General features: G+C 46.9%; 1 protein-coding gene across 3 annotated transcripts; it reads right to left on the bottom strand.

Moving 5' to 3' along the window:
- Window positions 1–28,468: 28,468 nt before the first annotated feature.
- FIBCD1 (fibrinogen C domain containing 1) lies at window positions 28,469–122,672 on the bottom strand. Of its 3 annotated transcripts, none has more exons than XM_083160868.1 (8): window positions 122,525–122,672; window positions 120,664–120,738; window positions 59,915–60,382; window positions 50,938–51,091; window positions 46,028–46,164; window positions 34,331–34,427; window positions 30,464–30,643; window positions 28,469–30,331 (listed from the first exon to the last, which is right to left on the bottom strand). In XM_083160868.1, exons 2-8 carry the CDS (start codon window positions 120,733–120,735, stop codon window positions 30,072–30,074), a joined length of 1,368 nt encoding a protein of 455 aa, XP_083016994.1. In that variant the 5' UTR covers window positions 120,736–120,738; window positions 122,525–122,672; the 3' UTR covers window positions 28,469–30,071. The 3 variants fall into 3 exon arrangements, with proteins under 3 accessions (XP_083016994.1, XP_083016993.1, XP_083016995.1); XM_083160867.1 differs by lacking the exon at window positions 122,525–122,672 and adding an exon at window positions 121,823–122,404; XM_083160869.1 differs by lacking the exon at window positions 122,525–122,672 and adding an exon at window positions 121,823–122,404 and having other exon boundaries at window positions 120,664–120,735.
- Between the last annotated feature and the right edge of the window lie 21,507 nt (window positions 122,673–144,179).

The raw sequence follows: 144,179 nt of genomic DNA, 5'->3' as shown, positions 1-144,179 counted from the left end.
GATGTAATGTGCAGAGAGAATTAGATTTGGGTTAGTTATTTTGTTTCTGTGCAGGGTAAATACTGACTGCTTTATTTTTACACTGCAATTTAGATTTCTGTTTCAACACACCCCACCCAAATCTAACTCTCTCTGTACATGTTACATCTGCCCCACCTGCAGTGCACATGGTTTTGTCCATTTGAGAAGGAATTTGCCTCTGAGAGTGAACCAGAACAAGGCCCTTGTTCTCAAAATGGGCAAAACCATGTGCACTGCAGGTGGGGCAGATGTAACGTGCAGTTAGAGTTAGATTTGGGTGGGGTGTGTTGAAACTGAAATCTAAATTGCAGTGTATAAATAATGCAGCCAGTATTTACCCTGCACAGAAACAAAATAACTCACATAAATCTAACTCTCTCTGCACATGTTACATCTGCCCCACCTGCAGTGCACATGGTTTTGTCCATTTGAGAAGGAATTTGCCTCTGAGAGTGAACCAGAACAAGGCCCTTGTTCTCAAAATGGGCAAAACCATGTGCACTGCAGGTGGGGCAGATGTAACGTGCAGTTAGAGTTAGATTTGGGTGGGGTGTGTTGAAACTGAAATCTAAATTGCAGTGTATAAATAATGCAGCCAGTATTTACCCTGCACAGAAACAAAATAACTCACATAAATCTAACTCTCTCTGCACATGTTATATCTGCCCCACCTGCAGTGCACATTGTTTTGCCCATTATGAGAACAAATTTGTACTGCGATCAGATCTGAATAAAATTCTATGTTTCTATGAGTCTGTCAGTCAGCATTAGTCTATGTGGATGTGAGTCTGTCAGTCAGCGATAGTCTATGTGAATGTGAGTCTTTGTATGAGTCATCTGTGTGACGGTGAGTTTGCAAGTCAGTGATAGTCTATGCCATAGACTATCACTGACTTGCAAACTCACCATCACATGGGAATGTGAGTCAGGCAGTGTTAGTCTATGTGAATGTGAGTCTGTCAGTCAGTGTAAATGTGACTCTGTATGGGTCAGTATTAATCTGTGTGAATGTGAGTCTGCCAGTCAGCGATAGTCTGTGTGAATGTGAGTCTGCCAGTCAGCGATAGTCTGTGTGAATGTGAGTCTGTGTGTAAGGCAGCGATAGTCTGTGTGAATGTGAGTCTGTGTATAAGGCAGCGATAGTCTGTGTGAATGTGAGTCTGTGTGTAAGGCAGCTATAGTCTGTGTGAATGTGAGTCTGTGTGTAAGGCAGCGTAACACACAACACTGTGTAAATGTAAGTCAGTCAGTTGACTACAATATTTGATGCAGTGAGTTTGTTCTTCTCTCCGCCATGCTCTCTTCAGATCATGATGTGCCTTTGGTGATTGAACATCTTGTCTGAGATGAACCCACTTAACCCAGAGGCTTCAGTGGTTTGGGAGAGGCAGGAACAGGATTAGTGCGGGAATGAGAAGTGTGTTGTAGGTCCCACAAGAGAAAGTCTTTACAGTAAGGAGGTGGAGAGTTTGCAAAGCCCAACATGAAACAGCTGCTCAAAGAGTGAAGAAGAAAAACTTCTCTTCTCAATTCACCTGCGTCTCATGTGCCTATATATGTAAACATGAAAACTCATTCTAGCCATCATTTACCCGGAACAGCATTCCGAACAGTTCTTAGTATACCCCAATCCTCCTCTAGAGCCAAGGAGCAACTGATCAGAAATTGGGGCAGATGTACTAAGCATTGGAGAGCGGAGAGAGATAAAGAACCAACCAATCAGCATGTAACATGGCATTGGATAAGGAAAAAGCAAAACTGTTAAATGAGTTCTTCTCATCAGTATTTACTAAGGGAGAGCAGACTGTGGAACGATCATCTACCACAAATGGGACAAATAAACCAGATCTCATTGTTGATTTCATGCCCAAGGAAATAATTCTGAGGCTCAGCAAAATCAAATAAATCACCGGGGCCAAATGTGATTTATCCCAGGGTACTAAAGGAGTTAAGGGATGAACTAGCAACCCCCCCTACATTATGGGTGGTATTCAATGTGAATACCTGCGAGGTGCAGCGAATCCTTTTTAGGATTCGCTGCACATTCGCCACGTTCCGGAGCCGGCGGGCTCCGGTATTCAACAAGTCAGGGGCTCGCTGCCCCTGACAGGTGAATATGAGCTCCTGCGGCGAATGCCGCGCAGGGAGCTTGAGGAGGGTGCCAGGCAGAGAGATGGAAGTCTCTCTGCCTGCCCCTGAACGTTTGTGGGGGGCAGGTGGGCTCCCCGGGTGCCAGGCAGCACAGGCTGCCCCCCGGGGGTGCCAGCAGGGGAGTGTATATTCACTATACCCGATGGTAACGATCGGGTGCAGTGAATATATAAATATGTAATGAGCGGCTTACAGCACATGAATAAAAGTAGCATGCCCCTCCTCAGAATAAAATTCCTGATTTTTTTTAGAGATGTGCACCGGCCACTTTTCGGGTTTTGGGTTTTGGGTTCTGATTACCTTGAGGTTTTGGGTTCTAATGGGTTTTGGCAAAACACCTCCTAAGTGTTTTGTGTTTGGATTTATTTGGGTTTTGGGTTCTGATTTTTTTGTTAAAAAAGCCTAAAAACAGCAAAAATTGCAGAATTTTGTGTTTTTTTTTGCTCCTACACTATATTGACCTCAATAACATTCATTTACACTCATTTCCAGTGTATTCTGAACACCTCACACCTCACAATATTGTTTTTATTGCCAAAGTTTGCACTGAGGTAGCTGGATAACTATGCTAAGCCACACAAGTGTGCGGCACAAACACGTGGCTCATGTAAGAGTGGCACTGCAGCGGCAGACATGATGGCAGTTTAAAAAAATAGGCCCATAAAAGATACCTATCTGGCTTGATCATGCACTGTTTACCATGTGCAGCCAAGGAGCGGTGGGCATTTTGTGCAGCACAGAGTTTGTCTGCAAGTGTGTAACTGTTTCGATCACTTTAACATCCAACAAGACCCCTATCTGGCTTGATTGTGTGATAATGTAATCTGATTGTTTAATTTTGTGATTATTATTCATTTATTATTACCAGTCGTCTCTTAAATCATTGCCTAATAGGCAAGGGGAGTGGGCTAATCAATTTTAAGGTGGCAGATGGAAGATGTAATGTAATGTAAACCATCACTAGCATTGGTTGCAGCAGTGGCAGTAACTAACGGACCCGGCTGTGCAGATAAGGAGGAAGCTGACAGCGATGATGTCAAAGGGAGAGCCAGCGAACTGTTGCTCCATGCTGCGCTGGAAAACTTCGCTGCCCGTGGTGATGCCATAGGGCATGCGTAACCATCACTAGCATTGGTTGCAGCAGTGGCAGTAACTGATGGACCCGGCTGTGCAGATAAGGAGGATGCAGACAGCGATGATGTCAAAGGGAGAGCCAGCGAACTGTTGCTCCATGCAGCGCTGGAAAACTTCGCTGCCCGTGGTGATGCCATAGGGCATGCGTAGGAAGACGTAGCACCCAATAGGGGTCATGAAGGCAGTAAGCATGGAAGAGGCTCTGTCCAGAGGGATCTGCCAAAACCCACACTTGGCATTCAGGGTACTAAAGACCGTTGCACCTGGCATGTCAGTGATCACCTGCTCGATGGTGCAGAGTGTGTATCTGTTTTGGTCAGTTTAATATTTCATAAGACCCCTATCTGTCTTGATTGTGATTATGATTATTTTTATAATTAATTTCATCTGATTTTTAATTTGGTGATTCATTTATTATTTATTATTACCATTCGTCTCGTCAATCATTGCCTAATGGGTGGAGTGGAGGGGGCTAATCAATGACTAGGTGGCAGCTGGAAGAGTTCTATCTGGCTGCGACTTCTGTAACTCTATTGATCGCTAGGGTGGATTCAGGTGATCTGGCTCGCTAGGCGGGTGTTCCCTTTGCTCACTGCTTCACATGCGTCCCTCGTGAAGCTGTGCGCTCTGTCGAGGAGGATGTCCTTTGCCGTTAGAGAAGTACTGATCTTCTCTCAAGGTGTTACGACTCGTAGCTGCACTCCCCTGCTACAACCTCAAAACAAGCACCAAGACCCCTATCTGGCTTGATTGTGCACTGTTTACACAGTGCAGCCGAGGAGCAGTGGGCGATTGGTGCAGCAATCAATTACTCTCATTAGTGGAATGCAATCAGTTGTATGCATTTAAAAGACAAGTCCCTCATACGAATGACTCTCAGCAGTGGGCACCAGACCAGACAGGTAGATGAAGCAGTACTAGACACCACACGGTAGATACTGCAGTACTAGGCACAAGACCGGTAGATAAGGCAGTACTAGGAAGTACTAGGCACCAGACGGTAGATACGGTAGTACTAGGCAGTGGGCACTAGACCAGACAGGTAGATGAGGCAGTATTAGTTGTGTGTGTATCTGTTTTGGTCAGTTTAATATTTAACAAGACCCCTATCTGGCTTGATTGTGATTATGATTGATTGATTATTAAGTAATTTAATGATGTGATTGATTCATGGTCGAAACCCCGTTTAACAACTTTCCTAATCCTGACCCTGATGTGCAGTTTGTCTCTGTGCTGAAAGATCCCAATCTCAAATGGCAGACTGAACAACCTGTGGATAGCCATATTTCAAAAAATGTGAATGGGCTTGTGTGGCAGCCCACTACAGGATACCCCCTGTGCCCCTGGAGTGCCCCCAAAGAAGTTTAATTGCAGCCAATGCTGCTCAGAGGAAAACTGCAGGGATGTGAGGGGTTAAACAGCCCCAGCTCAGTCCACGTGCAGGGAGCCTGACACCCCCCTGATTGGCTGCCCAGGGAGTGTGGCAGTCCACCCCTGGTGTACTCTTGTGCCCCCAAAGAGATTTTAACTGCGTATTTGAATCCTTTGTTTCACCCAAACTCCACTTAAATGTCATTGTTGATTCTGAAACTGGGTGTTCTTGAATGATACTAAAATGTACACGTTAAAATGTATCTACCCTTTAGGTAAGTCTTTGCAAAAAGAAACACTGTATGCATATGTTGTGTTATCTGTCAGAGCTATTTCTAGGTTGTCTAGTTCATGGGTGTCGGGGTTACCGTGGTTATTATGCCAAGGTATATTTCTGAGATAAAGATCTACCTGCAAGAATGAAAGTGCTTGTTTAGTATTTCTAGAAATTTGCATTTTTATGGGGAAAAAAATCAATGTACATTGAAGTTGTAAAGTGTAAATTTTTTGTAAGTAGAATAAATCTCTACAACGGTTAATTTTTATTATTCTCTTATTCATAAATTGTTCACTTTACATATTTTGAGCAAGTGCTTTATAGAAAGCTACATTTTCTAATAAAATCTTGGTTTTGTATGTTTTCTACACAATTTTTTTTTAAATTTAATTTAATTGCTCAGAGGAAAACCTCCTTTGCTTGTGGAAGCTGCAGGTCTGTGAGGGGTTAACAGACTCAGCTAGTGTCCTAGTGTCCCAGCTCCCCTGCACATGAGACAGGAAGCTGGGAGGTCAGAGGTGATCCCAGCTGCAGTGTGTGAGAGAGAGAGAAAGTGTGCAGAGGGGTGAAGAGCTTGTATCCTGAGCCAGGAAGCATGCAGACAGAGATGCTGTGCAGAGAGAAGCACACATCTGAGACCAGGCACTGGGAGCAAGGACCCAGCAGTTAATGACAGCCAGCACTGCTGACCAGAAGAAGGGGTGAGCAGCATGTGAAGGGAGATAGAGCCCAGTAGGAGTGACTGCAGAGACCTACAGCACGGAACTAGGCAGAGAGGGACATTGCCGCCCATCTGGGAGTCACCCAGAGGACCACACAGCACCCAAGACAGGCAGTGGCCAGCCAGGAGTCGTGACCAGCAGGAGCTGGCAACTGCAGCTGATTGTTCAGGTACTGGGGTGTTGGATACCCCCACTAACAGGACTGCCTGTTTGCCTCTGATACAGGAGATTGCCCTAAGGGATGGGAATCTGCCTGCCCCTCTTAGAGAGGATTTTTGATCACTTTTGTTATACATAAAAGTAGTGTGCACACTAAGTTATGGCCTAATCACCTTGTGAGGATTTCCTTCGCGGGACCGTTATTCAAATTCAGGAACTGTGTTGTTTTGCACCAGGGACTACCGCGCAGTGTATATAGGGTGCATAGCGCCACTTGGCGGACATGTTGTGACGTAATATTATTCTGTCATATTGTTATTGTTGTGATGTAATTTATTGCGTAATCTTTCTCTCTTTAATCTGGTCATTGATTAGTTATAGCTTTAATTACTGAATGATATAAAGTGACTGTTTTGCATAAGTACGTGAGTGTATTGCAGCAACCCATTTACATATCTCCTTTAAATAAATATTTGTTGCTGCTAGCCGTAGTAGCCTTGTCTTTTGTGGGTTCTCCTTGGGTTGTGCCATTCCCTGCCACAGGTTCTCCGGAAGAAGCCGTGAGGAATCCAGAAGCTGCCGCCGTAATCAGCTCCAGATTCAGGTACTATTTTGCACCACACCGTTACAGGGGCACTGGCACAGGAGCGCAAAGGAGAGGTCAGAGGTGAAATGAAACTGTGCCGGAGGAGGGTTTGCAGCAGCGTGAGAGAGGATGACACGTGCTTAGAGAGAGAAGACAGGCTGGGCACCCTAAAGATCCACAGAGAGGAGAGCAGCAGAGTGCGCAGCCTGGAAGCGTGCAGAAGTGAGACCCGCTAGAGAGGAGAGAGCCGGGCAGCGTTTACTCCTTTAAATAAATATTTGTTGCTGCTAGCCGTAGTAGCCTTGTCTTTTGTGGGTTCTCCTTGGGTTGTGCCATTCCCTGCCACAGGTTCTCCGGAAGAAGCCGTGAGGAATCCAGAAGCTGCCGCCGTAATCAGCTCCAGATTCAGGTACTATTTTGCACCACACCGTTACAGGGGCACTGGCACAGGAGCGCAAAGGAGAGGTCAGAGGTGAAATGAAACTGTGCCGGAGGAGGGTTTGCAGCAGCGTGAGAGAGGATGACATGTGCTTAGAGAGAGAAGACAGGCTGGGCACCCTAAAGATCCACAGAGAGGAGAGCAGCAGAGTGCGCAGCCTGGAAGCGTGCAGAAGTGAGACCCGCTAGAGAGGAGAGAGCCGGGCAGCGTTTACTCCTTTAAATAAATATTTGTTGCTGCTAGCCGTAGTAGCCTTGTCTTTTGTGGGTTCTCCTTGGGTTGTGCCATTCCCTGCCACAGGTTCTCCGGAAGAAGCCGTGAGGAATCCAGAAGCTGCCGCCGTAATCAGCTCCAGATTCAGGTACTATTTTGCACCACACCGTTACAGGGGCACTGGCACAGGAGCGCAAAGGAGAGGTCAGAGGTGAAATGAAACTGTGCCGGAGGAGGGTTTGCAGCAGCGTGAGAGAGGATGACACATGCTTAGAGAGAGAAGACAGGCTGGGCACCCTAAAGATCCACAGAGAGGAGAGCAGCAGAGTGCGCAGCCTGGAAGCGTGCAGAAGTGAGACCCGCTAGAGAGGAGAGAGCCGGGCAGCGTTTCCGTGCAGGAGACCCGGCGGTGATGGACAGCAGCGCACACAGAGAGAGCCAGCAGCCAGCATCATGAGGAAGGCAAGAGGGAGGCCCTGCAGAGTGCCAGCCGTGACACCAGGGAGACGCTACCAGCCGGAGCCGGCAAAAGCAGCAGAGTACAAGGGTGCCCTACCCCCACTCAGCCTGTACCCTTCCTGCCCCAGCCCTGACTCCCCCAAGTCAGGGAGATCACATTCTCACCCATGAAGATGGTGACACAATTTTAAAAGAGGACAGAGAACAATCTCATGCACATGAGACCACTGTGCTTGATACAAGACAGACCAGAGTCCACCTAAAGGTGTCGGCTAGTACAGCATCCCTAAAAGTCTCAAGGCTCCAAAAAAAATTAGGCAGTGAGCCCCTGACCAGACAGGTACAGCAGTATTAGGCAGTGAGCCCCAGATCAGACAGGTAGATACGGCAGTATTAGGCAGTGAGCCCCAGACCAGACGGTAGATATGGCAGTACTAGGCACCAGACAGGTAGATAAGACAGTAGTACTAGGCACAAGACAGGTAGATACGTCAGCAATACTAGTATTGTGCACCAGCAGAATTTATAATAATTAATTTTCTTATTAGGTACTGCTTGGCCGTGGCACTCAGTGGCAGACGTCAGTGCACAAGCAGCATGGAATTCTTTTTTACAGTCCCACACAGCACAAGTATTATTTTTATTTTTATCAAATTAGATATAGCAGCTGTGTGGTTGGAGGAATATGGCCGACGTGTCGCTGGATGAACTGATCAGGAAACGGGGAATGTCCGTGGGCACCGGGATGTACTGCAGGGTCAGTAACAGGGGAGGTATAGGAAACGTGAGATCCAGACTCCAACCATCTGTGAACAATCGGCCACTTGCCACCAGTTTTCAGAGAACATTTGATGCTCGTCAGAAAATTGGTGTGACTGATGCACGCCAAAAACTAGGGATAAAAGATGCCCGTGAAAAGTTGGTGGCCAAAGATGCTCGCTTCCGCATAAGGGGTAAAGTGCAGGACGCCCGTGAAATGCTGAATTCGAATAAGCAACAGATCATGGCAGGAGACAAGCCTATCAAAGTGATGGACGCTCGTGAAAAGATTACTTTAAGAGGAGTGCTCCAACAGTGGTCGAAACCCCGTTTAACAACCTGGCTGATCCTGACCCTGATGTGCAGTTTGTCTCTGTGCTGAAAGATCCATATTTAAAAAAATGTGTGGCAGCCCACTACAGGATACCCCCTGTGCCCCTGTGCCCCAAAGAAGTTTAATTGCAGCCGCCCCCAAAGAAGTTTAAATGCAGCCTCCCCCAAAAAAGTTTAGCCGCCCAAAAAGATGTGTAACTAATTGTACCCAACTGGTCATCAAAAATAAATCAATCTTTATTGTGAAAACAAGGTATCAAGTGGCAAAGAAAAGGAAGCCAGTGATGAGAATTTTGTGAGCTGTGAAAGTATTATCAAGGAAACATAACTTTACTTAAGTTTTGAGGAAAGGCTTTATCGGACCATTTCATGAATAAAGAACAGTTGATGAAGAAATTAAAGAAGTATTCATCGTTCTTGTCATTAAATAAAAAGGCGAGAGATGCGAAGGTCAAATCATTACAAAGGTTATCTGATGAGGAAAAAGCAGTTCTCTCTAAAAGGCTATGCACATATGACAAATACTACAAAATGTTTGCAAATCAATTAAAAATTGAAAAGGGGGGCCAGAAGGTTTGTACAGCTTTATCTCCTAAAAAATTTCCAACAACTTGTTCCGAAGCAACTGTGTCTGTTAGTAGGTCAGCCTGTAAACTAACGGCAAAGAAAGTGACTATCTTCAAAACAAAAGGATTTTTGCCGCTTCAGAAACTGATCATGCTCAAGGTGAAGGCAGTCAGTGTACACCTCAGAATGCTAACCAAATACACAAAGTCCATGCAAAGATAAAGGATATTGTAAAAGAAAATTGCACTGACAAGTCTTCAACTTACAAAAACCAAGCTATGTATAAAACTGCAGTAACTGGAAAACTAAAAAAAACTTTAGCCGCCCACAAAGAACTTTAATTGCAGCCGCCCAGGCTTGATTCTGATTGATTGATTATGATAGATTGATTGATTATGATTGATTGATTATGATTGATTGATTATTAATTATGATGTGCCTGATTCTGACCCTGATGTGCATTAAAAATGACTCTCAGCAGTGGGCACCAGACCAGACAGGTAAAAAAAGGTTAGCCGCCCAAAAAAAGAAGTGTAATTGAGCCTTCCTGCCCCAGCCCTGAGTCCCCCAGGTCAGGGAGATCACATTCTCACCCATGAAGGTGCAGCAATCAAGTGGAATGCAAACAGTTGTATGCATTGAAAAGACAAGTCCCACATATGAATGACTCTCAGCAGTAGGAATAATGAATGGTGATGCAAGATGGAATTGTCCTTGGGCCCTCCCACCCACCCTTATGTTGCGAAAATAGGACATGCACACTTTAACAAACCAAACATTTCAGCGACAGGGCCTACAAAACTGTGGCTGAAATGATTGGTTTGTTTGGGCCCCCACAAAAAATAAAACAATTCATAATATCTCCCTGTATAAACTGGCTCTACAGTAACAAGATGTCATCGTCACTCATCATCATCATCATCATCCTCCTCCTCCTCCTCCTCTGATTCCTCGCCCCCTTCAGTGTGTACTTCCTCATTCTCAGAGATTATCAATTCGTCCCCGCTGGACTCCACAATCACAGGTCCAGTTATAATCTCTGGAGGCAATTCCTGCTCTTCATTGAATAAGTGATAATTCATTTTTATAAACATCATTTTCTCAACATTTTTCGGGAGCAACCTCCTTCGCCGCTCACTGACCAGGTTCCCCGCTGCACTGAATACTCTTTCGGAGTACACACTGGAGGGGGGACAACTCAGGTAAAATAGAGCCAGTTTGTACAGGGGTTTCCAAACTGCCTTTTTTTCCTGCCAGTACAGGTAAGGACTGTCTGACATGTCTACTTGGATGCTGTCACCAAAGTAATCATCCACCATTTTTTCAATGTTGACAGCATCCAATGCACCGACAGTAGACATGTCAGCAATCGTTGGCAGGTCCTTGAGTCCGGACCAGATGTCCAAACTCCCTCCTGCCTGCCCTGCATCCCCGCCAGCGGGTTGTGTGGGAAATCGCAGCTGTTTCCTCACAGGCACAGGTGTGGGAGAAAATGAAGGAGGAGCTGGGGCCGTGTCACGGTCCCCTTCAGATGACAATCTCCTGACCAGCAGGTCTTTGCACCTTTGTAGACTTGTGTCCGCCGGAAACAGAGACACAACATACGCTTTAAACCGAGGATCGAGCACTGTGGCCAAAATGTATTCCTCTGACTTTAACAGACTGACCACCCTCGTATCCTGGCAAAGCGTATGGAGGGCTTCATCCACAATAGCGACATGCTTTGCGGAATCGCTCCGCTTTAGCTCCTCCTTCACTTTCTCCAGCTGCTTCTCCAACAGCCTGATCAGGGGAATCACCTGACTAATGCAGGCAGTGTCGGAACTGACTTCACGTGTGGCTACTTCAAACGGCTGGAGAACCTTGCACAACACGGAAATCAGCCTCCACTGCGCTTGAGTCAGGTGCAGCCCCGCTCCTCTGCCTATGTCGTAGGTGGCCGTGTAGGCTTGAATGGCCTTTTGCTGCTCCTCCATCCTCTGCAGCATATAGAGGGTGGAGTTCCAGCGCGTCACCACCTCTTGTTTCAGCTGATGGCAGGGCAGGTTGCGGAGTTTTTGCTCCCGCTCCAGCCTTCGGCAGGCTGTGGCAGAATGCCGAAAGTGTCCGCAAATTTTGCGTGCCACCGCAAGCATCTCCTGCACACTCCTGTCATTTTTTATGAAATGCTGCACCACCAAATTTATTGTGTGGGCAAAACATGGCACGTGCTGGAAATTGCCCATGTTTAATGCCCGCACAATGTTACTGGCGTTGTCCGACACCACAAATCCCCAGGAGAGTCTAAGGGGGGTAAGCCACAGGGAGATGATTTCCCTCCGTTTCTCTAAGAGGTTGTCGGCGTTGTGCCTCTTCTTGAAACCGGTGATACACAGCGTAGCCTGCCTAAGAAGGAGCTGGCATGCAGGAGATGCTGCTGCTGCTGCTGCTGCGGAAGGTGATGCATCTACCCAGTGGGCTGTCACAGTCATATAGTCCTTAGTTTGCCCTGATCCACTTGTCCACATGTCTGTAGTTAAGTGTACAGTGGGTACAGCCGCATTTTTCAGGGCACTGAGGACACTTTTTCTGACCTCACTGTACATCGCGGGTATCGCCTGCCTAGTGAAGTGGAATCTAGACGGGATTTGGTACCGGGGACACAATACCTGCATCAACCGTTTAAATCCCACTCCATTGATGGCGGACACCGGACGCACGTCTAACACCAACATAGCTGTCAAGGCCGCAGTTATCCGCTTTGCCATAGGATGACTGCTGTCGTATTTCATCCTCATGGAAAATGACTGTTGGACGGTCAATTGCTTAGTGAAAGACGTAGCGGTCTTACGACTTCCCCTCTGGGATGATGACTGACTTCCCCTCTGGGATGATGACTGACTTCCAGGAGCAGCAGCAGCAGCAGCAGCGGCAGTAGTAGTAGGCGTAGTGCTGCAGGATCCTCCGGAGGAATCTATGGAGTCATTCATGCAGGTGAGATGGACTGCAGGACTCCCCCCTATCCGGATCGAGGAGGAATTTGTCGAGGAGGGAGTTGGTGGTGTGCTTTTCAGGCATTTGGCTCCAAAAGGAGGACCAAGTGATTTAGGTGTCGCTGGACTGCTAGCCGCACTTTCTGGACTAAACACTGAACCATGACGCGTCTTTAGGTGACGTTGAAGGGAGGTTGTCCCTAGGTGGGCAAGATCCTTACCCCTGCTTATTGGAGTTTTACATAAGCTACAAATGGCAATACTTTTGTTGTCCGGATGTGGATAAAAAAAATTCCAGACCGCAGAGGTGGATTTATTGGTCCTTTGTCCAGGCATGACGATGGACTTTTTCATCCCATGGACAACAACTTTTTCCCCCAAAGGTGCCTCATTCCCCCCTGGTGGGTCATTTAAGCAAACCAAGTCTCCATCCTCCTCGACAACTTCCTCCTCAGTGCCAGCTACATCAATATCCTCCTCCTGGTGTACAACATCACCTTCACTGATAAAATCTGGAACTAGACTGTGGGTGATCCTTCCAGCATATGCAGAGGGCGTACTGCAAATGGTGGAAGGAGCCACCTCTTCACGTACAGTGATGGGAAGGTCCGGCATCACAACCACTGCCACCCTCGAACTCTCCGTGGGGATTTGGGATATGTCTTTAGAAGGATGAGTTTTTTCCAGATTTATTTTCTGAATTTTGTTCTGTTTTTTTTTCTTAAATTTTTTCAGACTTTTTTGAGTCGGTGTCAGCCTAACTCTCTTTGATTTCCTATTGGGCGGGGAGAGCGGAGGAGGAGGACTTTCCTTGTCATCTGAAGCTGCACCACTAGTCATGAAGTTAGGCCATGGCCTTAGCCGTTCCTTGCCACTCCGTGTCGTAAATGGCATATTGCCAAGTTTAAGTTTCTCTTCCAACGATTTACATTTCATATTTTTATTCCTTTTACGGAAGTTTGGTTTCAATTGTACATGCCCTCTGCTTTCACACTGGGCATCGGCCGTGGCAGACGACGTTGTTGGCATTTCATCGTCTATGTCATGACTAGTGGCAGCAGCTTCAGAACTATGAGGAAGTGCATCTTCATCTTTCCTTTGTTTGTTAACCTCCATATTTTGGATCTCCATTATTATTGTGGAGTTATGTCACAGAACAGAACCACTGGAGTGCAATTATATATATGTCAGTGAGTATGCACCAGCAGGCAGTTATACAGATACAGCAGTATTAGGCAGTGAGCCACACACCAGATAGGTATGGCAGTATTAGGCAGAGAGCCCCAGACCAGACAGGTAGATAATGGTATACGGCAGTATTTAGGCAGTGAGCCCCAGACCAGAGGGTAGATACGGCAGTATTGGGCAGTGAGCCACACACCAGACAGGTACGGCAGTATTAGGCAGAGAGCCCCAGACCAGACAGGTAGATAATGATATACGGCAGTATTTAGGCAGTGAGCCCCAGACCAGAGGGTAGATACGGCAGTATTGGGCAGTGAGCCACACACCACACAGGTACGGCAGTATTAGGCAGAGAGCCCCAGACCAGACGGTACATACGGCAGTATAGCCAGTGAGCCCCAGACCACAAAGGTAGAGATATACGGCAGTATTTAATTATTTATTAGGCAGGCAGTATTTAATTATTTATTAGCCAGTGAGCCCCAGACCAGACGGTACATACGGCAGTATAGCCAGTGAGCCCCAGACCACAAAGGTAGAGATATACGGCAGTATTTAATTATTTATTAGCCAGTGAGCCCCAGACCAGACGGTACATACGGCAGTATAGCCAGTGAGCCCCAGACCACAAAGGTAGAGATATACGGCAGTATTTAATTATTTATTAGCCAGTGAGCCCCAGACCAGACGGTACATACGGCAGTATAGCCAGTGAGCCCCAGACCACAAAGGTAGAGATATACGGCAGTATTTAATTATTTATTAGGCAGGCAGTATTTAATTATTTATTAGCCAGTGAGCCCCAGACCAGACGGTACATACGGCAGTATAGCCAGTGAGCCCCAGACCACAAAGGTAGAGATATACGGCAGTATTTAATTATTTATTAGCCAGTGAGCCCCAGACCAGACGGTACATACGGCAGTATAGCCAGTGAGCCCCAGACCACAAAGGTAGAGATATACGGCAGTATTTAATTATTTATTAGGCAGGCAGTATTTAATTATTTATTAGCCAGTGAGCCCCAGACCAGACGGTACATACGGCAGTATAGCCAGTGAGCCCCAGACCACAAAGGTAGAGATATACGGCAGTATTTATTTATTTATTAGCCAGTGAGCCCCAGACCAGACGGTACATACGGCAGTATAGCCAGTGAGCCCCAGACCACAAAGGTAGAGATATACGGCAGTATTTAATTATTTATTAGGCAGGCAGTATTTAATTATTTATTAGCCAGTGAGCCCCAGACCCGACGGTACATACGGCAGTATAGCCAGTGAGCCCCAGACCACAAAGGTAGAGATATACGGCAGTATTTAATTATTTATTAGCCAGTGAGCCCCAGACCAGACGGTACATACGGCAGTATAGCCAGTGAGCCCCAGACCACAAAGGTAGATATATACGGCAGTATTTAATTATTTATTAGGCAGGCAGTATTTAATTATTTATTAGCCAGTGAGCCCCAGACCAGACGGTACATACGGCAGTATAGCCAGTGAGCCCCAGACCACAGACCGCCAGACTGGCAGATTCAGTGCAGGCAGCAGTGCAGCACCAGTGGACTATATATATTTATATTTAATATAATTAATAATTATATATATAATAAATGGCACAGCACAGCACCAGATGTATGCCCCAGCACAGAGGTGACAGTAGTACTACAGGCAGGTACACAGTTAGACTGTTCTTCTAAGCAGAGGAGAACATAGTATAGTACACAGCAGCACTGAGGGAGACAGCCCTAGCAAATAAAATAATTAATTACAGCACAGCTCACCAGAGGTAGACCGCACAGAGGAGACAGTAGTACTACAAGTACACAGTTAGACTGTTGTCCTAAGCTGAGAACAGAGTACACAGCAGCACTGAGGGAGACAGCACCAGCAAATAAAATAATCAATTACAGGCAGCACAGCACACCAGAGGTAGACCGCACAGAGGAGACAGTAGTACTACAAGTACACAGTTAGACTACTACACAGCAGCACTGAGAGACAGCACCAGCGATTGCAAAAGCTCAAGGTCAAGCTCAAGTTTAAGCCCCAGCAGCAGCACCAACACACCCTCTCCCAACCCACTACTTGACTGGAGTGAAGATGGCGGGGCGCGGCAGCTGCTTATAAAGCCTCGCGAAATCCGACGCCGGGAGATGACGTTCTAATCACGCGGACGGACCGAGTCAGGCGGGAATCTCCGAGCGCTGCTCGGAATCGGGCTCGGAATGATGACGTCCGTGGGGGCTCGGATCTCTGAAATCCGAGCCCGCACATCTCTAATTTTTTTACACCAAATGTAAAAAACAAAACACTTTATTTTAAAAGTTCACATTCCACTTCACCATAAAAAGATAGCGATTGCTACTCGGTGAATCATGGCGAAAAAAACCTTCAAATGTATTCGCCATGTGGTCATTGAATAGGGTGATTCACCGTTTTTGTCAAAAATTCGCCAAACAGCACAAATTCGCCATAAAAACATGGCGAATCAGGCTCATTGAATACCGCCCTATATCTTTAGCAATTCACTATCGTCAGGTAAAGTACCAAAAGATTGGAGAATAGCTGAGGAAAAAAGGAGGATCCCGGCTCTTGATTGCTTCCAAACTGTATGTTTGAGTGAAGAAATAGTTAAAAATAGATTACAGAACCTAAATAGTAACAAATCTCCTGGCCCGGATGAAATACACCCTAGGATACTAAAAGAATTGAGATCTGTCCTAGCACTACCATTTTATCTGATATTAGAGGAATCAATAAACTCGGGGACGGTACCTAGGGACTGGCACATAGCTAACGCAGTACCAATATGGAAGAAATGTAGCAAAACTAACCCTGAAAATTATAGACCGGTAAGCCTTACATCCATTGTGGGGAAAATATTAGAAGGAATAATAAGAGATATCCGAAATGTCTTAGAACAGGCGAAAGTGATAAGTAAGGCTCAACATGGGTTCGTCAAAAATAGATTAATTTAATTAGCTTCTATGAGGAAGTCAGTTAGGGAAATCAGTTGATGTAATACTGCTTGATTTCGCTAAAGCTTTTGAGACGGTGCCTCATAAAAGGTTATTAATGATACTAGGTAATTTAGGGTTAGGAGATAGAATTTGCAATTGGATTAAAGACTGGTTACCCAGCTGGGGTAAGGTCCAAAGTGGAGTCCCGCCAGGTTCAATATTGGGACCCACCTTGTTTAATATATTTATTAATGATATTGAACGTGACATAGTGAGTAAAAATTTGCAATATTTGCGGATAACACGAAATTGAGTAAGGAAATGAATCCGGAGAGTATGTGGAAACACTACAGTGGGCCTTATTTTGGTTCATTCTTTCTGACAAAATCCTTCTTAGATGGACAAAACCATGTGCACTGCAGGGGGGGGGCAGATGTAACATGTGCAGAGAGAATTAGATTTGGGTGAGTAATTTTGTTTCTGTGCAGGGAAAATACTGACTGCTTTATTTTTACACTGCAATATAGATCTCACTTTGAAGTAAAACCCCACCCAAATCTAATTCTATCTGCACATGTTACATCTGCCCCCCCCCCTGCAGTGCACATGGTTTTGTCCATCTAAGAAGGATTTTGTCAGAAAGAATGAACCAAAATAAGGCCCAAAGTGACTTAAATAAACTGGAAAGGTGGAAAATGCAGTTTAACGATGAAAATGTAAAGTAATTCATTATGGGAACAAAAATGAACAAGCTACTTATAGGCTAAATGGCGTTATTATAGGGAATTCTGCTGTAGAGTAGGACTTGGGGGTCATTATAGATGAAATATTGGGTAATAGTGCACACTGCTCAAGTAAAGCAAACCGGACGCTGGCATGCATTAAAAGGGGTAGGAATTCAAGGGATGCCAATGTGATAGTGCCTCTTAACAAGGCATTGGTGAGACCACACTTGGAATATTGTGTTCAGTTCTGGGCACTGCACCTTATAAAGGACATAAATGAATTACAGGTACAGAGAAGGGCGACTAAGCTAGTAACAGGTCTGGAATCACTAGAATACAAAGATAGGATAACCAAGCTGAATTTGTTGGAGAAATTAAGGTTGAGAGGTGATATGATTAGTATGTTCATATACAGGATTGGGAATCATATGGAACGGGGAGATGATTGGTCACTAACAGGCCTATACTTAGGACACGCGGCATGTACTGAGGCTCGAGGAAAAGAGATTCTGTACTGAATTAAGAAGAGGATTCTTCACCATTAGAGCAGTAACATTCTGGAACTCATTGCCGGTGGGGTGATTACAGCAACTACTGTTACTGAATTTACATCAAAACTGGATGCGTTTCGGGCCTCAGGGGGGAGAATTACACCGCTCACCTCCATCCCATCCAGCGGGGTCTCTGCTCCAACTTCCGCCCTCCAGTGGCCAGCACCCTAGGCAAATGCCTAAAGCTGCCTAGTGGTGGCGCCAGGCCTGGGTGTGGATACATACAAATGACTGGTGGTCTTGATGCCAGCAGTCAGAATACTGTCTGTAGGATGAAATTTCAACCCTTCGACTGTAGGGTTCAGTTAAACATACTTACCCTAGCCCTGTCGCTCTCTAACCCTCTTTCACCACTTCCCCCCAGTCTAACCCTAAAGTAATGCGTGATCCCCTTGAACCGCTAAAGACCTTCCCAGACGGCAGGATCGCATGGAATATATTGCAAGTAATCTCAGCAAGTGCTGCCAGAGGCTGTCCGATCCCACAGATCCTACGTGCGGCACTTACGAGCGAGGGGCCTGATCCGATGCGTACGGGACATCGGAACTAAAACCCTTATGATTAACACGATTTCTCAGAATCAAAATCACAGTAGAGTGTAGCCATCGTAAGTCCCCTAACCCCCCGTGCTAGCACTGCTCACATACCTATGCTAGGGATACCCACAGCTGGGAGAATGGATGTTGGCATTACGGCACCAGTCTTCTGTTGTTAGTTGGCATCAGTATTGTTGCTGGCGGCATCCGATCCGTGGGATGCTAAATGCATCCTGTGTGTCTCAAGGTGCAGTGGGTTTGGGGGCCTGGATAGATCAGTGTACCGGGCCCCAAGATTTCTGTTGCCGGCCCTGCCTATCTGGCTCCACCCTCAGCCTCCTGCCCAACACTCTTCACTGTACATTTGTATACCACATAGAGTAGCTTCATTTTTTGTGTCAGATTTATAGGGAGATGCATCAAACATTGTTAGAAAAACAAAGCTGAGACCTTGCCAAGAGAAACCAATCAGCTTCTTTCTGTCATTTATTTGAATTGACAGTTAGGAGATGATTGGTTGCTTCGGCAACTTCTCTCTGTCCAAGGCTGGATACATCTCACCCTGAATCACTTTACTATACTATTTGTAATTCAGTGGCGTAACAATACGGCAACAGACCCCGCCGCAGCTTGGGGGAGCAAGCGTCTTTGGGTTCTGCGGTAGCGCCTTGTGTATTCTCGGCACTGCTGCAGTGCATCGCCCATCAGGCGGCAAAGGCAGGGAGAGTGGCTCTGGCAGAGCATGAGCTCCGGGAGCCAAAGGGCACACTGTGCGCTGCCCCGCAGACATTCTCCCGGCGCCCGCCATGAGCCGCCCGGCAACCTGTCTACCACCTCGGAATCGCTCCACCCCCACCCTGCATCTCACTATTATACCCCTACCTTCCTGCATCGCTCTCTTAGCTCCCTACTGCTGCGCATTCTCTCCACTCCCTACCACCCTGTGTCTCACTATCCATTCCCTACTGGATAGGGATGGAATGGATAGGTGTGTGTGTCATATAGTACAAGGGGCATTAAGTCTCTTAATGTGTAAGGGGCATTACGGGGGGGGGGGGTTGCGGCAGAAAATATTCTGACTGGGGGGACCTAAATTTATAGTTATGCCACTGTTCTAATTGTATTATTAGTATTCAGCTCATGGCCCTAATTCATCTTAGGGGAGGGGTTACTCAGCACGGGGCAAGGCAAAGTGCTTGCATAGTAAGGGTAGCCCCCTGCCTGCACAGCCTAACTGCCACAGCAGGTGACATGCCGCCGTGTTTAGAGTTGCAACAGCTGGGTGTGATGTTATGCAGCCACAGTCCAGACACCCCTGCATTGTAAGGACTGCACCCCCCGTAAAGTGGACACCCCAAAATTGCCCCTAGCTGGCCCGTAGACTGCAGTTGCATGCAAATGCAGTTTCAGGGCTCGCTAGCGTTTCAGTCAGTATCAGTCTGTGTTAACGTGAGTCTGTGTAAATCTGAGTCTGTTTGCAAGCCAGCGTCAGTCTGTGTGAATGTGAGTAAATGTGCCCATACACGGTGCAATGGCACTGTGCGATGCAATGCATGCTCCCGCGGGCATTGCATTGGACAGTACAAAAAGTATGTGCTGCCTTCTGATCGCATTGCACGCAAATCGCATGCAAAATGCATGCGATGCGATCCAGCCCATAACGGGTGCAATAATCGCACCGTGTATGTGCACCTATAGTTGCGGCCACCCCGCCGGCTCATAGACTGCGGCTGCATGCAAATGCGGTTTCAGGGCTTGCTACCATGTGTGCGCATGTGCCGATTGATCAGCGATTCCTGCTGAATCACCCCCTATGTGCACACTAAGGGCCAGATGTGCAAGCTTCAAAAAGTGATAAAATGGAGAGTGATAAACCATCAACCAATCATCTCCGAAATGTCATTTTTCAAACCCAGCCTGTAACATGACAGGTAGGAGCTGATTGGCTGGTTGTTTATCACTCTCCATTTTATCACTTTGTGAAGCTTGATACATCTGGGCCTCAGTACCAATACACAGAGTGTCTCTGGGACAATGGCTCCAATCTAAAGCTAGGAGGCATGGACCAAGTGTTCCATTATTTACTCAGGGCCATCTTAACATCTGGGCTCAATGGGCAGTTGCCCAAGGGCCATGCAATTCTAGGGGCCTTTGAGCTGGGGCAGATCGGGTTGTGGGCACCTCCTGCTTTCCAGCCTGCAGCCAGACAGTCAATGGCTGTTTGGAACAATTTCCCCCGCAAATGGGTGTGGAGGGTCTACAATGCTCCTACGATTGTCCTGTAATATATATATATATATATATATATATATATATATATATATATATATATATATACATATATATATATATATATATATATATATATATATATATATATATATATATATATATATAAAATGGAGAAGGCCTGGCACTCCCGCAGCTGGGTCCGAATACCCCGGTGCCTTCCAGGACAGGTAGGTAGAGGAATGGAAGAGGCGGCACTCAAATGGGATTTTTCAAAAGTGTATTGTGGCAAAAATAGGACCAACGTTTCGGGGTCTTAATCACCCCTTTGTCAAGGTGCAAGTGGAAAATGCACTTGCACCTTGACAAAGGGGTGATTAAGACCCCGAAACGTTGGTCCTATTTTTGCCACAATACACTTTTGAAAAATCCCATTTGAGTGCCGCCTCTTCCATTCCTCTATATATATATATATATATGGGTAGAACAGGAGAGAAATGGGAAGGAGCGCTTCCTAGTGTATTAAAAGAGTATTTTTTGCACAAAAAGGAGATAAAAACTCCAAGGTACATAACAGTAATGCCCGTACCTAAAAAGACAACACTGTGGACTGGTTACCACACGGCTTGATAATAATACATAAGGCAAAACAGCTCACTCGTATGGGCGACTTCCGTGTCCTGGGGAACTCCGAAACGACATACGCTGGCTTGCGTAGCAGAAGCGGGGGAGTCCAGTGGCAGGGGCGACCGTCGGGAGAGCACAGCTGGTGGAGCGAGGTAGGCCACGCCCTGACGCGTTTCGTCACTGGGACTTCGTCAGAGGGCGTGGCTACTACCCGCTCAGACCAGCATTAAATACACACCATCTGTCAATCAATCAGAGGGGCCGGGCACTATGGCTTAAAGTGATACACATCATACCACCATTAAAAATATATATTTATATGAAAGAAAAAAAGAGAGCTAGCAACGATAAGGAACAAAAGTATAATATAAAATTTAAGGTGCATCACCAGTAGGTACCTAACTGGCACCGTTCTGGAATGCCGGCACCAGATATAATGTGTCAAGAAAAAGTTGACACCTGTACCGAACATATGTCGATACTCCATGTCAACATATTTTTTGTCAACATATTTTTTTTTTTTAATTTCTTATAAAGGCCAAAACGGGGCGGTAAGGATCTTAAACCGCCGGAATGTTAGTATCAATACAAATTTGACCAGTACAAAATTTTTTATTTAGTTATTAATTTAAAAAACACTAAATACATTAAAAATATTCCGACTATTCTCCATATAAAAAGAAGGGGGGGGGGGGGGACCATCATTAATTGACAGATGTTTACAGATTACATCACAACCAAGACATTAAAATATTCAAATATATATATAGGCAGAAAGGTGGGGCAGGAGGAGAGGTGCATGGGCAGGATGTGCAGTGTGACCTCTTACCATGTCACCCTGCGCACAGCCGGTGACGAGAACAGCCGGGTGCTCAGACACTGTCCGGCATTAGATTGAGTTTAGGTAGCCCCAATCCCAGGATTCAAATCCCGACGATTTTAGGACCAAATCCCGTGATCCCGCTGAACCCGGATTGTTCACCCTACTCATTGCTCTGTTACACTGTTTATCTGCCTTTAATTCATCTGACTCAGTGACTCCTATCATTTGTTGCACCCCTCCTGGTGTGTCTGCCGTGTTGCACCCCTCCTGGTGTGTCTGCCGTGTTGCACCCCTCCTGGTGTCTCTGCCGTGTTGCACCCCTCCTGGTGTGTCTGCCGTGTTGCACCCCTCCTGGTGTGTCTGCCGTGTTGCACCCCTCCTGGTGTCTGCCGTGTTGCACCCCTCCTGGTGTTGTCTGCCGTGTTGCACCCCTCCTGGTGTGGCTGCCGTGTTGCACCCCTCCTGGTGTGGCTGCCAGGTTGCACCCCTCCTGGTGTGTCTGCCGTGTTGCACCCCTCCTGGTGTCCCTGCCGTGTTGCACCCCTCCTGGTGTCCCTGCCGTGTTGCACCCCTCCTGGTGTCCCTGCCATGTTGCACCCCTCCTGGTGTGTCTGCCATGTTGCATACCTTTGTGTCACCTGCGGACACTTTCCCGTCAGTACCATTTGCAATGTTACAAACAAAGCCATTATAAAGCACTGGGCCAAGTACAGATCGCTAGGATACATCACTGCGAACATTTCCCTCCATCTACTATAACTCTGTGTCCTTTCCTACACCCAAGACCTTATCCATTCAACCATAAGAATACAATCCCACATTTCATCCACAGGGGCCCGTCCAGCAGCTCAATTGACTGTAGCTTCTGTCTTCTGTCACATTTCCTCAGGACACCGTGGACTGGTGGTAGTGGATTGTGAAACAAATACATTTCTTATTAAAGAGCAGCAAACAATGTTGTTTTACCTTCATGGTTCATGAATCAAGTTTAGGTTGTAGTCATCCATTAAAGCCTGTCCCCAAATTCTGTTAGAAATCAATACGTTGCTCCCGTACCTCCATGACTCAGCTTGATGAAGGCACGGCGGTGCCTCTGCTCCGGAACTGCTCGGCTTACATGTTTCCAGGCCGGTTTCTCATATCGGCAACACGTCTTTGGGTTTGAGTTAATGAGGAACAGGCTGCCAGAGGCTTAGTTTATTTGTTATTTGTTACTATTAGCGAGCAATCAGCAATGTTTCATTACCCAAGATTATGTGCTGTGTTGTTGCATCACGTTCCTAGGAAACTCACGATTAATTAAATTAACACCATTGTCGCTCACAGCTGGTTATCCACCATGATACCAATGGGATTACCTCCATGATTAGGCCAGCTGGGGCTATTCTTATTACAGCCACCGTACAGCTAATCTCTATCACTTGTTAGTCAGGTCAGGCCTTCTCCTATATCGCTAATCTCACAAATGGGTTATACCCCTTAAGACCTGAGACTGCACCTTCGTATCCTCCCGTGACCCAGAGCTCACTGTTCTGCTCCCACAGGAATCACAGACCCCACTGACATACGGAGAGGTGCACAGCACCACACTCAGCCCATAGACTGCACCTTGGTATTGTCCTGTGCCCCAGAGCTCACTATTCTGCTCCCACAGGAATCACAGACCCCGCTGACATACGGAGAGGTGCACAGCACCACACTCAGACCATAGACTGCACCTTAGTATTGTCCTGTGCTCCAGAGCTCACTGTTCTGCTCCCACAGGAACCACAGACCCCGCTGACATACGGAGAGGTGCACAACACCACACTCAGCCCATAGACTGCACCTTAGTATTGTCCTGTGCCCCAGAGCTCACTATTCTGCTCCCACAGGAATCACAGACCCCACTGACATACGGAGAGGTGCACAGCACTACACTCAGACCATAGACTGCACCTTAGTATTGTCCTGTGCCCCAGAGCTCACTGTTCTGCTCCCACAGGAACCACAGACCCCGCTGACATACGGAGAGGTGCACAGCACCACACAGCCCTGAGACTTCACCTTGGTATCCTCCCGTGACCCAGAGCTCACTGTTCTGCTCCCACAGGAATCACAGACCCCGCTGACATACGGAGAGGTGCACAGCACCACACTCAGCCCATAGACTGCACCTTCATATTGTCCTGTGTGCCCCAGAGCTCACTGTTCTGCTCCCACAGGAACCACAGACCCCGCTGACATACGGAGAGGTGCACAGCACCACACAGCCCTGAGACTGCATCTTGGTATTGTCATGTGCCCCAGAGCTCACTGTTCTGCTCCCACAGGAATCACAGACCCCGCTGACATACGGAGAGGTGCACAGCACCACACAGCCCTGAGACTGCACCTTGGTATTGTCCTGTGCCCCAGAGCTCACTGTTCTGCTCCCACAGGAATCACAGATCCCACTGACATACCGAGAGATGCACAGCACCACTCTCAGCCCATAGACTGCACCTTGGTATTGTCCTGTGCCCCAGAGCTCACTATACGGCTCCCACAGGAATCACAGACCCCGCTGACATACAGGGCGGGATTCACTAATAACCCCCCGCTGCACATCGCCGGCATTCGCATTGTTAATAATAATATGCAGTAACATATGAGATTATTAACGCAAAGGCGATGGCCGGCGATGTGCAGCGGGTTCCCCCCTCCCTGCCTGCACCCTTACCCGGCTTTAAGGGCTCTGTTTCCTCCTCCCTGCACTCGGAAGAGGTGCAGGGAGGAGGAGATAACTGGTTCGGGCAGCACAGCAGGAGGCTGCCCGGACACATGTGAGGGGGTGCGTCGCGGGGGGCGGCGGGGGACGCAAAGGAAAGCCCATAGGCTTCCATGGGGTTACGCCATATAGAACTGGCATAATCCCTGCAGTGAAGCCCCAGCGGTGGGGCTTTGCTGCATATGAAAATGCGGTAAAAACCCAGAAAACAGGGTTTTTACGGCATTTTTAGTTTCGTGAATCTCACCTACAGAGAGGTGCACAGCACCACACTCAGCCCTGAGACTGCACCTTGGTATTGTCCTGTGCCCCAGAGCTCACTATTCTGCTCCCACAATGAGTATTATGTGGAAATACCTTTCTCGCTGTGCTTTGTAACATTTTACAGTTCTGACATTTCTTTTATGAGTCCTGGGTGCATATTTCTTGTGCGAGAGGTAGATATGGAGTCTGACACGTTTTAGGGCACTGTCTGGCTCTGTATGCGACTCCCACTTCATATGGAAACCAGAATATGAAGCTATTTGTTTTTTTATTATCATCATTATTATTATTATTATATATTTTCACTGGAGATGAGGTGTAAGTAGAATTCCCAAACAAGTATATTCGTGGCTAGAATTCTAAAGCCTGCGATACAAAAGGCTTCACAGTCCGCCAGGTGGTTGTGTTCCTACTGCCGTCAATATTTCTTAAAATCTTGTGTTGCTTCCAGCCAAAATAATCAGATAAGTGGCTTCTCTAGCACTTCTTATGCGCGTTAAGACTCTCAACTTCTAAATCCTTTTGTCTGCCGCGTAACTTTGTCTGGAGAGGATTGCTGAAGTTGGCAGCATAATCCCTTCCAGATGGGATCTGGGTGCTGCCCCATAGCTCCTAAATGGAGTTCTCCCACGCCAGCTGACGCCCTCATTAGCTGAACGTTCACCAGCGGGGCTGTAAATTGGGTAATGGAACAAACAGAACTCCCAGCATCAGCAATCCTCATTCACCTGCTTTACATTCTCCTAAAGAGACTTTCTAACATTAGGGGGGGTGTTCTAACATGCGCGCCCCCTTACCGCCACACATAGCCGGCTACCGCTAACATAATTATTGCATACAGTATGCTCTAAAATATGCGAAAATTATGGCAAAAGACAGCTCTTGCGTTAAGAGCTGTCTTTTGCGGTGAGCCGGCGATGCGCGGCGGGTCCCCCCTCCCTCCCTTACCCAGCACTGGTGCTGCTGCTGCAGGTGGGCCGGGCTCTCCTCCTCCTCCCTGCACCCGGGAGATGTTTTTCAGTGCAGGGAGGAGGAGGTCACAGGTCCGGGCAGCAAAGCGATGTGCTGCCCGGACAGAGGTGAGGGGGGGTCGGCGGTGGTCGGTGCGGGGCGGCGTGGGTTGCTTTAAGATGCCCATAGGCTTCTATGGGGTATCGCCGGCTTTTGCTGGCGATACCCCCCGCAGCGAAAACCCACCGTGCGGCGTTTTCTGCATATGGATGTTTAGCATTTGTCGACCATCGAAGTGATCGCAGATCTACTGTAAGTCAGTCTCAGCTGACCTTAGATTGGCACCGCCCCTGTACGGGAAGAGGGCGGGCAGCTGACATCCAGTCACGTCAGCTGCCCGACCCTGGCACCCACGTCATGGCCGCATTACCATGGGAACGCCAATGAAACGCTGGATGGTTCCATGGGCACTACCTGTCCCTGCAGCCCCCCCCCCCCCCCCACTGCTCTGTACGAACAGGACGGCAAATAATTATTTCTCCGTGCCTGCTCGCTAACGGAGCCTGAACATGCACATAACTGCGTATGCGCCGGGGAGCGCATGAACCAGAATGAGGTCCCACATCCTGAAGAAGGAAGCTCAGAAAAAAGAGCAATAAACTTAGTGAAACAGCCATGACCTGCAGTGCTCTGAATACAGCCGGGCAGCCCCCTGCTCTCTGCCCAACTGTCAATGACTGTCACCCCTGCAGCTTCCGCTCCAATTCTTCTCCCCGCTTTCACCTCAGCCCACCCCCCCTTTAATCATGTGGTGCCGGGGCCCGACGTGCTCCCCTGATGTCACGCGCACAATATTTCAAATGTCCACTCAGCTAGAGGGGACACCAGGAGGGGAGTGGGAGTGTGCTCTGCGCTGCGCTCTGCTCCTCTCCCCATAGAAGCAGCTGCACCGCTCTCCATCTCTCCCTGCAGCAGCAGCGAAGGCTCATATAAAAATTTATCATGTGTAATGGGTACTATGGGGTTGGTGGGTGGGTGCCCCGGTCTGGTTCTTCACTGGTGAAATAGAAATTGTAATTATCCTTGCCACGGTGATATCTGGAACAGCAGCAATGTTGGAAGGGGGTGGCTGGTGTGCCTGGGCCAATGCGTTTCACTGCTTAGGAGCAGCTTTTTCAAGGTTTCAAGGCAAGGATAACTACAATTTCTATTTCACCAGTGGAGAACCAGACCGGGGCACCCACCCACCAACCCCATACTGCGGTACCAACCTCTGAAGGAACGCCACCTATCTAAGGTACCCACACTTGGTTACAAGTGGAATCTCAACACTACAGAAAATCCAAATCAAAAGGATCAATACCCTTTCCATTCCGATTTGGAGGACACTCTGCAAAGGGATCACTGTCCCAGTGTCTGGAGGACAATTCCACCGTCCCCATCTCCCATCTCCAACCTGCCAGAGAATAAGGTGACAATATCCATACTGGACTCAGCTTTCTCAATCTCCCGACAATTTCATTTTTAATTCCCCCGATGCAATTGCACCATTTTTTTGAGTGTTTTATATAGAAATAAATTGTTATTGTTATATTCATACCAACCTTGGTTCTGTCATCAATTTTGCGTAATCTCCACCCATTTTTCCTATTCTTTATAGGGACTGACAATCCCTGTTTTCGATTGCTGCAGGCCTAACCACTCATACAGGCGCCCTAAACAGATACCCAGGTATCTGTGCCTCCTTTCCCCCTGCTGTTATGTCTACATCTGAGACCACCCATTACCATAGTTCTAGATTCACCTATGACAAAGGAGTACGGGTCATATTGTCGACTGTGTGAAGGTCGACATACATTAGGTTGACCAACCACTATAGGTCGACGGGGCTTAGCTCAACACATGAAATAAGGTTACTGGAAACATGGCTAAGGATGACAGGGTTGGACGATCGACACAAGCATTCGGTCGACAATGGGAAGGTTTGGACACGTAATAAAATGTGGTAGATGCCCAAAGCAACCAATCAGCTTCTAACTGTTATTTGAAAGACCAGTATGAGATGAATGGCAGAATATGATTGGTTGCTGTGGGCAACTACTAGACTTTTCTCTCTACAAAGCACGACAGCACAAGGCAGGGTTAAACATTTCCTCTCCTGCAAGAATATTTCCTTTTATCCTATTATGTTCTCTGTTCCTGAGTTTGCACTTTACTTTACACTCCCTCCATCTGTGTCTCTTCCTTTGTATCTTTCGCTCAGTATTTTTCACAGCAAGTCTTTTTTCCATCTGTCTCTTTCTCTCTCCTCCCATCTGCGTCTCATTCTTCCCCCACCCCCTCCTTCTTCCACTGTAAATGCCACCCACCCATCATTTTACATAAGCCCCCCCCCCCCCCCCCCCAATGTGTGTGTGTGTGCAGGTCCCTGCTGACTCCCCTTCCTGACGCTGCAGGTGACACCAGCTCAGGTGCTCATGCTGAGTTATGTCTTCATGCAGGATAGATGAGGAGCCGTCATGCTCATTTAACCAAGACATTAAAAGCAAATTATTTTACTTGTCAGGAAGGTGTGTGTGTGTGTGTGTGTGTGTGTGTGTGTGTGTGTGTGGGGGTTTGTTATCCAATGACAGGATATAATCTTTAATGAGAAGCCTCTTAATGTTACTCTATGGGTTTAGCCAACCAAACTTTCTCATGGTCCATTAACTTCCAGGTTATATTCGCCTGGATTCCTTTAATTTACAAAACACTTGTTTACAATAACGGCTGCCACAGCGCAGGTGAAGATAAGACAAACTGCTTGAAATAAGCGAACGATTTCACAAGTAGGCAGCACGAGTCATACTCATTACCAAGTGCCTGGCTGCGAGGGGCGAGAGGTGGGCAAACCCCCTGGGCCTTTATTGATGTCCTGTAAAATAACAGCTTTCTCTCAAAGAAGCACATAAATGTTTCTGTCAGGGAGTCCAGCATCTCCTCCCAGCAGTTCTGCCTTTGTTCCTCTTCTTTTTTAAATGACAAACTAATTATCTAGAAACGTGCATCACAACAGTGGTCAGGAACACAGAGGAGGTTTATCTGAGCAGAGTTACACATGGCCTCTTGTCTTTGGTAATTGGGACTGTGCTGATCATAAGCGACCGCGTTACACAGCTGTCCGTGTGACATAACATAACCGGAAACGCTCGCAAATGTGAGGTAGGGGCGGATGACAACAGAAAACTCTCTTATGGTGACATGGAAAAGATTTCGGTACTGTAGGGTCAGTTGATAGCCGTAGCGGTAGGGTTCCGGCAATTCTGAATCCATATAACTAATGACCAGATGGACTGTTAATGAAAGTCACAAAGATTCCACCTCAGTTTATGATTTGCACATTTTAAACTTAAATTCCACCAGATGCCCCTCTAGGGTGGAGTCATGGGCTCCAAGCTCTGTGGTCACCACCATTTATGTGAAACGGACGCTCTCCTCCCAAGTACAAAATGTGCCAGGCGTTGTTCAATAAAAAGGAAAAGCTTTCACACATATTCAATGTGTTTGGCCACTCACCCTCCGCATCTTGTTGCCTACTGGGAATAATGACATGGTGTCTTGGAGTCTGACCCAGTCTGGTAAATGGCTCAGCCTGCAGTGATGAGAGGACTGCAGGAGACGAATATATCACTTGTGTTATAGACCTTACACAGAAATTTTGACCCAAAAGAACAAAACACTGACAGTGGAGCAGGAAATAATGAGCGGTATAGCGGAAGAGTCCACCAATGTCAACAGCAGCATCAAAAGGAGACGTTCGTCAAAGGCTGTCAGAGGAGATGCCAACCACACTGCAGGGAGTCAGGTGTTGCTGGTAATTCAGGGTAGTAATCTGCACCACTAACAATATTTAACACTTTGCACCAAGGACACTGAGAAATCTAGTTTGTGCACATAGAAATTTGTTTGACCCCACCAGTCTCCTCTCACTCTTGGGCCAGCGGCGAAGATCCCACTCTTCCATCCATTAGCTAAAATCCAGATAAATCCAGGGCAGGCTGAGAACACTGTAGAGGATGGTGTAGAACCTTCCGTTGTCTTGTCCTATGTCTGTATTTACACCAGAAACAAAACCATATCCATATCACAAACACATGACTAGAACTCGCGGATATTATTGTGCAATGGCAATATCCAGTATTGAAGAGTCCCAGCTGCCTCAATGTTCTCCCCCAAAATTAGCAAGTGGAAACCCGCAATTCCCCTTAAAAAAGGAACAAAAACGAAAAAACAAATCCCACGTAAATAAAAAAAAGCAAGAAGATCACTTGTCTTCCCGCTGGGGGCGAATCTTCATTTCTGTAAACTTGAGGGAATACTGCCAGCCTGTCCATGAGGACCATTCTATGCCATCAGCATAGGAAGGATGATGCCCACGCAGGTATTGCCCATTCAGGTTGGATGTGTGACAGTTGCGGTACCACCATGCCCCATGATAGAAGCTCGCACAGTTGTTCTCCGAGTGGTCATTGTCCATGTCTTTGGTGGTGAACTTCATGCCACTGTGCTTGCCCAATGAATCTCCTGGCAGACAGAGAAGATGGCATTAATATACAGAAATACCTCCTGGCGTAAAAGCTTTACTATCCACTATAATCCTACAGTATCAGCAGATGAAACAAGGTAATCTCTAGACGTAAGGACTAAAGGGCTTACCTGCCGTTCCGGAGTAGTCTGAGACCGTGAGGGGATAGCCATCTTCTTCTGGGTTCACAGAGAACAGGCCCACACCAAATGTGTTGTACTGTGCGTAGGCGGTGGCGTTGTCAAAGTCTGCTAGGTCAATGCGAAGCTGATAATGTGTCTGCATAGTCAATAAGTATATGCGCTGGAGACCTAGAAGGGACGGAACGGGGATTTAGCCAATGAGAACACTTTAGACAAAAGTACATTGTTATCTGTAGAGCCCCTCTCCTGTCTGCGTCTGTCTTAATTGAATCGACCTCTAATATATATTTTTAAAATAAAGTGAGAATGTGAGGAATGACAGCTCAGTTTTCTCAAGAACTGCAGATTTCAGAACACGGGTTGCGTAAAAAAATGTGTGTTTGGAGTTATCACAAGTGCGGCAAACAGTGACAGGCCGATGCCGATCTTCATCGGTCATCGCAGGAACTATTCACACATGCACGGAACAGTCCTTGCACGTGGCCAAAGGACGATCATCGGTACTGTGCGATGTGCGCAACATCTCCAACAACGAGGGGCAGGGCCGGTGCAAGGCATCTAGGCGCCCTAGGCAAACCTACAGGATACCGCCCCCCCCCCCCTACCAACTTCTCACATACACAATTGACTTTTAACATTTTTATTAGCTATATTTTTAGATTAACAACTATATCATATAGGAGGGAAGGGGGCTATTGGATGAACAGTGGGCCTGATTCAGAGATGAGGGATCAGTGATAGTGATATGATATAGCCTATATCATATCACTATCACTGATCCCTCATCTCTGAATCAGGCCCACTGTTCATCCAAACTCTTGTGCACGTTTTCTTCTCTACATAGTGTCTGCTTCCTATGTCTATGGGGGGGGGAGGGGGGGTCACCTCCTATTCCTATAGGATGGTGCGTGGCAGTAATTATTTTTTTAACAAGGTGTGTGTCGCTTCCTCCCTCCATGGGGGGGGGGGCATCTCCTATAATAGGAGATGACACCCCACCCCCCCCCCCCCTTATAGAGGGAGGAAGCGACACACACCTTGTTAAAAAAAAATTACTGCCACGCACCATCCTATAGGAATAGGAGGTGACCCCCCCTCCCCCCCCATAGACATAGGAAGCGCTGCGCTGCGCACCTTGTAAAATATTGATTGACTGCCAGGCTCTGCCACCGCGCCACCATCCAGGTGACTGGCAGTGGGCGGCAGATCAGACTGTGTGAGGGAACAGAGTAGCTGGGTAGGAGGGGGCGGGCGGCGGAGATTTGCTGCAGGCCTGCTGAGCCTGTGTCGGTCACGGGCGGCGCAGCACGGGCACGGACAGCGGGTGGGGGGAGCAGTGGATTCTTCACTGTCTGCGGCCAAGTTGCCAGCGGGGGCAGGGGCAGGAGCTGCCGCCGCCCGCCGCCGAAGTTTCCTGCTGGCTGCTGGTGCGTGCCGCGGCCTGATGACCGTCAGGGCGACAGCGACTGACTGACTACTGTCTGTCAGCGCTGGCGCCTGGCGGCACGCGGCAGCCATGTACACGGGCGGGGGGGACGGGGGTAGTGTAGTGTACTAGTGTCCAAATCATACTTACAACAAGCTCAGCTGAGCTGTGCAGTGTTTTTTCCGTCTGAGCCTCGCCTCGCCGCTGCCTTCTTGTTCCTCCCGGCTCTCTCCTCTGCGGTAGCGACGCGTCGACGTGCGTAGCAGCTTGCTGGCCAGGCCAGCTCACTACCGCCCTCCAGTGGCCGGCGCCCTAGGCAAATGCCTAACCTTGCCTAGTGGTGGCGCCGGCCCTGACGAGGGGCAATAAGCAGTAAAACAATGGTTGCAAAATAAATCATATCAATGCACAATGTTGATCAAGGTTTCTAATACATAGCAGTGTTCACAGTACTAATATAATAAGCAGGATTTGTTTTTTTACCCCCATTGAAATATTTATGCAACAAGATAACACTTGCTTAAACAAAATGAAGTGTTTAAAAATTAAATATTTTTTTTGCATCTTTCCCTGATTGTAGCCTACAGTAGGTAACTAGTGAGGCTGTATAGTGGGGGGTCCGCGACTGCCCACTTTACTAGTAAGGCTGTATAGTGGGGGGCCGCGACTTGCACACTCTACTAGTAAGGCTGTATAGTGGGGGGTCTGCGACTGCACACTCTACTAGTAAGGCTGTATAGTGGGGGGTCCGGGACTTGCACACTCTACTAGTAAGGCTGTATAGTGGGGGGTCTGCGACTGCACACTCTACTAGTAAGGCTGTATAGTGGGGGGTCCGCGACTGCACACTCTACTAGTGAGGCTGTATAGTGGGGGGTCCGCGACTGCACACTCTACTAGTAAGGCTGTATAGTGGGGGGGTCCGCGGCTGCACACTCTACTAGTAAGGCTGTATAGTGGGGGGTCCGCGACTGCACACTCTACTAGTAAGGCTGTATAGTGGGGGGTCCGCGACTGCACACTCTACTAGTAAGGCTGTATAGTGGGGGGTCCGCGACTGCACACTCTACCAGTAAGGCTGTATAGTGGGGGGTCCGCGACTGCACACTCTACCAGCAAAACTGTGTAGTGGGGAGTCCGCGACTGCACACTCTACTAGTAAGGCGGTATAGTGGGGGGTCCGCAACTGCACATTCTACTAGTGAGGCTGTATAGTGGGGGGTCCGCGACTGCACACTCTTTTAGTAAGGCTGTATAGTGGGGGGTCCGCGACCGCACACTCTAGTAGTAAGGCTGTATAGTGGGGGGTCCGCGACTGCACACTCTACTAGTAAGGCTGTATAGTGGGGGGTCCGCGACTGCACACTCTACTAGTAAGGCTGTATAGTGGGGGGTCTGCGACTGCACACTCTACTAGTAAGGCTGTATAGTGGGGGGTCCGCGACTGCACACTCTACTAGTAAGGCTGTATAGTGGGGGGTCCGCGACTACACACTCTACTAGAACTACATTGACAGACTGGAACCCTACTGACACCATGATAATAAATGCCTCCCAACTGTCCTGATCCCGCTTTCTTAATGGGCAGCAGTGTCCCAAGGTGGAGTGGGGAGGTGGTTAGTTGGGAGACCACCTGTCACTCGCTAATTTCCCCCATACACTTAGCCATGGTATTGCATGCAGCCGCGCATGCGATACTTTGGCAACTCCCCGGTGGCTAACGCACATACAATACACCATTTGTCCAAAATATAGGACTATACTACCACACAGCTGCCCATGCGCAAGGGCCCTTCGGGATTTTATAGCTCTGCTTTAATAATGAGGGCATTAGTGGGTAACTACAAACCTCACCCAGCTCTATACCCCGGTTCTGACACCTGTCCCTGTGTAAAATCATCTCAGTGGTTCACCATCCCTGACCTAAGGGCTGTCATCATTTTCTAAAATTGTATATGAATTGGGAGAGTAGTCTTAAGATCATCTGGATAATGCTGACATGTTCCAAGCTTTAAGCATTAAATCTGTAACAACCGCAGTAATTCTGGAAACTCTTAGTATTTTTGGAGACGGAATTAATTTTCACCATTTTAATGAGCACGTTGGGTTAATGCTGAATGGAAATGAAGGTATTTCTGTGATCGGCGGCCTCCATCCTACTGTTTGCTGATTTCAATTAAGATCCAGCACGATTGGCACATGCATTCCTGAGCATGCAAATCAGCGGCTTCTCTCATCCATCCACCAACCCCATCGCTGTCACAGCACATGATAATGCTACGCAAAGGGGGGCCAGCAAGAGATTGGGGGTTCACAGAGTCCGCCCTTGGGACACCGACTACTAGAATTACACCTCGAATAACACTATATTTATTCTAGACTGACTCTTGCCTATGACACAACAACTATAAGTGTTCAGGATTGCTAACCCAGCCAATGTTCCTCTGTCAGCTTTCCAAACCCATCTCTGTACTGTTCCCAACCACGGAAGAAATTCACGGAGCCATCTTCTCTTCTCTGGAACACCTACAAAACATCAGAGGACATTATATTATTTTGCTGCAGTTGCCTACACAGAATGGAGTCAGTCAACGTGCCGCATCCCTCAATAAAGTTACCAATTGTATAGGAATTTACTGCATCTCCTATCTCGTAGAGATTCATTCAGACGCTTATTCAGTAAATTCACCAGACACCCATTAATACAGATAGCATGTTCCTGGAGGCGTGTACAGTAGACTGGTACAATGCCATAGGCTACCCGCACCTGCGCTAGACTCCACATGGGCACCTCCTCTCTTAAACAGGTGACATACGATTGGTCAACAGTTGTCATTGCCATGTCATTATTCACCGTCTACATGGATGCTATGTCAACATGATAAACTGTCGACAAACTGTTCCTGGTGGTCTAGTGGTCTCTTACCTCCTACTGGTGATTCCAGGGTGGAATTACAAAATACAACAGAAAAACTATTTTGAAACATGTCCTTACTATAAGTCCATTATTAAGATCAATTTTGGATTTATTAATTGAAGTAATAGTTTACGGTTTACAAGCACTTTAGTATCACTAAATGAAGTGGGCAATATGGGTGGTGTAATACAGATGTAACTGCGCTCATCCATCTCGTGCCAATCGCTACGTGTGGCATATAGTGTGATCCTGTCACCAGCAGCTCACTAAAACCCACTGAGCAGCGATATCGCAGCGTGGCGATCCCAAGCTACACGCGCCAATTAGCAAGAGAGCAAAACTGCGCTAGAACACCAAATTAATTAAAGAATAGTAAAATGGGAATTATTAGTACCTGCCAATTAGGCAAGGCTAGATTAACACAGTATTAGAAATATCCAGGGGTTAAATTGGGGGGGAATTGGGTGGAACTGAGTTCCTCTAATGGTGAGGTGGAATTAGACCACCCCGGCTCTGCACATTACAGTTTGCAGGGGGTGCCAAAAACCTGCAATAAATCTTCAAAGAAAGCGATGGGAGAATTACAATGAAAGCAGGTACCAGGCGAATGGAAGATACAATGAAGGGCAGGCCTAGTACAGGAGATTACAGAATTCTAAATCTGCTTTTCCTGCCGGAACCGTTCCCTCTTAGCTTACTCCTACTACCAGAACCATCTATAAAAGTTGCAAAGGGAATTATGTATCAAAGATATCCCGGAGCAAAGCCGGCCATACATTTATCAAAGGAAATAATCTCGCTGTGTGTCAGCTGCGGTCGTTTCTTTGATTTATCAAAAGCTGCTCTCTCCTCATTTAGCACCAGGGGACAATTGATATAGAATCTCAAGCGGCAGGTGGGTGAAGGGTTAAAAGGTTTATGGAGTTTAAAGATGTTTTACATTGGTGTTTATGTCCCAGAAGATTGTTGCGGCTGTACGGTGGGAGGGGTGCTGGCGTGGGCAATATTCAATCACACAGGTGTTGGCAAGAGGAAAGCCCTGATTAATCTGATCCGACCTTGTACGGCTAAAGCACAGGGCACATTTCTGTTGTGTAACAGGGAGAGGTAAGGTGGGGGGGGGGGGGGAGACACCAGCAGAGCTGCTCCTGACCGGGGCCCCTTAAACTGCACTAAACATTGTGTTCTTGGCTTTATGGGGGAACTTTACTTCTTATTTATTTAACACCATCTAGAAGATAATAGATAGTATCTGATTGGTTGCCCATAGCAACAGCCCATGTGAAATACACAAGCCTATCATTAGAAATGACAATGACACATTACTGTCCCCCAGTCTCCATGAATATGGCACAAATTAGGGCTGCCATCGACTATCGATGATTCAAAATCATCAGTTGGTTTATGGCTGATGGCGAATTCTTTTGCATTGATGTAGGGGGACCAGATGACACATCAATGACACAGCAAAACCGATGTTTTGCAGTTGTTCTTTTTTTTTTCAAAGTGCCTTTTGATTGGCCCACAGTCCAATCAGTCAAAAAAAAATGGATGCCCATCGCTAGGTAAAAACATCCATGGCATAGTTTAGTTTCGCACTATTGATGGGCAGTTGAACTATTGCCATCGACGGCAATCATCCCTAGCACAAATACTTGTCCTCACTGGTGGCTAATGTCACAGTACTTGAACTCCTATTGGATGGGAGAATATGTAAAGGAATTTAGGGACAGCTGAACGAGACATCTAAAACTGAACGCAGGAACTGTGCAGAGAACGACTCGTGATGTTTGATGTGATCAGCGGAGATGGGCAATTCTTTGGGAAGGGTACATGGGGTCACACTTGTTTGTGTTTTCATCATTAAATATGAATCCCCCCTAAGGCAGAATGAGCCCAGTCTGTGGGCCGACACAATGAAATATTCATACCCTTCCCTGCCACTTCTGAGCTGGCAAGAATCTCACATGGACCATAGCCCCATTGCTACAGGGAAATTAACCCCACCTGGGCAGCCTCTCATAGTGCCACGTGCCCCCCAAATCACCTTTCCCGTGGCTAAATATATTCTACATGGTCTTTTAATTGCGTTAAAGTTGTTGCTTTTCTATTTTGCCAAAAATCACTTTGTTACGGTTTGTGCGGTTTAAATCAAACTACAATGCACAACAAATACAATGCCACAATAGAATATCAAGACAGACAACACATACAAACATCAACCTATCATTACAGGAATAAAAGGCGAAATGTACCAGAAAATACAAAGCATAAGATCCGTTCTCTTCTCTCTATAATTATATGAACAAGGAAACACTCGTAATAGAAGAACAGACACTAAGGATACAACATATGCAAAAACAGACATATTATACCAGTGATGGCTAACCTGGACACTCCAGATGTTGTTGAACTACACATCCCAGCATGCCCTGCTACAGTTGTGCTATTTGGTCATGCTAAATCTGATGCAGGGCATGCTGGGATGTGTAGTTAAACAACAGCTGGGGAAACCCATCATTCCCCCCTCAACTCCCATTTTACCCACTGGAAAGAGAAGGGCTTAGACACTTCAAATAAGATTTTAGACCCAGGGGGCGACATGATTTCTTTTGCTGAACTCTCACAAAAATGTAACCTGCCTAAAACACATTTATTTATGTACTTTTAAGTGAGGCATTTCCTAAATACTATGAAACCCCTGTATCTATACTCCCGCCAAAGATCACACTGTCGCAGATTACCTCCGTTGATACCTTATTACAATATACCTCTATTAATGTCTATAAATTAAAGTGTCTATAGCGGATGATTATTGACAAATTTTACGACAATAATCAGCAATGGTCAGAAGCTGGTCATGCACAGAACATATAGTTCTTGCGACTAGAACCTGTATTGCTCGCCATTGGAGATCTTCGGAACTGCCGACTTTAGCTGAGATAATTAGTAAATATGGCATGTTCATTCAATGTAATATATAACCAGCATTTTAAAGGATTCTTCTGCAGAATGTATTCGAGTCTGGAACCCAATATCCCTCAAGCTTTTCTTTAAATTGCCACTTTAATTTATTTTTTCTTTTTCTAACAATCAACAGCCGGGTTGGTTCCCTTCCCTTTCCCTTCCCTTCCTTTCCTTTTCTTTCCTTCTTAATTTTATTTAAAAAACCTCAATGCGTTGTCTGTCTGAATTGAATGAAGACAATATGAATTTAAAGAATAAGCTTTTAATTTCCGAAAAGCTCCAGATAAATCTTGATGTTATATTTATCAGTGTTCTTAAAATTTTACTATTGAATATAAGCTTATAAGAAAATTGTAATGCTTACTTTATATGTATTCAATGACTTCTCATTAATAAAATTTATATTAACGAATAATCAGCAATGGCCACTTCTACTAGAGAAATGGAACTCGGATATATAATCCATTACACTAGAGGATATTATACACCTTAATATATCGCTTAATTCTTCGTATCTCCAAGAAGTATATTATTTATGCACGGTGCATCTGGCATATATCACGGATATCCCTCCTCCATTACCAAAGGGGAGACATGGTAATAGAGGAGGAGGGACATTGCAATAAATGCGGTGCTACGGTGGCTAACTATATTCACTGTATGTGGCACTGTCATAAAATAAGATTTTGGTGCAAGACTGTTATATTCATTAACGAAATATTCTCAACAAACTTTATTCCCGGACCCATGTTTGGGATTCAACTTTCATAACTGGGATGTAACCAACATCAACAGAAAAGCTCACCCGCTTTTGGTAACAATTGTCACGTTAGCAAGGAAATGCATCCTGATCTTTTGGACTAAGAAATCTGCTCCGCTACTACTGACTGTTAAACGGAAACTATTACAAATAGTATATTTTGAAAGGAAATATGCGCAACTAGAAATACTCAATGGAGCACAAAAATTTTATTCAAAGTGGTCTTTATTTATAAATATATTAGATGAAGCCACGAAAATACATGTTTCCTCAGCTTTAGAACACTCTTTAGACCAGGATTGTGTATTAATGATTCTTAAGCATGAATGTACGCACTAGTCATCTTCCCCCTCCCCCCCTACCCTACCCTTACTTTCTTAACCCTTCTGTCTTAAAGTTATGTAAATTTGTGCAATGTTATATACTGTACATACTGTATGACAGGGCTTTTTCTATTTTCTTAGCATAGTCGACCTGAAAGAGCGAATATGTTTTGATGTCGTTTGAAACCATAATGAATATTGGAAAATAACATAACGGTACTTGTGTATTATCACGGCGCCCACTATGCCAAATGTGTAAAATGGCATGTGATGCGATTTTTTAGTTATTTAACATAACTGGTCTTATGTCCCCAGGCCCATCTCATCGCATGGCATCGTACCTCCCGCAAAATCGCGATTTTATGGGGTGCCATGCCAGACACTTGGATGGCATGCAATTAGGTTTGATGACCCCCAGACTATCCATGCCAACCCAAAGCGTGGGAGCGGCGGCGGTATGCGTCCGTCCGACCTTTTCATCCCCCCACTATCCACGTCGTCGTGGAGTTGAATTTATATAGTGTGGCGAGTGCAGCGAGCCACCGAGCCCGAAGTGTGGCGAGGGGATGCGCAATCCATGTAACGTAATCCGCATCCCCTCGTGGGGCTAACAGCGCTCGCCACGTTTCGGGCTCGGTGGCTCGCTGCGCTCGCCACACTATAAAATCAACTTCACGCCAATGTGGATAGTGGGGGAATGAAAAGGTTAACTTTCCAACCCTGTCGACTAGCTATGTCGACCTATTTCAGGTGTCAACCATAAGCGGTCAACCCAATGCATGTCGACCTAAATTGGGTCACCCCAATGACCCCAATATAATAGCATAGCATGGCATTCTGCCTATGTCATATACACTGCTCAGCCCCCCAATAACCATGTCCCTGGTGAAAGCTATCACTGCCCCCCCCCCCCCCCCCCCTCTGGACAAGACACCCCCCGGATGGGACAGCCCCTGGACTGGACACTGCAAGGTTCGGGAAGGCAGAGTTTAATGTCCGGTCCGACATTCCAGGGTCTTGTCTGGGTCCGGTTTTTACTAAGTCCCCTACTTTACTGTCATGTGTCTTCTCTGAGTAACACTTCACTTCCGACCATGCGTCATTCCCACAGTCCTAACATTGCAGGCTGTCGTGTGATCTATGGCTGGTGCATGGGGAACACCAGAGAAACCCCATACTTTCCCATGGTTATTCCCATGATACCGTCACACAATTAGAACCTACATATATAATCTCCCATGTACAGGGATACAGCATACAGTACGTGGGTATATGATTTATATGGCAACACAATGGTTCAGCAGTGCTTACAGAGCACACCGCATAGATTTACAGTACAAACTACGTATGTGATCTACTCACAGAAGGGTAGTGCTTCCTGCTGAACCAAAAGGTGCGGTGCCAATGTGGGCAGGGAATGGACACAAGAGAGGTCCCTGCTAATGAATCCACACCTGGTATATCTAATCCTTATGTGGGAAGAGCTCTCTTTCAAATGACCAAAGTGATGTTCCATATATCGGCCGTTTGATTGAACGGTGACCAGTGGTTGGTCAGCGACCAGTTAATTTCAGCACCTGTGGTTGGTCAGCGACCAGTTAATTTCAGCACCTCTTGTTGGTCAGCGACCAGTTCATTTCAGCACCTGTGGTTGGTCAGCGACCAGTTCATTTCAGCACCTGTGGTTGGTCAGTGACCAGTTAATTTCAGCACCTGTGGTTGGTCAGTGACCAGTTAATTTCAGCACCTCTTGTTGGTCAGCGACCAGTTAATTTCAGCACCTGTGGTTGGTCAGCGACCAGTTAATTTCAGCACCTGTGGTTGGTCAGTGACCAGTTAATTTCAGCACCTGTGGTTGGTCAGTGAGTTAAGTGCAGTGCTTCATAGTCAAGGACCAACTACATCCTGGCCATGGCTTGTTTAACCTGCTGCCATCAGGCAGACACTACAGGGCTGTTCCCACCAGGTCCACCAGAAGCCTAAAAAGTTTCTTCCCTCAAGCGGTTCACCTGCTGACACGTGAACTCATGAACACCTCGCTGTCTAGTCGCGCCATAACCCTCTGCACATAATCTAACACGGTGTCCCCTCGGAATAACCTTCTGTATGATTGTACATGTTCCCCACCTGGTTATACTGTATGCTGTTTACTTGTTACCCACCTGGCTGCTGCACAGCAAACCGAAAACAGATTCCTAGTATACGCAAATATACCTGGCCAATAAAGCTGATTCTGATTCATTTTGTATCTATGTCAGCGGGTTCATGAGATATCTGTTTATTGTGTGGACAGACTAAGTAAGACACGCTGTCTTCTTGTCTTATTGATCCCTGTATTGCCGTCTTACCTTTCATTGCCACCGTATATTAATGGGTCTCTGTTTACAGCCACTGGATACATTTCCATAATATTAAAAAATGTTATAGAAAAATACAAAAGGTTGCAGTGCATTCTGGGATTGCACCATTCTCTCTAACCTGATGAAGTGGTGTTATCCCAAAATTTAGAACACCCTTTTGTATTTTAACTCTCACCACAATTGCTGAAATATGGAGCAGTTTCAAAAGAGCCGGAATCTTCTATTGTTTGTATGTATAAAGCTGTGTCGATTCAGCCATGTTTCCCAACAGACAACATGCAATGTTACCGAAATATACATATAGGTAAACCACCATACTGTACACTGTATATCTGTATTACACGGGACATTTGACTACCAGCATATACATATAGGTAAACCACCATACTGTACACTGTATATCTGTATTACACGGGACATGTGACTACCAGCGTATACATATAGCTAAACCACCATACTGTACACTGTATATCTGTATTACACGGGACATGTGACTACCAGCATATACATATAGGTAAACCACCATACTGTACGCTGTATATCTGTATTACACGGGACATGTGACTACCAGCATATACATATAGGTAAACCACCATACTGTACGCTGTATATCTGTATTACACGGGACATGTGACTACCAGCATATACATTTAGGTAAACCACCATACTGTACGCTGTATATCTGTATTACACGGGACATGTGACTACCAGCATATACATTTAGGTAAACCGCCATACTGTACACTGTATATCTGTATTACACGGGACATGTGACTACCAGCATATACATTTAGGTAAACCACCATACTGTACACTGTATATCTGTATTACACGGGACATGTGACTACCAGCATATACATATAGGTAAACCGCCATACTGTACACTGTATATCTGTATTACACGGGACATGTGACTACCAGCATATACATATAGCTAAACCACCATACTGTACACTGTATATCTGTATTACACGGGACATGTGACTACCAGCATATACATATAGGTAAACCGCCATACTGTACACTGTATATCTGTATTACACGGGACATGTGAGTACCAGCATATACATATAGGTAAACCACCATACTGTACGCTGTATATCTGTATTACACGGGACATGTGACTACCAGCATATACATATAGGTAAACCACCATACTGTACACTGTATATCTGTATTACACGGGACATGTGACTACCAGCATATACATATAGGTAAACCGCCATACTGTACACTGTATATCTGTATTACACGGGACATGTGAGTACCAGCATATACATATAGCTAAACCACCATACTGTACACTGTATATCTGTATTACACGGGACATGTGACTACCAGCATATACATATAGGTAAACCACGATACTGTACACTGTATATCTGTATTACACGGGACATGTGACTACCAGCATATACATATAGGTAAACCGCCATACTGTACACTGTATATCTGTATTACACGGGACATGTGAGTACCAGCATATACATATAGCTAAACCACCATACTGTACACTGTATATCTGTATTACACGGGACATGTGACTACCAGCATATACATATAGGTAAACCGCCATACTGTACACTGTATATCTGTATTACACGGGACATGTGAGTACCAGCATATACATATAGGTAAACCGCCATACTGTACACTGTATATCCGTATTACACGGGACATGTGACTACCAGCATATACATATAGGTAAACCGCCAAACTGTACACTGTATATCCGTATTACACGGGACATGTGAGTACCAGCATATACATATAGGTAAACCACCATACTGTACACTGTATATCTGTATTACACGGGACATGTGACTACCAGCATATACATAGAGGTAAACCACCATACTGTACACTGTATATCTGTATTACACGGGACATGTGACTACCAGCATATACATATAGGTAAACCACCATACTGTACACTGTATATCTGTATTACACGGGACATGTGACTACCAGCATATATATATAGGTAAACCGCCATACTGTACACTGTATATCTGTATTACACGGGACATGTGACTACCAGCATATACATATAGGTAAACCGCAATACTGTACACTGTATATCTGTATTACACGGGACATGTGACTACCAGCATATACATATAGGTAAACCACCATACTGTACACTGTATATCTGTATTACACGGGACATGTGACTACCAGCATATACATATAGGTAAACCGCCATACTGTACACTGTATATCTGTATTACACGGGACATGTGACTACCAGCATATACATATAGCTAAACCACCATACTGTACACTGTATATCTGTATTACACGGGACATGTGACTACCAGCATATACAGTTATGAGACTAAAAGTAATTTATAATACAAATAATGCAACGTGGTACTTTATTAAGAAGTAAACCTGTGCAAATGATCTTGTGGAAGAAGTTTTAATCCGCTCAGTTGGCCGTACCGCTGTGCGGAGCTTAACATGATTCACATTGTGTTCTTCATTTCAGTGATGATACCACAAGCGCAGCGCAACATGACATTTACAAACAGATCCCCCCCAACACAACAATATTAAATGTCAGTCAGAAGAGAAATGCAGACTGCGTTTTGTACACGGACTAATCCATACTAAAGCATACTGTATAGAGATTTCTGCAAAAATATGCAAATTCATTTTTCCTGTTCAGGGATGTAAGTTTTATATATATATATATATATATATATATATATATATATATATATATATACAATATGTAACAATATAGGATATTACAGAGATTTACTGTATAACTAGTTATAAGCTTGTCCAAATGACGGCTCCTGCAGTGTACTCTCAATTTGACATGTTTTTACTTTCACTTTGAGCTGTGAAAGTTTTTATCCCACAAACTCTCCACCCCACCCCCAGCCCCTATTTGCCCCTACCTCCAATATCTGTCTTCACAGCTCCCTCTCTCCATATCCAGCAAATGTGAAACAGACCAGTGTCGCTGCAAAAACTGCTTTCACTTTCTGTTATGACATCTTTTAGCACACAAAGGAGTAATTTAATCTGTCAAGTGGCCTCTAGTGGTCACTGGCGGTACTTCACCTCATAGAGATGAGGAGTAGTTAGCCATATATATATATATATATATATATATATATATATATATATATATGCACACACCAGGTCATGTTGTATCACTGGCAGCTTATTGGGGCCTGTCCGTGCTCTGGCTTACAGGCTGCAACCACCCCGAGGTTGAAAAGTGTAAAATCGTGTTTTCTCTCCGATCTGATCTAATGTGGTCCCGTGGGGGTTGGGTAGGAACCACTAGATCGGTCGTACCGCACCAGTGATTTATCTGAATCAGGAATCGGATGGAAAAAGGAGGCTTTTTGTCCATGAGATATATCGCAAAAAAATTGACTGACATTTCCAGTCCCTCTAGCCCCTAATCCAGCCCATCAGATATATCTTGTACAATTGTATACCATAAGATATATGGCGTGATATATAGCTTATGGAAAAATGACACCAAGTACAAAATCATATGGAATCACTCCAGGGAAGGTCCTGGCGCAGTTCATCGGAAATTCCATCCGACTTAAGGGTCGGACATTTTGTTGTAGTGTACGGGGCGTAACATAATATTACATTTATGTATCATATAGATAAACCAATTTCTCCCTAGTTACAAAGCCTCCCCTACTATCGTTGGTTACCACTGCCAATAGCTTATCAGAAGCTTCCGGTTCCACTATGGGCCATGCATACACACAGGAACACTAAAAGACACCAACATATCTGGAGAAACTGGGGCAAAATCTAGATTTATTAGTGCTTGGCAGAACGGACAGTGTGTAGTGGTCAACACAATTTCAATTGTACCATTCCCACCTGTCTATGGGGAGTTAGGCCATGGTGGTAATACAGTCCTCCAGTTTCCCCACAGCACTTAGGTCATGAGGTCACATGCTTGGCTGGGTTTTGCCCCAGGCACTCTGCTTTCCTCACAGCGCTGAGGTCATGGGTTCAATTCCCACCATGGCTCTAACTGTGCAGAGTTTGTATATTCTCCCCGTACTTGCGTGGGTTTCCTCCAGGTACTCCGGTTTCCTCCCACAATCCAAAAATATACAGCCCATGACATCACATTGACCAATTTCTGCCTTATATAGTTTCCAGGTGCACCAGAAGAACTGCAGCCCCTCCTGCCCCCCCCCCCAGGTAAAATCTACCACCCAGGCCCCTCAAAGTTAGGGAAGTCCCACCTGCTATTCACTCGCATGACAGGCACTCCAATTGAGAGGTGTTCCCTCCCTCCAGGGCTGCCAGTCCGGGCTGTGATGGGTAGAGAGCTGGCATCTTTTAGGAAGCCACTCCCTGCCTTACTGTGCAGCCCTAGCCAGCTTCCATGGCCAGCAGCCGACGCAGCCCGCAGAAGCCAGGCTATTGCACATGTGCAGTATTGTTCCGGTGCAGAGACCCGGCCAGCGGCAGCCCACTTCCTGCTCACAGGTGGGAGACACCTCTGCCGGGATGGGGTAAACAATGATGCTGAGGATGCGTGTCCATGGGTGGTCACATGATTGATTGTTAGATTGTACAATGGGAGGGGTTTTAAGGTTTGGTTATTTAGATGCTTGCAGAGCAAGTTTGTGCCTCTTTATAGTGCATTGATGCTGCTGCTCTGACTCCATAATGTGGCCCCAGACTTGTGGCCCCTGAGACATACAGTATCACACTGCCCACTGCTGACTGAAGACCTCGTCTAGTGCCTCCCTGACATACAAAGTGAATAGAAACTCTCCCGCTGCCCATTAACTCACCGTCCATCCGCCACCGTCTGTCGTCATGTCGCAAAACACTTGAAACCCTGAGGGGTAGTGAATGGGGAAAACGGAATAGACACCGTCGTCCTGGTGTCCACTCATGAAGATATCGTAACAATCCCGGGGTTTGGAGCCTACAAAATAAAGTGCTACAATTATATACGGTCAGAGCGAAAGTGATTTCATGGCAAGAGAAAAGAAAGAATCGGAGTCACGGTGCCGGATAATTCCATCGCTGGGCAAATGTTTAAATTAACTCAGAAAAATTTCCAGGGAAAATGCTCGAGCTACACGGATGACTTTCCTGCTGAGATTTATAGTCCTGTCAGATGGCAGCACTGGGTGGCGCGGCGGTGAGGGCTGAGAGCGAGGCTGGGCTATCGTGTATAACTGCTGCTTATGTATCCGGCCTAGGAGAGACTAATGCTTCACAGAGGGGCACATTTATCAAACAACATTTGTGGCTAAATCCCCCAAAACAGGTTAGCCGCAAATATTAAGTATCACTGAAATGTACCACAGGGGGATCACAGCAAGGATCTCCCATCCCTGCTGCCATCCCCCCCTGCAGCGCCACCGGCCGCCTCCCCCATAGGTTGCTGTGGGGGATGAGAAGCTGCCCAATGTTTCAACACCAGGCAGCCCGGCTTCACATCCCTGGGCTACCGCCATTCTGAGATGGCGGTAGCCCATTGTAGTGCGGTCAGCGGTGTCGGCGGGGGGGGGGTCAGTGCTCCTCGGGTATGATACATACCTCCAATGGGATCATATTTTACAATTCGATCCTGAGTGGTAACGTTCCGCCCAGATTCTGCCCGTGATAAATGGGCCCCATAGAGGGAACAGAGAGGGAAGAGACCGACAAAGTCAGATGTGATTGTCTGCGATGTCGGGGAAACCATTTAGGTTGACAATCAAATAGGTCTACATGCATTAGATCTGTCGGCACTGACATTCCAAATGGACGGACATGAAAAAGGTTGACTTGAGTTTTTAATGATTTTTTTTACATAATACCAACTTGTTTATACTTTACCATCCCAGTGGGCACAGAGGGAGCATATAAAGTGTGCCGAGTGCAGGGCGCCATGTGAGGGGACGCGGTACACTGCCATGAAATATCGCATAGGTGCTATATGTACGGCCGTTCCACCAACCGCCCACACAGCCGTGCCGGGAGCCGTCAGTGATAGACAACTCAGTGGGCGGGCTAATGCAAATGCTCCTGCCCATTTGTGATGTCATTCCTGATGGATCGTGTATGGAGAACACAGTGTCTAAACCATCTGCAGATATATCTACTAGTGTGTACCCTGTGTTAGTATATGGAGGGGTGTAACTCCCAAAACATTGTGAACCCCATAACAATATTTTGAATGGGCCCCTGTCCCAGCACTGGTAGGCAATTGAATAGTGTCCTCGTTCATTTTCTGAACCACAGTAGTGTCCTAGTTTATTGAAGCATAATAGTGCCTTAGTTCATATTATGCCACAATGTAGGGCTGCCAGTACACAATATGCCACACAGTACCCCCAATTCACATTATGACATATAGGAGCCGATTTATCACCATTTGCATCCTCTGATGAGTATATGATGTAATAATATCGGCCCAATCCGCAGTGCGGTAACTGATCACATTGCATGGATGTATCACAATACCCCAAATCACATTATATAGGAGCTGATTTATCACCATTTCCATCCACAGATTACGGCAGTTATTAGGGCTGATTCATTTGGTTGGAGTTCAGCAGACCCCGGCCAGCGAATGCCGATCCACCTGTCCCCCCCCCCCCTCCCCTCGCACTGCGGGTTTACCTGCACTGCCTGTGAATGGATGTTTTACATAAACATCACAGGCTAGGGGGAATGATGTGGAAGGTGCACACATATCTAAGTATACGTGCATACGCTCATTTACTTAGATATGCGTACACGCTCGGCAGGAAATGGGTGATGTCCGGTGATGTCAGCTGCATGCCACCCGCACCCGCATCACCAGGCAATTTGCATGGGAACTCCCAAATGCTGGGCGTTCCCAAGGAGATATCGCCCGGCCTTTCGCCCTACTGCCCCCACCCAAAATCTTGGGTGCGTGCGCCTGGCGAACACACAGGGGATATGAAGGGACCTGAATAAGTTCCGACACGTATGGGAAATGCGATCTAGTACAATATCTAGAACAATATACGAATGAAAGGGTTTGGAGCAATGTTGTCACCCAGTGTTCTTCCTTTGCTAACAGATAAAACCATCAGGTGTGGTATGCTGTTCCGACAGTCGGGATCCAGACAGTCATCCGGCACCCAATACAATCAGCCCAGGAACAGCCTAATACCACGCCCGAAACCTACAATTAATTCCGCTTTTTCCTTTCCTCTAGTTCAGCTTCATTTTAGTTCTTTCTTTTTTTTTACATTCTTCTCCGAGCTGAAATGTTTGCAGATTCATTAATGACACAAGAGACTTAATTACGTTTCAGGGCCATTTGCAGAGTGAAAGCACCAGAAACTCAGGAGGATCTGTAAATAGGCTCCATCTCCACATGTTCCTGGTCATTGTACAGAGTTCTGTAACATTATCCAGCACAAGATCATTATAAGCTACCGCGTGCTGTCTATAATCACACAGCGGATCTGCTCACTCCCTTAGTGGCCGCTAATTGGCCCTATAAATATAGGACTATCCCTCAAATATCCTGTGGTGCACTAGCGCTTGTGGTGCCTCCCCACTGACCCGATTACAGCCGGACAGTCCCGCTATTTGCCGTCCCTCCCGCGGGTGTCACTGTTCCGAGGGTGGGACAGTTGGGGGGGAGCCAGAGATTTTGACTCATTGGGCCGATACTGTGTCAAATCAAATGTTGTTTACTTAAGATTCCAATCCGATGCATCAGATCGAATCCGCAGATTATCACTGCTGCGCCAAAGATACATTGTGGACCTTATTCTGGTGCATGCGCACCATTGCAAATTCGTAACGGTGCGCAATGTTTCCTCACTGCGTATGAGCATTTCTGTGCATGCGCTGGATGTGAGCGGCCACCAGTGTGGGCTTTGCAATGCTGCATGTCAACCAGCGGTACATTGCATGTCCGCATGCAACCTACCCCCTGACAGGGAGTCCCGGAGGTATCTCATGCGAGGCTGCATGCAATACCTCAGCATAGTGTATTGGGGCCTTACAAGCTAAATAGGACACAGAGGTCTTCTGGGGTTATTCAGACCTGATCGCTGGGCTATGATTTCGTAGGCCATGGATTGTAGCGCACATACACGAGGCCGCCCAGCGATACAATCCAGCATCTTTTCTAACCACAAGCTATTTGCAAGTTGATTGACAGGAAGCCGGCACTTGTGGGTGCTAACCAGTCGTTTACTGGGAGTGTCAGGTAATACGCAGGCGTGCCCAAGCGTTTATGGGGAGGGTGTGTCATGTCAGCTCCGCCCCCAATCAGCCTGATTCTATCACAGCCGCTGAGTAATTCCTGGGCTACGCACAGACTGCACACACTGGGGAATCATTACATGGTGAGCGGCTGTTATCTGGGAGTGTCAGGTAATACGCAGGCGTGGCCAGGTGTATGAGGGGAAGTCATGTGATGTCAGCTCCGCCCCCCGATCAGCCTGATTCTATCACAGCCGCTGAGTAAGTCCTGGGCTACGCACACACTGGGGAATCATTACATGGTGAGCGGCTGTTATCTGGGAGTGTCAGGTAATACGCAGGCGTGGCCAGGTGTATGAGGGGAGGTCATGTGATGTCAGCTCCGCCCCCGATCAGCCTGATTCTATCACAGCCGCTGAGTAAGTCCTGGGCTACGCACAGACTGCACACAGGGGAATCATTACATGGTGAGCAGCTGTTATCTGGGAGTGTCAGGAAATACGCAGGCGTGGCCAGGTGTGTGAGGGGAAGTCATGTGATGTCAGCTCCGCCCCCGATCAGCCTGATTCTATCACGACCGTTTAGTAAGTCCTGGGCTACGCACATACTGCACACAGGGGAATCATTACATGGTGAGCGACTGTTATCTGGGAGTGTCAGGGATAATGCAGGCATGGCCAGGTGTATGAGGGGAAGTCATGTGACTTCAGCTCCGCCCCCGATCAGCCTGATTCTATCACAGCCGCTGAGTTAGTCCTGGGCTACGCACATACTGCATACAGGGGAATCATTACATGGTGAGCGGCTGTTATCTGGGAGTGTCAGGTAATATGCAGGTGTGGCCAGGTGTATGAGGCTCCGCCCCCGATCATCCTGTTTCTATCACAGCCGCTGAGTAAGTCCTGGGCTACGCACATACTGCACACAGGAGAATCATTACATGGCGAGTGAGTTGGATTTGCAGATAATTGCTGACCCTATATTGCTCAGCCGTGCACAGGGCGGAATTTCACTCTGGTAGGGTGGTGACTATCTGGTCATAGGGCTCTGAAAATTAGCAGCGAAGCAATCAGGTCTGAATAACCCCCTATTTACTAAGCCAATCAGCCCCTAACTGCCATGGTATAGGCTGTGGAGCTGGTCGGTTGGTATTTTATCTCCAATCCTATTCTTTTTCTCTTCAAGGCTTAGTACATAGACCCATTAGTGACTTCAGTAAAGCATGGGCCGTTAATGTGTTGTAGTAAAATGATTGAGTTCTCTGTCTGAGGTAAAATCAGGCTTTTCCACCTCTCCTTGAGTTCCCCTTCCCTGCCTCATAATTACCTGAGAGAACGTTCCGTTAGCTATTTTAGCTATTCCAGTATTTCAACCTAAAAATACCAGTTGTACTGACGTTGCCTCCTGTAGTGTGAAGCCCGTTCCCGCCTCATTTCTGCGATCGGCCAGTATGACAGAGAAAGAGGGAACAAGCGGGATAGGCATCAAAGTGTGACCATGACTGTTAGAGACTCACCATTGGTGCAGCCACGGGGCCTGGCATTCCTAGCCGGTGCCCGTACTAGATCGCCCTTGCTGCGGGATCGGCCATGTTCTCTCTGCACCGTGTCCAGCACTTCGCTCACTGAACTGACCAGCTGTGCCACGTGGGTTTGACCCTCCGACAGTAGCTGCAGTGACAAAGAAGATACCAGACCAGTGAGGACTTGTGGAGCCTTATGGGTAACACAGTCTGAGGGCCAGATGTATCAAGCTTCAAATAGGGATAAAGTGGTGAGTGATAAACAACCAGCCAATCAGCTCCTACTTGTCATATTTCAAAACCACCATGTAACATGGCAGTTAGGAGCTGATTGGCTTTTTTAAGCTTGATACATCGAGTCCTGACAAAGACAAAATGAGTAGAGCCAAAAGCTATATATACATAGGATATATACAATCTAAATCCACACAAAGATATACACAAATAGTCAGTGGAACAATATAATAAATAGTAATATTAGAAGTAAATTAGCCTTATGGGGGGAATTCAATGGTTGGGCACCCATGGGTTCGCCGTCGGTATTCAAATGTTTCTGGTGACGGGTGCGCACACATCTTTTGAGCGCGCTGCCCTCGGGGATAGCAAGTTAAAAGTTGAAAAAAAGTCAACGTTTGGGACTTTTCTTGTTGCGCCCATTAGTTTGGGTGTCAAATGCGTGATAAAATTCATCAATTGAATATCGCCCCGTGATCTCCTGTCACTTTATACGGGCGATCAGGCGCTATAAAACATTTCAGTATCCTCCTAGAGGGTCTCATGTAACAGGCGCGAGATGACGCTCTGGGTGTGAGTGTGGCGAATTAGCACCTCATTTATAACTGCAAGAGGCAGAACCAGCCTGGTGTTGCCTTTTACATTGTGCTGTTTCCTCGCTGCGCCATTGCAGCATGTACAATACAGCTCTAAGACCAGACAGATGCGCGATAATGATCTGATTGTGGAGTCAGTATAGATAAGGCTGAAGGATGGCAGCCAATGCTCACCATGGGGAATCCATGACCACAGAAGAGATCTGGTTAGTCCACGTGGACGAATCTTGTCCTAACAGACCATTAATATAAGTGGCAAATTACTAGGCGCTGATCCTGTTGCTCTCACTCAGAGACAGATGTATTAAGCCTGATAAAGTGGTGATAAAGTGTAGGGTGATAACGCACCAGCCAATCAGCTCCTAACTGTCATTAGGAATGGTCCATATGATGCCAGCATTACTCAATGCCAGGCTTCACCCATGCAATATTTCCTGACTGTACTGTTTTATTGAGTACAGCCCCAGGTTGTAGTAAGTGTTTGGTGAGGTGGTGACCTCACTAAGGAACAAACTAGTGTTAGGTATAGCCATTGAAAATCGATGGTTGGCATGCATTGACGTTCCAAATGCAAATGGTTAAACCATCGAACAATCAGTCTTTTTTTATGGTAAACAAACTCACATAGACCATTATGGTAGGGTGCACCTACTCACCCAAAATGGCAGGCAATGCCCACCCACCCAAAAAGGCAGGTAATGACCACCCACACAAAATGGCAGGCTCCACCCACCCACACAAAATGACAGGCTCCACCCACTCAAAATGGCAGGCTCCACCCACCCACACAAATGGCAGGCTCTACCCAAACCAAAATATAGCAAATCTCTGGCTCTACCGATGCAATCCGAGCAGACTCCCCTCACAGACAGATAGTGGTGCAGTTTGTCAAAGCTTCCAATGCCCAGCGGCTATGACAAACCGCCCAATAGTAAGTCTAGTAGTCAGACCGCTAGGCTGTGGCAGTAAAAAAAAAAACCTTAAAGAAATGACAATTGTTAATGACAAATAAACAACAACTGTCACATCTGGCTTTACCAAACAAAAAGCACTTAAAGAAGAGCTACCTCTTTTAATTGTGTAAAATGAAAGATAAATGAACGCTGCAAAATTTCCTCTGCGTTCCTGTTGTCTTTTTCTACCTGATGCTCTTTTATATATTGCTATAGATAGAGAGCTTTAGTCAGAGTCTATAGCGTTTCATGGGAGATAATGACAGCTGCACATTATACAAACAGACCAAAAGAATACTAAACAGGAGAAGCACCCAGCAATATCACAGAACTCTTCTTTTCTTGTCTGATTATATAATTGTCAGGTTCAGTGATATCGTTTTCCTGTTGGAGAGATGATGTTTTAAACAATGAGCTTCATCATTCACCGAAATGAAATAAGGGGTCTACAGTATTTATCAATGGGGAAACCCTGTTTATCATACACAGCGGAGGTGCCATCCTCGGATGGCTGGGCTGGCACAGGACTGCATTAGCCAGTGATACCCACAGGTAACCATTTTTTCTAGAATTTTTCTAAATATTTTTTCCATGCTTTAGTTCCTTCCTGTTCTAACGCGCCTTTGTTTTAGCACCTGTTATACATATGGTGGGCTGCCCCCAGTATGTGCCCCAGAGATGCCAGTACTTCCTAACGAGTCGATGGACTGCGTTCTCATGAATATTGGCTACTTTCCCTGTGTGGAAGCCACAGGCGCACTTTGATATGTTATTTAATCAGCACAGGTTATTGCCATAGGAAAACACCTAGAACAAGTTCCTAGCGCATCAGTATGCGAGTTGGATCATTAAACGTGGCTCCAGAGTCTACACACATATCTTGATTGACAGGTGATGCCTGCCCCCGTATTCCTCTATTAACTTTTAATCTGATGCGATGTCTTCGAGCCAATCAATGGGCTGCATAGTAAACGGCAACTCTAAACGGCTTCAGTTTCATGGCGTTAAAGTAGAGAGAAGATGTGAAGGTTTTTGGTTTAGAGAAACAAAGTGCTCGTTAGTGGTGACTGGGGTATCACAAAACATCCCTGACGTAACACTACATACATGAAGCCGACAGACAAGCTGACATCTGGCTGCGGCATTGTACAAGGACATTATTGCAGAAGGCAGATGTGGATCTGTGGCCATGGCCCACGGTAAGTGCTGGGTCATCGAAAGGATCAAGATGCCAGAATACCGGTATCCAGCATCCTGAATGCGGGGCGGGTTACCGTCAGGCCAGAGGTTAGGTTTACGCCCTAGTGGGTGGACTTAGGGTTAGGCTGCATGGATGGGAAGGTCGGGGGAGGAGTAGTGGGGTTTAGGTATCAAAAAGGGGGGCAAGGGTAAGGCGGAGGGGGGGGGGGTAGGTGTAATCGGCAGTATTCAGGAGTTAGGTTTAGGCTTCAAGAAGGGAGGGTTAGGTATAAGTATTCCCACCCTTGGGATACCGGCATCGTTATATAGGATTGTCGGGATTCTCACAACCTGTCATCTGTTTGTATCCCGTATATTAATTATTAAGACTTGATTTCATTATTAATATCAATGTCTTATTGCTCTTTATTGTGGCAATGGGAAATTAAGGCTCTCCAAGAGGAATGTGATGCATAGGAAATACAGTGACTGCTAATGCGATCTTGTCTGGGTTCCGGATACAGAAGCCCCATACACACTAGACAGCCACACCGATGCCAATATCGGACCCAGCGAGGGGGTGCTGGCATCGGCAAGTGCATACATACACATTGCTGGTGGGGGGCACTGAGGGGGGACGGCGATGACCGTGCTGCCGTTGCAGCCTGGCTGTCCTTAACAAGAATCCCCCTCATATGGACATGTTGGATGAGCGCGCTTCATTAATGACATCAAGCATACACCACATTACATAAAGTCAAAGATATCTTTTAAAACAGGTTTTCTAGGGCAGGGGTGACCAAACCTGCCTCAAGATCTATCACCAGGTCATGTGTCTCAGGCCACCTGTGGATCTATAGTAGGAATGAATGCAGCAGGTTTGAAATGTGACAGTTAGTAATGACTACACCTGTGCACCAGCTAGGGGATCTGGGGGAATGTGACAGTTAGTAATGACTACACCTGTGCACCAGCTAGGGGATCTGGGGAATGTGACAGTTAGTAATGACTACAGCTGTGCACCAGCTAGGTCAGTGGTGGCCAACCTGTGGCTCTTGAGCCTCATGCGGCTCTCCCCCTTGTAAAGTGCGGCTCCTGCTCCCACTGCCGCCCACCGTCCGTCCCAGTCCCCCCTGACATCAAGCATACACCACATTACATAAAGTCAAAGATATCTTTTAAAACAGATTTTCTAGGGCAGGGGTGACCAAACCTGCCTCAAGATCTATCACCAGGTCATGTGTCTCAGGCCACCTGTGGATCTATAGTAGGAATGAATGCAGCAGGTTTGAAATGTGACAGTTAGTAATGACTACACCTGTGCACCAGCTAGGGGATCTGGGGGAATGTGACAGTTAGTAATGACTACACCTGTGCACCAGCTAGGTGATCTGGGGGAATGTGACAGTTAGTAATGACTACAGCTGTGCACCAGCTAGGGGATCTGGGGAATGTGACAGTTAGTAATGACTACGGCTGTGCACCAGCTAGGACGGTGGTCTCGGGAATGTGACAGTTAGTAATGACTACAGCTGTGCACCAGCTAGGTGATCTGGGGAATGTGACAGTTAGTAATGACTACAGCTGTGCACCAGCTAGGGGATTTGGAAAACGTGGATGGACCGTTGGTAGATCTCAAGGCCCGACTTATGCACATTATACAGATGCCTTGCACTGGTTATTATATACATTAGATGCCTCTCACTGGTAATTTTCACAGAAGGAAGACTGCAGGTTACAGTAGCTATTGCCACAGCCCCATGTACTTCCATTCAGGGGTTTTTAAATATTTCTGGAAGCCTTGGAGAACGTGGATAAACAAAAAGAATGTGGGATCTTTATGACTTTCCGATTCTTATTCACACCAGACTAACTCCATGTACAAGTGATAATTGGCATTGGCTCTAAAACGTGTGCCAGATATCTGCTGGCTTACGTCTGTGCACGCAGCAGAACTGCCATGTGTTATGCGTGATATAGCGCCAGGGAGTTCTGTCCCAGGAGATTCGCTGTGTATGTACAGTATGCAATCTCTCCCTCATTATGCATGGAACATAGTTTAAGAATTCCGAGAACATTTTCTTATGGCACCGGCGTCATAGCTGCTCTCAGTGCATATGTGTGTGTCTGTGTGTATATATATATATATATATATATATATATATATATATACACACAGACACACATACATTATATTTATATACACACTTAAAGGGCCGCAAAGCCTAAATTAGAAAGCAAACCAGTATGAAGGCATCTTGTTATAAGCTGTTATCCCCTACAACAGGACCAGTATTCATAGAACAATCATGTTTTCCCAAGGGAATCAGGCGGTCAGAATGCCGGCGTTCTATATATCAGAGCCGACATCCCGACTGCCATCAGGCGTGGTTAGGTGTAGGCGGCGGGGTGCAGGAGTAAAGCTGGCCATACACTACTCTCCGAGAAGTCACAGTGGTGTATGGCCATCCCACCCCCCTTGGGTAGGTCCTGGGCCGCAGGATCCCTCTGGCATGTTATGTATCACATGCGTCTCTGTATCAGGATGCCGCAGCTGGACTTTCCACCACTGACATCCTGTCTGCCGGGTTATCGTATGTATCCTGTGTGTATGTATCCTGTATGTATGTATGTATGTATGTATCCTATATGTATGTATCCTGTATGTATGTATCCTGTATGTATGTATCAGGATGCCGCAGCTGGACTTTCCACCACTGACATCCTGTCTGCCGGGTTATCGTATGTATCCTGTGTGTATGTATCCTGTATGTATGTATCCTGTGTGTATGTATCCTGAATAGGGTATATCCTGTGTGTATGTATCCTGTATGTATGTATTCTGTGTGTATGTATCCTGTATGTATGTATCCTGTGTGTATGTATCCTGTATGTATGTATCCTGTGTGTATGTATCCTGTGTGTATGTATCCTGTGTGCATGTATCCTGTATGTTTGTATCCTGTGTGTATGTATCCTGTGTGTATGTATCCTTTGTGTATGTATCCTGTATGTATGTATCCTGTGTGTTTGTATCCTGTGTGTTTGTATCCTGTGTGTATGTATCCTGTATGTATGTATCCTGTATGTATGTATCCTGTATGTATGTATCAGGATGCCGCAGCTGGACTTTCCACCACTGACATCCTGTCTGCCGGGTTATCGTATGTATCCTGTGTGTATGTATCCTGTATGTATGTATCCTGTATGTATGTATCAGGATGCCGCAGCTGGACTTTCCACCACTGACATCCTGTCTGCCGGGTTATCGTATGTATCCTGAATAGGGTGTATCCTGTATGTATGTATCCTGTGTGTATGTATCCTGTGTGTATGTATCCTGTATGTATGTATCCTGTATGTATGTATCCTGTGTGTATGTATCCTGTATGTATGTATCCTGTATGTATGTATCCTGTGTGTATGTATCCTGTGTGTATGTATCCTGTGTGTATGTATCCTGAATAGGGTGTATCCTGTATGTATGTATCCTGTATGTTTGTATCCTGTGTGTTCGTATCCTGTATGTATGTATCCTGTGTGTATGTATCCTGTATGTATGTATCCTGTATGTATGCATCCTGTGTGTATGTATCCTGTGTGTATGTATCCTTTATGTATGTATCCTGTGTGTATGTATCCTGTATGTATGTATCCTGTGTGTATGTATCCTGTATGTATGTACCCTGTATGTATGTATCCTGTATGTATGATACAGGATGTATATCGGGAGCTAAGAGAGGTAGGAGGTAAAATAAAGGTTTTATGGAGGTTCTGAAACGTAGCGGGAGATTTGTCACATCTTTCAGAGAGATAAAGTAAAGACGTTGCTCATAGCAACCAGTCAGCTTCTGCTATTTTTACAGCTCAGACTACATGTTGATTGGTTGGTACATTATCTCCCCTCCCCCGTCTTGCTATATCTGCGGATTTAGGACAGCGCTATTGATAACAGAATACATTTTATTAGTTAGCCCACTTCAGCTTAATTATCATATGCAAAATAAGAGTCCTAATCGGCTCAAGTTGCAGCAGAATCTTCTATAATAGGATTCCGTGTTCTGACAAATCCTAAATTGTAGAACTCAGTGAAGCACGAACTCATCAGCAAAGATTAGTGATGTCATCAATTCAATTTTCATTTGGAATACATTTATATTAATAGTATATCATGCACAAAAGTGAGATCTATAGATTATGAAGGTAACACTCAGATTTGTGACATTTAATATATGTACAATAAATGCCAAATAAACATGTTCTCAGCCCCAAACATTCTGCTTGCACTGTTCACACAGTTGTGCGATTATCTGTAATGACTGACAGCCCCACCGACACAGTGTAAGCACACGAAGCTGCTGTTGCAATCAGGACAGAGGGGATCGGACATTACTCGGCAGTGACTGGCAGTGCATGCAGTAATGGTCTGTTCAGTGGCAGTGTTATGGAATGGGATGGGCATGATCGGGTTGCAGCAGCACAGTCATAGGCATAGCAGCCTGTGGTCAGGCGGAGTAACCGCAGCTGTTATTGGGCGAGTACAATGGTTATGGTGTGACTTATGATGGCTTCTAAGGATGCACCAATCAGTATTGCAGAGACACAAAAAGTAGGCGTCCCAGTTGTTGACTGCACGGTGTACACAAGGGGAGGAGTTTGTAGCAGCATTTGCATACGTAAGTCACAGAAGGCACGCACGAATAGACGCCGCTGTGTCCGACGACTCAGAAGTAGGCCTATAACAAGTCCACAGGATATAATTATTTGATCGAACTATCAAAAACTATTGGTGGGACTCTGTGTTACCACCTTGTGGAAAATAATGGTACATTAGTACAGCAGCTGTATAATTTTTTTCCCCTAAAATCCCAAATCTAGAGCCAAATCTAATAGGGTATTAGAATCAGAAAGTGAGAGGTTTTACATGACAAAATCAATCTGGTTTTATTTTCCTTGTCAATGATTGCTGCTTAAAAAAACGGTAAAACTCTCCCAAAATATCTAACTTTCCGATTCTTACACCCTATTACAGGGGCGGCCAGACCTGTCTTCAAGATCTACCAACAGTTTGTGTTTTTCAGGCAACCTGCGGATCTATAGTAGGAATGAATATTAGGCTCTAATTGGCTAATTGATGGATGGTTTGTAAGTGCACTTCCTGTCATGATGGTATAAAACCCCATCCAGGGAGGTGAGTGCTATACCTGGTGTGTGGTTGTTTACAGCGAAACGCGTCAGTAGGCGCAGAACTTCAAGGACAGCAGAGAACTACCACACCTACTCCCGTCCTGAACCAGCTCCGTTTCCATACCGTCTGGGTGAGAACCGTAATAATCCCCTTCATCAATCCACATCATCATCAATCCACAACCTCATCATCATGGGATGCTACCATCTTTCCACTGCCCAAGACACCACCAGCTGCTAATCCTTGGATTCCAACATCCGCATCATTGTGAGGTTGCCTCCAACTATAGGAGCCTGACATCCTCCAGCGGTGTTCCACGACCCACCAGGTATAAGACCATTCATGGTGCTGGGACTACACCTGCCCACAGCAGACCGAGCAATATAGGAATGATCGGGAGCTTTCCTTATTTATCCGAGTTACATTGCCGGATCCTCTGGCTCCTATGTAACAGGTTATCCGGAAGGGCACAATATTATTTTATTTAATGTGTTCATTAATTTTATGTGTTTTTTTTAAAATAAATAATAATTGTTGTAGCGAATTGACCCCGTTATATTCCTTAGCGCTCTAGTCCATTCCTTTGAACTGTATTGTATGTTTGAAAATGTGACAGTAATGACTACAGTTGGTTTAGTCACCCCTGTCCTATTACATTGGGCCCCTGGTATCTATTTTCTATAAGATACACCATTTACAATTCTTTGTATGACCTATGCCAGTTATTGTCCCATAAATCCACATTTTAGCAACACAACTGTTCCAGAAAATGTACGCAAATGAGTACACACCCAGCGATGACTCTAAATCCGTACAGATACCTGTATAAGTCTTCCCTGCTCGCTCTGCAGTGCCACCAGCTCTGATACCAGTCCATTCTGCCCTTTCCTTAGGCTCTCCAAGTCCACTCGCTGCCGGGACATCTGTGATACCATCTGTGACACTTGGTCCGCCAAGCCGGCTAACAGAGCCCTCTCCTTCCCCACGGCCACTTTCAGCTCCGAGTCGTGGTCAGCCAGAGCGGACAGCAGGGAGGACTGTAGCCCCTCTAGGCGAGGAAACGGGTCAGGGCAATTGGGGTCAATAAATATACTGATGTGGGAGCTGTCGGCCCTTTCAATGGTGACCAGTGCATTGGGATCTTCCATGTTGGTGGTGATGACTGGAGGAGGATCAGTGGAAGGAGCGTGGTAATGGTTCATGAACAAAACGGCTCCGGTGACGGTGACTGCCAGCAGGACAGCTACCGACAACAGCACTGTACATAGGATGTATCCACAGCTTGTCCTCTGCAAGAGAACAGAAAGAAATGGTCAGCAAGGTGTCCGGAGAACTGGAGCAGCATCTAAGAACAGAGTACTGATTCATATACAGAGGCGGTTACCGAGCATAGGTCACCTAAAGGAGGCTTCCCTCATTTGGGACCAGAGGCGTAACTTCGGGAGTCATCTGCCGACAGGCACCTGCTCCCAAGGGGGCACCTCTTCTCCCCTGTGAGTTTGAATCAGTTAATTGAAAGCTGTCAATATCCCATCTGTGGCTGACTCTTTATTCTAAACATAATTTTTACACCCTGTATTAGAACCCAGGACCTGTTCCACTAGAAGCAGACACATTACTCTTTGCTGCAGCATAGGATGCATGCAGATTCTATTTATACGTAGGTAATGGTTTTGAATTGTCAATTAATTATACATAGTCAGAATTTGCATACTTACTGTGTAGGAGTAAATATCTCTATCAGTAAGGTGTCTGCCTCCAGTGAGACAGGTCCCAGGTTCTAATCCTGGGTATAACTGCTAAGAAATATATTTGTTTCAAATAAATGATCATGTAAATAAATGTTGTGCAATGTAACAAGATATATAGAAATCATTTCTCTACTGTTCTTTTTTATATGTATATGGGGGGGGGGCAGCAATATTTATCTTGCCTCTGGGCAACTGGGATAAACATACGCCACGGTTTGGGGCGGACCAATATTCTTGAGAATGCCACCAATCACTGTGCCTGGAACCAGTGACATCACTGATGATTGGGGATTTTATCAGCTTGAAAATGATGGCATTATAAAAGATAACTTTTATAAACTAGCACTGTGTACAGATTCCATGCTTTCCCTGATAGTGCTGTCAGCGCAGGGCATCAAGGGAAGACGTCTACAGGGCAGATTCAATTAACTGCAAGGTTCTGCTGGGGAAGTTCTAGTGCATGAAATCTGCTCTTGTTTCTGCTCACATCCCATAGAGGTGTTAGCACAGAAACAAACAAGGTTTTACCTCCCGTATTAATTGGATGCGAGCGCAGCCACACATAGCGCAGGTCCCCGCGGCTTATTCCTTCTGCCCCTATATCTGCAAATCCATAAACAGATTAAGGTCTGCAATAACAATGTAGTCTGAAAGATGCAGAATTGGAAGTTCTCTAGATGGATATTACAGGTTGTCAATAAGAATTCAAATTCCCAATGTCTCTAATAAAAGCGATTCTTTAACAGTTTGGGGTCTCCTACCTCCTATTAGCCTGGAGTGCTCAGACACTTGCGTAGGCTCTGTACATCCTTGGGTATGATACGGAATGAGGAGCACACAGTACTACAGCCTTTTGGGATTTCTCTTTCATTTTTATGTGTTTCGTTCTAGACCCAAAACAAGCTGATTCCGCTCAGCACAATAGCAATCTCGCAGGGTAATGCAATATGCTGCTTCCATTAGGGACTCGCTGTGAGCGAATAATCTACCCTGAAGTGATTTCAAAGTTACAACAACTTATAAACCATTAAGTAGGAAATCCCTGAGGAAGTCATATTAAAGGCGCTCCTAAAATGTATTAATAGTTAACATTGCATTTTATTTCCCGCTGTCACTTACAATTTTTCTCTCATTCTATCTTTTATGCTAACTTTCTCCAGAGGGACTTAATAAAATAAGTGTGAGTCTCTACCATGGCATAATGGATCATTTACCAACTGGAAACATAGTGGACTCGTAATGTGCCATTTAGGAGCAAAAAAAAGGACCGATACCTTTTCTTTAACCCAAAGTTGAGAGCCAATGGGCAAGCGAGCAAGGCATGATGGGAAAATGTATCATGAGGTGGCTGATGTGTCATTGTGCAGTAGGGTTCCGGTGCCATGACAACGCGTTTCGCAGTGAAATGCGTTACCAAGGCCACACCCCATTTGTTTCGACAGAAAGAGAAGTGGAATGTGAGAGAGTCACCTACTACTGGATTCTCCAAATTTCAGAGTCTCCAATAAATTCCGGGAGTGTAAGCTAGAATCAGGGTACATAAACATGATTAGCGCATTTTACATATGCTAATTGGTCTACAGAACAGCCAATCATTCCACTTCTAGCTAGACAGATTTGCTGATCCACCTCAGAACGTATACATGCTGGACCCACCACTAATTACCTCGCCCTCACTAATTACCTCACCCTTTATTAATTTCAATATTTAACATTTTCTTGTAAAATACTGCTCAGTCTGAAATAAAGTGGTCTGGTTGATTGGTCGACAGTCAATAGGTCGATCACTTTTGGAAATATGTCGACACATGCAAAATGTTGACATGCCAATGGTCGGCACATAAAAATGTTGACATGAGCTTTTCACGATTTTTTCTGTTTTAAACGACTTCCCTGACAACTACTAGTGAGAACAGTAAAGTGTGCCGAGCGAAGCAAGCCATGCGAGGGTACGTGTAACACTAACTGGGGGTCCATGTTGACAGAGGTCTGCATAGACACCCAAAAAGTGAAAACATGTGTCTACCATTTCTGGTGTCAACCATTTCCATGTAGACATTTTCCTTGTGGTGAACTTTTGTCAATGTCGACCTTTTACATATGGCAACCTTTGCACTGTCAACCAATAGTGGTTGACCGATTGACTGTTGACCTAATTATTGTCTATCATTCAATCCACACCCAAAAGAAAGGATCCCCAAGACGGAACAGTATAGAGAAGTGTAGACAGAACAGTATAGAGACGTGTAAACGGAACAGTGTAACAACGTGTAGATGGAACAGTATAAAGACGAGTAGACGGAACAGTATAGAAACAACAGTATAGAGACGTGTAGAGGGAACAGTATAGAGACGTGTAGACGGAACAGTATAGAGACGTGTAGAGGGAACAGTATAAAGACGTGTAGACGGAACAGTATAGAGAAGTGTAGACGGAACAGTATAAAGACGAGTAGATGGAACAGTATAGAGACGTGTAGAGGGGACAATATAGAGACGTGTAGAGGGAACAGTATAGAGACGTGTAGACGGAACAGTATAAAGACAAGTAGACATAACAGTATAGAGACGCGTAGAGGGAACAGTATAAAGACGTGTAGACGGAACAGTATAAAGATGAGTAGACGGAACAGTATAGAGACGTGTAGACGGAACAGTATAGAGACGTGTAGACCGAACAGTATGGAGACGTGTAGACGGAACAGTATAGAGACGTGTAGACGGAACAGTATAGAGACGTGTAGACGGAACAGTATAAAGACGAGTAGATGGAACAGTATAGAGACGTGTAGAGGGGACAGTATAGAGACGTGTAGAGGGAACAGTATAGAGACGTGTAGACGGAACAGTATAAAGACAAGTAGACATAACAGTATAGAGACGCGTAGAGGGAACAGTATAAAGACGTGTAGACGGAACAGTATAAAGATGAGTAGACGGAACAGTATAGAGACGTGTAGACGGAACAGTATAGAGACGTGTAGACCGAACAGTATGGAGACGTGTAGACGGAACAGTATAGAGACGTGTAGACGGAACAGTATAGAGAAGTGTAGACGGAACAGTATAAAGACGAGTAGAGAGACGTGTAGACGGAACAGTATAGAGACGAGTAGACGGAACAGTATAGAGACGTGTAGAAGGAACAGTATAGAGATGTGTAGACGGAACAGTATAGAGACGTGTAGAGGGGACAGTATAGAGACGTGTAGAGGGAACAGTATAGAGACGTGTAGACGGAACAGTATAGAGAAGTGTAGACGGAACAGTATAAAGACGAGTAGAGAGACGTGTAGACGGAACAGTATAGAGACGTGTAGACCGAACAGTATAAAGACGAGTAGAGAGACGTGTAGACGGAACAGTATAGAGACGTGTAGACGGAACAGTATAGAGACGTGTAGACGGAACAGTATAGAGACATGTAGAGGGAACAGTATAAAGACGAATAGACGGAACAGTATAGAGACGTGAAGTTCCAGCAGTTCCCAACTGTTAAAAATTGTTAAGATGTGGTTTTAATACCGAGGAGGATAAAAAGTGTATATAGTGTACACCTGGGCTGGTCAAACTGGCCCTAGAGATTTACTAACAGGTTTCCAGACCACTTAGCTGTTGCACAGGTGTCGTCATTACCAAATGTTACATTTTTATACATGTGCTGCATTCAGGGGTAGATGTAAGAAGCAGTGATAAAAGGAGGTTTCCCATGGCAACCAGTCAGCTGCTATGTATAGTTTTATATTATGCACATTATAGCTGTTACTTCAGTGCTGATTGGTCGACTTCTCCTGCTTCATACACCTACCCCTCATTCTACAGATCCTCAGGAGGCCTGGAAAACATGAACATGGTAGATCTCGCGGACTGGTTTGGCCACCCCTGGTGTACACTATGCAATGTAGACTAACCAGACATCTAAAACATAGGGGTGTGATGGTCTGACACTAGACTGCAATCGGAAAAGGACTTTTTTAAGTACACTATTCAATATATTAGACAAGAAGTGTCGTAGAACTTTTTCTAGAGTTGTGAGACGTCTCGTAATAGGAGGCTAGCTGTCACACTCGTGTTCTTCTGTGACTCTCAGATAGAGAGGATGTCTCTCAATGAGGGCAGCAAACTGCAAAGAGGGGGTGTCTCTGTTCGTGCTGTTGCTATCAAGCAGCCTGCTCCATGTATCTCAATGTGACATGTCTCATTAATACATTTATTGTCGCTGCCTGCGGCTGAACTGTCACACTGTCATATCTCCATGTGTCTCCCTCCCACAGGTGGTCTCCCCTTGAACAGAAAGCATCGCTCCCTCAGTTTTCATTCTCCGCTGCTGCTGGCGGTGTTTCTACATGAAGCTGTGTGAGCCCCGGTCTAACCTCTCCTTGGCACAGGCAGCCAGAATAGGTAGGGTTCTGGAACGTCTCCTTCTCTCGCTCACACCTCCCACCTCCCCCAGCACCTGTCCCTCAGGCAAGGTCTCCAATTCCATTGTCAGGTCAGCAGCAGCGTAAGGTCACGAGGTCATGTGCAGAGGTCAGCGGAATATCAGGCCTGGCGCTAGCCTCCAGAGCAGATTCACGATAATCTGGGTTCTATCGATGGAACAGCCAAGAGTCTACAAATAGCTGAAATGTAATGGGTTAATGATGGAGAAATCAGAGATTTCACCACTGCCCCCCCCCCCAGATCTTTCTGGAGATTGGGGTATATGTTAAGTGGCGAAAGGCGAAGCTGCAGATGGGCGCCGCTACCTATGGGCCTCATTCAGCACGGAATGCAAAAGCAAAATCTTTCTCTAATTGGCAAAACCATGCGGCAATGAGGCGACCTGCTGCCCGTCACAGTCTTCCCAGGCAGGTATACAATATTCATAAATAAGTAGCTGCGGAATGCTGGGAGACTAAGCATCTGTATCATACGTGTATCTGTGTCACACGTGTATCTGTGTCATACGTGTATATGTGTCATACGTGTAACTGTGTCATACGTGTATCTGTATCATACGTGTATCTATGTCATACGTGCATCTGTGTCATACGTGCATCTGTGTCATACGTGTAAATGTGTCATACGTGTATCTGTGTCATATGTGTATCGGTGTCATACGTGTATCTATGTCATACGTGCATATGTGTCATATGTGTAACTGTGTCATACGTGTAACTGTGTCATACGTGTATCTGTGTCATACGTGCATCTGTGTCATATGTGCATCTGTGTCATACGTGCATCTGTGTCATACGTGCATCTGTGTCATACGTGCATCTGTGTCATACGTGCAACTGTGTCATACGTGTAACTGTGTCATACGTGCATCTGTGTCATACGTGCATCTGTGTCATACGTGTATCTGTGTCATACGTGCATCTGTGTCATACGTGCATCTGTGTCATACATGTATCTGTGTCATACGTGCATCTGTGTCATACGTGCATCTGTGTCATACGTGTATCTGTGTCATACGTGCAACTGTCATACGTGTATCTGTGTCATACATGCATCTGTGTCATACGTGCATCTGTGTCATATGTGTAACTGTGTCATACGTGTAACTGTGTCATACGTGTATCTGTATCATACGTGTATCTGTGTCATACGTGCATCTGTGTCATACGTGCAACTGTGTCATACGTGTAACTGTGTCATACGTGCATCTGTGTCATACGTGCATCTGTGTCATACGTGTATCTGTGTCATACGTGCATCTGTGTCATACGTGCATCTGTGTCATACATGTATCTGTGTCATACGTGCATCTGTGTCATACGTGCATCTGTGTCATACGTGTATCTGTGTCATACGTGCAACTGTCATACGTGTATCTGTGTCATACATGCATCTGTGTCATACGTGTATCTGTGTCATACGTGCATCTGTGTCATACGTGTATCTGTGTCATACATGCATCTGTGTCATACGTGCATCTGTGTCATATGTGTAACTGTGTCATACGTGTAACTGTGTCATACTTGTATCTGTGCAGGCCGTGTGTGGTTTCATTGATCGTCTTACTGATGCAGGTGCTCCTGATAAATAATGGATTTGGCCAGTTAGGATTGTGACACGCAGGAGTGGCGAGGGGGACACAAGGGGAAATGTATCACACCTTTGACTAAAGCTGGCCATACATCAGAAAGATCGATCTTAAGATCGATTGCGCTCAGGATTGTGTACAATTTTCCTTGAAATCCCCGGCAGTCCTTGGTGGTTTTTGGACACACAATCTACACACAATCCATCTTACAATCAGTCATACAATCCATCTGATGATTGATTGTATGATTTGTGTACACAAGATGTGCGCACAATCTGCATACAATCCATCTTACAATCAATTGAGATTGTATGATTGGGTACAATATCTTTCTGATGTATGGCCACCTTAAGAGATAGAAGGAAAGTGCAGAAATTGTTCAGTGCAACCAAATAGGATAGTAACTACCATGTATCTATCATAGGGCCGTATTCAAATGATTAATCGCGCTGATCTCTCGGAAGATGGGAGATTGCAGAGCGATATTCAAGGTGATATGCGCTACGGTAAGGGCACAGTTAGGTGTGGTCATGACATCTCTGGGCATGGTTAAACCTTCCTGGCATATGGATGTCCCCAGAAAAACCCAGACCTTGGTACTCTCCCCACCCCCCCTCCTCCCTGCATTGACCACTATACTCCCAGATTTATGCCAGTATGCCTGATTGTTCTGCCAACACTTTGCAGGGCAGGCTTATCATACACGTGCAACTGTGTGGTGAGAGATGGGAAAGACTCCAGAGGTGCACTGTGCAAAAATAAAAATAAGATTAAACTTCTTGAGTCCCCGCCCCAAAAATCCCTAATTACCCGAATTGAGTAATCTTGTGTGTGACATGTGGCAATCTTACGTGGCTGAAGCTTTCCATTGCATAGGTCAGTGTAGGCAGGGATATATACTTACTGCTGAAGTGCCACCAGCAAGGGCAGAGGGTAGTTACTAGATTCATCCTTTCACACCCACAACCATGAACACACGATGCCAGGGGGAAGAACAAGGTCAGTGGCCTTGCACTGTGACTGTCCATGGCACCAACTATTGCCTTTCATAGCAAGGTGATGAGTGAAGCGAGCCACTGTGCCCGAAGTGTGGCAAACGGAGCGAGATCACGACAGGTCATTTATTTCAATTAGTTTTACTAAAATACTGTGAAATGTGGGGTTTTCAGCTGGCAAATTCACACGGCTCACTGTGAATTCCTTACTCACATACCAGGTTCCGGTGAGGGATCTGGGCTGCTCCTGTGACCGCCATGCAGTAAAGCAAAGTGGCAGCACCGGCGGAGGTCACAGAAGCAGTGAGCCTTGATGAATGGCAGCCCTGTTGGAGCTCCCAATCCATGATCACCGACATAGGTGAGTATGATCAGCGGTGTTGGTGGGGGGGTCGCGGCACACGGTGGCAGCCATAGTGCCGGCAGTGCATGCATAGCGAATGATTTTTCATAGAGATGGGTAAAGTGACTCACTAAAGAGAGCGGTGATTGATGTTTGTTTTATTTACATTTCAACTGATTCTAATAATGTAAAGCCAACTCCGTACATTAATCTCACAGGTAACTGTTATTTTCACTTATTTTTCTATTTATCCTGACACTTTTTTGTAAAGCAATGCAATACTCTCCGGAGTTAGTACATCTCAGCTGCCACAGGTGGCAGTGCTGAGCTCAGACATGGTGTGGAGTGGACTCTGCGGTGCTGGATGAACTACATTGCCCTGATGAGTCCTTGCAAGTAGTTCAGTTCAGTAGTTCAGTGACTTCAGCCGTTCACGGATTCATACAGATCACTGACTCATGAGTCAGTCAGTGCAGTTCCTCTAAGCTACCATGTGTGGCGCTGCTGTGCTCAGGCAAATGCATTGTATGAAAACAAAACTGAACATATTAACGATAGGCCTCCAAGAAGAACTGAAGAACGACCATTCACCGCTTAGTGAGCAACATATCACTCGCTCTTTTAAAAGAACTGTTCAAAAGAACCGGCTCACTCACGAACAAACCATCTCTAATTTTTCACGAATGCTGCAAAGAGCCATGGCAGGGACAGCGCTTCCTCACAATCTCTGTCCCTGCATGCGATAATTGTGTGATGTAGTCAATTATCCGCATCTGATAAATCGTCCCCTAAGTAAGAGAAAGAAAAGCACATGAGGGAAGAGGGCCCTGCGTCTGAGAGCTTACACTCTAATAGGGAAGGGACACCAGTGGGGTAGACAGTGAGCATACGGTACAGATGTCCTCTCAGACTGCGGTACGCATCCTCCGACCTTTTCATACCCCCACTATCCATGTCGGCGTGGAGTTGAGAATAGAAAGTGTGGCGAACGCAGCGAGCCACCAAGCCCGAAGCGTGGCGAGCGGCCGCGGAATACGAGCCCGAAGCCTGGCGAGTGCAGCGAGCCCTGCGAGGGGACGTGGAATACATGTTAAGTAATCCGTGTCCGCTCGCCATGCTTCGTGAGCGTGTTCCGCGTCCCCTCGCGGGGCTCGCTATGCTCGCCACGCTTTGGGCTCGGTGGCTCGCTGCGCTCGCCACACTTTCTGTTCTCAACTCCACGCCGACGTGGATAGTAGGGGTATGAAGGGGTAGGAGTAGGGTAGGGGTAGGGGTATGAAAAGGTCGGAGGACGCGTACCGCCGCTCGCCACGCTTCGGGTTGACGTTGATCGTCGGGTGGCGTTAACAATTTGGGGGGGCCATTTCACACTTCAGGGTGGGTATTTGGGGTCTGTGGGCCATTTAACAATGTTCTCCAAATCGCGGTAATCGCGTCGGTCGCATTGCATGCGATTTTTTGGCCGCATGCGATGCGACCGACGCAATTTTTTTCCTTGCGATGCCTAAGATCAAAATCGTGGGCGCCGTTCTAGAAAACAAGTACCCTCATCAGTATCAAACACTCATTTCCCAAAGTGCTCCGCAGCGACACAGATGGAGCCGAGTCAGCTGGAGTTAATCCATCTCCAAGGAGTTTCTTGCCGTTTACCTCCATTGTGGTTTTTGGGGAGAGCTTCGCCATGTAAACCGACTCGCCCTGTTTCCTATTATGCCCAAGGTGCGTTGAGTAATCCTCTGGACCCTGACTTTACTGTAGCAAAGACACTGAAACAGCGCCGTGAGTGCGCAGCCTGAGGGGACATCGCATTACATTTAACGGTCCTCTCAGTCATTCTGTGACGCTCAACTTACTGTTATCTGGGGCCTGAAGAATCAGTGCGCCATTATTATCCTATAGCATACACTATATACCCAATACATGACAATTCCGGGGTCCCTAGAGACATGGGGTTGATGTATCAAGTGGTGAAACAGTGAAGCAGTTGCCCAGGGCAACCCCTCAGCTATTACCTATCAATGTATAGAATGTACTTGAGTTAAAGCTTGTTGGTTGCTATGGGGAACTTCTGCACAGTCCCCTTCCTCACCCTTTCCACTGCTCATAACCCAGGGGTATGGGTCGTTAGGTGCCAGTCAAAAAGGGTGACCATAATTGGTCGACATATCAAAAATGTTGACGTGCAGTAGGTTGACAAGCAAAAAGTTGATGTTAAAACGGTCAACATGATTTTTAAATTATTTTTTTGGTGGTGGTGTCTGTGTCAACATAGGTTGTCATAGACACGGTATAAAAGTACTGCGTCCCCTCGCATGGCGTTCAGCGCACTATTTCATTCTCCCGCTATGCGCACTGGGATGGTAAAGTATGAACAAGTTCTGTTTTCAAACAAAATCATGAAACACTCATGTCGGCCTTTTTCCATGTCAGCCTTTTTTTCTTGTGTGGACCTTGTCAACTTTTTTCACATGTGAACTTTTTGAATGTCGACCAATAGTGGTTGACCTTTTGACTGTCGACCTAGACACTGTCCACATCCCTAACCTAGTACCACACTTGTTCTCCCAACGTACTGGGCGAGTACAATCTCTCACCCACAATCCTCTGCGCCCCCTCCCTGTGACCTCGTGCACCTGAGGTCACAGCAGTCTGTTGCCCAAACCAGCCGACGGATCATTTCCAGCACTTAGAAAGAACAGTCATGTACCAGCCTCGGCACAGAGAGTGCACAACGTGGATTCCCCGCCTCACCGCAACGTACTGGGCGAGTACAATCTCTCACCCACAATCCTCTGCGCCCCCTCCCTGTGACCTCGTGCACCTGAGGTCACAGCAGTCTCTTGCCCAAACCAGCCGACGGATCATTTCCAGCACTTAGAAAGAACAGTCATGTACCAGCCTCGGCACAGAGAGTGCACAACGTGGATTCCCCGCCTCACCGCAACGTACTGGGCGAGTACAATCTCTCACCCACAATCCTCTGCGCCCCCTCCCTGTGACCTCGTGCACCTGAGGTCACAGCAGTCTCTTGCCCAAACCAGCCGACGGATCATTTCCAGCACTTAGAAAGAACAGTCATGTACCAGCCTCGGCACAGAGAGTGCACAACGCGGATTCCCCGCCTCACCGCAGCTTTCAATGCATTTACTTTATAGTGCAGTCATTTAATTACTATAATGAAAAGACTGGGATTTAGTGTACAGAAGTCATTTATTTTTGTTACCACTAGCAAGTAATCCTGCCTGGCACAGAGCCCGCATTACCATTCTGTGCCTTTTCCGCTAGGGTGAGTTGGCTCTGGCAGTGGAAGGGTTAAATCGCTGCGAGCCCTGAAGGGCCTTAGGTATATCCTATATAAGTATATAGAAGGGACAGAGCCGCCAGTGTGTCAGCCATGCATAATCAGATGGCAGCAATGCTAATGCCCGGCTCTGCAAAAAGTGCTGAGATTTTGTTGTTTCTGTGAGTGACAGCAAGTGGTGTAATATAGCAAATTATCATGGACGGATACACAAGGAAATGATCGCGCGTTACGGGGGAGAGAACGATGCATACAGGGGGGATAAATGACCTTGTACAAATCACTCAGTCCTGACAATTCTCATCCATAAAGAAGCACGGATCAGAGATGAGTGTGACACGTACACCGACTCACTACTGCGCTTAAAGGGAACGGCAACCTGTTACTGAGCGGGTGTATCTCCAGGTTATGTTCCTGTATATGTGCCGGGATCACAGGTCTGAATACGTCCCTGATGGTGGGGGTCTGTGAAGGCGCGATAATCCCCCCCTGCAGCGAGCGTCTCTGAAAGTGTCGTGGATTTTAGTTTTCATAACAAGCTGAGGAAAATCCTTCGATGGTGAGTAACCATCGATGGTGAGTAACCATCGAATGATTTTTCCTCTGTGCGGGCGCATGTGATCGGAGGTGAAAGCGTACACAACTGCTCGCTAGGCAGCCTAGCAAGCAGGTGTGAATCGGGCCCTCGGCTCCCAACAGATGTCCTATATATACAGTAACCAGCGTGTCCATATGGGCCCTGGTATGGTCTGAATGTGGCCCCATCCCTGATGACGTTGTCTGCACGCGTGTGATTATGCGCATGTACAAAGCACCTGCAACAAGCGCATTTGGCGCATTTTTCTTTGCCTGGGCGCTGAGTGACCGGCAGAGGGCGTTCCGACAGGCCCGCCCAGCGTTTGATGGAAACGCCGGTGCCTCCGAGTCACCCCAATGCATAACTAGAAGGGCGATTAACCTCTGGGCAAGATGTATGAAATACGTTCCTAACTATTGCTAATTGTGCACGTACACAGGATGACGATTATACAGCATATCAGTAATACCGGGTATACTGTAACCGTGAGGGAACGCACACAGGTAACTTACACATTCTACTGTAAATAACCTTATAGGTTTGTGTTATCTGTGCCGTACTTACTGGACCTCCCAACAGCGGAATAGTGGTGTGTGACCATGCGCACATTGGGGTTCCGCCTCACTGGGATTTTTTTTATATAAACTTTTTTTATGGCAGGTGCGAAGAAGTTGCATTAGGTTAGAAGAATGTAGTGTACACATATACTACACAATTTGTATTCTTATTCCGCAGCCTTTACCTAAATCAGAGAGTTGCAACACCCACAAGCATGAAACACGAACAGCCCCCGTTTCTCTGCTCATGTGCAGCAATAAACAGCCCCCTCTCCCTCCTCTGCACCCTTTATTTGGAGATCATGTTCAGTGTTAGAATGCATAATGCAATAATTAAAGGCAGCAAAGGCCTAATTATTAGACCCTTCATGCATAAACCATAAGGGACCACAACCATAAAATGCACACACAGCGCTATGTAATTGTATAAATATGTACACAATCAGGGGGTTATTCACAGGGCCGCCAAGAGAAATCCTGGGCCCCGGTACAACAACTTCCTGGGGCCCACACGGACGAAACTGACCCGTTGTTACACCACTGCTTCCAAGGTGGATACAGGGACAAAAATTTACACTGTAATGCCTATTACACATGTCACACACCCATTACATATTGTACCACATGCCATAGTGCTCATTAAACTTTATGCCACACACCGTAGTGGGCAGTACACATTATGACATACACCGTAATACCTATTACATATTTTACCACATGACATAATGCCCATTACACGTTATTCCACACACCGTAATGCTCATTGCATATTAGGGGGTTAGCATTCTCGTTGCCATGGGATTAACCTGCTCTGCAAGGGGTTAACATTCTCTGCCAGGGGTTAACATGCTCTTTGACATGGGATTAACCTGCTCTGCCAGGAGTTACATGCTCTGCCAGGGGTTAACATGCTCGTTGTCATGGAGTTACAGTACATGCTCTGTCACGGGTTACATTCTGATTTCCAGAGTTGGATCTCAGCCCCAGCAGCATGCAGGGAGGCAGCAGACATAGAGCAACCAGCCACCCACCTTCCACCTTGGAACACAGTGACCTGGGCATGGGTGGGGAACCAGGTCTGGGACTGCTGGGCTGGAGACATGGCACTGGCACCTGCTGCTGGTGGCGGCTGGGATGGGAATGTGGGGCGAGCCGGATGCTGCGGAGTGGGTGGTACTCCCACAGGAGGTGGCCTCCCTCTGTCCCAGCACCCAGGGAATACCTACCCGAAGTATCCTCCTGTCGCCGAGCCACGGTAAACTCCCAAGTCACATGGCTGGCTCCCAGCAGGCCCTGGAGTCGGAGAGCGGAATGATGCTCAAACTGACCTCTGTGATGTTGCTGCCCCCACGCCGGCCCATGTATGCCCACATCCGCACACTCCCAATGCGGCCGCTGAACAGCTGACCCAGCGCACTCAGAAACACCAAATAAAAAAAACTGTGTCCAGACCAGGGCCCCCCTGACAGGCCCGGGCCCGGGTAAAGTGTACCTGCTCCCCCCCCCCCTTCCTCTCGGCACCCCTGGTTATTCAGACCGGATCGCACAGGCTGGGTGATAATCAGATGCGTACGGCATGTCCTGCGATAAAATCCTGCTACTTTAATAGTTGGCTGTACACAAGTTGATTGACAAAAAGACGGCATTTGGGGGAGTTCACCGAACAGTTAGGCTTTCAATTAACTGATTCAAACTCGCAGGGGAGGAGAGGTGCCCCCTTGGGAGCAGGAGCCCCCTGGCAGATGACTCCATTGCCTCCCAGAGTTACACCTCTGCATAAGACACACGGACATAAATCAGAAGCCAACGGTGGCCCGGTCCGAACAAGCTCAGAAGCACTGATAAAATAACCCTTGTCCTTCGTGAGATTAATGCTTTACACCAGGGACGTGCAGTCAGGGTAGGCAGGGGAGGCAGTGCCTACCCTGTCATTAATGATTACTATCATTAAAAAATACAAAGAAAATACTTATGACACATATTATGTGTCATAAGTATATGTTTTGTATTATTATAATCATTTTACATTTTTTTTTTATTAATTTAGGAGGCATCAAGTGCGGTGCCTCCCACTGTCTATAGTAAAGGAACAGAAACAGGGGGCGGGCAAGGGGCAGGGCTGAGCACTGGGCTGTAAAAGCCCATTTACAAAAGGTGTATAGGCGGCACCTATAGCAGTGCCTCGGTGACAGGGACGTGCATTCTGCCTATATGAAAGCACACCCCTGTCACTGAGGCAGATGTGATTGGGCACAGTGGCGCTGCCTCAGTGACAGGGGCGTGCTTTTATATAGGCAAAAAGCACATCCCTGACTGTCACCGTGGCTCTTCTATAGGTGCCGCGTATAGCACATAGCCATTTTTAAAATCGGAGGAGCCGTACCGCACGGGGCGCCGCTGCTCGGCTCATCCACTGACTTGTATTGCCGCCGACGTCGGAGCTGTCTCCCGCGGTCTCCCGGCCACTGGGTACCTGCGTGCACTATGCTGCTCATTTCTGCCCGGGTTGTCCCTTCTGCCTCCTGCACGGCGTTCTACTTCCGGGTGCCTGTCCTTGGACCCTCTGGACACTGCTGCCAGTGTGTTGGTGCTGCAGGTAATCAGTGCCTGTGCTAAACAATGCTGTGTATATGGTGTTTGTGGAGGGTGGGGGCTGTGTTTTTTTTAAGTGACACAGGTGCATTTGTGTAAAGTGACAGAGGTGAGTGTGTTGTGTAAAGTGACAGAGGTGTGTGTGTTGTGTAAAGTGACACAGGTGCATTTGTGTAAAGTGACAAAGGTGTGTGTTGTGTAAAGTAACAGAGATGTGTATCTGTGTGTTTGTGTAAAATGCTGTGTGTTTTTCAATGAATGAAGTATAAAGGCCAAATGTACTAGCCTCTAAGTACAGTGACTGTGCGGGATGCTGGCTGAACTCAGCGGTTCTTTTAAAGAGGCAGACATCTACAAGACAAAACCATGCATTGTAAATGATTGCCCTGTTACAAAAAACTCAGAGTTCAGCCGGCACCTTGAACAGCCACTGAACTCAGAGGCTAGCACATTTAGCCACCTGTTTTTTTTAAGTGAAATAGTTATGTGGGCAGACCCCATGGTGGCTTGGTGGAGCCAGCAACGACGGGGTCTGTGGCGAGCGCTGGTCCGGGTTGCTTCTGCATTGACAGGAAGGAGCTGCTCTGCCAGTCTCTGATGCTTATGCAGGCGGCAGCTCCCGCACCTACCTGTCAGCACAGAAGCAACCCGATCCCAACGCTCCCCACAGAGCCCATCGGCACTGGCTCCACCAAGCCAGTGCCTCACCAACCACTAACCTCACCGCACGTCACTGCTTTACACTTATCTCACGTTAGACACCACTGAATTCCCCAAGCTGGTAACTCTCTGCTTGTATGGCTGCAAGGATGAGAGCAGAAAGGCTCCATATATATATATATATATATATATATATATATATATATATATATATATAACAATAAAATGATAGGTGCACTGACACTTTTTCTGTCCTTATAGAAACACTTTCAAAGTGATCCTTATCCACACTCAGTCCAATGGGTTAACTTGTTTAGGGCAGCAGCTCCCCTCTGGTGAACCCGATTCCCACGGGAACTTCAGAACATTTCCATCTAAAACAAATAGAGGGGGCGCTTTATAGTGTAATACCGGTTATTTAAAACAGGTGGGAAATGCTAACAGCAAATCTCCTATTAGGAAGGTAGAACCCGTACCGAGGTGTTCCTCCGGTGTGGGCTGGCTACCACAAGATATATATACATATATATTGTACTGTACGGGGATAATCTTCTACATGATGGCTGATAAATAGCAGCTACTGCCGGCGTGATACAGTGCAGCTTCCGCCAGGTAAATGCAATGCGTAAGTGATGGGTCGCAGACTCTATAAACTCATATACACCTGTCATCTTTGCTTGTGCAGATCATCTGTTTCAATGGCTCCCAGCATACAAGGAAGAGCCGATGATTCTGCGCTCTCACACCGTACTGAACATGTGACTGACAAGAAGGATAAATGATTTCTCTTCCGTATGTGACCCATACTGGCGTTTCCTGCAGGGAGGGGACAGGGAGTGACACATGACAGAAAGCTCAAGTGACTGCGTTCCTTATAGAATTCCAAGGATGGCACCGGTACATGTGCACTCTTACAATTGTCTACATCACAATATAGATAGTTAGGATGCTGATACTAGACATGCCTGCATCTGTCAGCACAATGCCGTCAATCTGCAGGGACTGGAGGGTTAGTCAGGCTACAAGAGGGTGTGGTTAGTATTAGGCTACAGGAGGGGAGTATTACAGTTTGTAGGAGGAGATATTAAGGTTAGCCACTGGTGGGGGTGTGTGTGTGTGCTAAGGTTACGATACAGAAGCAGAGGGGTAGGGTTAGGCTGCGTAGGGGGAGTTTTAGGCTATGGGAAGGGAGGGTTAGGCTGTCAGAGGGGAGGATTAGGGGAAGATACGGGAGGATTAGGCAGGAGAAGGGGAGGGTTAGGGGTAGGATACAGATAGGAAGGGTGAGGCTATGGATGGGGAGGGTGAGGCTGTCGGAGGGGAAGATACGGGAGTATTAGGCAGGAGAAGGGGAGGGTTGGGGGTAGGATACAGATGGGGAGGGTGAGGCTATGGATGGGGAGGGTGAGGCTGTCGGAGGGGAGGATTAGGGGAAGATACGGGAGGATTTGGCAGGAGAAGGGGAGGGTTAGGGGTAGGATACAGACGGGGAGGGTTAGCATGCAGTGTATTCTGTTTTTAATGGAGTCCTGTAGGCAGGAGAACCCTCTAGAACAGGCATGTCCAACGTTGGCTCTCCAGATGTTGTGAAACTACACATCCCAGCATGCTTTGCCACAGTTTTGCTATTAGAGAATGCTAAAACTATTGCATGTGTAGTTTCACAACATCTGGAGGGCCAACGTTGGACATGCCTTCTCTAGAACATGGGTTCACAAAGTATTTCTCTCTGGGACCCCATCAGACAATAAAAATGATGACAGGACCCCCAGAATGGGCGCCATGTGAGACCAGCAGACGGCACAGGAATGGCAGCATTGTGGAGGCATACAATAATGCGAGCAGTCTGAAGTAACAGACAGTGTAACTGGGTTTCCAGAATCCTTGAATCACTGACTGAGAGATTAGAGAGAAATGATCGGCCTGGCGGCCAGCAATATGGAGTCGCGACCCCATGCTGAGATGGTCGTGACCCACTTTGGGGTCAGGACCCACAGTTTGAGAATCGCTGTGCTAGCATACCTCTAGAGTATTCACAGGAAATTACAAAGTCATCGCCCAGGGCTGCCGAGATTGCTATAGGATTCTATTCTGGCCTACTGCAACTTTTCTACAGACGTGCCCATTGCCCGATAAGCCGGTTCAGATGGTTGCCCTAAATCTGGACAACCACACAGTAACAACAGTTGTAATACCAATGGTGCCCATACAGGGTGCAATGGTCGCATACATCGCATTTAGTTCAAATGTTTCTATATGGCCCCTGCAGTTTGCATATCGCCAAGTACAGAAAGCCGGTGCAGGCGGTACTCTGTGTGCTAGATCGCATCAAGTTCAAATCGCTGGTGCAGCATATGGCATGCAATGCGATCTAGTACAAAACGCGCACCGCACCGTGTGTGGGCACCTGAAGTGTGAAGGGATTTATCAAAGCAGAGAGTAATACAATTGTGGGGAATAAGTAATCAGTTTCTATCTTTTACAGGCTCTGTTTAAAAAGTTAGGGGGGGTACACACCAGAACGATTAGGGCTCAATTCCATCAATCTGGATCCAATTCCGACCGATTGGATGCAGATTGTATGTAGATTGGGCATGTTTAGGTCCAATTCCGATCCGATTCCAATCCGATGCGCGTCCCCGCTGTCGTTTGGTCGTTTTACAGATCCTACCTGCTGCAGTGAGGATCTGTAAAAGATCCATTCAACTGGATACAGACTCAGATCGGATTGGGATCAGATTGGATGCAGATCGTTAGCAGATTGTGTGCACCCAACAGATCGTGTGACCATCGCACAATCTGCTAACAATCTACTAACAATCAGGATCGTTCTGGTGTGTACCAGGCCTTACAGTGAAGCTGATTGGTTGATACTTTTATCTCTCTCCAAACTTTGATAAATACCACCTAAATATGACTGCAAAATGATCGCCCTACCCTGGAAGATGATTAGATCAGTTTTGGATATCTGGAGGCTGGGTGATGTATAGAAGAGCTGGCACCAAAATTAGTGTCAATTGCCCATAAGAACATAAAGATTCCACACACATGTAGAGTAGTATACAGTATATCCATCTTTGAAGTAACATTTATCAAGTGCATTCTATAAAGTAGCAGCTGATTGGTTGAAAACTGAAATGGGCAACTTCTCCGCTGGGTCACTTCTCCACTTATATCACTGCTTCAATCATCATCCCAGTGACCCGGGTCCTGCTACTGAAGAATACGGTGACGCCTACCCAACAATCGCCACCTCCCTAACGCATCCACCCATTGCGTCTCAGAGGGGTTATTTACTAAGATGGGAGTTCTACTGAAGATGGGATGTTGCCCATAGCAACCAATCAAAATGTACTTCTTATTTAATTAGCACCTTCTAGAAGATAATAGAATTTGATTGAATAAAACTCTCATCTTAGGAAATAAACCCCAGAGTGTCTGAATCATTGAAATGACAACTATAATTAGCTTGAATAACATAGTATGTAAATTACAGGTTGAGTATATATTCAAATATCCATTATCCAAAATATCCCTTATCCAATATCCCTTATCCAGATATCCATTATCCAATATCTGTTATCCAAAATATCCCTTATCCAATATCTGTTATACAAATATCCATTATCCAAATATCCCTTATCCAATATCCATTATCCAAAATATCCGTTATCCAATATCCGTTATACAAAATACCCATTATCCAATATCCGTTATACAAAATACCCATTATCCAATATCCGTTATACAAAATAACTTTATCCAATATCCCTTATCCATTATCCAAATATCCATTATCCAAAATATCCCGTATCCAAATATACATTATCCAAAATATCCCTTATCCAATATCCGTTATACAAAATATCCCTTATCCAATATCCATTATCCAAAATATCCCTTATCCAATATCTGTTATACAAAATATCCGTTATCCAATATCTGTTATACAAAATATCCCTTATCCAATATCTGTTATACAAAATATCCCGTATCCAATATCCATTATCCAAAATATCCCTAAACCAATATCTGTTATACAAAATACCCATTATCCAATATCCCTTATCCATAGTTTCCAGAATGCTATTTTTTTTTTTTGCTAAAAATCTACTGGGGACATCTGTAACTCGCACTACTGGGGACATCTGTAACTGGCTCTACTGGGGACATCTGTAACTGGCACTACTGGGGGCATCTGTAACTAGCACTACTGGGGAAATAATATGTAACTGGCACTACTGGGGACATCTGTAACTGGCACTACTGGGGACATCTGTAACTGGCACTACTGGGGACATCTGTAACTGGCACTACTGTGGACATAATATGTAACTGGCTCTACTGGGGACATCTGTAACTCACACTACTGGGGACATCTGTAACTGGCTCTACTGGGGACATCTGTAACTGGCACTACTGGGGGCATCTGTAACTAGCACTACTGGGGAAATAATATGTAACTGGCACTACTGGGGACATCTGTAACTGGCACTACTGGGGACATCTGTAACTGGCACTACTGGGGACATCTGTAACTGGCACTACTGTGGACATAATATGTAACTGGCTCTACTGGGGACATCTGTAACTCACACTACTGGGGACATCTGTAACTGGCTCTACTGGGGGCATCTGTAACTAGCACTACTGCGGACAGAAACACAGAAGGCTGAATAAGCCTGAAGTGACATAAACCACTAAGGGTTCTCACAGGCTACACTCTGCTGTTGGTCACATGGCTATGGTAATGAGGATGGGCACAAGGCCTATCAGAGCAGGGGGAGGGTCTAAGCAGGGTAGGAATGATCACGAGTTTAGAGTGATCAACCCCTGTCCAAGAAGCTACTGACCAGGCAAGACCTCCAGGCAGCTTCTCCTATAAGTCAGGTTTTTGCGCTGAAATTACACACTGTCTAATCTTTCCTCTCATTTCTTCTCTTTCTATAGCTAACGCTGCTCATATTTCTGTCCCCTCTGTATCCGTTTTGCTACCTTTTATGTCCAGCATGCCCCGGCCGTCCAGAACATCACGACCGCCTGCACGCCTTGCAGATGCGGCGTTTACGTGTGGGGGGCCTGCTGTGTCCGACCCAGCCGCCCCGCCGGGTCCTGTGGCCCGGGGGGGGGGGGGCGCGGCGGGGACCGGCGTCGTCTAGCGCACGTGGGCGCGACGATCTGGCTGGGGCGCATGGTGATGACGCGGCCGGGGCCTGATTCAGGCCTGATCGCGCCTGCAACATATACTAGTTCCCCGCACAGTAACAGGGGCATTCAGCGGGCGGTGACCAGGCGGTGATTCAGGCCTGGTCGCGCCTGTGGCCCCCGATAGTTCCCCGCTTCACCCTGCAGTGGGCAGACAGTCCTTAGGGACAAGGGGCAGGGGGCGCACTTCAAACGCTTCCAGGATGGGCAGTAGACGCGCACAGCCCGGGGGGAGGGATAGACAGCCCCCTATGACGGGTGCTGGCATGACCAGGGGGGGCAATATACAGGTGGTACCCCTGACAGTGGTTGCCCCCACTGCCACCCCCACTAGGACAGGGAGAATGACGGCTTTGTCATTGCGCCTTGCTAGGAGGCGTTTATTGCAGGCGGCTAGGAGGGTCCCTCAGCGGTCCACCGGGGGCGGGCTTTCAGCGGTCCCCACCAGCGTGGCCCCATCTGTAGCTCAGGCAGCCCCGGGTCCCCAAACTCCTCTGGAGGGGGAGGATGCGCGACAGTTCCTGGCGCTACTGTCATCTTTTTGGGGCAGGCTCCAAATGTGGCGTCTTCCTCCGTGGCACCCCCCCTTCCCCCTCCATCTTGCCCAGCGTGACGGCCCAAACAACGATGGGAGCCGGTGGTACACACACTCCAGAAGCTTCCACATCCGCGGCTGCAGCTGTCCGGCCAGCCTCCACGGATGCTCTTACGCAAGGTGGACCTTTAGAGTTGAGCCTTGTGCCTCGGGACGGCACGTCAGGTGGGTCAAAAAAGAAGAGCAAGCGGCGCAGGCGTAGGGACTCCCGCACCTCCTCCTCATCCTCCGGGCGTTCGGACTCCGCTACGTCCAGGGAGGACGTAAATCGCGGAGACGTCGGCGTCGCCACGGGCGACGTCGCCGCCATTCCAGCTCCAGTGGCAGTTCAGGGTCCCCCCTGTACCCTAGAGGTCAGGTGGTGCATTGCGAAAATACCGCCGTGCTTAGGGGCCTGAGACGCAGCGTACAAGAGCGAATTAGGGATGGGAAATATGTAAATTTCTTTAAAATGACAGCCCAGGATGAGAAGGATTACCGCGCAGCAACGCGAAAAGGGGGGATTGGGGAGGAGGCTTTTTGCACCTACCACCGGTGGCAAGCGGGCCTCTTCATGTTTGCTGCCTGTTACCTGGAAACTAGGCCCCAGGAACACATGAATATGGTGCGTTACATGCACATGATTCATGCTATGTTCCTTACTGATGGGGACTCGACATGGCGATCCTATGACGAGAGTTTCAGAAGGAAACAGTCAGGTTTGGCAATCATGAACCTAGGTTGCAAAGATGTAGAGATTTGGATGGGCCCAAAACCGGCAGCTCCACCGACCGTTGCCCCCACCCCTCCTCCAAAGAAGGCCACGGCGCCCTTTCGCGCAGGAGGGGGGGCCGGGGGATCCTCCGCTGGTCGATGCTACGCATACAACGGGGCGGGCTGTTCCCTGGGTGCGCGATGCAAATACAAGCACTGCTGCGCTAAGTGTTGGGGCCCCCACACGGCTAAGGACTGCAAAAAAGGAAAGCAGGGAGGCCCTCCAGCTGCTCAAGCGGCAGGGGGACACCCTCACTAAGGCCCCTTCCCCAGTTAGGCTCGATCGCATGGCCAGTTGGCTGGCGGCATACCCCCGAGAGGAGGAGGCTTCCTTCTTGCGGTCGGGATTTTACGTGGGTTTCCGCCTCCCCATTGACGGGGAGGTGTCGACCTCGTCGCCCCGAAATTTAAAATCCGCCATACAGATGCCCGGGGTGGTCTTGGATAAGGTTGCTAAGGAGGTTTCACTGGGTAGGATGATAGGTCCTTTCCAGTTCCCCCCAGTGGCCAATTTAGTTTTATCCCCAGTGGGAGTGGTTCCCAAGAAGGCCCCGGGTAAGTATCGGCTCATTCAACACCTGTCGCATCCTGTGGGCAGCTCGGTGAATGACGCCATCCCCGAAGAATTGTGCCGGGTTCGGTACCAATCTTTCGAACAGGCTTTGACAATGGTTCGGGGTTTTGGCCCTGGTGCGCTGCTGGCAAAGATCGACATCGAGTCGGCCTTTCGCCTCCTTCCCCTGCACCCGGAGTCGTTTCGGTTCAAGGGCTTTCGCCTCCCCGCAGGCTTTTATGTGGACAGGTGCTTGCCCATGGGCTGCTCGATCTCCTGCGCTTTCTTCGAACGCTTCAGTAGCTTTCTACACTGGTGCGTTGTTAAGGGATCAGGGGAGTCCGGGGTGGCCCACTACCTGGATGATTTCCTGTGTGTGGGTCCCGCGGAATCATCGCGCTGCGGAGCTTTGCTTGCATACATGCAGGGCCTGTTTCAGTATCTAGGGGTACCGGTGGCAGCTGACAAGACGGAGGGGCCGGTTTCCTGCCTTTCCTTCTTGGGCATCGAGATCGACACCGTTGCCGGGTGCTGCAGGCTTCCCCTTGACAAACTGTCCCGTTTGCGGGCGGCGATAGCCCTCGCGCTCTCCACAGGTAAGCTGCAGTTGCGCCAGATGCAGTCTTTGTTGGGTCTGCTACATTTTGCGTGCAGGGTGATTCCCATGGGACGGGTTTTCTGTAGAAAACTTGAGAGATCCGTCTCTGGCGTAAGACACCCCTTACACTTCATCCGGCTTTCAGCCGAACTGAAGAGGGACCTGCGCGTGTGGCTCTCCTTCTTAGAACAGTTTAATGGGGTCCTCATATGGCCTTCCCCCCCCTGCGACAATCACCAACTACAATTGTTCACTGATGCCGCGGGAGGGGTGGGCTTTGGAGCCTTCCTGGACGGGTCATGGTGCGCCGCACCGTGGCCTCCGGAGTGGGTCACAGAGGGCCTCACTAAAAACTTGCTGCTCCTCGAACTACTCCCCATAGTGGTAGCTTTGGAGATCTGGGGCGACAGGCTGCGCAATGCTAGCATTGTTTTCTGGTGCGATAACTTAGGAGTGGTGCACGCGATCAACCGCCAGGGTTCCGCCTCCCTTCCAGTGGTTCGCCTCTTAGCGCGGCTGGTTTTAAAATGCTTGCTGCTGAATGTACACTTCGTGGCAAGACATATTCCCGGAGTGGAGAACTCCGTGGCGGACGCCTTGTCCTGGGCTGACTGGGTTAAGTTCCGGGCCCTGGCACCTCATGCTTCTCCCATTGGTGAATGTTGTCCCTCTTATGTTTGGCAGATGATCAGGCCGGAATGGAGGGGCTAGCCATGCGGGCTATTGCGCCCACGACGCTGCAATGCTATCGTGCAGGTTGGCAGGAGTGGGAACAGTTTCGGCTGTCTGCCCCTCAAACAGGTAAGACACCTAATGCGGCCATGGTGGCCTTCGTTTGGAGTTTATACTCATTAGGTCGTTCTGTCGCCTCCGTGCGCAGGATACTGGCAGGGGTGTCTTTCTTTTCTGCTTTGCAGGGTAGGGCGGACCCGTCCCGGTTGTTTTTGGTGTCGAGAGCATTACGTGGCTGGCGGAGGGCCTCGCCGGCGCTCCCAGACCGGAGACGCCCGATTGATATGGCATTGCTACCAGCTTTGCTGGACGCCCTAGGGGACATTTGTTGGCCTGCCTACGAGGTCCTTTTGTTCCGAACGGCGTTTGCAATGGCGTATCACGGGGCCTTCAGGGTTGGAGAGCTGGTGGCTCCATCGAAACGGGCTCCTTCACCTTTGTCCGTGGACAATTTAGTGGTCCAGGAGGATTCGGTGCTTTGTCACCTGCGACGATCCAAGACAGATCAGGCCGGTAGGGGGAGATGGCTGTCCCTGCTCCCATGTACGGTGGAGGGGGCGTGCCCTGTGGCGCTGGCTACGGCCTTGACACAGGCGCGCCCGAGTCTGCCTGGTGCGTGGTTGATGCACGAGGACGGGTCGCCTCTCACCAAATACCAGTTTGGTCACGTCTTGGGACGGGCGCTGGAGGCCATAGGCCTTGATCCGAAGGAATTTGGGTCGCATTCCTTCCGGATCGGGGCTGCTACCTCGGCGGCTGCGGAGGGCCGCTCCGACGCAGAGATTCAATCTCTGGGTCGATGGCGCTCGGCAGCATTCCGAAGGTACATTCGGCCGTCTTTATCTATCACTGACCACCATGGTCGACTGGACGCATAAGCGCTCGCCAACTTCCAGAGGGGGCCTTGAGGTGTGTTTTCACATTCGCCCAGGGGCACAATTTGGCTATAATTACAATCTGGCATGGCGTACTTGGTAGTTTACTCCGGGCGGTGTGTTTTGTGCCTCAAGAGCTGGTCGGTCACGGTTTTTCCTCCTCCCTATCTCCATAACCTGTTTAGCGTGTGAGTGCAACGATAAGCTTTTCTCCGACTAACTAACCTCTTGTATGCATATTTCAGATCGACGGGACGTTAAGTCCGTGTGGATGTTGGGCCATTCGTTTGCGTACTGGGCCTCGCAGGCGGAAATCGCCTCTGACGTATGCATGTTTCCGCAAGCTGGGGAGGTTAGGTGGTTAGGAGTGAGGGGCATGAGGTGGTGTGAACTGCAGGCCCAAATGATTCGTGCCGTGAAGCAGTTTGGGGTCCCGGAGGTCATTATATTCCACTTAGGCGGGAATGACCTTGGACGGGGATCCATCCTGGAGCTGCGCTCCATGATTGTCCGGGACCTTCACATCATTGCCCAGGTGTTGCCGTCATGTATGTTAGTGTGGTCCTTCATGATATCCAGGATAGTATGGAGGACAGCGAGATCATGCACCAGCATCGAGCGTTCACGCAAAAAGGTGAACTCTATGGTGGCAAGATACCTGTTAGCTAACGGCGGGAGTGTCATTCGACACGACGCCATCAGCTTCCAGCGCCCTGAGCTGTACAGGAGCGACGGCGTGCATTTGAGCCCGGAGGGTATGGCTCTGTTTTTAGGCAACATTTTTGCCTGGTTAGCGGCACGGTGCTGAGCGTTTTATTAGTGGTGGCGGTGGCTGCGGCCTAGGGCCTGGCTGTGGCGGTAAAGAACGGTCATGCTTTAAGAACTCTGTATGTGTGTAGGTATTGGGGTGCACTCTCCCTCGACAACGATTGTCATGGGCCACGCTTCTGCCCGGGGGATGGCCGTCACCACCAGGCCTGGTGGCTGACCAGGGAGAGTGGTCATCCAGCGTTGTATGTATGATTTAGTGATCTTTAACCCCACCTTTCCTATAATGACCGTTCTTTGGCGCCGCCACCATTCATAGTCTTAGTTTAATTGTCAAATAAATTTGACATTCTGTTTTTTGAAACGCCAGCACTTTGTGTCGTGTCTTTATTTTAGGTTAAGTTTAGATAAGGTTATATATATAAGTTGTATTTAAGTGTATCAACGGACAAGTGGGGCCAGGGGGATACCCGATGGTGAGTTTAATAATATGTAACTGGCACTACTGGGGACATGATATGTAACTGGCACTACTGGGGACATGATATGTAACTGGCACTACTGGGGACATCTGTGACTGGCACTACTGGGGACATGATATGTAACTGGCACTACTGGGGACATCTGTGACTGGCACTACTGGGGACATGATAAGTAACTGGTTGGCATTCACATTCAGTGCCTGAGATATTATATAAAACTTTGGTACTTGTGCAAATAAAATATATTTCTGTGTATTTCATGTCCTTATACAACATAAACGCAAGATACCTCATTCAGATATAAAAATATTCCAAAATACGGAATAATCTGTTATACAAAATGTTCCTAGTCCCGAGCATTTTGGATAAGGGATACTCGACCTGTAATTCATTCTACGTACATTGGGCCTCATACCTGTTCTCTGGGCAGTGTATATACGCTGGCTAGCCAACCGGTACACGCAGCCCCGATGAACGCCCTCCCCTCCACTGAGCATCTGCATGCGAGTGGGTGTGAACACTTACACATCCACTCGCACTCTGCCGCACAGGTGAGTCCACGGTCACTCACCATCAAATTATTTTTTTCCTGTTTGTAGATACATCAGTCTAAACTGACTGCGATGCCTGAATTTGGGATGGGCACGGACATCATGTGACGTCATCCACCCACTCCAAGCAGGCACCGACATACCTGTGTGCAGGAGTACGCCCAGTGTATTTATGGGCACACCCTGCTCCAGCTCCCCATGCACGCCCCATTCTGCCCACTATGGAGGGGACGCCCCAGCAAATGTGAAACTCACTGAAGGTGTTCACACAGGCGGCTTCTACATTTGCATGTTCGCGCAGATCCCCCACCATCAAAAACGGGGCGGAATTCAGACCCGAAGGAATGGGTTTGAATCGCCCCATTGTTTTATCATTAAAAACAAATAATAATTTAAGGTGCAATGTTTTGAAAATCTGCAGCTACAAAATGAATAAATAGATTTTTTTGGTATAAAGAAGAAAAAGCCGGCACATCACTCAACACAAAATACAGGCCGCTCAAGTGACGAAGGGCGTAGAACACAGCAAGATGCAAGTGTATGTTAGAAAGTGTTACGGTAGCGCCAGAAGCTTTTAACACTGCGGGGACAACCTGGCAATGAGGGGGTTAAGGCAGCACCCTGCGGCTCCCTGACACCGCCACCAAGCCACTCCCTTAGACTATTAAACCGCACACGCTGGGAAAAGCTGTTATTATTGGCGCCTGGCCGATCAGCCAAGCAACAGGAAAAGCATCAAGTGCCCAAGTGAAGGAATAATAAACGGCGAGGGTTGACAAGGAGGCTGTCAGTGGGAGAGCGTAAAGGACGTTGTTCAGACAGCAAACTGTGTGCTCTGCACTGATAATGTGTGCTCGGCCCCAAGAAGACACTCACCTTCATCTTACTGGGGACACTTTGCCCTCCATTAAACCCTTCATTCTATTACAGCGATGTTCCCCCCTGTCCTGAGATCTAAGCCGTCAACTGAAACATCTGGTAGCCACATTCACACACATAGGGCCCAAAGCCGGGTTGGTCATAAACTGGGTGCATATGCCCAGTGCACCTAGAGTAACCTCTATCCACAGTGATGGTCACTCTTGTGCCCTATAGTTAATCCATAGTTCACATTCTTCATAGTGCCCCTAGTTCACATTAAGCCACACACTGCCCCACTTGAAATTACACCACACAGTGCCCATAGATTCTATTATGCCACATGATGTCTCTATTTAATGTTATGCCACACATAGTTGATATTATGCCACACTGTGCCCTTACCTCAAAGTATGCCACACAGTGTCCATAGTTCTATTATGCCACACCGTTCCCTCACTTCCTGTTCTGCCATACAGTATCCCTAGTTCATAATATGTCACATTGTGCCCCTACTTTATACTATGGCATACAGGGCCACACCTCAAATTATGACACACAGTGCCCCTAGTTCATATTATACCACACCGTGCCCCGACTTGATATTATGGAACTAGGAGCCCTACTTCACTCACACAGTGGCTTTATTTCATGTTATGTCACACCATGCCCCCACTTCATATTATGCCGCACAGTAAACCTTATTCATATCGTACTACACAGTGCCCCTAGTTCATATTATGCCACATGGTGCTCTCAGTTCATATTATTCTCTTAGTTCATAATATGCCACCATGCAGTGCCACTAATTCACATTATGCCACATTTTGCCCACAGTTCACATTATGCCACAGTTACCCCAGTTCAAATCCGTGTGCTCATGATTACTATACTCCTCAACCGTGGGCTCTCTTTTCTTCCACTTGTGCTCTGCATGGCAAATGTGCTGCAAATGACCCAGGTGGTAGGCTGGTAGCTCTTAGTCACTTCAACCACTGAGAGTGATCCTGGTATGGTACTGTGTATTGCAGCATTTAAGATTTGTTTTCTTACTAGTTTTCTTTTGGGACCAAAGCAATACCTCTGTTTATGCAGTATTCCTAACTTTTGGTATATATGAGAATCAGTGCTAGTCACATGCTTGGATTGGATTGGATTCTAAGTTGAGGCAAAGCAAATAACATTCTTTTTTTTCCATAGGAGGTATGGCCATGCATCGTTTATTGGGCCACAAACACGCACTGTAGGTACAAATAATGCCACACAGGCACTGGGCAGGTAGATACCATATGCTGTATGGTGTATAAAGGGGTGCCACCACTTAATACGGGGAGAGCAATGCTACAGGCGGACCAGTTGCTACTGGGAGATCTACACCGCTGAATGGAAAATGTTATAAAGGGACATGGATAATGGTACAGGGAAAGACACGCCCACAAGGCACTAGACACTCCCATGGCATTTATTTTTGTTTTACTAAAACATTAATAAGCCTCTACATAGATTTCATGAAATGAAAATCAATCAATTTATTAGACAGTTTTGGAAAAATATTCATCAGTTAATTAGTTAATTAATGGTGTTACATGCCATTGCTCCTAACTGTCCCAGCACTATTGGGAGATTGGGGAGAACGTATAACAATTGATAGACATTGGGACTAATTCAGCATTGATTGCTGAATTCATAAAATCACTATTTGCTGATTTGAGCGATTCTGTGCAGCCCGTCTGCGCAAGTGCACAAACTGTGATCGCATTCTGGAAAATTGCGAGGGAGGGCGTTTGGTGGGTGACGACACGATCTTGTGTGGGCGGGGCATGGTCAACGGAGGCATGTCTGGATGACATAACATACAGCCGCTGCGAGCCAAAACTACAAGTGAAGCTGAATTAGGCCCAATGTACAGTGAGGGATAATTATGCACAGGAAAAGGAATCAGATGATGTCCAAGTCTGGTGCTATTTAGCCAGTGACAACGTGCGTCAATCTTAAAGTGGCCATACACACGCAGATTTATCTTCAGATCTGGCTGGTTGGAACAAAAACATGGTTATGGATGAGAGCAAATGACAGTTGACCATTTGCTTGGAAATGCTGGAAAACTGACAAACTGTCACTCATCCATAACCATGTTTTTGTTCCAACCAGCCAGATCTGAAGATAAATCTTACTAGTGTATGGGCACCTTTAGTGGTTGCTTCGGCCGACACCGATTTTTCCTTTGCATATTAGCACTAGCTATTTCCATTATGTTCTGCTGCTGTACAGTTACAAATTCTGTGTTCCAAAAATGTCATGTTACACTGCTGCAAACAATACCCGTCCTGGAAGACTTCAGAAAATGCATTGTAAGCATCAAAGGTATTAGGAAGAAGGAAAATACAAGAGATGACAGAATCACAGTCCTAGCCGTGACAATACAAAGCAGAAGGGAGAGGACTGTAATTACATGCTCCATATGTATTAGGTACCCTGCATGCACATTAACAGCACGCTAGTGGGTAGACAATGTCTGTTCCTTTTATGGCCATGGTCGGTGGGAATCACGGTCCCCTAGTTTGCCAACACCACCATACACGTCTCCTCTGATAGCGGCACGGGAAGGGTAAAGCCACCTTTGTGCACTCTTCCCATAATCTACAGTGAAAATGCCATCATAAAACATAGTCCAGTGACATTGGGGTCTAGTAACAGTCCAGTGACATTGGGGTCTAGTAACAGTCCAGTAACATTAATGTCTAGTAACAGTCCAGTGACATTGGGGTCTAGTAACAGTCCAGTGACATTGGGGTCTAGTAACAGTCCAGTGACATTGGGGTCTAGTAACAGTCCAGTGACATTGGGGTCTAGTAACAGTCCAGTGACATTGGGGTCTAGTAACAGTCCAGTAACATTGGGGTCTAGTAACAGTCCAGTGACATTGGAGTCTAGTAACAGTCCAGTGACATTGGGGTCTAGTAACAGTCCAGTGACATTGGGGTCTAGTAACAGTCCAGTAACATTGGGGTCTAGTAACAGTCCAGTGACATTGGGGTCTAGTAACAGTCCAGTGACATTGGGGTCTAGTAACAGTCCAGTGACATTGGGGTCTAGTAACAGTCCAGTGACATTGGGGTCTAGTAACAGTCCAGTGACATTGGGGTCTAGTAACAGTTCAGTGACATTGGGGTCTAGTAACAGTCCAGTGACATTGGGGTCTAGTAACAGTCCAGTGACATTGGGGTCTAGTAACAGTCCAGTGACATTGGGGTCTAGTAACAGTCCAGTAACTTGGTCTAGTAACAGTCCAGAGACATTGGGGTCTAGTAACAATCCAGTGACATTGGGGTCTAGTAACAGTCTAGTGGCATTGGGGTCTAGTAACAGTCCAGTGACATTGGGGTCTAGTAACAGTCCAGTGACATTGGGGTCTAGTAACAGTCCAGTGACATTGGGGTCTAGTAACAGTTCAGTGACATTGGGGTCTAGTAACAGTCCAGTGACATTGGGGTCTAGTAACAGTCCAGTAACTTGGTCTAGTAACAGTCCAGTGACATTGGGGTCTAGTAACAGTCCAGTGACATTGGGGTCTAGTAACAGTCCAGTGACATTGGGGTCTAGTAACAGTCCAGTGACATTGGGGTCTAGTAACAGTCCAGTGACATTGGGGTCTAGTAACAGTCCAGGGACATTGGGGTCTAGTAACAGTCCAGTGACATTGGGGTCTAGTAACAGTCCAGTGACATTGGGGTCTAGTAACAGTCCAGTGACATTGGGGTCTAGTAACAGTCCAGTGACATTGGGGTCTAGTAACAGTCCAGTGACATTGGGGTCTAGTAACAGTCCAGTGACATTGGGGTCTAGTAACAGTCCAGTGACATTGGGGTCTAGTAACAGTCCAGTGACATTGGGGTCTAGTAACAGTCCAGTGACATTGGGGTCTAGTAACAGTCCAGTGACATTGGGGTCTAGTAACAGTCCAGTGACATTGGGGTCTAGTAACAGTCCAGTAACATTGGGGTCTAGTAACAGTCCAGTGACATTGGGGTCTAGTAACAGTCCAGTGACATTGGGGTCTAGTAACAGTCCAGTGACATTGGGGTCTAGTAACAGTCCAGTGACATTGGGGTCTAGTAACAGTCCAGTGACATTGGGGTCTAGTAACAGTTCAGTGACACTCAACACATGAAATAGGTTGACATGGCTAAGGTCAACAGGGTTAGAAGGTTGACATGAACATTAGGCCGACAATAGGAAGGTTGACAGTCAAAAGGTCGACTTGAGTTTAAAAAAAATTGTCCCAAATGTTGACATAGTCGACATGGACACCTTCAAAGTGTACTGCATCCCCTTGCATGGCTCTCTGCGCTCGTTATGCTTCAAGTCGATAATACCATGGCCGACCACTCGTGGTCAACGGCGTCTAGTTTACATAGACAGTGACGCTAGATGGATGGAGGAAACATCGATGGGAACCTGGTCAGTATATGACATACGTGCACAGTGTCCCCTCACGTGCATTGGGCACGGTGCCTTGTTACGCTTGGCACACTATTATAATCTTACTCTATGCCCACTTGGATGGTAGAGTAGGAACCAAGTGGACTGGCACCCCGAAAAAAAAACTGTGAAAAACCGCGTTGACCTTCTACTGCCAACGCTTTCGTACCGTTGACCTAGCGGTCGACCAAGTTTAGACGTGTAACTAGACGCCGATGACCACTAGTGGTTGACCATGGTATTGTCGAACCAAACCTGGTCGATCTGCCGTGCAGACACCCTTAGGATAAATAGCCAAGGAAATGTTTTCCGATGCTGCCCACCCTCACCCACATGTCACTGTGACAATTACCACTTTCAGTCATAGTAACCCAGCGGAGCAAATAATGAACCTCCATAAGTGCCATGAGTACCCCACAAGCCAATCACTACCCAACAAAGCATACAGCTTATTATAAGCCTGCTATATCTATTACTACAAAGGCATCTCGGAGATGGAAATGAATTGAGGCTTCCTGATACATCCCCGGATGAAGGGAAAAGTAGCGGAAAATTGTACATAAAAGAGAAAACGGCTCCAATTACTGTATAAACATATTATTGCAATCTCAGGACTATTACTTAGCTGTTAAGGGTTTTAGAAGCATTAGGAAATATGATGCAGTAACATGGTAGAACTACCCATGTACACAGAAAATGAGGTTTTCATATTTACCCATATACAGTATATGCAGAAAAGAAACGGTTTCCTTTCTGTCTGTTCTTACAGAGGACCTACAGACAGAACCTATAATGTACTGCTCAGTGGTGTTTAACATGAGCGTTTATAGTGTACCTGGGGTGGACGTCTCTCCTGCTGCAGCAGTTCCCTAAAGCCTTCATCAGACCAGCGTCAGGCTCCTGTTTATTCGTGCTCCTGCAGTGCATGCAAATGAGGCATTCACAAAATAACGGCAGCAATAAAATAGCTGCCTACATGCATCAGCCAAATATAGAAGAGACTGGTGCTTGACCTCTGAAGGCTTCGGGGGATCAGGTAACTAAAATATGTAATTTATTTTAACATAGCATACTGGCAAAGTCTATCCTAGCAGAACATTTAGGAACGCGTAAAGGGGCTGATTCTGGGCTCAGAGCAAACCAAAAACCGCAGCAGTTTCACTTAGGTAGAACCATGTTGTGCTGCAGATGGTGCAGATATAAAAGAGCCGATTCAGGCTTAAGGTGTGTATATGTGTGTGTGTGTATGTGGGGGAAGGGGGGGGGGGGGGGTAATTCAATCCCAGGCAAATTTCTTGGCCAGTAGAAAAGTCGGCAATAACTCGCCGATCAGTATTCAATCACGGGCATTTTCGAGTCCATTTTCACCGATACTGTTTCACTTTTCTTGTGGCTAATTGGCATGGGCGAAAATGGCTGCAAAAACGCAAATTCGCCAAAAACACGTGGATTTGTGGCAAATTCGCAAATCGTTGCAGTTTTTGTCAATGCTGGATTTTTCCAGCATTGACAACACGGGGCACTGGGATTGAATTGGGCGAGTTGAATTCACCTAGAAAAACAGGCCAAAATTTCAGATTTTTCGTCTGGCAAAAAATTAGCCAAGGATTGAATACCCCCCTTAAGCTGGGTACACACTAGACACAGCATTCCCAACCACGGTCCTCAAGGCACACCAATAGTGCAGGTTTTAGTGATATCCAGGCTTCAGCACAGATAGTTATATCCAGATTACCCAGGTACTAATTAAATCACCTGTTCTCAAGCCTGGATATCACCAAACCTGCACTGTTGGTGTGCCGTGAGGACCGTGGTTGGGAACGCCTGCACTAGATGATATTTTGAACGATTTTGCAGATTCCGGAATGTCAAAATTTGAGATTGTCTAGTGTGTACCCACTATGTGGCTTATGATACAGACTCCCCCATGTTGTCAGCGATATCCTCTGTCACAACTACATGCAGGACGATGGAGGACATCGGTAGTCAGGGTCATAGTGCGGAATGCAGCATTGCCACCGCCAGCGCTCCATCACTGCCGGCATTGGTAACGGTGTTTGCCGGTGTTCAGCCATATATTATTATTCACCAGGCCAGTACCTACGGCCGTTACTACTCATAAGTCTGTATCAGGGCCCATAGTGAGCCTTCTTCCGCACACAACTGCGCCAAGTGGCAGGATTAGCCAAAGGTCAAACAGGACAACAGCCAATCGAATGGCTGGATCACTTAATGGCATCTATCTAGGCTGTTTGTGGATCTTCTGACCACATACTTTCCCAGTAGTGACCCAATTGATCTCCGAGGCTCCGGGATAATTTTCCGGCTATATTGCAGCAAGGAGCCAGTTGCCCTATACAGGGCCGGCGCCACCACTAGGCAAATCTAGGCATTTGCCTAGGGCGCCGCATAGCCCGGCGGATAGCGCTCGTTGACTGCAGGGACCCCTCTCTGCCACCGCCGCCAGCTTTAAATACACAGCGCCGCAGGACAGGTACCCCCCCCCCGCACCGGGGCGCCCCCACCCCGACTCGCCTGGGGCACTCCGGTGCCTTGCACCGGCCCTGGGCCTATATCAGCTACGATAGAGCATAGCCCAGAATAATGCATGACTAGTTGCTATGGGTTACAACACCATGGTTATATGGTATATAAACCTTCAGAAGGGTTGTCCCGCTGAGCGCACTCAGTTAGCAATATACAGGTAACAGTCTCCTCTGTCAGAGTTTCCAGCAATGAATATAGAGGCTCACAGGCATTTGAATGGATTGATACAGAGGCAGCATCATTAATATGATGGTATAATGAATGATGACAGGCCTGCTACCACACAGAGCCGCTAGGGGTATTGCTACAAGGGTTTCCACCTGTTTGTGACATTGACGCAAATGAAGGGGGGGTGGGCACAATCCTCTTGCCTTTCTCTGTATCTCCAGGGTTTTCCGCCCTGGACAGACGAGGGTGACATGCCCTCCCCAGCTCGCCCTTGTTGACAGCCCTGGTTTTATGAAAAATACACAGCAGGTCTTATGTATAAAAAATTGATGTGTGCTGATGCAGCGTTATTAAATTTGCCTGGGAGAACTTCTCTTATCTGTGCGACATGTATAATGCAGCTTCGACCTGTGCATAAATGTAACACAAGTCTGTAAATCAAACACAAAGTACAACAGTAATTCCTTATTGAATTTCTGAGACACTCAGCACCCCCTCCCCAAATCTCACTATTGCTCTGAGCCCCTACAAGGTAGCTGGCGGCGAGATCCAACAGCCGCGCTTTACATTCATCTCGGTTGTTAATTTGGTCAAACCAAACACTGTTGTTTCTATAGTGATATTTTGCATATTTCCAGTTATAGTTAAATGTTAATATTTGATATACTGTATAACACTTTTTTTATATTTTTAAAGCAGAGATTTTAACATTTTATTTGCGGAGTAAGATACTGTACTGTATGAAGCAGACTGAGCTGCCATTTATATATGGTACCACAAAACATGGCGGTTTGTGTGGGTGTATTTAACAGGAGGGTCTCTGTAGAAATATAGATAGATATACAAAATATCCACCTCATTGTGGGGCAGATGAACTAAGCCCCGGGGAGTGATAAAGGCATCTGTCATAGCCTCTCCGTCGGGGCCTCTCCGTCGGGGCAGCGCTGCGGAGGTAAATCCCAGCTTTTGCTGGCGATACCCTGTAGACACCTTTGGGCTTCTCTCTGCAGCGCTGTTTGAGGGATCTGTCAGAGATACCTCCCAGCATGTCCCGCAGCCGGTGCCATCATTCTACACAGCGCAGAGGGACCCCTGAGTCTCAGACCTGGAAGTCCAGGCACGGTGGCGCCTCACAAAGGACAGCTCCATACCTCCCAACTTTCTCTGGTGGTGCAGCGGGACCTTTGCGTGTCCAAAATTGGGGTGGGGGCTCACAGTGTGGGGGCGTGACCTTTAAATCGCATCGCTCGTGTGAGGCCATGCCCCCGTTTGGCCGCTGCTGCCCCTCTGCCTGCGGGGAATAGACAATGTGACTCCCAGCTGCCTCCACCCCCGCCGTAGGACACTGCTGGCCCCGGGCGGGCCGCGGGAACATCCCCAGTAAACGGGACAGTTGGGAGGTATGTAGCTCTTATCGCAAGATATGTGTTTGAAAAATGACAGCTGCATACCTCCCCACTGTTCCCATTTTTTGGTACTGTCCCGCTGTCCCACATGCAGACCGCAGTGTCCCATGGTAGGGGGGGAATTTGAGAGACCCCCCTGTCGCTGGCCGCTCCCAGAGCACTGAACACTGGTCCATGGTTGTAGGCGAGTATGATCAGCGGTGGTGGTGGTGGTGGGGGGAGCGTGTAGATGCCGGTGGAGGTACATTTACAACAAATACTTGGGGTATATTTCAACTCCTGTCAATTTCCAAGCACAACACTTAGGATGTAGCACCATTTAAGACTAGCAATGAGCAGGGAAGGGGCAGCTGTGCAGTTTAAAATTTAAATTGAGGAGGCACAGCAACTGCCACCAACTGCCTTTCTGTGTCGCTCACCTATTTGAATATTGGAGTGTGCTGTAGCCAGAGGCATAACTCCGGGAGGCAATGGCGTCATCTGCCGCCGGGCTCCTGCTCCCTAGGGGGCACCTCTCCTCCCCTGCCAGTTTGAATCGGTTTATTAAAAGCTGTCGATATCGCTTCTATGGCTGACTCCCCCTCGTATTTCATTTTTGCAAGTGTCCCATTCATTTAAGTAGAAGGGTAAATAGTTATTTTCCGTATCTGGAAAGTATTGACAGCTCTTCAATTTTTCCACATTTTAAAATGTCTCAGCCTTATTCGAAAATGGAATAAATACATTTTTTCCCCTCAAAGTTCTACACAAAATACCGCATAAAGACAATATGAAAACAGTTTTGGGGAGATTTTTGCCAATTAAAAAAAAAAATTAAAAAAAATCACATGTACGTAAGGATTTTGCTCAATACTTTGATGATGCACCTTTGGCAGCAATTACAGCCTCAAGTCTTTTTGAGTATGAGGTTACAAGCTTGGCACACCTATTTTTGGGCAGTTTCAACCATTCCTCTTTGCAGCAGTAAAATATATAGAATATGATACAGCGCTCGGGTATTACTGAATTTATTACAATATTAAAACACAATTAATAAACAATACATTGCATATGAGAATGGAAAAATTATGATAAAAATATTTCAAAAAGGATTTTCCGCTAGCATTCAATATTGGGGCCAAATGAGTATTGAGTGTCCAAATCAACACCAGGATGTATAATTACCATTACTTTGCAGCACCCTACCAGGTTGGATGGGAAGTGTCCATGCACCGTCATTTTCAGATCTCTCCAGAGGTGCTCAATCGGATTCTGGGCTCTGGCTGGGCCACTCGGGGACAGTCACATAGTTGTTCTGAAGCCACTCCTCGGAGGTCTACATGGACTTCATGCTTGGTTTGTGCTCTGACATCACTGTCAAGTGTGGGACCTTATATAGACAGGGGTGCGCCTTTCCAAATCGTGTCCAATCAACTGAATTTACCACAGGCGAACACCAAATGAAGCTGTAGGAACATCTCAAGGATGGTCAGTGGAAACAGGATGCACCTGAGCTCAATGTTAAGCTTCATGGCAAAGGCTGTGAATAATTATGTACATTTGAGTTCTTAATTTTTTTATTTGTAATAAATTAGCAAAAATCTTTTTTTCACATGGTCATTATGGGGTATTGTGTGCAGAGTTTTGAGGGAAAAAAATAAATTTATTCCAACAAAAAGGTGGAAAAAGTGAAGCGCTGTGAATACTTTCTGGATGCACCTTACAGTATATTTACTTATTTGATGACAGAAATTCTCTCTGGCTTATCTTGTTTATTATGTGTGTAGCCTTCAGGTGTCATTTTTTAAGAAAAAGATTTTTGGTCACTTATTTAAAGTTCATCAAAAAGAGGGAGGAGGTGGAGCAGAGGCATCAAACCTAAGCAATTAATACCATCAAAGCTATGATTTTATTTGTGTCTCGTAAAACTGAATGCCATGTTCAGTCCTATTAAATTTTGCAAGCGCACCAAAAATTATATGCTGTCATTTTCAGATTTCAGTGGCTAAGTAAGCCCTGCAAGCTGATTTACTAATACCATTAAAGGAGACATGAATATTCCTGCAACATAAATATTGTAAAATGTTAATCTCTTAAAATTTACCTCAAACAAATAAAAACAAAAATTAAAAATAAGCTTCATGAGCTTAAAAGGCGGTATTGATCCACCACAGTTATGGTTTTAGTGCTATAGCACGAATACAGCAATCTACGACATAATACCAAATAACATATCCAGAGAGCATAGGTGAGTGTAAGGTGGGCAAATGTCACAGGCAAGGTTGAACTGGCACTCAGAGGTATAAGGTAAACCCCTGATGGGCACCACTGCCTGGGGCCGCACCCACCTCAGGTTCAGGGCTGTACACTTGAGTGATACATTATAATTACAGTACATGCATACCTCCCAACATTTGTTGACGGCGACTCGGGAAGCATCTCCTGCGCGCCGGATGTGCGCCGAAAATTTCGGGGGGGGGGGGGGCTAATTTCGGGGGCGTGGCCTATACTCGCGGCTCCATTTTGCCGCTATGGGGGCATGACCCAGAGGCTCTGTGAGCCTCTAGCCATGCCCCCAGCCCCCTGGCTGCGGGAATAGACACTGTGCGCATGCGCACAGAGTTTATTTTTATTCCCCGCTGCTTAGCAGCCGACAGGGGGGACTCCCAACAGCCCCCCCTCACCGCGGGACACTGCCGACCGCGGGAGGGACAGCGGGACAGGCCCTGATAATCGGGACTGTCCCGCTGAAATCGGGACTGTTGGAAGGTATGTACATGTACTTCCAGTGAACTTACATGCATGCATAACATGAAAATAATAGTTTAAATGCCACAGGGGAAACGGATAATCCAGGTATCGCAAGTGGTGTAATTAGATATAGGTAGGCCCCATAGGAAAAGTTTGTAAGGGCCCCTACATACCACCCAAAGGGGAAAAAATGATATAACACATGTAACTGTGACAGGGAAGGTGGCCCCTTTCAGCTCTGGGCCCCATAGCAGCTGCACTCCCTGCATCTATGGTAGCTACACCCCTGTATATAACACATGTAACAGTGACAGGGAAGGTGGCCCCTCTCAGCACTGGGCCCATAGCAGCTGCACCCCCTGCACCTATGGTAGCTACACCCTGTATATAACACATGTAACTGTGACAGGGAAGGTGGCCCCTCTCAGCACTGGCCCCATAGCAGCTGCAGCCCTGCACCTATGGTAGTTACACCCCTGTATATAACACATGTAACTGTGACAGGGAAGGTGGCCCCTCTCAGCTCTGGGCCCCATAGCAGCTGTACTCCCTGCACCTATGGTAGCTACACCCCTGTATATAACACATGTAACTGTGACAGGGAAGGTGGCCCCTCTCAGCTCTGGGCCCCATAGCAGCTGCATCCTCTGCACCTATGGTAGTTACACCCTGTACATAACACATGTAACTGTGACAGGGAAGGTGGCCCTCTCAGCTCTGGGCCTCATAGCAGCTGCACCCCCTGCACCTATGGTAGCTACACCCTGTATATAACACATGTAACTGTGACAGGGAAGGTGGCCCCTCTCAGCTCTGGCCCCCATAGCAGCTGCACTCCCTGCACCTATGGTAGTTACACCCCTGTATAGAACATATGTAACTGTGACAGGGAAGGTGGCCCCTCTCAGCTCTGGGCCCCATAGCAGCTGCACCCCCTGCACCTATGGTAGTTACACCCCTGTATATAACACCTGTAACTGTGACAGGGAAGGTGGCCCCTCTCAGCTCTGGACCCCATAGCAGCTGCACTCCCTGCACTAGTAACACCGCTGGCTATCGCCACCTACCTGGTCCTCATATGAACATTAGAACAGAATGCCCAGGCTACTTAATTAAACACAGCCTTCTGCAAGTACCAATGGAATTATCTAGATAAAAAGAGGAAGCAGCATTAAATGAATATTCCGGATGGGGAATAACAATCGTGGAATCGTGATTCCATAGCGAACGCTCGCGACCCTTAAAGCCAGCTTTTATTAACAGCCAAGACCTCAAATCCTGATTTGATTGGCCAAAAAGCTGGAGAAGACAAAAACAATACAAATAAAACCCCAACAACACAACAGTATTTAATATGCAATGTGCAAAGTAGGCAGAGAAAGCAGAGGATTATGGGTATTGCATTGTTCCTACTCTGAGCTGCTAGAGGAGAGAGTGCAGCTAACTGAGGGCCACAGGGTATAATAATCCACGTCACACCATATATGTTTTTATTCACACGTTAATAGGTATCGAACATTAAATGACAGAATGTAGCGGATTTATTGCAGATAATGGGTTTCACGGAGCGATAAATCCAGCAGGTTTTTTTTGTGTTGGTTTTTACAGATTGGAGACTAATAAAAAAAGAGTAAGATAGAGGAGCACTTACGTATGAAATAAGACGTTAGGACGCCTCTCCGAATACCAATGTGAGGTAGAGGGGGGGATAAATGCAGCCTTGAAATTATAATGTTCTTTAGCTCTATAGAATACAGTGGTGGGATGTAGGTGAGGTTAACAGAGAGGTGCTCACCGACGCCGGACCTGCCTCATTCCAAAGTCATGGCAGCAAATGTAAAATGGCCATTTAAAGTGTTCTTGGGGTGAGGCCTTGAGCAATAGTCTGCCAGTTATTATACTATAAATACTTGGTAATGGGCCTGCTAGGTATGATCATGGAATTTCTAATAGAAAAGGTCTGTAATGAACAGGAAATATGTGGCAGGTATGGAATTCATACACATATCACCTAGGGCCAGATGTATCGGGCCAACCAATCAGCTCCCAACTGTCATGTTACAGGTTGGGTTTGAAAAATGACAGGTAGGAGCTGATTGACCGGTTGCTTATGACTCTCCACTTTATCAGTTTTTGGAGCTTAATACATCAGTCCTTTTGTGTTAATGTTAGAAGATATAGGTATAATAAAGGTTAGGTAGCAAGTGAAATGTAAATGATTCAAAACAAAAGTGTGCAGAAAACTCGTATGTTCCCACCAATATGACCCTGCATCGGCTGCATATGCGTTTGGTTTAGCAACAAGCCAACATCATCAGGGGGTATTTGCTCCTGCCCTGCAGCAAGTACACCAAGTACACTTACCAAGAGGATATACAGTATAATGGTCAGAATTATTATAGGCAGCTGCACGACCCCCATGCTTGGTGCAAAGGTTCCTTTCCCTGTATGCATGACTCAGAATATGATGGCCCAGGACATTGCTATAACACTTCCACAAGGCAAGGTGGTTCTGTGTGCTCGCATCATTGTTGCAGTCTAGAAATGAGCAACGTCAAGGAAAGACAGATCTGACAGCTCCACATGACTCAGAAGCTTGCGTCTGTGCATAGAAATCTGACGGACCCAGAATCAGCCCCATTGTCCGATCAGACAGGCCACCAAATAGTTGCTGTCTTTAGCAGTATTAGCCATAAACAATTTATACGGGACATGAAATGCTAATTGACCTGTAAATGTCAGCTGCTGCCATGACCTTTGGCATCAACTCATTTATATCGGGTCTCATTTTCATGGGCTATAGACGAGTGCGACAAGTCACTACTTGGTTTCCATCAACCCACAGGGATATGTCTATAGCCACGTACTGAGATCGCCAAAGCCACCACCTGGCTCTGATTTTTTCCACTACAGATTCTATGAGTGAAAGTAGGTGGGAACAAGTTAAAATGTGAGAGATAGGAAACCATTAATGGAGAACCATCTCTAAGAAATGTTCCAGTCATTTCTATTATAATGTTCCAGTCCGTCCCGATCATAATGTTCCAGTCATTTCTATTATAACATTCCAGTCCGTCCCGATCATAATGTTCCAGTCATTTCTATTATAACGTTCCAGTCCACCCTATAATAATGTTCCAGTCATTTCTATTATAACGTTCCAGTCCGTCCCTATCATAACGTTCCAGTGATTTATATTAGAATGTTCCAGTCCACCCTATAATAATGTTCCAGTCATTTCTATCATAATGTTCCAGTCATTTATATTATAACGTTCCAGTCCGTCCCTATCATAATGTTCCAGTCATTTCTATTATAACGTTCTAGTCCGTCCCTATCATAACATTCCAGTCATTTCTATTATAACATTCCAGTCCACCCTATACTGGAACATTATGATAGGGGAGGATTAAAATGTTATGATAGAGGAGGACTGGAACAATATGATAGGTGTGGACTGGAACATTATCATAGGGGTGGACTGGAATGTTATAATAGGTGTGGACTGGAACGATATGATAGGGGTGGACTGAAACGTTATGATAGGGGCGGACTGGAATGTTATGATAGGTGTGGACTGGAACGATATGATAGTTGTGGACTGGAACATTATGATAGGGGTGGACTGGAACTTTATGATAGGGGTGGACTGGAATGTTACGATAGGTGTGGACTGGAACGGTAGGATTGGGGTGGACTGGAATGTCATGATAGGTGTGGACTGGAACGGTATGATAGGGGTGGACTGGAATGTTATGATCGGGTGGACTGGAACGGTATGATAGGGGTGGACTGTAATGATATGATGGGGGTGGACTGGAACGTTATTATTGGGGTGGACTGAAACGTTATTATAGGTGTAGACTGGAACGGTATGATCGGTGTGGACTGGAGCGGTATGATCGGGGTGGACTGGAACGGTATGATCGGGGTGGACTGGAACGGTATGATAGGGGTGGACTGGAACGTTATAATAGGGGTGGACTGGAACGTTATGATAGGGGTGGACTGGAACGTTATGATAGGGGTGGACTGGAACGTTATGATTGGGGTGGACTGGAACGGTATGATAGGGGTGGACTGGAACGTTATGATAGGGGTGGACTGGAACGTTATGATAGGGGTGGACTGGAACGTTATGATTGGGGTGGACTGGAACGTTATGATTGGGGTGGACTGGAACGGTATGATAGGGGTGGACTGGAACGTTATGATAGGGGTGGACTGGAACGTTATGATAGGGGTGGACTGGAACATTATGATAGGGGTAGACTGGAACGTTATGATTGGGGTGGACTGGAACGTTCCAGTCCACCTCTATCATAACGTTCCAGTCCATCCTATAATGTGTCAGTCCTCTATATCATAATGTTCTAGTCCACCATAGCAAATGCTTTTTCTGCATTAAGAAATACAAAACCGGAAGAGGGAATTGGGGAATATTAAATTCTGAGTTACTGTACATCCATTACGTGCCTATTGTTGTCTGATGCCTGGCGGCTAAGTATAAAGGTTACCTGGTCAGTACGGATTAAAGAAGGGATGATATTAATCTATTTGCCAGAATCTTCACAAATAATTAACGTTGTACATTGTATAAAGATATGGGATTACAGCTCTCACAATAGGTTAGATCGTTATCTTCATTAATGGTGGGAATGAATATAATTTAGCAAACATATAGAAGCTTGTTCAAAGCAGAAAAAAAGGGATTTATGCTAAGCGCTAGGGGCCAGTCCCTACTCAGTCCCTATTGTGCAAGGCAAAAACCAGTGTAGAGAGATAGACTGCGCTAAAAGTGCTGCATAAAATAAACCGAATTAGAGCCAGTCAAATTTAGAAGACAATTAGTCTTTTTGTTATAGTTAAAAAAGAAAGAAAAAGTGGAGACTTCTCCAAACCATGCACATACAATTACCCGCCGGTTAATAAGAACAAAAACATATATTAAAATTCAAAACATACATACATTAATATATACCTAAAATATAAAATATTGTTCACAGATTCTGCAATCAATTTATGAAAAATAAAAAAATGGGTAGTTATCTCAAAACTTGATATAGCAAATCCATCATATCAGATGCTGACTTACATCATTTTGAAGGTACCGGTGACATTATTTCTTTGTTTAACACGGTTTTCGAAGATAAAAGTCTGGGTAGGGGGCTGGACTGTATATGGCGCATTGAAGTCGGTTGGATGGTTCCACGCTAGGGTTTTTAAAGCAGCTCTTTTAATCGGGATAATGTAGAAGTTTCATAAAGAGCGCTACAAAAATTCAGTAACTGATCTTAATAAAAATAGCGGTAATTAAAAATATGTGATATAAAAATATATAGGTAAATAGAGTGGTACCTGTAAGAAAGATGCATTAGTATTTAATGTTTACACCCTTTTGGGGAAGATATGGAATAAATGGATGTTGACCGGTAACACTGTCCCTGTACTAACCCTGATTAAGCTCCGATGGGTAGCGCCTCCGTTGATGTTCGGTGGCAGCAGGGTGCAGTGTCAATCCTGCCGCTTGTTGTTATTGCGGCCGTAACACTGCCCATCCGTGACTAGCGGAAGTTGGAAGTTGCCGGATGTTAGCTGCGGCCGCCGGGCAATATTCAGAGTGGGTATGGGGGCGTCCTGCGACCCACGAGGAGGACACCGGTACCCGCTCCCATACACGCTCTGAATTAGAGATGGGTCATTCGTGAACGAAGCGGGTCTTTTGAACGGATTACATAAAAGACCGAGGGAGCCGCCGATCCCAAAAAGGTGATGTCGTTCTTTTACTTTCAGTTTCGTTTTTCATTACAATGCATTTTCCTGAGCTCAGCACTGCCACCTCTGGCAGCTGAGATGTACGGACTCCGGAGACTCAGTGCTGCTACTGCAAGTGAAAGAAAGATTAATAAGGCTGCTGCTGCTAGGGATGGCCATCGGTGCAGACACCATCGATGGTTGCCATCAATGGTGATTCTGCACCCAGCCATCGATCAGTGTTTTACTCGGTTATGTATGTTCTTATTTGTTCAGCTCACTGTTTTAAAAAAAAAAGTAAAAAAAATGGCAATAAATGATTGTAAAACAAATTATGCTTCGTTATTCTCAAATTACCCCTTCTTTCAAAGTGAACCGATGTTCCGCCTAAAAGATACAGATCTTTTCACTGACTGATCTGCTCGATCCCAGCTCTCGCTAGTGACCCGTTTTGCCCATCTCTACTCTGAATATTGCCAGGCGGCCGCTGCTAACTTCCGGCAACATCCGACTTCCGCTAGTCACGGATGGGCAGTGTTACGTCCAGCTTTCACACCGAACCTAGACCTGGGTCAACCTACCTGGTATATACCCATAATGGGGGCATTGTGGGCTTCCGAAATATTTGGGAGGGAAAGTTCACCCATAAGATTGTGGAAGGAGTATTCTGTTCTAGTGAAATGATTTAATCTGCATTTATTAAAAATGTAATAATAACAAGGAGCCATCTTGGCGTCATTGTGTTAAGAGAAGAGATGGTAGTGTTGGGTTGAGGTTTAATGTCCAGGTGGTGCGATCCCACCCGGATACAGGGATAACATTTCTACCTCAGCCTGAAAGTAATGTGAATTGTACAGGGCAGAAAAGAGCCAGGTTTAGACTGTATCACATGTCACAAAGGCCAAGTGTAACAAGAGAAAGGTACTGTGTCATGTTCTGTCTGTCCCTTGAGGTAACTGTTGCAAAGAGGATCTATGTAGTTTAGGATCTAAGGCAATATTAAGGTCACATCCAGGATCACACGTCCTTTAGCTTAGTAGGATATCAAAGTCACTTATATGGGTCTACCACAATATACAGTATTATCCGTCTGTTCCCGTCATGGTATTAAGTGTTGTAAAAGGGAAACCTTTGTGTATGACAATCGTGACTCTTCCTCTTGTACATGTTGCAGAGGGAAAAAGAAAGTTTCTTATAAACAAATTGACATTGTACGGAACGGATTGTGAGCCACAGAAGTGGCCTTTCTTGCTTAGAACGGTGTCAGTACTGTGGCCCTTAGGTGATTGTCCTCTTTGTGGGCGAGTTTAGGCCAGTAACATTAAGTGACTGTAGTTTAACGCTGATGGCGAATGTGTGGGGAAAAGAACATCGGAAAGGGAATCACAAATGTTTAAAAGGTGACGGAATCCCCTCAGTAGCGACTGGAAGAGGTCACGGACAACAATTAGGAGCAGACGCAGGATTACTGAAGGGGGGTTTCCAAATGTTTGATTTTAGAGCGATTGTCGCCAGCCCATGAAGGATGCATAATGAGCACATTACACGCTACAGGGCCTGATTCAGACGTGCTCGTTGGGCTGCGAGTGTTCGGAGGCCAGTGAGCAGGTTAACGCTGCCCAGCTGAACACATAGCCCCCTGCCCCTGTGCATGGGGGGGAAATCACCCACCATCTAATGATGTGCCCCCTGCTCGCAGCGCTGAGTAAATTCCAGACTCACTCGGCGCTGTAAAAGTCGTGGGGAGAACGAGGCTGCTGATGATGTCCCTCCCTCCCAACGGCCACGGAATGTCTGTGTTTTCTGGGGGACTCTCAGAAAATGCCAGTGGCTTGCCCCCAAATGCACCTTTGCTTGCTGCCTTCGGTTGGATGGCTCGCACATGCGCAGCGCGTACGGTGCGCATGCGTGGCCTTTGATAATAACTCAGAAGAGCAGGAGTCTGAATCGGGCCCATGGTCCGCCTAAATCAAAGCGAGTACTTCGGTGATATGCAGGACCTCTGACGGTAAGCAAATCCAGATTCTGGGGCAGATGTTTTACGCCTGGAGAAGTGATAAAAGTGGAAGGTGACGACGTACCAGCCAATCTGCTCCTAACTGTCAAGTTACAGACTCTGTGGAAAATGGCAGTTATTAGCTAATTTGGCTCACCTTCCACTCTATCCCTTCTCCATGCAGGGGGTAGAGACTGTACATGTCAGGAACTTATATCATGGCTCTAGTACACCTACCTGGCTGATACAAGCTTCCAGCACTTCTCATATACCCACACAACACCCCCCATCAGGACAGAAAACACAGGAATACCTGGTACTATTTTATTTGTGTCTGTTTTTTCTTCCCTTTCTATTATATCCCCCTAAGCAAAGCTTGTTTTCCTCTGGAGAGCCCTCTGATGTCTTCAGACGTTCTGATGCTAGTACTAGAATGCAAATCCTGGGATGAGTAGATTGTTATCAGAGCAGGTGAAACCTCAGAGCTGGTGCACAATTACCATATGACTCACTCTCGCTCCCGTACATCATAATGCACAGCGCTTTCAGCGAGACAGTGTTTGTGTTAGTAGGTGATGAGGCTCATGCCAGCTGTGTGGCACTTGGTGTGTTCCCATGCAGAATCCATGTTTTTATATAATGGATTGGCAGAGACAAAGTCATAACTCTGGGAGACAATGGAGTGATCTGCCACCGGGCTACTGCTCTCAATGGGGGACTGTTCTCTCCTCCCCTGCAAGTTTGAATCAGTTCAGTGAAAGCCGTTGATATCGCTTCTGTGGTTTACTCCCCCTCCTAACGTCATTGTAGCAAGTGTCACACCCTGTATTAGATCCCATGACCTGTCTTACTGCAGACAGACACCTCACTGATTCAGCTATTTGGGGGGGAGCCTCCAGGCAACTGGGATGAATTTATGCCACTGGCCCAGAATTATACAATTCCATCTCCAGAATAGGGAGATTGGCTGCCAGGCTGTAGAACGGATTGTAAGACAATGACCAGAAATCAGCGGAAAGAGTTTTATGTTGTTATGGATACTAAAAATACAAAAAACCACAGTGAACGACGACGTGTGCCATTTGGGACAATGATGGGTCAATTGGTTAATGGGCGCCCCTGTGTTATGATGGGTAATTTAAGTCTATTAACCCGCTTAATATCTGAATATACTGTCAGTTCCCCTAATTGCTGAAAGAATGCCGGCATCTGATGCAGTGAAAGGTTTAACACACAAAAGAAGGTTATTGCTTTATTATTCTGATGCTCAGTGCTCTTACACTGACAGGCTAATCAAGTTGCCAGCAGCACAAAGTGTTATGAGAGAACTGATAACTTCAGTGACTCACCAAACAGTCTGTCTCTGCAGGGTTCTCTGACCTTCCTGCTACTGGCGACTCTCACCCAACAGCCTACTGCAGGACTCTCTGCTACAGACCCAGCTCCAGCGTATGCAAGTGGTCACTTCCATACAGGTCGGCAGACTCTGATTATCATCCGGCCTTGGCAACTCCTCACTAAGCCTCTTCCACACTACCCTATATATATATTTATATATATATATATATATATATACACATACAAAATGTATATATTATTAAATTGAAAAAGGTCTGGAACATGATCCCAAGAGGAAATGGTGGGCCCCCAGGGAGTGGGTCCTACAGGTTTCCTCTGTGTTCTTTTAGGCTAATCCCACCCTGTAAACAGAGCTCCTCTCCATATACTGTAATATATGTATATATATATATGTTAATAACATCAGATTACGTTAGTACAGCTCAACACATAGAGAGCCCCTAACCATACACTCCTCATGTAACTCTTTAGTGTTAGTCACTAGACCTCCCAGCATAGAGCACCTCACCATACACTCCTCATGTAACTCCTCAGTCTTAGTCACTAGACCTACCAGCATAGAGCCCCTTACCATACACTCCTCATATAACTCCTCAGTGTTAGTCACTAGACCTTCCAGCATAGAGCACCTCACCATACACTCCTCATGTAACTCCTCAGTGTTAGTCACTAGATCTCCCAGAATAGAGCACCTCACCATCCTCAGTGTTAGTCATTCGACCTCCCAGCATAGAGCACCTCACCATACACTCCTCATATAACTCCTCAGTGTTAGTCACTAGACCTCCCAGCATAGAGCCCCTCACCATACACTCCTCATGTAACTCCTGTGTTAGTCACTAGCCCTCCCAGCATAGAGCCCCTCACCATACACTCCTCATGTAACTCCTCAGTGTTAGTCACTAGCCCTCCCAGCATAGAGCCCCTCACCATACACTCCTCATGTACTGTAACTCCTCACTGTTAGTCACTAGATCTCCCATAACAGAGCCCCTCACCATACACTCCTCATGTTATTCCTCAGTGTTAGTCACTAGACCTCCCAGAACAGAGCCCCTCAACATACACTCCTCATGTAACTCCTGTGTTAGTCACTACACCTCCCAGCATAGAGCCCCTCACCATACACTCCTCATGTAACTCCTCAGTGTTAGTCACTAGCCCTGCCAGCATAGAGCCCCTCACCATACACTCCTCATGTAACTCCTCAGTGTTAGTCACTAGACCTCCCAGCATAGAGCACCTCACCATACACTCCTCATGTAACTCCTCAGTCTTAGTCACTAGACCTACCAGCATAGAGCCCCTTACCATACACTCCTCATATAACTCCTCAGTGTTAGTCACTAGACCTTCCAGCATAGAGCACCTCACCATACACTCCTCATGTAACTCCTCAGTGTTAGTCACTAGATCTCCCAGAATAGAGCACCTCACCATCCTCAGTGTTAGTCATTCGACCTCCCAGCATAGAGCACCTCACCATACACTCCTCATATAACTCCTCAGTGTTAGTCACTAGACCTCCCAGCATAGAGCCCCTCACCATACACTCCTCATGTAACTCCTGTGTTAGTCACTAGCCCTCCCAGCATAGAGCCCCTCACCATACACTCCTCATGTAACTCCTCAGTGTTAGTCACTAGCCCTCCCAGCATAGAGCCCCTCACCATACACTCCTCATGTACTGTAACTCCTCACTGTTAGTCACTAGATCTCCCATAACAGAGCCCCTCACCATACACTCCTCATGTTATTCCTCAGTGTTAGTCACTAGACCTCCCAGAACAGAGCCCCTCAACATACACTCCTCATGTAACTCCTGTGTTAGTCACTACACCTCCCAGCATAGAGCCCCTCACCATACACTCCTCATGTAACTCCTCAGTGTTAGTCACTAGCCCTGCCAGCATAGAGCCCCTCACCATACACTCCTCATGTTACTCCTCAGTGTTAGTCACTAGATCTCCCAGAACAGAGCCCCTCAACATACACTCCTCATGTAACTCCTGTTTTAGTCACTAGACCTCCCAGCATAGAGCCCCTCACCATACACTTCTCATATAACTCCTCAGTGTTAGTCACTAGCCCTCCCAGCATAGAGCCCCTCACCATACACTCCTCATGTACTGTAACTCCTCAGTGTTAGTCACTAGATCTCCCAGAACAGAGCCCCTCACCATACACTCCTCATGTAACTCCTGTGTTAGTCACTAGCCCTCCCAGCATAGAGCCCCTCACCATACACTCCTCATGTAACTCCTCAGTGTTAGTCACTAGCCCTCCCAGCATAGAGCCCCTCACCATACACTCCTCATGTACTGTAACTCCTCACTGTTAGTCACTAGATCTCCCATAACAGAGCCCCTCACCATACACTCCTCATGTAACTCCTGTGTTAGTCACTAGACCTCCCAGCATAGAGCGCCTCACCATACACTTCTCATGTAACTCCTCAGTGTTAGTCACTAGCCCTCCCAGCATAGAGCCCCTCACCATACACTCCTCATGTACTGTAACTCCTGTGTTAGTCACTAGCCCTCCCAGCATAGAGCCCCTCACCATACACTCCTCATGTAACTCCTGTGTTAGTCACTAGCCCTCCCAGCATAGAGCCCCTCACCATACACTCCTCATGTAACTCCTCAGTGTTAGTCACTAGCCCTCCCAGCATAGAGCCCCTCACCATACACTCCTCATGTACTGTAACTCCTCACTGTTAGTCACTAGATCTCCCATAACAGAGCCCCTCACCATACACTCCTCATGTTATTCCTCAGTGTTAGTCACTAGACCTCCCAGAACAGAGCCCCTCAACATACACTCCTCATGTAACTCCTGTGTTAGTCACTACACCTCCCAGCATAGAGCCCCTCACCATACACTCCTCATGTAACTCCTCAGTGTTAGTCACTAGCCCTGCCAGCATAGAGCCCCTCACCATACACTCCTCATGTTACTCCTCAGTGTTAGTCACTAGATCTCCCAGAACAGAGCCCCTCAACATACACTCCTCATGTAACTCCTGTTTTAGTCACTAGACCTCCCAGCATAGAGCCCCTCACCATACACTTCTCATATAACTCCTCAGTGTTAGTCACTAGCCCTCCCAGCATAGAGCCCCTCACCATACACTCCTCATGTACTGTAACTCCTCAGTGTTAGTCACTAGATCTCCCAGAACAGAGCCCCTCACCATACACTCCTCATGTAACTCCTGTGTTAGTCACTAGCCCTCCCAGCATAGAGCCCCTCACCATACACTCCTCATGTAACTCCTCAGTGTTAGTCACTAGCCCTCCCAGCATAGAGCCCCTCACCATACACTCCTCATGTACTGTAACTCCTCACTGTTAGTCACTAGATCTCCCATAACAGAGCCCCTCACCATACACTCCTCATGTAACTCCTGTGTTAGTCACTAGACCTCCCAGCATAGAGCGCCTCACCATACACTTCTCATGTAACTCCTCAGTGTTAGTCACTAGCCCTCCCAGCATAGAGCCCCTCACCATACACTCCTCATGTACTGTAACTCCTGTGTTAGTCACTAGCCCTCCCAGCATAGAGCCCCTCACCATACACTCCTCATGTAACTCCTCAGTGTTAGTCACTAGCCCTGCCAGCATAGAGCCCCTCACCATACACTCCTCATGATACTCCTCAGTGTTAGTCACTAGATCTCCCAGAACAGAGCCCCTCAACATACACTCCTCATGTAACTCCTGTTTTAGTCACTAGACCTCCCAGCATAGAGCCCCTCACCATACACTCCTCATGTAACTCTTTAGTGTTAGTCACTAGACCTTCCAACATAGAGCGCCTCACCATACACTTCTCATGTAACTCCTCAGTGTTAGTCACTAGCCCTCCCAGCATAGAGCCCCTCACCATACACTCCTCATGTACTGTAACTCCTCAGTGTTAGTCACTAGATCTCCCAGAACAGAGCCCCTCACCATACACTCCTCATGTAACTCCTGTGTTAGTCACTAGACTTCCCAGCATAGAGCGCCTCACCATACACTTCTCATGTAACTCCTCAGTGTTAGTCACTAGCCCTCCCAGCATAGAGCCCCTCACCATACACTCCTTGTGTAACTCCTCAGTGTTAGTCACTAGCCCTCCCAGCATAGAGCCCCTCACCATACACTCCTCATGTAACTCCTCAGTGTTAGTCACTAGATCTCCCAGAACAGAGCCCCTCAACATACACTCCTCATGTAACTCCTGTGTTAGTCACTAGACCTCCCAGCATAGAGCCCCTCACCATACACTCCTCATGTAACTCTTTAGTGTTAGTCACTAGACCTCCCAACATAGAGCGCCTCACCATACACTTCTCATGTAACTCCTCAGTGTTAGTCACTAGCCCTCCCAGCATAGAGCCCCTCACCATACACTCCTCATGTACTGTAACTCCTCAGTGTTAGTCACTAGATCTCCCAGAACAGAGCCCCTCACCATACACTCCTCATGTAACTCCTGTGTTAGTCACTAGACCTCCCAGCATAGAGCGCCTCACCATACACTTCTCATGTAACTCCTCAGTGTTAGTCACTAGACCTCCCAGCATAGAGCACCTCACCATACACTCCTCATGTAACTCCTTATGTGCAAATAACTAAATCTCAGCAAAGAACTCCTAACCATACATTCCCTCACATAACTCCTCAGTAAGTCACTACACCTTCCAGCACAGAGCTCCTCACTGTACACTCCTTCCATAGCTCCTCAGTGTAAGTCACTAGAACTCCCAGCACAGAGCTCCTCAGCGTACATTCCTTATATATCTCATCAGTGTAAGTAACTGGACCTCCAAGCACAGAGCTTCTCAGCATACACTCCTTATATAGCTCCTCAGTGTAAGTCACTAGACCTCCCAGCTCAGAGCTCCTCAGCTTACACTCCTTACATACCTCCTCAGTGTAAGTCACTAGACATCACAGCACAAAGCTCCTCAGCTCCCTACATAAATCCTCAGTCTAAGTCACTAGACCTCCCAGCACAGAGCTCCTCAGCTTACACTCCTTACATTGTTCCTCAGTGTAAGTCACTTGACCTCCCAGCAGAGAGCTCCTTAGCTTACACTCCTTGCATAGCTCCTCAGTGTAAGTCACTAGACCTCCCAGCACAGAGCTCCTCAGTGTACATTCCTTATACATCTCCTCAGTGTATGTCACTAGACCTCCCAGCACAGAGCTTCTCAGCTTACATTCTTTACATACTGTAGCTCCTCATTGTAAGTGACTAGACCTCCAAACACAGAGCTTCTCAGCTTACACTCCTTACATAGCTCCTCAATGTAAGTTACTAGACCTCCCAGTATAGAGCTTCTCAGCATACACTCCTTACATAGCTCCTCAGTGTAAGTCACTATACCTCCTAGTGTTGAGCTTCTCAGCTTACACTCCTTACATAGCTCCTCAGTGTAAGTGACTAGACCTCCCAGCACAGAGCTCCTCAGCTTACATTACTTACATAGCTCCTCAATGTAAGTAACTAGACCTCCTAGTATAGAGCTTCTCAGCTTACACTACTTACATAGCTCCTCAGTGTAAGTCACTATACCTCCTAGTATTGAGCTTCTCAGCTTACACTCCTTACATAGCTCCTCAGTGTAATGTAGGGTACACACCAGGACGACCCGCTCACGATGCACATCGTGAGCGGGTCGTCAGTGTCTCGTCCGACCCGCTCACGGTGACGCGGGGGGGCACGACCCGCTCACGATGTGCACCGTGAGCGGGTCCGATCCGATGGCGACCCACACCCGGCTGTATGGTCGTCATTGAGATCCTACCTGCAGCAGGTAGGATCTCAATAACGACCGACCGACCCGCGGGACCGCGCATCGGATCGGTATCGGTTCACACCAGGTCAGAAAAGGGCCCAATCAGCACACAATCTACATCCAATTGATCGGAATTGGATCTAGATTGTGGGGATCGGGCCCTAGTCGTCGTGGTGTGTACCCAGCATAAGTCACTAGACCTAACAGCAGAGCTGCTCAGCTCCTTACATAGCTCCTCAGTGTAAGTCACTAGATCTCCCAGCACAGAGATTCTTAGCTTTCACTTCTTACTTACTGTAGCTCCTCAGTGTAAGTCACTAGACCTCCCAGCATAGAGCTCCTCAGCTTATACTCCTTACATAGCTCCTCAGTGTATGTCACTAGACCTCCCAGCACAGAGCTCCTCAGCTTATACTCCTTACATAGCTCCTCAGTGTATGTCACTAGACCTCCCAGCACAGAGCTCCTCAGCTTATACTCCTTACATAGCTCCTCAGTGTAAGTCACTAGACCTCCCAGCACAGAGCTCCTCAGCTTATACTCCTTACATAGCTCCTCAATGTATGTCACTAGACCTCCCAGCACAGAACTTCTCAGCGTACATTAGTAGAAATCCTGAAATATAACTACAATTCATGGTACATAGCTCTTCACTATGAACTCCTTTTATAGCGGTCCAACATTTATACAGTAATTATTATTCGGAGGTCTACCTTCACGGTATCTCAGAGGTGAACCCAAAAGTGCGTATACAAGGTACTCTACTTCACTGGTTACTGTTCTTAGTCCTCTTGTCCAATGGTCTCCAGCAATTATTTACATGCAGGACGCTCAGCGCTGTACATGTGTTTTTGTGACTCTTACAGTATGTGGCATACACACGGTGCTATTCTGGCTATGGCCGATTTTGACTATGCGGTTTCCCCTTGAAGTGCATGTGTGACAGTCAAAATTGCCCTGCCTGCACAGTCTATTTTAATGTGCCATACCAATCCTCGCGGTGATGCGCAGCGGTATCACAAGCAGGCGAACACTGTGCAATTTTGGCTAACTTTCCATACAATTTTACTATATAGTCAAATTGTAGGCCAAATTGCACTGTGGGGCAAATTCACACTTTCTATCGCAGTCTTAGTGTCGGACAGGAGGGTTCCTGGGTGGACCCTCAGCATTTTGTGGGCATTCCCATAGAAACACAGAGGTGTGCCCATAGAACCGCTGGTGGTTTCCCTGCCTGCTCGAAGTGGGTGGATGACGTCAGTACCCACCCCAAGTGACTTCTGGGACACGTCGTAGCTGTGAGTGACGGGCTTAGATGGTAAGTAACCATCAAATGATTTATTCACTTTGCGGGCGTTAGTGAATGGATGGTCTCATTTGGTGGGGGTCGCGGGGCCTAGCTAGCAGGCCTGAATCGGACCCCGTGTGTATGCACCTAAACTCTATAAATTGCGTTAACCAGAGAAATGTATGTCAGGAATATAATGGCATAAACTGTAACATACATATTCCGAAATACAACTGTAATCTAATACGTAGATCTGCGATGGACACAGTATGAGCAATGTTTAAGGGGAATGATTTTATTAAATTCACAATTGATATAATAAATATATATATATATATATACACACACACACACACACACACACACACACACACACACACACACACACACACACACACACATATATACATACATACATGCATACATACATATATGAGATCATTTTAACCATGTTCGGAATGAACCACGCACAGCATGTCTGGTGTGTCATTTGTATCACTGTTCCTTTGTTACAGGAAAAGTCTATGTCAGTTTATTTTCCTCTAAATCATCATTTACTAGAACGAGCAAACACAAGAGTGAGTCCTAATAGATCACATCACACGCTGCATGAGCTGCGGGAGGTGGGTGCTCCGTCTAGTTTGCATACATGACAAGTAGCATGTCTGGTGCAGAGATGTTCACTTCCCCATCTGTCCGTTCTCTTGGTTCTGGCTTTGAACATGATGGGGGGATTTACAGGAGCAATATACAAAATAAAATCAAAAATATATTGCAGTTATCCAACCAACAGTGCCAGAAGCAGGCCTTTGTGATAGTCAGATATCCATGAAAATATACACAAAGTATTCAACATGTGACCTCAAGCTGTTGTGGAACTACACATCCCAGCATGCATTACCACCATTTTAGCATGCCCTACTAGCAAAATTGTGGCTGGGGATGCTGGGATGTATAGTTCTACAGTTGGAGGCCAGCAAAAGAAAAGTCTCACATAGAAAGAAGATAGACTAAACGAGGCCTAGGCAATTTGTAAAAAATTCCATATCCCAGCATGCCTCTCCACAAGTTTGCTGGGAAGTGTAGTACCACACAAGATGGACATCCACAGGTTGCCTACTCCTGGTCTATACAATATGAAGAAATACTATTGCCTAGGTTACACAGGTCAACACTGAACAGAAGGCAATAAGGTGTGGTACAGGTGACCTCTGTGGTACCTCCACTAATGGCCGCTCTCTCACATTAGGGAGACTTATTGCTTTCACCTTCATTTCAAAATAACATTTATCTCCTGTGTTTCTACTTTTAGCCCCTTCAGTAGTGCGAGTTTTTTCTGGGGAGCGCTCCCTAAACCCCCCCCCCCCCCCCGCCACTACACCCCCCTGAGTCCGGGCAGCATCGCTGAATTGTCTATCAGCCGCTGCGCAGCCCTGCCACCAGCAACCCAGCTATGTGTGGCGTGACGTTACAAGGTCACGCCGCACACAGTTGGGGGAGGGAGGCAGGGCCGGGCAGCAGGAGCCAGGTAGCCGCCAAAGTTGAGTGCGGCGCTGATCTCATTGCTCAGCTCAATGGCGTTGCCCGGCAAGAGAGAGCGCAAGCATTGGCACTCACGAAAATTTTCCAGGTTTGCCAGTCTGCGCACTGGAACAAATTCTGGGGAGTGCCACTGAAGGGGTTAATCCTGAGAGAGCCATATTATTCCACCCCACAGTAAAAGGGAACACACGCTGTACAATATCACAACGTAGTGAGGATTAAATATTCAGCGGACAATCTGGATTTGACAACTCTAACAAACTGCGGTATCTAACTTCTGCCAAAACCCTGACTGTCCCTCACTGCCCCTCAGAGGAGTAGACAATGAAGGGTGCAATACAAACAATGCAAATGGGAACAATTCAGGGTTAACAACATGAGACACATGTGGACTTATACTGTCCGGAGACTTGCCGGCCAATGCTGACTTGTTATGAGCCGTGTTAAGTATGTGATTGATTGCGTGAAGCAGGCAAGGTTTTTATACATTAAAACAATTGAAACATTCTACGACGGTCAGGGCAGGTCTGATGGTTCCAGACCAGTGCTTGATTGAGGACAATGTGGTCCTAGACAATGTACTGGTTTGTATTATCCTTATCCATCTGTCCAAAAACACCACATCCAGGCCTCTCAGTACCCACCTGGAGCAGGAGCTTAGATTGCATAATGGTCCAAGTCTGTGGCATACACATTGTATGTGATATCTGACTTTCTGTTTTCTTTTTCTTTTTTTTATCTAGAACTTGCTAAGGGCAAAATAGCACTCTTCTCTACACCCTATAGAACATGTTCAGTTCTCTTATTTCCCTTCAGTCTGAGGTTTCTGAGGTAAAATCACTGTTTATACAACAAAAATCCTAAAAATCTAGGGCAGAGGTGGCCAAACATCAAGATCTATCAACAGTTCATGTATATCAGACAACCTGTGGATCTATAGTAGGAATGATGCAGCAGGTTTGACAATGTGACAGTTAGTAATGATTACACCTGTGCACCAGCTAGGTGATCTGGGGAATGTGACAGTTAGTAATGACTACACCTGTGCACCAGCTAGGTGATTTGGGGAATGTGACAGTTAGTAATGACTACAGCTGTGCACCAGCTAGGTGATCTGGGGGAATGTGACAGTTAGTAAAGAATACACCTGTGCACCAGCTAGGTGATCTGGGGAATGTGACAGTTAGTAAAGAATAAACCTGTGCACCAGCTACGTGATCTGGGGGAATGTGACAGTAAGTAATGACTACAGCTGTGCACCAGCTAGGTGATCTGGGGAATGTGACAGTTAGTAATGACTACACCTGTGCACCAGCTAGGTGATCTGGGGAATGTGACAGTTAGTAATGACTACACCTGTGCACCAGCTAGGTGATCTGGGGGAATGTGACAGTTAGTAAAGAATACACCTGTGCACCAGCTAGGTGATCTGGGGAATGTGACAGTTAGTAAAGAATACACCTGTGCACCAGCTAGGTGATTTGGGGAATGTGACAGTAAGTAATGACAACACCTCTGCACCAGCTAGGTGATCTGGGGGAATGTGACAGTTAGTAAAGAATACACCTGTGCACCAGCTAGGTGATCTGGGGAATGTGACAGTTAGTACAGAATACACCTGTGCACTAGCTAGGTGATTTGGGGAATGTGACAGTTACAGTAGTAATGACTACAGCTGTGCACCAGCTAGGTGATCTGGGGGAATGTGACAGTTAGTAAAGAATACACCTGTGCACCAGCTAGGTGATATGGAAGAACGTGACAGTAAGTAATGACAACACCTCTGCACCAGCTAGGTGATCTGGGGAATGTGACAGTTAGTAAAGAATACACCTGTGCACCAGCTAGGTGATCTGAGAATGTGACAGTTAGTAAAGAATACACCTGTGCACCAGCTAGGTGATCTGGGGGAATGTGACAGCTAGTAATGACTACACCTGTGCACCAGCTAGGTGACCTGGGGAATGTGACAGGTAATAATGACTACACCTGTGCACCAGCTAGGTGACCTGGGGGAATGTGACAGTTAGTAATGACTACAGCTGTGCACCAGCTAGGTGATCTGGGGGAATGTGACAGGTAATAATGACTACACCTGTGCACCAGCTAGGTGACCTGGGGAATGTGACAGGTAGTAATGACTACACCTGTGCACCAGCTAGGTGACCTGGGGAATGTGACAGGTAGTAATGACTACAGCTGTGCACCAGCTAGGTGATCTGGGGAATGTGACAGTTAGTAATGACTACAGCTGTGCACCAGCTAGGTGATCTGGGGAATGTGACAGTTAGTAATGACTACAGCTGTGCACCAGCTAGGTGGTCTGGGGAATGTGACAGGTAATAATGACTACACCTGTGCACCAGCTAGGTGACCTGGGGAATGTGACAGGTAGTAATGACTACACCTGTGCACCAGCTAGGTGACCTGGGGAATGTGACAGGTAGTAATGACTACAGCTGTGCACCAGCTAGGTGATCTGGGGAATGTGACAGTTAGTAATGACTACAGCTGTGCACCAGCTAGGTGATCTGGGGAATGTGACAGTTAGTAATGACTACAGCTGTGCACCAGCTAGGTGGTCTGGGGAATGTGACAGGTAATAATGACTACACCTGTGCACCAGCTAGGTGACCTGGGGAATGTGACAGTTAGTAATGACTACAGCTGTGCACCAGCTAGGTGATTTGGAAAATGTGTACCGTTGGTAGATCTCGATAACTGGTTTGGCCACCCCTGTGTTAGGTTAATCCAGGCAACCCCTCACAGCTCAGAGTGCCCTAAAGGATGGTCCGTCCATGGGTACATGATCAGAATGGGTCTGAATACTCTACATCTCCCAGTATCTGCTGTTCTGTGTCTGTTCTGTGTCAGTTCTGTGTCTGTTCTGTGTCTGTCCTGTGTCTGTCCTGTGTCTGTTCACAAAGTCTGCAATAATTCCCTTTGAATAGAATTTTCTTTTTCCTGTTGTTTGATTTCTGTGGCTTAATGTAGTGAATGTATGAGAGCAGAGGAATGTGCGTATTAATAGGTCTGTGTGATGTGCAAACATGGCTGCTGTCAGTCTTTTGAAGCGGCAAATATTAACCCCTTATGTTTTTTTTGACAGGGAAGCCTCTTGCAGGTATTATAGGAACAGGAACCTTGTACTGTGCAGTCAGATGACAGGTTACACACTAAAGTACTGTCCACAAAATAACCAAATAATACTGTCCGCCTTCACCCCTTGTGGGCCCAACGTCTATAGACCAGAGGACCTAATTGTGGTCCATTCGCAGGGCTGCGTTCCTCCGAAAGGGGCCGATGGTCTTTTTTGCGCAGGTGCATGCGCTGGGTGCGTGTGACCACGGCGAACAAGCTGTCCGCTGGACGTTCTTATGCTAATAAGCCGATGACGCAGGTGCGGGGGGTGTCAGCTGCCCGCCCACTTCCCTCAGAATGTGCGCGCAGAGGTAAGGCTGCTCTGAGCACGTTCCAAGTCATCGAATGATGTGGGTGTTCCCCCGCAGGTTTATGTAACACATCGATTCGCAGGCCGTGCAAGTGTACGCACCGTGCGAATGGTGGGCCGGCTTACCACCATTCGCGAGGGGCGATCTGGTTGACTCGCAAGGATGCAAATTGGCATCCAACCGAATCAACCAAAATATCCCCCAGAGAGTAAGAACTACATGAGAAAATACAAATAATAATCATAATAATATGTAAAACAAACATAGCGGCACACCTGTGACTTCTCCTGCACCGTGTCCTCCATCTGTGGGGAACCTCCGATATTTTTCCACCGATCACTGCCCATCTTCTGTTGGAACAAGCAACATAATTAATAATCAAAAACATAAAAATAAAAAAATATATATAAAAATATTCCATGCATAGAGCTACTGGTTTCCGGAAAAAAAAAATATGAGTGACAACCATTAAACAAGTTAATATCAATGTTATTAAAAAATGTCACAGTATCGTCCTATCGCAGAACATGTCATATCTGTAACTCATCCATATATCCAGATTGATGCTGACGGTATAAACTGTACTTGAATACAAATGCGCTGTCAGCACAGAAGTGTATATATGGTTCCCGGGATAAATACATACAGTCGCCTGTGCTCATTATTAAACATTAGCCAATTCCTTACTGAAGACGCTGAAACAGAATTACACTAAATGGAAATACTACTTGCAGATAAAATGATGATAAGCCCTTATTATTATTATATACTGTAGCCAAGAGCATTATCAAACCACTGCAATACTAACTATACACATGGATGTTGCCGTTCTTACCTAAACCATGCACGTTGCATATATACAATAGCTCTCTGTAAATACAAGTGATATATATATATATATATATATATATATATATATATATATACACACACAGTGTGTTATACACATATATCCTACTGTACAGATAACCCATTATCACTCCAGCAGCTGTGCCCAGCAACATGAGCGCTTTGCATCTCCAAATCGATAGAAAGGAGAGAGACACCAGCACATACACCTCACTAATCAAAAAGTGACACAGTCAATATGTTGTTTTACGAGATGCCATATATCTCCAGTGATCACACACACTGTATATACAGTATTCAGTATACAGGTACTGCACTCACTTTGTTGGTATCTCAGTAACTGCACAAACAGTAGACGGTACCGGCAGTGAGGTGAGCAACACACACACTAACGCACACGCACACGCACACATACACACACACACACACACAATCAAATAAGCTAAATGTAGTTAGAGAGAGGGAATGGCACAATACATTTATGGTAAGTCATTGAAAAATGATAGATAGATAGATAGATAGATAGATAGATAGATAGATAGATAGATAGTTAGAGAGATAGATAGATAATTGGGTTCTTCTCACCTGAATATCTCATGCTTCCCATACAGGATCCTTATGATGAACTCTAGATACTAATTCCAGTTGTCTATCCTACCTGCACAGTCTGCCTGCGGTCTTGCAGATGGGACACCTCAGCTAAGACTCTCCAGCCTGTCTCTATACCTTCACCTTCATCCTTCCTATTATCTGCAACATTCCATTTCCACAGTGGTTCCCCCTATCCGACTCCCTCCTACTCTCCTTCCTTTTTTCCCCTATTCTTATTTTTAAGTCCCTTTCTTCCCTCTCTCGAGCACACCTCTCCCTCTCTGCCACCTCTCCCTCTCTGCCTGCTTCAACTTCTTATATTTTTTTTCTCTCCTCTCTATTTAATCTGCCTAAAGCAGCCTCAGCTGCTAATTCACAAATCTTTAATCTGCTTTTCTGTGGAAGTCTAATGAGCAGGAACAGGAGTTTCCCATCCAGCTCTAGTCTGCAGCCCCCACAGATCTGCTCATGTAGAAACTCCAACACAGGCTGCTCTCCCCCCCAACACAACTCTGCTGCTGCATATGCAAAGACTGGGGACAGCACACACACAGCCCTGCATCCATTCCACACAGGCACCAGCAGAGTGACAGAGGGAGAGGGAGCCAGAGAGAGAGAGAGGGGAAGGGTGGGAGGGATGCAGGACAGATAGAGACATAGCCAGACAGGAATAATAGACTCAGGCGAGGCACTTACCTTCCTAAATATACTCAGAAGATATAGACAGGGAAAGAGATGTCTCCATCACTGTGCCTGTCCCAGCCAGGTCTCCCTTTCTGCCTGTTGGAAAGATGCTGCATAGAATGGGTAGGGGGCAGTGCTGGGATGAGTTTCAGGCTGGATACTAGATGGAAAGGTTTCAGATTTGTCAATTACAGCACTATTAGTAGGTGAAGTTGTATATACCCACAACTCCCCAATGACAGCCCCCCCTTTATAGTGTCCCTTCCCAATGACCTCTGCAGCACGCTTATCAATGTATACTTAAATCCAAAGAAGGTACATATTGTGGTACGGGGCTACTTTACTATCATATAGAGCTGTTAGTAGTAGTAGTTCATTTATTTATAAGGCGCCACAAAGTGTCCGCAGCGCCGTACATAGCTAACAAAAAACAAATGACAAGGTAACAAGGTACAGGGTGTGATGATAAAATACAGCATAAATAGGGGTATAGCTGGTAGAACTAAGATCAGCATAAGTTCTGAAGTAGGTGTGGAAATTGTCGAGGAGACTGAAGATGAAGTAGAGGAAGGGAAGAACAGGACAGGAGCACAGGTGAGGTAAAGAGGTAGGGTGAGTACGTGAGGAAGGAGGGCCCTGCTCATAAGAGTTACCAGACTAAAAGGAGGTGGGTGGACAAACGAATAACAATAGGATAAGTAGGAACGGAGGGGAACGGATGGAGGGGTAGGGTAGGCAGGATAGGAGGAGCGAAAGAGGTTTGGAGGAGGAGGGATAGGCTAGTCGGAAGAAGTGGGTTTTGAAGGAGCGCTTGAAGGAGGTAAGGGAATCAGATAGCCTGATGGGTGGCGGGAGGTTGTTCCAGTGCAGGGGGGCAGCGCAAGAGAAGTCTTTGACACGGGAGTGGGAGGAGGTGATTAGGGGAGAGGTCAGGCGGCGGTCGGTGGTGGAGTGAAGAGGATGGGAGGGAGTGTGGATAGAGATCAATGAAGAGAGGTAAGGAGCGGTGGAGGAGGAGAGAGCCTTGTAGGTGGTGGTGAGGAGTTTAAAGAGAACTCGGAAAGGAATGGGGAGCCAGTGAAGAGATAGACAGAGGGGGGAGGCAGAGGTAGAGCGGCGGGAGAGGAAGATGAGCCTAGCAGCGGCGTTAAGAATAGATTGGAGAGGGGCGAGGCGGGCAAGAGGTAGCCAGAGAGAACGATGTTGCAGTAGTCAAGGAGGGAGATGACAAGAGAGTGAATGAGAATTTTGGTCGCGTCAGTGGAGAGGAATGGTCTGATGCGTGAGATGTTGCGTAGGTGAAAGCGGCAAGACTGTGAGAGAGCACGAATGTGGGGGGTGAGAGGGAGGAGTCAATGATGACACCGAGGCAGCGCGTTTGGTCGGTGGAGGTGATCTCGGTTTCACCAATGCTGATGGAGATAGTGGGAGAAGAGGGGATGTTCAGGGGATGGAAGATTAGAAGTTCAGTTTTAGCCATGTTTAGTGTCTGGAAGCGTTGGATCATCCAGGTTGAGATGGCCGTGAGGCATTCGGAGACCTTGGACAGGAATGATGGGGATAAGTCGGGGGAGGAGAGATAGATTAGGGTATCATCAGCATAAAGGTGGTAATGAAAACCATAGGAGCTGATGAGGGTGCCCAGAGAGGTGGTGTAGAGGGAGAAGAGGAGAGGGCCAAGGACTGACCCTTGGGGAACACCGACTGGCTGCGGGGTAGTAGGAGAGGAGGAGCTCGGAGTGGAGACAGAGAAGGAGCGATCGGAGAGGTATGAGGTGAACCAGGAGAAGACCGTGCCAGTGATGCCAAAGGAGCGGAGGGTGTTGAGCAGGAGAGGGTGGTCAACAGCGTCAAAGGCAGCCGACAGATCAAGCTGGATGAGGATAGAGAAGAGGCCTTTGGATTTAGCTGATAGTAGATCGTTAGTGACTTTGGTCAGGGCAGTTTCAGTGGAATGTAAAGGGCAGAACCCGGATTGGAGGGGGTCTAGAATGGAGTTAGCAGTAAGGTGGCTTAGGAGACGATTATAGGCCAGACGTTTTAGGAGCTTGGAGGCAAAAGGGAGATGGGCCTGTAGTTGGACGGAGAGTTGGGGTCCAGATTTGTTTTTTTTTTGAGAATTGGGGAGACAAGAGCGTGTTTGAAGGAGGAAGGGAAGATCCCAGAGGATAGGGAAATATTAAAGAGGTAAGCCAGGTGAGAGCAGACTGACGGACTGAGACGACGGGTAATATTGGAGGGGATAGGATCGAGTGGGCAGATGGAGGGAGAAGCGGATTGAAGAATAGAATGGATTTCAGCAGCAGTGGTGGGGTAAAATGAGGACAGGGGTGGGAAGGAGGGGAATGGAGATGTAGGAGGGGAGGAGGGAGAGGGTGAGGCCATGGCAGCGGTGATGGCAGTCCTGAGAGAGGAGATTTTGGTTGAAAAGTAGGCAGCAAAATCAGCGGCTACGATGGAGGACGGAAGAGCTGTTAGAACACAGGACTTCTTATGGGACTTGTTAGAGCTGTTAGAACACGTGACTTCTTATGGGACTTGTTAGAGCTGTTAGAACACAGGACTTCTTATGGGACTTGTTAGAGCTGTTAGAACACATGACTTCTTATGGGACTTGTTAGAGCTGTTAGAACACATGACTTCTTATGGGACTTGTTAGAGCTGTTAGAACATGTGACTTCTTATGGGACTTGTTAGAGCTGTTAGAACACGTGACTTCTTATGGGACTTGTTAGAGCTGTTAGAACACGTGACTTCTTATGGGACTTGTTAGAGCTGTTAGAACACATGACTTTTTATGGGACTTGTTAGAGCTGTTAGAACACATGACTTCTTATGGGACTTGTTAGAGCTGTTAGAACACATGACTTCTTATGGGACTTGTTAGAGCTGTTAGAACACTTATACTTGTTTCACATCACAAATGCCAGTTCGTATCCAGGATTTGAACATGGGTCTGTCCCGGGAGCCACCTGGGATTTACAGGGTGAAGCTCTCCATAGGGACCTGGCAATAAGCCGGGTTGCTGACATCATTGGGGGCTGCGGCAGTGCGTCATTGTGGGAAGGGAGGATGTGGCACTTGGAGCTGGCGATGCCTCCTCCCTCTGGACCAGGGTCACTCAACCCAGGTTACCTGTTTAAATTGCCGAGCAACCCAGGTCCAACCCAGGATTAAACCTTCTTTTAACCTGAGTCGGAATGCCGGGTTGCTGGACCCGGGTTTTTTCAAGTGGCCCTTTCACATCGCACAGTGTCCCTGGTTATTTGTGTGGTGTACAAGGGGTAATACTAATATGGGAGCTCTATTTCAGATGTTGCTATGGGCAACCAATCAGAGCTAGAAGGTGCTAATAAATAAGAAGTAGAACCTGTGGGGTGAAATGTTTTGTCTGGAGCCGGTGTGTTGACTCTTCTGTAGTAGAGATAGAACCAGCCAGATGGTAAATTACAGGTGAGAGAAACAACAGGATTCAATTCTGAAGATTTGCATATTATCCCAAATCTGTGCATTATATAGATTCTTTTAGTACCACATATGGGGGTACATTTACTAAGATGGGAGATCTTTTGAAGATGTTGCCCATAGCAACCAACCAGATTTTACCTATATTTATTTAGCACATACTTGCCTACTTGCTGGCTGCCTTTTCTGGAAGAAGGCAGTCAGCTCAGTGAGGCAGGGGGCGGAGCTGCTGCTGCTGCGAGTGGAAAGGGGGCATGGTGGGGCAGAGGCAGGCTGCCTTGTGGGAGTGACCAAAGCAGGCCCATCATTTAGCCACGCCCCTTGCCTTGTAATGCGGATATTTCAGGCATTACACTGCGATTGTAAATCCCGAAAATACAAATGTGTAAAAAATAGGTGTCTGCCTACCATCTATGGCAATGATGGCCATCCTTACCATCGACTCTGCCCTGGTCTCGGACAGCAGGTGCTGCTGGGACATGTAGTTTTTTTTAGGTGTCTGGCAGCCAGGCACTTAGAACAAAACTACATGGCCCAGCAGCCCCTGCTGTTGAAGACCAGAGCAGACCAGACTAATGGATGCCTGAAGCAGTTCTCGGTGAGAGAGATATCTAACCTTGAGCAGAGTTTGCAGCTTACCGTCACTGCATTAGAGGAACAGGGGGCCCAGGATTGGTAGCTGGGTAACAGTTAGGGGGTCTAGGAGGAATAGAAGAAGGAGGAAGCTACAGGCAAGCTGTGAACTACCAAACGCCCCTAGTAGAATACCCCCCCTGGCAGGGAGGGTAATTCAGAGATGAAGGGCCCAAGGCAGATAGTGGTGGTAGGGGATTAAATTATTAGGACAGTTGATATAGGGCAATCTGTTATCAGGACCGCGATAGGCGTACAGTTTGTTGTCTCTAGGGTGCTCGGGTACGTCATATCACGGACCGGGTGGACAGATTATTGGGAGGGGCTGGGGAAGACCCTGCGGTCTTGGTACATGTTTGCACCAATGACAAAGTCAGTGGTAGATGGGATGTCCTCAAAAAATACTTTACTGGGCTTCAACGTCAACCAAAGCTTGTAGGGTGGAGCCATCCATCACATGTCAACATACAGTACATGTAAAGTTGTAGGAAAGATTTGCAGCTGCCTTATCTTGGGATCAGCAGCCCCCCCCCCCCCCCACACACACACACACCCCACAACACAGACTCCCATTGGCTAGTTTTACTGGAGTCTGCGGTTGTCTTTTGGACTTAATCGAGCCCTAATCCAAGCCTCCCGCATTTCTCTGGATCCCCCACATTCTGTCCCGCATCTTCTTACTTTGCTGGTCAAATACCAGAATTTGTTGGTGTAAGGTGAGGGGCTAAAATTATGCAAATTACATAATTTTAGCAAACTGCAATATTTCCTACAATGGGTCGGGCTTGATGATGCAATACTTAAGGGCCACGGAACTTAGATGTATCAAAGCTCAGAGAAAGAAAAAGTGTGGAGAAATAAACCAAGCAGCCCCTAACTGCCACTTTTCAAACACGGGGCAGATGTATTAAGTCTTAACAAGAGATAAATGAAGGGTGATAAAAGAGAGATAAACGTCCAGCCAATCACATCCTAACTGCCATGTTACAGGCTGTGTTTGAAAAAAGGGTACTTTTTCACCTAGCACGGCGCCCACTATCTTAATTGCGTAGAGGGCTATTCTGCGTAAGGAAATCGCATTGCATGGCATTTTAGTGGCATGCGATGCGATGAGATGCGATGCGATTTTTGAGTTAATTTATACACTGCTCTTATGTCCCCAGGGCCATCTCATCGCATGGCATCGCACCTCCCGCAAAATCGCATGCGATTTTCTGGGGTGAAATGCCATGACACTAGGTATACAATAATATGATTGTATGTCCCAAAAATAGGTTTAACGCACCCCCCCCCCACTATCCACGCCACCCCGAAGCGTGGCGAGCGCAGCAAACCGCATGCTCCGACTTTTTCATTAACCCACTATCCACGTCGGCGTGGAGTGGATTTTATATAGTGTGGCGAACCCGAAGTGTGGCGAGCGGATGTGGAATACATGTAAAGTAATCTGCGTTCCCTCGCGGGGCTCACTGCGCTCGCCACGCTTCGGGCTCAGTGCTATTTAAAATCAACTCCACGCCGACGTGGATAGTGGGGTAATGAAAAAGTCGGAGGACGCGTTCCGCCGCCGCTCGCCACGCTTTGGGGTGGCGTGGATAGTGGGGGGGGGGGGGGGGCGTTAAACCTATTTTAGGGACATACCATCATATTATTGTATACCTAATGTCATGGCATTGCACACCCTATAAAATCGCATGGCTGGTATTTATCTCTCTCCACTTCATCTCTCTCTCTCTCTCTCTAATCTTTGGTACATATGCCCCATATCTGAATCATCAAAGAAACCATCAACAAGCTAAAGTTGCACGAAAACCAAGCGTGCCGCTAGTTTATATTCCGGAGATCCCTCTATAGACTCCTTTATTATCCTCCAGCTTCTCTGACACCAATCTTGTGATTGGGTCAACTCAATCACTCCTCATAGACACAATTCCCCCACAATGCTCCTTGCTTATACCTCGTAGCCGCTTTGTTAAAGGTTGAAACATGGTACCGTAAGGTTTGGACATTCTTCACACACATAAAGAAACAGCAGTGTCGCTTGTTAAACAGTTACACAGTGAAGAAAGCAATCTAAGTGTAATATTCCTTATGTGACTAAAGCTGGCCATACACTAGGGCCATTCACATGCGATTTGGGCTGTTTCCATGCGATTGCGCCAATCAATCGCATTCATAGCGTCCAGGAGTCTGTGAGTCGCGATCTGTTAGATCCCATCTGAGCTGGGCAGACAGTCTCCATTGGTGTAGGATTAATATGTCATTTTGGGTCAACCAGATAACGCACAGTAAAGGAAGTTCTGTAGAGACACCGTCCTTCCACGTCTCGCCACCTCCATCACCCCTGCACCTTTACGGCATTAACCCCCGTGTGTCTCTCTATCTCCCCTACCTGTATGTTGTTAGAGCGCCAACTCTGGTGCGTCTCTCCAGCGCATCTACCCTGCGTCTCTCCAGCGCATCTACCCTGCGTCTCTACAGCTTTGTACCTGTGTCATCACATGCCGACATTTCCCCAACACAATTCCACCAGTGTCACCCCGCCCCTCCAGCACAACTCCCCTCCTGCAATATGGTTGCAAGGTCAGCATACTGTACATTAAGTCAACATGGGAAGGTTGACAGGGCTTAGGTCGACAAATGGAATAGGTCAACATAGCTAAGGTCAATAGGGTTGGAAGCTATACCCCTATTTATACTGTATTTTATCACCACACCCTGTACGTTACCTTGTCATTTGTTTTTTGTTTGCTATGTACGGCGCTGCGGACACTTTGTGGCGCCTTATAAATAAACAAACTACTACTACTTTGGAAGGTCAACAAAAGCATTAGGTCGACATGGGAAGGTTGACAGTCAAAAGGTCGACATAAATATTTCATGGTTTTTTTGGTGCCGACAGGCGCTATTTCATACCCGACCATCCACTAGGGCATGGAGGGAGAATATAATAGTCAGTGAGCCAGTGAGTCATGCGAGGGGAGGCGGTACAAAAAATATATATACTTGTCGACCTAATGCATGTGTGGAATAAGTCAACCTGTAGTGGTCGACTGAATGTATGTGGACCTTCATAGTGTCGAGCCTATGACCCATAATCCCTCCTGAAGCATCATCTTCGTGTGTCTCTTCCGTGTCATTCTTGGTCTCATCAGCACAGTACCACCTTTGCCCCATCAGCACAGTACCACCTTTGCCCCATCAGCACAGTACCACCTTTGCCCCATCAGCACAGTACCACCTTTGCCCCATCAGCACAGTACCACCTTTGCCCCTTCAGCACAGTACCACCTTTGCCCCTTCAGCACAGTACCACCTTTGCCCCTTCAGCACAGTACCACCTTTGCCCCATCAGCACAGTACCACCTTTGCCCCATCAGCACAGTACCACCTTTGCCCCTTCAGCACAGTACCACCTTTGCCCCTTCAGCACAGTACCACCTTTGCCCCATCAGCACAGTACCACCTTTGCCCCTTCAGCACAGTACCAACTTTGCCCCTTCAGCACAGTACCACCTTTGCCCCATCAGCACAGTACCACCTTTGCCCCATCAGCACAGTACCACCTTTGCCCCATCAGCACAGTACCACCTTTGCCCCTTCAGCACAGTACCACCTTTGCCCCTTCAGCACAGTACCACCTTTGCCCCTTCAGCACAGTACCACCTTTGCCCCTTCAGCACAGTACCACCTTTGCCCCATCAGCACAGTACCAACTTTGCCCCTTCAGCACAGTACCACCTTTGCCCCATCAGCACAGTACCACCTTTGCCCCATCAGCACAGTACCACCTTTGCCCCATCAGCACAATACCACCTTTGCCCCATCAGCACAGTACCACCTTTGCCCCATCAGCACAGTACCACCTTTGCCCCTTCAGCACAGTACCACCTTTGCCCCATCAGCACAGTACCACCTTTGCCCCATCAGCACCATCATCCTGCATCTCCCCAGCAGCTCGCCCCACCTGTATAACTGCATGCGCTGCGCACATCACCAAATGGCGGCCATATTGGTAGAGTACATGATGCCTCCTCACATCACAAACACTGTGCTGTAGGGTTCCCTTTCAGTAGTAGTATCCCTCCCTCTCGTGCAAACGTGATCTGCAGACTAGGCATGTGCCAGTTGCGTAACTATAGCGCCACAGCCCCGGTGATGGCGGGGAGGCGCTGACTAAGTGTGGGCGCCTGGGCGACTGCGGGCGCTATTGTTACGCCCCCATCTCCCCCCTCCTGGGCTCAGCGGGGTGCGGGCAGGGGGGTCCGTGCGAGTGTACCTGCGGCGCTGCCTAGAAGCCGCGGTGAGAGAGTTACCTGCGGCGCTGTGTAGTGAGTTGGCGGGTCCCTGCAGTGTCTTATAAATAACTAGTCTAGCGCTATCTGCCGGGCGGCGACGTGGGAAGCGCTTTTGATTTTGATTGGCCGCACGCTGATTGGCAAGGACCCCCGCCAACTCACTACACAGCGCCGTAGGGAACCCTCTCACCGCGGCTTCTAGACAGCGCCGCAGGTACACCCGCGCCGCACGGACCCCCCTGCCCGCTCCCCAGGGGAGTGTCTTAACTGGGGTGGGGAGGAAGGGGGCGCAAAATTTGTTGTTCCGCCACTAGCATGTGCAGAACACTGCGGGGTCCCACAGGAGATAGGAAGGGATTAAACAAGTGATCATTCTATATCTATCACATTGCTCTATCGCGGTGTGTCATTATTTTTATTACATACTTCATTTTCTATTACTTCAAATAGCAGCAATAAGAAATGATAATTATCTGCTCTAGAATGCCATAATTAACAAATATGCCCCTTAGTGTGTGGAGTGGAATGTAAGATAAGAAGGAGTAATTGGTATAGTGGGTTCTAATGCTTCCACTCCAAAGCCTGAGCTGAGGGTAACGTAGATCGTGAGGGCATCTTAGTGGCAGAGGAGCGCCATAGTGCAAATAAAGGCCCAATATATAATTACCTCCGACCCAGTGCCTGCCTCTAACCCGAGACTGTTCTATGAGGCTAAATGACTTCATCTTTTGCATTATGCTATTTTATGCATGTGAATAACGTCCTTATGAAGAAAGTCATTACTGTGTTATAATTACAGTGCCGTGATATTGGTTCCCTTGCAGCAGCGTACCTCGCGTAATGGTACAATTATTTTCCATAACACTTATTGCAACTCCTGGTAAACATCTTTATTAATATTCATTTCCATAGCACCAGCGTATAGGACTCTCCCTGACAGTAACGCGAGGCAGCTGGTGTGACTCAGCCGCTGCGGTGACATTTCATTGGTAAATAATGTCTATAGGAGGTTTTCCATCGCTGCAATACGGGAAACAGCCCTATCGCTCTCTGTTAGTGAATATGTACCAGGGTTTTCATCCTCCTGAACGTTTTATAGCTCAGTTTAGTAGGTTTTATATGAGCCATTTACCAATTCTGGGATAGTGCTTCTTAAAAGAGTCTGTCCCGAAGAAACACTTTCACCGAATTCTTATCCCTTCTAGGGGCCTGCGGCTATGGAGATCCCCTGTAGCAATGGGTATAGTATATAACAGTTTCTTCTATAGGGCACGCATATTCCGCAGCGCTTAGCAGAGAGTATAGCGGATCAGCTCAGTCTGGATGGACCATGTTATAGTCACCACCTGAGTCAAACCCATCTAGTTAGAGACCAGTTTGACTAAGTGACTCGTCACCCATGACATGGTCCAGCTAGACTTCGTAGATCCAATGACCGGATAAGGAAGAAAGTGAGGACTCCAGTCTCTTTCATGCAGGAAATATATCTGGGAACTCCTGAGTTGGATGTAGGGTTTTCAGAGTTGCTCACTTTATTTATGGCCATTGAATCCACGCCATTTATTGGTGACTACCATCAGAATGCCACCATCGAATGGTAAAGATACTAACATCAGAAGAGAAACGTTAATGGTTATGAACCCAGGGCCATCTCTTCCATTGGGCCCTATTTCATAGGGCCCGTAGCTGATACACCTTCCCATCCCTACCCAGCTGGACTGTTTAATGGTTGCCTTACTGTGGCATGCTTTGAATTGAGGGTACTATTGCGTGACTCCCCTTCTCAGTGATACCACGATCCTGTCTGTATTACAGTTGTGGGGGAGGGACACCATAGCACTTTCTGGCACAGGGAACCAAAATATCTAGTTATGACTTTGCTGGGGCATTGTAAGAGTGGAGGAGCCCCATGTGCCGCCTCCACCATCCGAGCCCCCTCCTCCTCCTCCTCCGCACTTCAGAGTCTGATCACTAGAGGGCCCAGACTCTAATGTGCATGTGTAGATCTCCAGAAAAATGGAGGAGTAAGTATTAAAAAATTGGTGCAGTGTATGGGCACAGTACACACTGTATCCATTATAACTATACCACTACAGCTCTACCATTTCCATTATTATTCCCATAAATGGGTGTGTGGTGGCCCCAGTACATTATTATTCCCATGCATGGGTGTGTAGTGGCCCCAGTACATTATTATTCCCATGAATGGGTGTGTAGTGGCCCCAGTACATTATTATTCCCATGAATGGGTGTGTAGTGGCCCCTGTACATTAGTATTCCCATGAATGGGTGTGTAGTGGCCCCAGTACATCATCATTCCCATGAATGGGTGTGTGGTGGCCCCAGTACATCATCATTCCCATGAATGGGTGTGTAGTGGCCCCAGTACATTATTATCCCCATGAATGGGTGTGTGGTGGCCCCAGTACATTATTATTCCCATGAATGGCTGTGTAGTGGCCCCAGTACATTATTATTCCCATGAATGGGTGTGTAGTGGCCCCAGTACATTATTATTCCCATCATTGGGTGTGTGGTGGCCCCAGTACATTATTATTCCCATCATTGGGTGTGTGGTGGCCCCAGTACATTATTATTCCCATGAATGGGTGTGTAGTGGCCCCAGTACATTATTATTCCCATGAATGGGTGTGTGGTGGCCCCAGTACATTATTATTCCCATGAATGGGTGTGTAGTGGCCCCAGTACATTATTATTCCCATGAATGGGTGTGTAGTGGCCCCAGTACATTATTATTCCCATAAATGGGTGTGTGGTGGCCCCAGTACATTATTATCCCCATGAATGGGTGTGTGGTGGCCCCAGTACATTATTATTCCCATCATTGGGTGTGTAGTGGCCCTAGTACATTATTATTCCCATCATTGGGTGTGTGGTGGCCCCAGTACATTATTATTCCCATGAATGGATGTGTGGTGGCCCCAGTACATTATTATCCCCATGAATGGGTGTGTAGTGGCCCCAGTACATTATTATTCCCATCATTGGGTGTGTGGTGGCCCCAGTACATTATTATTCCCATGAATGGGTGTGTAGTGGCCCCAGTACATTATTATTCCCATGAATGGGTGTGTAGTGGCCCCAGTACATTATTATCCCCATTAATGGGTGTGTAGTGGCCCCAGTACATTATTATTCCCATTAATGGGTGTGTAGTGGCCCCAGTACATTATTATTCCCATGAATGGGTGTGTAGTGGCCCCAGTACATTATTATTTCCATGAATGGGTGTGTAGTGGCCTCAGTACATTATTATTCCCATGAATGGGTGTGTGGTGGCCCCAGTACATTATTATTCCCATGAATGGGTGTGTGGTGGCCCCAGTACATTATTATTCCCATGAATGGGTGTGTGGTGGCCCCAGTACATTATTATTCCCATGAATGGGTGTGTAGTGGCCCCAGTACATTATTATTCCCATGAATGGGTGTGTAGTGGCCCCAGTACATTATTATTCCCATGAATGGGTGTGTAGTGGCCTCAGTACATTATTATTCCCATGAATGGGTGTGTAGTGGCCCCAGTACATTATTATTCCCATCGTTGGGTGTGTAGTGGCCCCAGTACATTATTATTCCCATGAATGGGTGTGTAGTGGCCCCAGTACATTATTATTCCCATGAATGGGTGTGTGGTGGCCCCAGTACATTATTATTCCCATGAATGGGTGTGTAGTGGCCCCAGTACATTATTATTCCCATCGTTGGGTGTGTAGTGGCCCCAGTACATTATTATTCCCATGAATGGGTGTGTGGTGGCCCCAGTACATTATTATTCCCATTAATGGGTGTGTAGTGGCCCCAGTACATTATTATTCCCATCGTTAGGTGTGTAGTGGCCCCAGTACATTATTATTCCCATGAATGGGTGTGTAGTGGCCCCAGTACATTATTATTCCCATGAATGGGTGTGTAGTGGCCCCAGTACATTATTATTACCATGAATGGGTGTGTAGTGGCCCCAGTACAATATTATTCCCATGAATGGGTGTGTAGTGGCCCCAGTACATTATTATTCCCATCATTGGGTGTGTGGTGGCCCCAGTACATTATTATCCCCATGAATGGGTGTGTAGTGGCCCCAGTACATTATTATTCCCATCATTGGGTGTGTAGTGGCCCCAGTACATTATTATTCCCATTAATGGGTGTGTGGTGGCCCAGTACATTATTATTACCATGAATGGGTGTGTAGTGGCCCCAGTACATTATTATCCCCATTAATGGGTGTGTAGTGGCCCCAGTACATTATTATTCCCATCATTGGGTGTGTAGTGGCCCCAGTACATTATTATTCCCATTAATGGGTGTGTGGTGGCCCAGTACATTATTATTACCATGAATGGGTGTGTAGTGGCCCCAGTACATTATTATTCCCATCGTTGGGTGTGTAGTGGCCCCAGTACATTATTATTCCCATGAATGGGTGTGTAGTGGCCCCAGTACATTATTATTCCCATGAATGGGTGTGTAGTGGCCCTAGTACATTATTATTCCCATTAATGGGTGTGTAGTGGCCCCAGTACATTATTATTCCCATCATTGGGTGTGTAGTGGCCCCAGTACATTATTATTCCCATCGTTGGGTGTGTAGTGGCCCCAGTACATTATTATTCCCATGAATGGGTGTGTAGTGGCCTCAGTACATTATTATTCCCATGAATGGGTGTGTAGTGGCCCCAGTACATTATTATTCCCATCGTTGGGTGTGTAGTGGCCCCAGTACATTATTATTCCCATGAATGGGTGTGTAGTGGCCCCAGTACATTATTATTCCCATGAATGGGTGTGTGGTGGCCCCAGTACATTATTATTCCCAGGAATGGGTGTGTAGTGGCCCCAGTACATTATTATTCCCATCGTTGGGTGTGTAGTGGCCCCAGTACATTATTATTCCCATGAATGGGTGTGTGGTGGCCCCAGTACATTATTATTCCCATTAATGGGTGTGTAGTGGCCCCAGTACATTATTATTCCCATCATTGGGTGTGTAGTGGCCCCAGTACATTATTATTCCCATCGTTGGGTGTGTAGTGGCCCCAGTACATTATTATTCCCATGAATGGGTGTGTAGTGGCCCAGTACATTATTATTCCCATGAATGGGTGTGTAGTGGCCCCAGTACATTATTATTCCCATGAATGGTTGTGCAGTGGCCCCAGTACATTATTATTCCCATCATTGGGTGTGTAGTGGCCCCAGTACATTATTATTCCCATCATTGGGTGTGTAGTGGCCCCAGTACATTATTATTCCCATCATTGGGTGTGTAGTGGCCCCAGTACATTATTATTCCCATGAATGGGTGTGTAGTGGCCCCAGTACATTATTATTCCCATGAATGGGTGTGTGGTGGCCCCAGTACATTATTATTCCCATGAATGGGTGTGTAGTGGCCCCAGTACATTATTATTCCCATCGTTGGGTGTGTAGTGGCCCCAGTACATTATTATTCCCATGAATGGGTGTGTAGTGGCCCCAGTACATTATTATTCCCATCATTGGGTGTGTAGTGGCCCCAGTACATTATTATTCCCATCATTGGGTTTGTAGTGGCCCCAGTACATTATTATTCCCATCATTGGGTGTGTAGTGGCCCCAGTACATTATTATTCCCATGAATGGGTGTGTGGTGGCCCCAGTACATCATTATTCCCATGAATGGGTGTGTAGTGGCCCCAGTACATTATTATTCCCATGAATGGTGTGTTGTGGCCCCAGTACATTATTATTCCCATCATTGGGTGTGTAGTGGCCCCAGTACATTATTATTCCCATCATTGGGTTTGTAGTGGCCCCAGTACATTATTATTCCCATCGTTGGGTGTGTAGTGGCCCCAGTACATTATTATTCCCATGAATGGGTGTGTGGTGGCCCCAGTACATTATTATTCCCATGAATGGGTGTGTAGTGGCCCCAGTACATTATTATTCCCATCATTCGCTGTGTAGTGGCCCCAGTACATTATTATTCCCATGAATGGGTGTGTAGTGGCCCCAGTACATTATTATTCCCATGAATGGGTGTGTGGTGGCCCCAGTACATTATTATTCCCATGAATGGGTGTGTGGTGGCCCCAGTACATTATTATTCCCATCATTCGCTGTGTAGTGGCCCCAGTACATTATTATTCCCATCATTGGGTGTGTAGTGGCCCCAGTACATTATTATTCCCATCATTGGGTTTGTAGTGGCCCCAGTACATTATTATTCCCATGAATGGGTGTGTAGTGGCCCCAGTACATTATTATTCCCATCATTGGGTGTGTAGTGGCCCCAGTACATTATTATTCCCATCATTGGGTTTGTAGTGGCCCCAGTACATTATTATTCCCATCATTGGGTGTGTAGTGGCCCCAGTACATTATTATTCCCATGAATGGGTGTGTGGTGGCCCCAGTACATCATTATTCCCATGAATGGGTGTGTGGTGGCCCCAGTACATTATTATTCCCATGAATGGGTGTGTAGTGGCCCCAGTACATTATTATTCCCATCATTGGGTGTGTAGTGGCCCCAGTACATTATTATTCCCATCATTGGGTGTGTAGTGGCCCCAGTACATTATTATTCCCATCATTGGGTGTGTAGTGGCCCCAGTACATTATTATTCCCATGAATGGGTGTGTAGTGGCCCCAGTACATTATTATTCCCATCATTGGGTGTGTAGTGGCCCCAGTACATTATTATTCCCATCATTGGGTGTGTAGTGGCCCCAGTACATTATTATTCCCATCATTGGGTTTGTAGTGGCCCCAGTACATTATTATTCCCATCATTGGGTGTGTAGTGGCCCCAGTACATTATTATTCCCATCATTGGGTTTGTAGTGGCCCCAGTACATTATTATTCCCATCATTGGGTGTGTAGTGGCCCCAGTACATTATTATTCCCATGAATGGGTGTGTAGTGGCCCCAGTACATTATTATTCCCATGAATGGGTGTGTAGTGGCCCCAGTACATTATTATTCCCATCATTGGGTGTGTGGTGGCCCCAGTACATTATTATTCCCATCATTGGGTGTGTAGTGGCCCCAGTACATTATTATTCCCATGAATGGGTGTGTAGTGGCCCCAGTACATTATTATTCCCATGAATGGGTGTGTAGTGGCCTCAGTACATCATCATTCCCATGAATGGGTGTGTGGTGGCCCCAGTACATTATTATTCCCATGAATGGGTGTGTAGTGGCCCCAGTACATTATTATTCCCATGAATGGGTGTGTAGTGGCCCAGTACATTATTATTCCCATGAATGGGTGTGTGGTGGCCCCAGTACATTATTATTCCCATGAATGGGTGTGTAGTGGCCCCAGTACATTATTATTCCCATCATTGGGTGTGTAGTGGCCCCAGTACATTATTATTCCCATGAATGGGTGTGTGGTGGCCCCAGTACATTATTATTCCCATGAATGGGTGTGTAGTGGCCTCAGTACATTATTATTCCCATGAATGGGTGTGTAGTGGCCCCAGTACATTATTATTCCCATCGTTGGGTGTGTAGTGGCCCCAGTACATTATTATTCCCATCATTGGGTGTGTAGTGGCCCCAGTACATTATTATTCCCATGAATGGGTGTGTAGTGGCCCCAGTACATTATTATTCCCATGAATGGGTGTGTAGTGGCCCCAGTACATCATTATTCCCATCGTTGGGTGTGTAGTGGCCCCAGTACATTATTATTCCCATGAATGGGTGTGTGGTGGCCCCAGTACATTATTATTCCCATGAATGGGTGTGTAGTGGCCCCAGTACATTATTATTCCCATCGTTGGGTGTGTAGTGGCCCCAGTACATTATTATTCCCATCATTGGGTGTGTAGTGGCCCCAGTACATTATTATTCCCATGAATGGGTGTGTAGTGGCCCCAGTACATTATTATTCCCATCGTTGGGTGTGTAGTGGCCCCAGTACATTATTATTCCCATCATTGGGTGTGTAGTGGCCCCAGTACATTATTATTCCCATGAATGGGTGTGTAGTGGCCCCAGTACATTATTATTCCCATGAATGGGTGTGTAGTGGCCCCAGTACATCATTATTCCCATCGTTGGGTGTGTAGTGGCCCCAGTACATTATTATTCCCATCATTGGGTGTGTAGTGGCCCCAGTACATTATTATTCCCATGAATGGGTGTGTAGTGGCCCCAGTACATTATTATTCCCATGAATGGGTGTGTAGTGGCCCCAGTACATCATTATTCCCATCGTTGGGTGTGTAGTGGCCCCAGTACATTATTATTCCCATGAATGGGTGTGTGGTGGCCCCAGTACATTATTATTCCCATGAATGGGTGTGTAGTGGCCCCAGTACATTATTATTCCCATCGTTGGGTGTGTAGTGGCCCCAGTACATTATTATTCCCATCATTGGGTGTGTAGTGGCCCCAGTACATTATTATTCCCATGAATGGGTGTGTAGTGGCCCCAGTACATTATTATTCCCATCGTTGGGTGTGTAGTGGCCCCAGTACATTATTATTCCCATCATTGGGTGTGTAGTGGCCCCAGTACATTATTATTCCCATGAATGGGTGTGTAGTGGCCCCAGTATATTATTATTCCCATGAATGGGTGTGTAGTGGCCCCAGTACATCATTATTCCCATCGTTGGGTGTGTAGTGGCCCCAGTACATTATTATTCCCATGAATGGGTTTGTGGTGGCCCCAGTACATTATTATTCCCATGAATGGGTGTGTAGTGGCCCCAGTACATTATTATTCCCATTAATGGGTGTGTAGTGGCCCCAGTACATTATTATTCCCATGAATGGGTTTGTGGTGGCCCCAGTACATTATTATTCCCATGAATGGGTGTGTAGTGGCCCCAGTACATTATTATTCCCATCGTTGGGTGTGTAGTGGCCCCAGTACATTATTATTCCCATCATTGGGTGTGTAGTGGCCCCAGTACATTATTATTCCCATGAATGGGTGTGTAGTGGCCCCAGTACATTATTATTCCCATGAATGGGTGTGTAGTGGCCCCAGTACATTATTATTCCCATGAATGGGTGTGTGGTGGCCCCAGTACATTATTATTCCCATGAATGGGTGTGTAGTGGCCCCAGTACATTATTATTCCCATGCATGGGTGTGTAGTGGCCCCAGTACATTATTATTCCCATGAATGGGTGTGTAGTGGCCCCAGTACATTATTATTCCCATGAATGGGTGTGTAGTGGCCCCAGTACATCATTATTCCCATCGTTGGGTGTGTAGTGGCCCCAGTACATTATTATTCCCATGAATGGGTGTGTGGTGGCCCCAGTACATTATTATTCCCATTAATGGGTGTGTAGTGGCCCCAGTACATTATTATTCCCATGAATGGGTGTGTGGTGGCCCCAGTACATTATTATTCCCATTAATGGGTGTGTAGTGGCCCCAGTACATTATTATTCCCATGGATGGTGTGTAGTGGCCCCAGTACATTATTATTCCCATCATTCGCTGTGTAGTGGCCCCAGTACATTATTATTCCCATCATTGGGTGTGTAGTGGCCCCAGTACATTATTATTCCCATCATTGGGTGTGTAGTGGCCCCAGTACATTATTATTCCCATCATTGGGTGTGTAGTGGCCCCAGTACATTATTATTCCCATCATTGGGTGTGTAGTGGCCCCAGTACATTATTATTCCCATCATTGGGTGTGTAGTGGCCCCAGTACATTATTATTCCCATCATTGGGTGTGTAGTGGCCCCAGTACATTATTATTCCCATCATTGGGTGTGTAGTGGCCCTAGTACATTATTATTCCCATCATTGGGTGTGTAGTGGCCCTAGTACATTATTATTCCCATCATTCGCTGTGTAGTGGCCCCAGTACATTATTATTCCCATCATTGGGTGTGTAGTGGCCCCAGTACATTATTATTCCCATCATTGGGTGTGTAGTGGCCCCAGTACATTATTATTCCCATGAATGGGTGTGTAGTGGCCCCAGTACATTATTATTCCCATCATTGGGTGTGTAGTGGCCCTAGTACATTATTATTCCCATCATTGGGTGTCTAGTGGCCCTAGTACATTTTTGTGCCTAGGGGCCTACAATGCTGTTAATATGACCCTGTATCATCCATTTGATCCTGATGTTCATCCCTAGATCACTGAACTATCTCCTGTATGGACTCCTTGCCCTTTGATTTCTATATTAATCCTTATTGCCACAATGTGCTGTGATATGTATTCCTCATATTCAGGGGCTGCAAGGTTTTGAAGACATCCGGTACAGTTTTGCCCCCACCAAATCCCTGTTTACCGTCTCTCTCTCTCTCTCTCCTGCCCAGTGGGGGGAAAACATTTGTAGAAGGATTTGATGACACCTGGCCCATTACCCAGAGGAAAGATTTCTATCTTAGTTCCAGTTGCTTTAATATGTGGTCATACACAGTCTACGAACCAACTAATTCCTTGATGTTCCAATCTTCTTTTGTAAGTCTGCAGCTATGTGACAATTACCGCCCCCATCTCTGCACTGACTGCCTGTTCTATACCTCTGCTATCATCGCATCCGTGCAATTACCACTGTGCTGTACAAATTAGAACCTCTTTAATACGACACAGGTTACTTTAGCCTTAGATGTGCTTATCTTTCTGCGCGCCTCGCTCCAGCAGTCACCGGGCACTGTAAGGAATTATCGGTGTCTTGTGGCTGCAGGGTTAAACGCAGACATAAACAGTTGGATCCTATCCAAGGCTCAATGCTTGCTCCTGCTCCACTAGATGTGCCATTTAAAAGGCAGCATACCTTGACATGTACTCATAACACCACAGTGCTAATGGAAGCGAATGAGGACGAGAAAGAGAGGGAGGGTGGGGTGAGCCAGAAGAGGAGGCGATGGATCCTAAAGGGGGAGAACAGGGACAGGACAAGTGACAGAACCGATTTCCGTCTGCGTTGCGTTGTCAACAGCTGCTGACAGCAGAGATCAGAGAAGTTCAGGGCAGTAATTAGGGTTTGCGGGGGTAAATGATGGACCCATGAGGGCTGCGGGAGCGGGCAGGGGTGCTAGACTCGGATAGAGGGAAAGTAACATCTTTGTAGACAGATGATAGAACCAGCGCTGCTCAATCTTTCAGATACAGTATGAGAGGCCCTGGGGACAAGAGACCCACGGTACATTAGCATCGCCTGCTTGTAACTTCCCTCCTATCTACAGGGATATGCAGGATATCACTTAGCGAGAGGGGAATGAGGATTAAGAGGAAAGATTTTGCTGCTGACGTAAGGTCACTGCGGGCCAGTTTCAGCGCTTTGTATAGAAATAACACAGAACGGGCTTCAAATAAGCCGCGGCTTCACCTTTCTCTCTGTATGACGTTCCTGCATGCAATGAGGTCACCACAGATTCCAGGCAGAGCCAAAGGGAATTTGGGGCCTTATTCAGACCTGATCGCTAGGCAGCGTACACTCGCTGCTTAGCAAGTGGTTAAGTGTTGCTCGCCACCCTGACGTACACCCACTCCCCCCCCCCTCCACCGCCAGCTCCACCCGCATCCCCTCTGTAACATGTGAGGGGATGAGTCCGAGAACACACACCCTTGCATGCCGCCGAAGGAAAGAGAGATTATTCAATGGTGCCGATTATCGAATGATTTCTCTCCCCTTCGGAAATAAAGGTGAAAACTGACTTTTACTTCCGCCTGGAGATGGCCGAAAAGAAGGCGGGTGCAGATGTCATGTGATGTCAGCTGCCCGCCCCTATCAGGCATCAGCCTACCTACATTCCCAGGGGAAATCCCAGCGTTTTCATTGTCCGCCCCATCTGGAACTATCGGCTCAGCGAGTGTGAAACTCACCAAAACCGTTCTCTCCGGGGGTCTGCACATCAGCAAATACGCATGCACAGACCCCCCATCATAGGAACAGGGACCAATTCGGCCCCTTCGGATCACAGCTGAATCACCCCCTTTGTGTTCTGGCCAATGGCAGCGACTGCTTGTATTTGTGCCTGGTATACAGTTATTGTGTGTGTGTGTGTGTGTGTGCGCGTGCGTGTGTGTTTATTATAAATCCGATATACGTCACGTGCCCCTCGTACTTAGCTGGGGGAGACTATGACCTTAGGCACCATAATGATTACATGGGAGGACACGTTGGTCTGACAGCTGCGAGTCCTGCCAGTCGGAAAGCCACGAGTAGCCTACGCCTGGTTTAGACTAAGTGGCCTTCTTCTTGCTGGCCCCTAACCTTGTAATAGCTGAATAAATGACTGTGTGACTCAGCTAGGAGAACGCAGTGCTGCTGTGTCTTCCCTCCTATAACATGCACACGTTTTGGCAGAAGGTTAGAACTGGGCTCTCACAGGCCTCTGCATTGGGAATAATCACAACTCTCGGACTTAATACATTTCAGTTTGTAGGGCAGGAAGTTCAAACAAACCACAAGGAGAATCTTCTGGTGTCTGCAGGCGAGTGATTGGGAACAAGTGGTGGTGGAGAGATGGGGAACCTCCCTCACCCAGCGTGCCGCTGCTGAAATAAAAGGACAAACCCAAAATGTAGCAACCATTATAATGATCATTACTGCAATATACACATTGTCCTGATGTTCCACTCCTGATTCCCAGCGACTAAGGGCTGTCGATGTACAGATAAGGGGCGTGGCCTAACTTTTCCTGATTTTGCCATTTTTAGGAATATTCGGACTTGACCAGGAAATTCTGGGCATCCCTATGTGACAGCCCCCTGCCCACCCACTGTGTGTGACAGTCACCAAAGGCATTCGCACATCGAGTTTGCACATGCGTATATTCGCCGACCTGAAAGATCGGGCCCTGCAGTGAATTCACAGGGGCCCGAGTAAACCTGAATCAGATCATTATTATTTCTTATTGGTTCCTCACTGCTATTCTCTGATCACATGGAGGGGCAGGAGCCCACAAGATCCCTATCCAGGACTGTAGCTTACAGTATAGACTGCAATGGCTATCGCCATCTTATGGCTTCTGATGGTATTGCTACCAGGAGACGTTCACAAAACTATGGAATCTCCTACATATAGTACTTGATACATAGAATGAGACCATTGGCGTATGGTCTCCGTGGTATCTCTTCCGTGTTGTGCCACTACCCGGACTCCGCTGAGAGGGTTCTTCTTCTTCTTCTTCCTCATTTTCTTTCTATCTTTCTTTTGCCTGCTTCCTTGCTTCATTGTCATATCATTCCGTTGCATTTACACATTGGTTCTTTCTATTAATTTAAATAGATAAATGTACATATATGTGTATGTACA

This window comes from Crinia signifera, chromosome 9 (assembly GCF_055691185.1).
Source record: "Crinia signifera chromosome 9, ASM5569118v1, whole genome shotgun sequence".
Classification (NCBI taxonomy): Eukaryota; Metazoa; Chordata; class Amphibia; order Anura; family Myobatrachidae; genus Crinia; species Crinia signifera.
Note: the sequence above shows the minus strand (reverse complement) of the source record. Positions and strands in the feature narration are given on the sequence as shown.

What these genes read in the sequence shown, in the direction of transcription:
- FIBCD1 (XM_083160868.1), bottom strand. Translation starts at nt 120,735, where the DNA reads ATGGGCAGTGATCGGTGGAAAAATATCGGAGGTTCCCCACAGATGGAG. An exon ending in AGCAGGGAAGACTTATACAG is followed by an intron (nt 51,092 to 59,914) that starts GTATCTGTACGG and finishes TTGTCACTGCAG; the next exon opens with CTACTGTCGGAGGGTCAAAC. An exon ending in GCCCCGTGGCTGCACCAATG is followed by an intron (nt 46,165 to 50,937) that starts GTGAGTCTCTAA and finishes TTTATTTTGTAG; the next exon opens with GCTCCAAACCCCGGGATTGT.